General features: G+C 57.3%; 3 protein-coding genes across 11 annotated transcripts; 2 read left to right on the top strand and 1 right to left on the bottom strand.

Moving 5' to 3' along the window:
* The first annotated feature begins 31,636 nt into the window (after positions 1 to 31,636).
* On the top strand, positions 31,637 to 55,091 carry CSNK1E (casein kinase 1 epsilon). 3 transcript variants are annotated; one of them, XM_054582380.1, is made up of 11 exons: positions 31,637 to 31,855; positions 35,163 to 35,250; positions 43,373 to 43,483; positions 43,603 to 43,751; positions 45,195 to 45,423; positions 46,019 to 46,189; positions 47,668 to 47,816; positions 51,766 to 51,958; positions 52,057 to 52,196; positions 52,961 to 53,025; positions 53,902 to 55,091. In XM_054582380.1, exons 2-10 carry the CDS (start codon positions 35,175 to 35,177, stop codon positions 52,991 to 52,993), a joined length of 1,251 nt encoding a protein of 416 aa, XP_054438355.1. In that variant the 5' UTR covers positions 31,637 to 31,855; positions 35,163 to 35,174; the 3' UTR covers positions 52,994 to 53,025; positions 53,902 to 55,091. The 3 variants fall into 3 exon arrangements, with proteins under 3 accessions (XP_054438355.1, XP_054438356.1, XP_054438357.1); XM_054582381.1 differs by lacking the exon at positions 31,637 to 31,855 and adding an exon at positions 33,094 to 33,174; XM_054582382.1 differs by lacking the exon at positions 31,637 to 31,855 and adding an exon at positions 33,527 to 33,618.
* Positions 55,092 to 64,648: 9,557 nt separating this feature from the next.
* TMEM184B (transmembrane protein 184B) lies at positions 64,649 to 112,789 on the top strand. Of its 3 annotated transcripts, none has more exons than XM_054582379.1 (10): positions 64,649 to 64,772; positions 88,471 to 88,717; positions 90,212 to 90,377; positions 102,400 to 102,490; positions 102,980 to 103,055; positions 105,819 to 105,910; positions 106,787 to 106,956; positions 107,409 to 107,603; positions 109,466 to 109,486; positions 110,447 to 112,789. In XM_054582379.1, the coding sequence occupies exons 2-10, from the start codon at positions 88,526 to 88,528 to the stop codon at positions 110,686 to 110,688; spliced, it is 1,245 nt and encodes a 414-aa protein (XP_054438354.1). In that variant the 5' UTR covers positions 64,649 to 64,772; positions 88,471 to 88,525; the 3' UTR covers positions 110,689 to 112,789. The 3 variants fall into 3 exon arrangements, with proteins under 3 accessions (XP_054438354.1, XP_054438353.1, XP_054438352.1); XM_054582377.1 differs by lacking the exon at positions 64,649 to 64,772 and adding an exon at positions 65,124 to 65,188; XM_054582378.1 differs by lacking the exon at positions 109,466 to 109,486 and having other exon boundaries at positions 64,672 to 64,772.
* Positions 112,790 to 114,517: 1,728 nt separating this feature from the next.
* Positions 114,518 to 125,110, bottom strand: MAFF (MAF bZIP transcription factor F). 5 transcript variants are annotated; one of them, XM_054582372.1, is made up of 3 exons: positions 124,893 to 125,110; positions 116,730 to 116,795; positions 114,518 to 116,167 (listed from the first exon to the last, which is right to left on the bottom strand). In XM_054582372.1, the coding sequence occupies exons 2-3, from the start codon at positions 116,763 to 116,765 to the stop codon at positions 115,727 to 115,729; spliced, it is 477 nt and encodes a 158-aa protein (XP_054438347.1). In that variant the 5' UTR covers positions 116,766 to 116,795; positions 124,893 to 125,110; the 3' UTR covers positions 114,518 to 115,726. The 5 variants fall into 5 exon arrangements, with proteins under 5 accessions (XP_054438347.1, XP_054438351.1, XP_054438346.1 ...); XM_054582376.1 differs by lacking the exon at positions 124,893 to 125,110 and adding an exon at positions 124,299 to 124,578 and having other exon boundaries at positions 114,518 to 116,199; XM_054582371.1 differs by lacking the exon at positions 124,893 to 125,110 and adding an exon at positions 124,320 to 124,479 and having other exon boundaries at positions 114,518 to 116,199.
* Between the last annotated feature and the right edge of the window lie 4,778 nt (positions 125,111 to 129,888).

Below are 129,888 nucleotides of genomic sequence, written 5' to 3'. Positions count from 1 at the left end.
ACAACAAGATTTCTTCTTTCTCAAGCTCCTGTGGGTGGGCTGGGTGGCCCGTTGTCTGATTTCTCCCGGGTTCACTCCAGCAGCTATGCTCAGCTGCAGGGTCAGCTCAGCTGTGAGGGCCAAGATGGCCTCAGCCGCCTATCGGGCAGTTAGTTGGTTTGGCTGGCCGCCGGGGGGCCCAGTCCTCCTCTGAGGGTCTCTTCTCCTACCAGTTCTTTCATGGTATTTCAGGGCAGCAACCGAAGAGGGTGAAGGCAGAAGCTGCAGGGTCTCTTGAGCCTCGCCTTGAACTTGTATACGGTTACCTCCACTGCATTCTGTTGGCCAGAGCAGGTCGCGAGGCCGACCCAGGTTCAAAGGGTGGCCAGTCAGGCTCCACCCCTTGGGAGCATGGTCGAGGCACTTTGCAAAGGGCGTGGGCCCCAGGTGGAACTGGGGCCATAACTTGCTAGTCTATCCCCGGGCCTTTGAGGCTGAGGGGTACTTCCGGCACTAACTCTAACTCCGCACATCACCTGTGCACCCAGCGCTTGGTGTGTAAGGAAGAAAAGGGCACCCTCTTCATTCTCAGGAATCTTCCCTGCAAGGGCACCAGCTCCCTCAGGAAACACTGGGAACCGCCGGGCAAGCTCACTGACTGCGCGCTGCTGGCTGCTTTGTGAATGGCCACAGGTCACCAGCGCTGGCAACGTGGCTGCCGTTGGGTCAGTCATCATGCACCTCCTGTGCGTAACCAGTGGAACGAGAGAGCCTGCGGCATCATGCCTGGAGAGAGAGACTACCGGCAAATGAGCGCTCAACAAACAGCGCATCCTAATGTCTCTCGTTTGCATGACATCTTTTGCATCCTTTACTTCACTGAATTCCTACCAAACCGCAGGAGATGGTAGGACGGGAGCTCAGATGAGCAAACGGAGGCCCAGCGTTAAGCAGTCGGTGTGAGCCAAGGTGGGGGCTGTCGGCTTCCCCTTCGCTCCCAGCCTCCCACAGGCAGTGGCTAAATGAGGGGGCGGGGCCGCCTCCAGACCTCTCAGCCCCATCCAGATCTCCCAGAGTGCACCGCCGGGGGCCTGCAGGGGCCACTCAGCTGCGGAAGCTCCCAGAAGGGCCCCTGGTGCCTTTCTGCCAGGTGACAACACCCCAGGGTCTCACCCCGCACCCCACTGGCTCCTCAGAGATGTCCCTCAGCCGGCTCCGCAGGCCCAGGGAGGACCCACCCAGCCTCAGGCCCTCCTGCCTGCTCCGTTCCCAGCGTGTTCTGGCGTCCCCGTGGAAGCAGCAGTGACCGAAGGCGACCTCGGGCTCAGTACGCTTCCCTCAGGGCCCTGGACCTGGAACACACCTTAGAGGGCGCCTGCCCTCCATCCCAGAGGGCAAGACGGGACCTCAGAGGGCCTCCCATCCAGGGCGAGGTGGGGGCACGTCCAGGTCCCTCCCAAACGCTTTCCTGTCACCAGATTGCCACTTGCTCAGTGGCTAGAGACAATGACTCCTCGAGCAGGCCTGTCTCTTTTTGAACGCGTGAGCTGATCTGGGGGGCACCGCAGAGGCAAGTTTTGACAAGAGCCCAAAGCAAGGACTTTCTGGGGTGCCAGAGCGAAGTGCCAGTGTGGGCCCGGAGGAGGGGTGGCGCGTGGCGCGGCAACAGGGGTTCGCAGAGGCAAGCACACAGCTGCAGGAGGCTCCGCTGCAAAGCCCTGCTCGCTGCTCCGCTCTGCTCCTTGTTGACTCACCTTCCCGCTCCCACCTGTTCCCCTTCCACAGCCCTCCCACCTGCCCTCCCCGCCCCGGCGCTCTCTCCCCCACTCCCAGCGCTGACAGAGGGGTTCTCTGTGTCTGGGGGTGTAAGGGCCTCAGACATCACGGCCCTTCCCCCCCCCCCCCCGCCAGTCCCTGCCCTGCCCTCCCTCTTTCCCTTCAGCCACAGCCCAGGGGAGGGGGCGGCAGGGAGAGGAGGATGGGGGTCTTGGGTGGGAGGAAGGGAGGAAAGGGGTGGGGCCGGGAGGAAGTGGGTGTGGTCTGACAAAGCTGAAAACCTCTCCCTTATCTTGGCTAGAATCCCACCATTCAGGCCTAGTTCATGTAGGTGCACCTTTGCTTCCTCCCCCTGCTTCTGGAACACGTATTTGCCTTGTGAACTCAAATTGCTTAAAGAAAAATAGAAAAGAGCCTAGAAGGCATTCAGCTCCGCGGCTTGGCCTGGCCAAACTCTCGCCTTGTCTGTGATCTGGGTCCCTCTTCCCGAGTCTGGCTTTTCTCACTGTACTTCTTTCTGTGTGCTGACTTCCCTTGGTATTGATGGATCCTACGTATTTTCCATTTCTAAGGACAACATAATGTTCGGAAAAGCAGGGAGCTCCACGAGCCAACTCCTGGTTCACAGGTGGGAAAACTGAGGCCCGGAGGGGGGTAACCAGGAACCCACTCTTCCAGTCCCAGCCGTTCCCCTCACCACGCAGACCAGCCACACAATGTCTGGGGTCCACCGCGAAATGGAAATGTGGGCCCCCTGTTCAAAAGTCGGGGACACTGTGCCATGAAAGGCGCTGAAATGCAAAGCGTCGTCTTCTTCAGATCACCCCCTCTGCTCACCTGCAAGCCGCATTGTCCCGTTGGACTTCACCTACAAAATACAACTTTCAAGGGAAAACAAAGAATTTCAACAATGTCCGCCCAATAAATTCAATACAATTAAAAAAAAAAAAAAAGAATTTCAGGCCCTGGCTGGTGTGGCTCAGTGGATTGAATGCCAGCCTGCAAACCAAAGGGTGGCCGGTTCAATTCCCAGTCAGGGCACATGCCTAGGTTGTGGGCCAGGTCCCCAGTAGGGGGCGCATGAGAGGCCACCACACAGTGATGTTTCGCTCCCTCTCTTTCTCCCTCCCTTCACCTCTGTCTAAAAATAAATAAATATAATCTTAAAAAAAAAAGACTTTAAAGACAGAGACCACAGGGCATTAAACCAAGCCTGGGTCTCCCCCAGGAAGCTGGTCCCGGATGAGTTTTATTGGCTTATCTTCCCCTCTGCCTCCAGGTTCTACGTTTCCTCCGTGAAATCTCCATGTGGTGGTTAACATCTTTGTGCAGTTTTTCTTTTTGTTGTTTTAATTTCTTGTGGCCGTTGGCTCAGGCTAAGTACTGACAGAATTTTGGGTTACATTTGCCAGACTCTCTAAAGTGCAAGTCCCGGCGTCTTCCCATATATAAGACAGTGTCAACTTGGGTCCAAAACCCGGAAAGTAAGATTTAAAACACAGCTCCCCCCTCCCCCGTGGCTTCTCAAGGGGCTGCCTGCAGAGAAATGAATGGCTGGGGTGGGGGGAGTTGGAGGGGGGGACGGGGACAGGGGTGGCACCAGGACACAGAGCCAAGAGCTCTGACGTTTATGTGCATATTTACGCAGAGGCAAGATCTTGGGTGGGGGAGCCAAGGGTCCTAGGTGTGAATTCTGCTGCTACCACTTACTAGCAGCGAGACTCCGGGCAGGTCAACTTATGCCTCAGAATCTGTGGCCTCGTCTGTCTCTCATGCTCATTGTGAGGACTAAACCGGGCTGCCTGTGTGATCAGACAGGGCTCCGCGTCGGGCCTGTTAATGGACCCGCACCAGCAAGAGCCACCTTCCTCATTTATGAGAAGGAGTCTGATGGGCTTCCTCCACGAGGGACAGGCGGTTTGAGAACTGACCTCTGAGCTCCCCGGCGGTCTTGCAAAAAGGGATACCCGAGAGACCGCAGGTCTGGGGGCTGGGAGGCTAGAGAAGGGCCTTGGGGTCGGACTTACTGCGGGGTCCTGGGTAATGACGCCCCTTCTCCGAACCTCCTCTCCCCACTGGTCCTAAGGGCCTGCAGGACCCTGACAGGTCAGACAACCCGGGGTCCTATCCCTGTGTCCTTCAGAAGGTGGTAGGGGATCTCTGGAGAGGGTGGGGAAGAGCAGGTCTGACACTCGGCAAAATCTGGAGGGCGCCCAGCTGCCTTCTTAGCCCCTCCTGCGATCGGTGGCGCCCTGCGGGGCCTCCTCCTTGCCCCACTCACTGACTGCTTCAACAGCCTCAAACTGGGAGTGAAAACCTCCGCACGTCCCCGTTGGGAGCCCCCGCCCAGAGGCATTGGCCTGGGTCCTGGTCATCAGCCTGCCCACACAGAGTTCAAAGGGCTCCTGTGCATTCACTCATTCCTTCATTCAGTAAATATTTTTTGAGCACCTACTATGCACAAGGAGGGAAGGCGACAGCGCTGAACAGGGCCTGGGGTGTTGACCCTTCACCCTGGGTGGCAGCGCTGGGAAGGAGCCCTTGGCTGGGGGGCCTGAGGCCTGGCCTGGGCCCTGCTGCCAGCGCCAGGTGGAACTATGGGTGATCCCTGTCACCCCCTGCTCCAGCGAGGGACAGCAGATAGGGCTCCTGGTTCCAGTCCCCCTAGCTGCCCACCACAGCTGCGGGTGCCACGGCAGTGGGGCAGGGAGGCAAGGGGCAGCCCCCGCTGGCCGGAAGCTGCTGGCAGCTCTCAGGGTGCCCACAGTGGGAGGGGCCCAAAGGGACCCGGGGAACAGAGGAAAGACAGGCCCAGGGAGGGGGTTGAGATGTCACCCTGAGGGGCGGGTGCAGAGCGCCATCCAGAGCCGGGCTCTTGACCCCCTGCCTGTCGCTAGGGTCGCCCCCTCCCGGGGCGGGCCCTTGGAATGAGGGCCTAGAGGCTGACACCTGCCCATTGTGCTTCCAGGGCCTTCCCTGCCAGGCCGGGCAGAGGCTCTGTTCACTGTCCTCCCCTTCTCAGCTCCAGAACCTTCCAGGCCTGTCTGAGTCCCCTCCTGTTGAACCTCCCTGTCAACACCTGCTCCAGGGGCCAAGGGCAATTCCCCGGAGGTGGGAGAGGGTTCAGGGAGCGGTGACAAAATGAAAGGAATATTATACACTGATGTGGCAGCAGGTGACAAAGATGGGGGCGGGGAGAGACGCAGAGAGACAGTGACGGAGTTAGAGACAGTGAAGGGTGGAGACAGACAAGGGCTGAGGGCGCGGCCGAGGAGCAGAGGTCAGCAGGCAGAGGGAGGCAGGAGGCAGAGGGCCGCGTGGAGTTTGGGAGGGTGGGTGGCGCTCGCTCGCTAAGGCAGAGTGCAGAGCAAGAGGGCTGTCGGGGTTGGGGGACATGATCTCCCCCCAGGGCCTGGCCCATCTGTGGGGGAAGCAGCTGAATGCTCTGGGGGCCCCAGGAGGGAGAAATCTAGGCCCGCATCCAGCCAGGCAGGGGGGGAGGGGAAGACCCCTTCCTGCGAGCTCTCTCTGAGAGAGGGGTGTCCCTGGGAGAACCCTCGGGGAGGCGGAGCAGTGGTGGGAGCCCGGGAAACCGCAGGGAGGCCGGGCAGCCTTGCAGGTGGAGCCGCTGACGGAGCGCTGCTGGGCCACAGGGGGACCCCCGCGCAGCCAGGCCCCCGCCGAGCCCTGGCACGGGCTGCACCTTGAAGCCCCTAAAACCTGAGTTGGAGATGAACATCCCAGAGCTCCAAAGGAGACAAAGATGCCCAGTCCCCGGCTTCGTGTGTTGGGGACAAGGGAGAAGCCAATCCTGGCTCAGCAGCTGTGGGACCCAGGCCTCTTTCCTTACCTGTGAGGAGGCGAGATTGACCTTGGCCCCTAAAACCACCTTCAAGGGCAGAGACAGGTGGCAACTCACCCCCGCCTACCCCCTAGCCTGATAGTTTGAGGTTCATCTCAACAATTCCTTACGGTGACAATTACTGGCCTGCTCTTGACAGATTACGAAGCCTCTTAACGTTTGATTTCTCATTCAACACTCTCCAGCAGCCTGGTGAGCGGGAACCTACTCTCATCCCCATTTTATAGATGAGAAGGCTGAGAGAGACGATGCCAGGTCACGCAGCGCCCAGGAGCCCTACCCAGGCCTCCTGGCCTAGAGCTGACGGCGGTCCAGCCCCTGAGCCACGGAGGAGCCCAGGAGCGAGGGTGGGGCGACAGGAGATCCAAGCAGGAGAAGGAGAGGCACGTGGTGGGAAGACGGCTGCTGCTGGCGAGCTGGGCCAGGCGGGGGTGGGGGGTGGGGGGCGGCTGCCCCCCACAGGCAGTGGGGGGCCCCGGGGGTCTGGAGCAGAGAAGTGAGCTCGGAGAGGCTGCCTGCGGTGGCTGAGAAGCCGGGAAAGGGAAGCTGGCTGAGGGCGGCAGAGCGGCAGCCATGGGGGTCTGGCCTCTGCGAAGCCTTCGAAAGAGGCTGGATGGGGCCCCAGGCACAGGAGGGGCTGTGTCTGGGCTCAGAGATGAGAAAGGCGGGGCCAGAGACAGCCCGCCCCTGAGACCCTGAGACGGCACCGGAGGGGCCTCCGCAGGTATGCGTGGGGGGGGGGCAGGGGGCGGGGGGGACATTGGGACGGAGTAGTGACAGGGAAATGGGAGCGCCGGATTGGCCCTGTCATCTTCCCTGTGACAAGTGCGAGGAGGGAGGACACAGGCAAGGGCATACAGCAGCAGCGAAGGTGGAAGCGCTCCTAGAGGACAGACAGGGCTATTTACAACCCAGTCCCTGCAGGGGGAGGGGGGCGGCAAAAGGCCTTGACCCCTCCCGGCCCCCCCCCAGCCAGGAACCCCGGCTCAGGGCACAGGAATGTCGGGCTGGCTGTGATGCATAGAGATGGAGGCAGCAGAAAGGCAGGGCTCAGACCCGCAGCAGCCTCGCAGCTCCGCCTGGGTGGTCCTGGGTGAGATGCTTCCCTGTCTGGGCTTCATCTGTAAGAATGACAGGACGGTAACAGTCCCACTTTCACAGGGGCAGCGACGGCGACGTGCGGACATGCACGGTGCATGTCGGGCCCGCCACACAGTGTCAGACACAGATCCTGGGCTCAGCGAACGTGCGCTGCTTCTCTTCCCCCGGAGACAGGCGGGCCTCCCTCGGTGACCCGGAGCATGGGTCTGCCCGGGCTTCGAACCCGCCCTCTGTCATCCTGGCCTCTCCCCACCCCCATCTCCCTGTCAGCCTCCCTGAGAAGCATGTCACAGAGTCACAGTAGGACAGACCCTTCGAGACCTGACCCCATCTCCTCGAATCTATAGAGGGAGAGACTGAGGTCCTGCAGTAACTCGGATGCCCAGTTGAGGCTGGAACGTCCCAGGCCTGAGCTTTTGTCCCCAGGCCCATCTGTGAAGTGGAGACAGCGATGGCTTCCTGAGGGGGCGGGCAGGGGGGCGCACAGCGCTCACTGAGCTGATGTATGAGAGGCCTCGGCACAGAGAAGGTGCTCACGAACAGTCGCACCTTCTGTTTGTCAAGGTCACGAGCACGTGCACCACTGTGGCGGGTGCGGCCTCAGGAGCCGTGGTCCAGCCCAGGGTGGGATCCTGGCTCTTCCAGCGCCACTCAGGGTCCTTGCACAAGCAGCCCGGCCTCTTGGAGCTGGGTCTGCTCTGCTGTAGAACGGGGGAGGCCCGCCCCGCCTCACAGGGCAGCTGGGCAGACAGAGGGTGATGCCGCCTGTAGCCTCAGTCCCTCAGCCCCTCAGCGGCTGCCGTCTTCCCCCTTGGCTCAGCCCCTCTGCCTCGAACCCCACCCTCAGCACCCACGCCTTGCTAGTCCCCATGGGGGTACAGCCAGGCCCTGAAGAGACTGAAGCAACCCCTCCGTCTGGCAGGGAAGTGACTCCCCAAAATGGAGTCCGATTTTAGCTCTCAGCTCCTCCGCGGAGAGCCCGGGGTGCAGGGAGAGGGTGTCTGGCTGCTGAAGGCTTGCACCCGCTCCAGGCCCCTGGACGGATGCTGACCTTGGCCTCTCCAGCTTCCTGGTAACTGCCCTGCCCCTGCCCTGGGCCCCCACGGCCCCCACCAAGGCTGGGCTGCCGGCCGTCCTGACTTGGCTCCAGTTCCAGTTCCAGTTCCAGCCGAGGGCTTCAGTGCTGCTTGGACACCGACCCTCTCACAGGGCCCGGGACCATCCTGTTAATCAGGGCCCTAGAATTCTTCACTGTGTTATTCAAGCGCAGTCTCCTGGGCCTTCAAGCCCGTCCATGAGAGAACAGAAGTCCGCCTGGGAGCAGAAAGAGCGAAACATCGTTCGGTTGCTTCCAGTACGCAACCCGGCCAGGGATCAAACCCACAACCCAGGTATGACCCCTGACTGGGAAGTGAACCCACAACCTTTTGATGTACAGGATGATGCTCCAACCAACACAGCCACCCGGCCAAGGTCCACAAGGGCATTTTAGGGAGCAAGTTGATGGGATGGACAGAGTAGAGCATTTCTGGTGAGTCACGTGATTTCCCGATGGCTCAGCGTCCTCATCTGCAAAATTTGCCTCACGGGGTCTGGTCTCGCGGAGTCTCTGGAGGCCTGGATGGGACAAGACAGGCGGAGAGCCTGGCTCAGCCTTGGGCTCGCAGTGGATGTTCACACTCAGGAACACTCCTAACAGAAAAGCGCGTGTTGGGGGACTTTAGGGGCAGGGAGTAGAGAGTGTGGGATTCACAACAGACCTTCAGCTGGAGGGCAGGGAGGCCTCTGGGGAGGTGCTGTGTGTGCCAGGCCTTGGGGACTAGGACAAAGAGCAACATTTGGGGTTCAAGAGCAACATTTGGCTGGGGACAGGAGAAGGAGGTAGGCGGGGCTTGTCCAGGGCGGAGGATGAGGGCAGCGCTAGGCCTAGGGCGGGAAGGGGAAGAGCTTTCCTTGAAACCAAGCAGCAGGGAGGGAGGAGAACAGCTAACACAGAGAAGTCGCGCAAATATATGCAACAGACCCTGCAAATGAGCCAGCTGGTGGCCGGTGGAAAGAGGGCCCAGCTGGTGGTTTTGGTTCCAAAGTGTGCTCCAGAACCACCTGTGACAGAATCACCTAGAATACTCATCCTGATCCCCGCCACCCCCAGACCTGCTGCTTCCATCCTGGGGCCGCCGCCCAGGAGCCCACGTGTTCGAGGGGCTCCCCAGGTGATAATTCACTTCCATGCTCATTTACTGGACGTGCACATGGTAACTCATAATTATAACACGTCCTGATATAGGCACATTATAATATGTAACATAAACATTCAGGCAGAAAAGTAAGGCTCCCTCCCTCCTCATTCTCCACCTCCACGCCCGGGGCAGCCGCCAGTCCCGGCGCCTGCGTGTCCTTCTGGAAGCTAATCTGCACATTCCCAGGTGGAGTCTTGGGGTGATGTCTCTCAGTCACTCACAAACCAAGCTGTCGTTTATTCATGTCTTGGTTTCACTCATGCAAAATTCACTAGCAGCCTGCCAAACGCTGGGCCCATGCCAGGCACGGCGGCGGAGAGCCCGACCGCGCCCCCAGGAGCTCACACGAGACGGGGAGCCACTTGTAAAGGGCGGCTCTGCAGCCACGATGCCTGCATTCAGCAAGGCTCGCTCTGCCTGGGCCTCCGGCTCCACACCTGCAGCGGGCAGTAATGGTGGCCCCTGGCTCTCAGGGCAGCGACACTGTGGGGCAAGTGTCTCCTGTGCTGCTGAGAGCAGAGTGGGCTCTTCCACGAATGCCGGTTCCCTTCCAGAGGACGGGGCTTTGCCTAGAGCAGAGGAAATGGGAACGGCGAGACTTTTCTAACAGAGGCTGGCCAGGCGTGGGGCTGAGGGGGTGAGTGGAGAGTGGGAAGCAGGGCTTGTCATTTCTCCCTGCTCTTGGGCAGAGATCTCTCCAGAGTTTGGGGTTCTCTGGGACCTGGGGGGGCAGCTGTGACTGCAGCAGAAGGTCCTCACCTCGTGGCCTGGTGTTCAGGGCCCCCCAGAGTGGCAGGAGACCCCAGCAGTAGTATCTCTATGCTCACTCTGTGTCTCTCTTCATCAAGGCCTGCCTCTTCCAGGCAGCCTTCCCGGCTGTTTCGGCCAGAAGGGTCTTTCTGTCTCCAGCTCCCCCCTGACCCATATGTTCCTCCACTACCTTGACGTTCATGCAGGACGGGGCTTGTCTCCCCACCGAAGAAGAGACTCGACAGGTGACGGCTCCAGCATGTGGTGGGTGCCAGTCTGAACATCCACAGATGCCACAGGACGAGAGGCTCCAGCCTTACCCCCGAGCCTTGAGAGGGAGGGAGGAGGCCTTCCAGTCCCCACTGTAGTCACCTCACCAACCACCACCTTTGTTGTCACAGCTGTGAGCCTTAAAACTGCATTGACTTTTTAAAAATTATATTTTATTGATCATGCTATTACAGTTGTCCCGATTTTCCCCTCTTTGCCCCCTACGTTGACTTGAAAAGAATATATTCCTAAATTAACTTTTTTACTTAAACAAGTTCTTTAAAAGATTTTATTTATTTATTTATTTTTAGAGAGAGGGGAAGAGAGGAAGAGAGAGGGAGAAAAACATCACTATGTGGTTGCCTCTCATGCGCCCCCTACTGGGGACCTGGCCTGTAACCCAGACATGTGCCCCTACTGGGAATCAAACCAGCGACTCTTTGGTTCACAGGCTGGCACTCGATCCTCTGAGCCACTCCAGCCAGGGCACAGGCTTATTTTAAAAGGATACTTTCTTTCCCTACCACAGGTGGAAACCGGTATTTACTTGCCATACACAGGAGGTGAAGGTGGAAATCCTACAATGAAGTCAAACAGGTGTTTCCGTTCCTGCCAGGTGCTCCTTCCGACGCGGGTGGGAACCCCGGCCTGAGGCCGCCTCCTTTAGAGGGAGATGAGGAAGCGGTGTCCACTCCCTAGCACTAACTGGAGAACTTAACCCACCACCAAAGGGACGCCAACCGAACTGAAGAAGGGAACACTCGCTGTGGGAGTGTGGCTGCATGCTCTGGCCTGAACCTCCAGGTGCCTTCCCCTCTGCTCCACGGCGATGCACGGAGGGGAGGGACAGAGGGACGCCAGCACACCCCACCCAGGACCAGGGAGAGGGCTGGATGCTTCAATCACCACCTCAGTTAATCCTCAAGACGGGCGTGTGTGCGCCAGTTTCCCCCTCGCAAAAAGGAGGCACCATGAGGTTCAAGGGCAGCTGCCAAGGGCTGGGAACCCCGGGCTGTCAGGTTCCAAAGCCTGGCTAGTTTCAGGCCAGCTCGTAATTCAGCGGTGGCCTGGACCCGTTCAAGGCAGGGCACTCAAGGGACACCGCCTCCCAGAAGCATGCCTGGTTTCCCGGTTGTAAGTGAATGCCTTCCGGGCACTTCTAGAAGTCCTAGGCTCCAGTGTTTTCAGCTGTCAGGATCCATCTTCTCTCTGCCGGCGGCCGCCCTCGTCGGCCCGGGCTGGGCACCCAGGAGCGCCCCCGCCCCGCATGAGCCATCCCCAGGGGCACGGCCGCGACCCGGCTGCAGCGCCCGCAGCAGCCACACGGGGGCAGCAGGTGAACGCCCTCCGTCCGAGTTCTCGCCCCGGTCGGCACAGGCAGACGCGGCCGGAGGACAAGAGTCTGGGAACCCATGGACCTGGTCCTGGCTGTGGCCTGGCCCGGACTCCACACTGGGACACCGGGAAGGTCGTTCCACCCAGAAGCCTCAGTTTCCCCATCTAACAAGTGGACGAGTCCATCTGCAAGAGCCTTTTGACTCTGGCAGCCCCTGAGCAAGCTTTAGGAGCAAATGCAGAGGGGCTTTTTTGCCTGGTGTCCATCCGTTCACACAATGCGGGTCCGACTTGGTTGGACAGAAGCCTCTCATGCCCAGGCGGAGAAAAGGAGCCGGGAGCCGGAAGGGAGTCCCCTGCGGTCTCGCCCGACTCCAGTCTCAGCTCCAGGTTGTGGAGATCCCCGTGTACAGATTGGGGGCCTGAACCCCCACAGGGGGAAGGAGGGTTTGCCCAGCTCTCACCCTGAGGACAGAGCAGAGCTGTGCCTCCCTGACCAGCCCTCTCTCCCAGGGCCTCCCTCCAGGTTTAAGGACTTAGCAACCCCCACCCTTTACTTTTATTTGGGAAATTAAGCTGAACAAGAATTGGCAGCTCACGCAGCAGCAGCTGGAGAAGAGAAAGGCCCTGGACTTGGGGTCCGCCACCACGGGACCTGGCCCTGCTGCCCAGGACCTGCCTCGGGACCAGCCTAACCCGAGACCCCTCCACCTCCCTCAGGAAGGAGGAGGAAGCTGGGGCGGCCCCTCTCATGTGCAGAGCACAGCGGCCATGGGGGAAGATGAAGACACCGGGGTTCAGAGTGGGTCAGAGGCAGGGCTAGGACTTGAACCTCTGTCTCTCCAGGCCTGTCTGCACCGCTGAGGGGTCCCTTCATATCTCAGGGAGGGAAAGGGGGGCAGAAGGGATATTCTTCGCCGAGTTCCGGCTCTGGCCTGGAGTGCCTGCCTCACTGCGAGCACCTGCCATTTTGACAGGCACCCCGACTCCGACAGGCACCCCCCCAACAGACGAGGGCCGGGCCATGGCCACCAGAAGGAGCAAGCCGACTGGCACGTGACCGCAGGTCAGCTCGGCTCCCACACCTGGCTCTGAGCCGAGGGTCTGACCTATCTCCTGGGCCGGGGCTCTGCAGGTTACTTTCCCATTTGGGTGGCCCCAGAGAGCAACAAGCGGGGCAGGTTTCTAGGGTGGCCTAAGCGAATCAGGGGAACCTCCCCGTGCCTCAGTTTCCCCAGGTCTACCCATCCTCAGCACAAAAAAAGCACTGGAGAGTCTTCCAGCCGATGGGGGTCAGGGCAGAGCAGCAGGGGCCAGGCTTCCAGGACGCCCCAGATGGGGGGAGAGGGGCGGGCACAACCAGGGACAAGCAGAGCCATCAAGGGACACTGGGGGGAGGGCAGGGGATGAGGGGCTGATGTCACCATAATGACAGCGCCTCAGTCCTCTGCCACCTCACACTCAGGCCCAGGCTGTGCCCAGCCCCGGCAGGTGGTGGCGAAAGACAGGCTCCTGGCCTCCAGGGTCAGTCCCAGCCAGGCACGTGCGTCAGCAGGACGGCCAGATTCCTCCCCCTCTTCATCATCGCTGTTGGCATCCTCATCCTCATCCTCCTCCTCTTCAAACCTTGAAAAAAGTTCAGAGAATGTCCTCCCCGGGTCCCTTGAGGGCCACTCTGTGGGGGCGGGGGCAGGGCAGGAAGCCCTCTGGAGGCTCCTGCTGGGCATGGGGGGCAGGCCAGGCCCACGACTCGACTGCCTGAAGCCAGGGGGGGTTCTCAGAGGTGGCGGCCTGTCTTCTGAGCTTTAAGAAACAGAAGGTACATGGTTCCACTCTTCCGGAGCCATATGGCCCCTGAGGAGTGACGTTCATAGGGACAGAAGATAGAAGAGGGGCTGCCCCTGGCTGGGGGGAGGGGGAGGGGCGGGGGGCTGTAGCGGGCACAGGGTTTCCATTTGGGAAGAAGATGGTGGTGGTGCTTGCACCACTATGTGAAAGAGCTAAGTGCCACAAACTGTACACTGAAAATGTGTACACTTTTAAAGATTTTATTTATTTATTCTTAGAGAGAGGGGAAGGGAAGGGAAGGGGAGAGGGAGAGAAACATCAAAGTCTTGTTGTCTCGCATGTGCCCCCTGCTGGGGACCTGGCCTGCAGCCTGGGCATGTGCGCTGACTGGGAATCGAACCAGAGACCCTTTGGTTTGGAGGCGGGTACTCAGTCCACTGAGCCACACCAGCCAGGGTTGAAATGTTTACTTTTAAGTTATGAATATTTTACCACAATTTGGAAAATTGTTTTCATTTTAAAAAAAATAAAGAAATGAGCAGGTATTGGGCAGGCAGAGCAGGGGAAACGAAGTCACCCACAACTGCGTGAGGGGGGAGTGTGTTCCCAAAAGGCAGGGGCACTGAGGAAGCAGGGCATTGCTGGGGACAGGCAGGCAGGACACAGCCAGCCCGCTCCTGGCCCCTCCTCACAGACACCCATTAGCCTGACACCTCCAGGCCAGCCTGAGGCCCCCGACCCCCCCCCCACACAGAGCCACCCTGGACAAGAGGCTCCAGGCTCCCTAGGCCTCCTGGTCACTGTAGCTCAGGGAACCTTAGGGTCTTAGAGTGTTCCCGCCCCCTTGACCCCAGCGGTCACTCACACCCCTGCCCTCTGGGAAGACCCTTAGGTCTGTCCTCTGCTACGCCCCCCGGGACCCCCATGGTCTACAAGATTCTATCCAGACGCTTGGGTCTGGCATTTAAGGCCCCAGGCGCCTGACCCCAGCTGACCCCTCCCCTCGCCCCTCCCTGGAGAGTCGGAGCCAGGAGCTCCGTCCAGATGTGCTGTGTGACCTCAGACAAGTGGCTCCCCCCCAGGTTTTGGCTACAGCCTTCAAGGACATGTGGCCTCGTGGGCAGTCAGTCCCGTGGGACATGCTCTGGCAGAGGGTAGTAAGCGCAGGGCAGAGGGCGTCATCAAGAGCCATGACCTGTGGGTGGGGCCCGTCGGGGACAGGGCCACGGCCAGGCCATCATTGCTGCAGCCGCCAGCAGAGTTTTCTGGGCGCCCACACTCACTCACTCACTCACAGAGCTATGCTCCTGCCTGGCCTCTGGAATGTCAGGGCGGGGCCCGAGCCTGTCACCACCATCAGCACCTCAGTCATCCTTGTCACACCTCTGTTCTCTTCGTCACCGCCATCACCCTCATCCCCATCACCATCAAGAAGTTCAAAGCATTTCCTTCTCTGCAGGGCGCCTCTGGCCAAAGACAAGCCCGCTCCCCGCATCCAGCAGGCAGGCGGACACAGATCTGTTTGGGAAGGGGGCTGGGGGAAGCCCTTCAGCCTCTTTGTCCCTGACCTCCCAGGGGTGCAAGGGAGGGGAGGGGCCTGCTTTACTGAGCACCTGCTGTGTGTTAGGCACTAGGCTTTATCTCTATAAGTGGCTAACACCGAAAGGAGCTGAGGCTCAGAGAGGCCACAAGAGCACGAAGTGGGACTCACTCCGAAGTGTTTCAGCCTTGTTTTCCGATCCCTCTGCCTCTGGGTAAAGTGGGAAAACCAAGTCCGCTCTGTGACCGCGGCCCCTTCCACGGCCCCGGCGTTCGCGCCCCTGCCTGGTGACCCCATGCACCAGGGGGCAGCTGCCGTGCGGTTAGGGGCTGAACTCTGGAGCCTTCCTGCCAGGTTCAAAGCCAGCTCTGCCTCTTATCAGCTGTGTGGCCTTGTGCGAATCCCTGACCCCGCAGTACCGGCGCTCGTCGGCTGAGTGGGGACGCCGATGGTACCAGCTCCCAGGCTGGCGTGAGGCTAATTGGGCTGGTGTGTGCGAAGCGCCGGAACAGAGCCAGGTGCACAGCAGGCGCTCAGTAAGTGTCGCCTAACAGAACAGCCATTTCCCTGCCAGACACATGCCTCTTCCCCCTTCGGCACCTTCCTGACCACCCTCCCAGGCCCAGCTGCCCTCTGCCTTCTGGGTGGCCTTTCTCACTCTGCCAGGTGAGTGCCAGCTACCGCCCCGCACCTGCGCACCCCAGGCCGCATCCCTCCTGAGAGCAACGGGCCCTCCCTGCATCTGAGGCTGCTGGCCAGATGAGTGAGTGCGCATCCATTTCCTCCTCCCACGGCTGCCCGGCCACCTCCTCACCGCCCAGGACTTTGTGGAATCTTCCCTGGCCTTCTGCTCCACCGCTTCACCGCTCAGGCCTCGTGCCCTGTGACCCCGGATCCTCCCCAGCCCTCAGCCCTCTGCCCTTCAAGCACAGGAGGAGGTCCCCCCCCCCCACAATCTCTTCATCGCCTTATACACCTCCTAGCTTCAGCCCCAGTCTCTAGCCTCCTGGAGTCCCCAGCCCACTGGCCACGTGATGCTGGGCAAGGCCCTGCCCCTCCCTGAGCCCCTGACTGTCAGCTGGAAAAGGAGGAAGAGGACCCACACCTCAGTGGATCCCTCTGAGGATTGAGAGACTCTGGGGAACTCTGTCAGCTGTAAAGGGCGGTGCCCTTTGGAGGCCTGTATCGGTGGGAGCCAGATGCTCCCGGAATGGGGGTGGGCTTCTGAGGAGCCCTGGGGTATAGTCCCACGGTGGGTTCGTTAGAAACCCGCCCCTCTCTGGGGAGAGCTGAGCTGACTGTCCCAGCAAAGGCAGGGAGGCCTGTGTCCTATGGCCTTGGAATCAGAAGGCCGGGGGTCAGTTCAGTGGCATTCACACTGCCCTGGCCTGAGCCGCTGCTCTGGCCGAGACCCGTGCCAGGCACTAAGGCCAGGCGCATCTGCAGCTTCCGTCCCCAGACAGCAGGGAACCCGCCGGGGGAGCGGCCTTGGAAACCCTTGACCACCGCCCAGGGCCTGAGCCAGGAAGCAGGCGTGACTGCCATGGAGTGGGGTGGGGTCCTAGCGGCGTGCCCAGGGGAGGTGGCTCCAGGGCTGGACCCGGGGGGGCAGCTGCGGCACAGGGTAACGCTGACGCGGGAGGGGCTGCCCCCCAAACTCCCTGGGATGGCCCCGCGGAGCTTCAGAGAGGAGGCAAATTCAGTCTTGAAAGGAACTGCCGTAATTCAATCAGAAAGTCATCCTGCAAATTTAGTCACAGAACCGCTTCATTGAATTTCTTTCCAAATCCAGACCTATTCACACAGCCAGGGAGTCCCGCTGCCTGCTAAATTTAAAACGCACTCCCAAATAATCCAGTGAGTGGACCCGTTGAGTCAAGTCCCTAATAAGTCCGGCCCTATGCCAGTCCTGTGACTGCTCATCCAAAGGGCTTATCCTTTCTTTTCTTCTTCTTTTTTAATAAAGTGTAATTCAGACAAACAATAGTCCATTTGGGTCGAATGACCAGCAAGTTCAGGACGAAGAATGGCGGGTGCCAGTTAATCAAGCACTCCGTCACCCCTGGGCGGCGGGAGGGCCATGGGCCGTGGGTGTGGGCCGGTCGCTGGCCGCCCCCGCGCCCCAGCCTTGCACGCTCGGGGTGTCATCCTCCAGCTCAAGCCTCAGTGTCCACATGAGAAACGGGGAGCTGCTGTGATGATGAACTCAGGAGACCGAGGAGGGGGCCCTCCCCGAGGCCCCTCCCCCATTCTGTCCACCCCCCGCTGCCTGGCACCTTGTAGGAGAGGATACTCCGTAATATGGACGCTTAAACGTTTCATTTCATGTAATTTTTGGAATGGACATATTTTCACATGGGTCAAAATACAGAACTTACCAGAAGGGCTAGAGTACAGGTCTCCCTCCCAAGCCTTAGCCCCAGCCACCCACGTCCTGTCCTCGGGGAGCTGGTCCCACCACCAGGCTCTCGCCCTGCCGGGCCAGAGGTACTCACAGAACAGAAACAGAAAAAGACGGATGCTTGTTCTTCCTCCTCCCTGCCTTTTAACATAAATAGCCACAAACTACATACTCTACTCTGAACGTTTTTTTTAAAAAAAGATTTTATTTATTTACTTTTAGAGAGAAGGGAAGGGAGGGAGGAAGAGAGGGACGTAAATATCGATGTGTGAGAGATATATCAATCAGCTGCCTCTTGCACACTCCCAACTGGGGACCCAGCCCGCAACCAGGCACGTGCCCTGACCGGGAATGGAACCTGTGACCTTTCGGTTCACAGGCTGGTGCTCAAATCTACTGAGCCACACCAGCCAGTGCTGAACCTTGTTTTCTTCCCCACCAAACCACACTTCCTGTTCGCAGATCTCTCCCCATTTGGACAGAGAGCTTCCTCATTGGTATGGCTTCACGGTGGCCCATTGGATGGAGGTTCTATGACCTATTTTATCTGCGCCTTATTGGCAGATGTAAGTTGTTTCCTGCACACACACACACACACACACACACACACATGCACGCACGCACGCACAGCTGTGAGTAACCCCTTTCCTAGGCCATCTCCCTCCTGCAAGGTAAACACCTGGACTTGGAATTTCGGGGGCAAAGGCACTGTGCCGTGGTCATTTGGGGAGACACCATCAGCGCCCTGCGCAGGGGCTGCCCGTGTTCCCTCCCCCCTGGGCGAGGGCGCCTCTTTCCCTGGAGCCTTGCTATCAGGGTGTCGCCTCAATTTTGTATCTTTCCTGACAGGTGGGAGTGAAATCTCAGTGTAGTTTCAATTTGCATTTCATTTTATTTTGAATGAGGCTACCACCTTTATCTGAGTTCCAAAGACCTTTGTATTTGCTTTTTGGTTCATATTCTTCATCATTTTTATATTATATTTTGGGTATTTTTCTTACTGGCTTCTGGGTGTTCTTTATAGATTACGGAAGGCATGGCTTACAAAGACTCTCATTCAGAGAGAGCCTACACAGTCAGAAGCAAAGACACACACTTTACAACGGGCACTTTGACCCGGCGTTTGCTGGAGGTTCTTTTCACTCCGCGGTCCCGGTATCCGAGGGGGTCCCTCCAACCAGAGTCGTAGAGCTGGCACTGAGGACCTGAGCACGTGGCCTTTCTGGGGCAGGAGCGAGTGCCCTCCGGTCCATCTCCCCCTGCTTTTCTTAGGCCTTTGAGGGCAGGGGCCGCACGTGGCTACAGCATCCGGGCCTCTCACTGCTCATTGAACTCCTTCCGCAGACTCCTAGTCCAGTGCTCTCGCCCGCCTCGCTCTGCCGCGATGTCCGCCTGTTCTCAGCCTGTGTTGGGCCATGCCACACCCCCTCTCTCGTCCTCCTCCCTCAGGGCAGACGTCGTGAGTGGGACCGTGGGGAGGAGTGGGCGTCCTTGGCTGCAGCTCAAATCACAGCTCAGGCCTTATTCACAGGGTGGGCTCGTTCCTCTCCCTCCGCTCCCCATGACCCACTCCCACACACACCTGGAGGCCAAGTTCCAGCGATGCTGCCTCTGGGAAGACTTCTGTGACCCCCACCCCCTCTCTCTTATGGCTCTGGTCACCTCCTCTCTGTCTAAATTTACCAGAGCAAGAACTGTGTCTCCCTGTTTCTCTGCCCCCCAGAGTCTCTTGGTCTGAATTACCAACTGACTCATCAAAGGCAGGCCCCTTCACCACTGAATTTTATTAGATTTTATTTATTTATTTTTAGAGAGAGGGGAAAGAGGGAGAAAGAAAGGGAGAGACACATTGACGTGCAAGAGAACCATCGCTTGGCTGCCTCCCTCACACCCCCAACCGGGGACCCGGCCCACAATACAGGCACATGCCCCGGCTGGGAATCGAACCGGCAACCCCTGGGTCCTCAGGCCAGCACTCAATCCACTGAGGCACGGCAGCCAGAGTTAGTGTGTTTTCTTTTGATTGCTGTTTTTTTAATTGATGTTAGGGAGAGAGGAAAGGTGAGAGAAAGAAACATCAATTTGTTGTCCCGCTTATTGATCCATTCATTGGTTGATTTTTGTAAGTGCCCCGACTGGGAATCAAACCCACAACCTTGGTGTATCAGGGAAACGCTCTAACCAGCTGAGCTACCTGGCCAGGGCCCCTTCACCATTTTGGGCTTTAGTTTCCTCGTTTGAAAAGGAAGTTCAAACTATAAAGCGAACACAAAGGGTTGTTGAGAAGATTAAGTGAGTCACTTCATGCAAAGCACTTAGCACAACAGTACCAAGCATACAACAAGGGCCTACTATGTGATAGCTATTAATTAGTACGAACCCTGTGACCTTGAGCAAGTCAACTCTCTTCTAGCCTCAGTTTCCTTCTCTATAAGCTGAAGGGTGAAATAGACGAGGTCTACAATCATCAATGGAGGCCAAAACCACTGGGTAAAATGCCGGCGGGAGCTTTTTAAAACAGAAGGATGAGCTTAACATGTAAAGCCTCCGATAGCCTTCACATCACTCAAAGGCGGAGCAACCCAACACGGCGCGGCTGCTGCCCTGAGGCGCGAGGGAGAACACAGCATCGTTGGTGGGATACCCTTGGTAAAGTAATTGAATCCAAATCAAGCCTCAGCTTCTGCCAGGTCACAGGGACGATGGGGGATAGTGGTGTCTGTTAAAAGACACAGCGGCGACGCAGTCAGCCAACGCAAGGCTGTGGGAAACTCAGGCGGGGGTAATCAGCCCTAAAAGGGAGTGAGGCGCACGTGCAGGCTACCGCGTGGCTGCATCTTGGAGGCGTTTTGGTAAGTGAAGCCAGACACAAGGGGTCACGTATTTTATGATTCCATTTATATGAAATATCTAGAATAAGCAAAAGACACAAGCAGATTAGTGGTCACCAGGGGCTGAGGGAGGGCAGAAATGGGGAGTGACTGCTAATAGGTATGGGGTTTCTTTTTGGGGTGATAAAAGGGTTAGCGAATTAGATAGTAGTACGGGTTGTAAAATCTTGTGAATCTACAAAAGGCCACTGAATTGTACACTTAAATTGGTAAGTGAATTATATCTCAATGAAAGAGAGAGAGAGAGAAATTGAAAAGATATATCAACCAGATATAATATGTGGGCCTTGTATGGATAGTTGTTTAAACAAAGCAACTTTAAAAATCATTTGGGAGACAAACCAGGGAAATTTGAACATAAACTACATATTAAATTATTTAATGAAAGAAATGGTGTTACTTTTGCTGTGTGTAAAAATGGTCGTGTGTGTATGTTTGTTAACCAAGCCCATAGCTGTTAGAGATAATTACTGAGGTATTTATAGGTGAGATGATATGATCTCTGGAATTTCCTTTCTAGAAATGGATGTGGGGTGATGGATAAAACAAGAATGGAAAATACTGATACTTGTTGAAAATTAGTGATGGGTATATGGGTTCATATACTATATTTTCTCTTTTTTTGTGCTATTTTAAATTTCCATAACGGAAGATAAAGCAATAAAGAGATTACTTTTATTTTCTTCTTTTTTAAAGAATTTTTAAAAAGATTGATTATTTATTTATTTATTTATTTTTAGAGAAGGAAAGGGAGGGAGGAAGAAAGGGATAGAAGCATCACTGTGTGGGGGCCTCTCTAGCGCCCCTTACCGGGGACCTGGCCTGCAACCCAGGCATGTGCCTTGCACTGGGAATCGAACCGGCGACCTTGGGTTTGCAGGCCAGGGCTCAATCCACTGAGCCACACCAGCCAGGGCCCTTCTTTTTTTTTTTTGACTTCTTCAATTTTCTATAATAAATATATATTGTTTTTATAATCAGAAAATTACATTAAGGCTATAAAATGCACCGATGCGGTTGAGCTAGCTGAACTCCCAACCTTGGGGCTCAGTCTCTGGGGAGCTCTGTCCGTCCTGGGCCCCACCAGCCTCAAAACCTCTGCGGCTGGAGGGCGGGGCTCCCCCTGGTGGCGGAGGGCGCGCCGAGGCGGCCGGCCGGCGCCCTCACACCGCCCCTCCTCTCTAAGCCCAGACCCTCTCCCCAGCTCCCTTTAGCCCACCTGACGCTGGTGGCCCTTATAGCCTGGTGGGTAGTCGGGAGGCTGCGTCGAGGCCTCCCTTGGCCTTGAAACACAGACTGTCCCTGACCCGCCTACCAGTGTGGCCTTGGGGATCCAGCTCGCAGGCCTGGGCGGCCTCCCGCGAAGCAGGAAGGAACGATGCTTACCTAGAGCCACTGCAAGGACTGCAGGAGGGGGCCTGTCCCCGATTACAAGTGGTGGGAACTTTACAAAAGCGATATAAGCCCATCAGATAAAAAGGCGGGGGACACGGAGGATAAAAAGCCCCATGGGGCCTCCACCCAGAAATAACCACAGTGAACATTTTATTTTCAGGCTCTTTCCCATGCAAAGAATTGTGTTTTAGGGGGATCAGTCCTGACAAAGGGAGACTTGACTTTGGGTGGTGACCACACAATACAATACACAGAGCATATATTATAGAATTGTGCGTGTGAAACCATACGATTTGATTAACCAATGTCACGCCAAGTAATTCCATAAAAAGCCTCAAAAAAATGGTGTTCTGCTTTTAAGTGCAACCGTAACCCTGCTGTCACCACATATTTCTATCCTGCTTTTATTCTCTTAATATTTTAACATAGTTCCTCATATTATTATAAGCTGTTTGTAAACACAACTTTTAAAAGGTTGCGTAATACTCCCTTGTGTGTTTGAGCTGCTCACAACCACACACTATCCCAGCCTCTACGCCCTCTCCCCCTCGGTGTAGGAGGTCTGGGCGACTAGTTCCAATTTTCACCATTTTATTTTCGTAAGATTTTATTTATTTATATTGAGAGAGAAGGCACGCGAGGGACAAAGAAGGAGAGAAACACTGATGTGTGATCTTGCATGCCAGTAATTGGACCTGGCCCGCAACCCAGGCACGTGCCCTGACTGGGAATCGAACCTTTGGTTCGCAGGCCGGCACTCAGTCCGTGAGCCACTCCAGCCAGGGCCCGATTTTCCCCGGTGTAAAGACCTCCACGATGAACGCATTCTCAATTTCTTCCTCCGGATAGATTTCCAGAAATGGAATTCCAGGGTCCAATGGCAAGCACACATTTAAAGCTCTTGGCGAGACGGAACCTAATTGCCTTTTCAGAGGAGGGGTGCCCTTTATTTTTGCCACCAGCAGGCTGGCTTTTCCCATGAGGATCGTTGCTAAATATAAACAATCTCGGATGATCCAAAGGTGGGACCGGTTTCCTGACTGTAGGTGTCAGACGCGGGGGTACCATCCCCCAACCCCCCAAGGGCTCGAATCCCACCTCTGGGCCACTCACCCCCCTCACCCCACCCCACCCCGGTTTTCTTAGCAGGAGAGGAGGAACGTTGGTCTGCGAGAAGTACCGGGAGTGGGGTACAGAGCAGAAAACACTCCGTCCTCCGGGATCCTTCCTTACCCCAGGGGATTTGAGCCTGGAACCCCCGAACCCAGCAGAACTACGGACGCTGGGGTGGAGGCGGGGCAGGGGGTAGTAGGGATCCCCGCTCTTCCGCGGCTTCTCGAAGGGGCCCTCGCGCTAGAGGAGTAGGACCTCCCGGGTCGGCCCGCGCACCCCCGAGGGCGACCCTCGGAGGTTCCCTTTGGCAGGCACGGCTGATGGCTGGGGGCCCGGCTCCCCGCGGGCGGGAGGGCGTGCGGGGTGAAGTGTCCCCAGCGCCTCACCCCGCAAGCATGAGAACCACGAACCCCCGCGGGCCAGGAAGCCGAGGCGCGGCCTGGAAACCGGGGGCGGGGCGGGGCGATGACGTCACCGCACCGCCCCCTCGGCGGGTTCCCTCCTCCCAGCGCGCGGCGCCCCGGCCGAGTCCTCACCTGGAGGGACAGGTGCGCGCATCTCGCATCGGAGGCCGACCGCGAGAGGCAGGTGAGCACCGGCAGGAGCCCTGTCCGGAGGCTGAGAGGAGGGTTCGGGGTAGGGGGTCCTCACTCGACGGAGAGAGGAGCCTGGTTAAGGCAGGCGGGTCCAAGAGAAGGAGCTGACGTGGGTCGGTGCGGGTACTGGATGCACCCCAAACTCCTACCTCGTCTCCTGCCTGTAGTCACGTTGTCCTGAAAGCATAGGTCTTGGAGGGATTTGAAGGATGGGAAGTGGAAGAGGAAGAAAGCAGAAGGTTTCCAGATATTTCAACCACGAATTTATCATTTTTTATATGGTTATCTTTTCTTCGTTGTAAAAGTTACATGCACTGATTGACTATTTGGCAAACAAGTAGTAGGAAAGAGATCATCCAGGATATTTCCTTTCAGTTTCTTCTCTGCAGGATCATTTTAGTATAATTTTATCGCACTGTATTTACAATTTTTGGGTCTTGCTTCTCCCCCTCTTGATATTGTGCCATAAGCATTTTCTCATGTTGTTCTTAGTCACCTGTGTACGTGTAATCATTCTTTTTAATGGCTGCGTAATGTTAATTTGAGGGATGGGCCATAGTGGGGCACCATTCTGAAAACTGGGAGGGAGGGTTCAGGACGAAGGCAGGGACATGTAATGGGAGACACATGGGCTCCGGCTCACACAGGCCAAGAAGGTCCCCTCCGACAGTGGGATCTCGGGAGAGAGCTTTACTCTCTCTACGCACCGGTTCTCACATCTGGGAAATGGCCGCATAAAGTTACTCCCCGCCAGGTGTTGTGAAGATTGAGTGAACTTATCTAGAAAGCCCTCCCGCTGCTCCCCATGATTCTGGCAGAAAAAGGGTTGACATGTTTGTGGTCCCTGTCTTCTCCCTGGTCACGCTGATTTCTAGCCACCTGTCCTGGGTGCTGGGTCTCCTGAAACAGATGCGCTCCGCCAGGGCAGGGCCCGCCACACGGCCAGGCCCGGGCCTGCGCCCTGTCGCCGAATTAGTGATCGTTGCATCTGCATTCGCGTGCCAGGCTCTGGGCTCTGGGCGTCGCGGGCATCTCTCTCCATGAATCCCCTGAGGTGGGTGTTGTTGCCACCCTTGTTTCTGAGATGAGGAAGCTGAGGTTTAGGAAGCTTCTGACTCCCCCAGCCACACAGCCCAGAAGTAGACTAAGGATTTGAACCCAGCTTGCTGAAGCAGGGTCTCTACCACCACTACTTCTCAAGTGAGAACTCATTGCAGGGATCCTTGAACGTTAATGCAAACTTTAGTGGTACACCCTGTCTGTAAAAATATTTTTGAGCATGCATATTGTATTCTTACATATATATTTGTTATTACTTAGGTATGTATATTTTGCTGTGCTGATGTGTGCGTTATAAAACATACATCAAAGTGGAATATTTGGAAGATTAAGATTAAAAATTAAACAGGAATACAAATTCTGATTTCTTCCTACACCCCGTGGGTAACGTAGTGAACTTCCTGGGTACAGGTATCTCCTTTGGAGACAGCCCCCTTCATGGTCTCCAGAATTCCCCAGATGCTTCCAGAGCGAGTGAGCAGACTCATAGAGTCCTGAAGGTCAAGGGACACATTGAGTGGGGGCCTCAGATATAAGGGCAGGTCCCAGCAGGCACACACTGAGGAGACAAAGGCAGGGTGAGGCACCAGGGTGGGTCTGGAAGGGTAAAGTGAGCCTTTCAGACCCTTCATGAACAGTAGGTCAGATTCTCTTAAACTTGCTCAGCATTAGGTTTCTACCTGTAAAACAGGTGGCGTGATCTCCGGCTCACAGGCTCGTTGCAGAATTAAACACGACCCAGTCAGTGGGCAGTGCCTGGTGCGGCACCTGGCACGCCGGTCAGCGCTTGTTTGGTGGTTCCCTCTGTCTTCTTCCCTTCCACATGCAAAACTCAGAGTCGTTCTGAGTGAAACCAGTGCATCGGTCCCACGCGCAGCTGCCTGGGATTGGAGACCCTGCCCGCCTGCACCTTCCTCTTCAGCCTTAGCCCCTCAGGGTGCCACCTGGCTGGTCCCCCCAGAGTGGCCCCTCACCCCAAAATGCCTGCGGTTCCCACCATAGCGTGGTCACTCAGGCCGTTCCTCCCCAGCCTCCCACCCTCCAGGTCTGCCCACCCTCAGACCCTGCCCCCACCTGTCCTCCCCGGAGGCAGCTCCCCGACTTCTCTATAGAAGGGGCTTGAGGGCAGTTAGAAGGGAGCTCAGGGCCTTGTCTGGATGCTGTGTTTGTGCAGTGCTTCCTGTAAGGCTAAGGAGACCCCAGTCCTCCGTCTCGCAGAGTGCCCTGGGTGGGGGGTGGCGTGCTGCGCCTTGACGCCTTTGCTGACCCCAGGTTACCCGGGGCTGTCCGTGGCACTCTGCCTGGCATGTTCTCTTTAGCATCATCAGTCCATTTCTGTGTGTGTGTGGGGGGGGGACGGTGGGGGGGTGTGGGCGCATGCGCACACTGGCCTCCCCAGGTGGGTCATTGCCTCCTGGCAAGAAGGGGCCAGAGTGGACATCTCAGGCCCTTCAGGGAGCTGGCATCAGGAGATGTTTGTGGACAGACACGTGATGCAGCGAGGAAGTGATGAATTGCACCAACTACGCTGAGCTGAGAAGTGTTGTTGTGGGAATTGGGATTATTAGTTGTGGTAATCACCTTAAGTCCCGTGGCCCAGCTAATGAGTGGCTGTGTCTTGGGAATGGCATTCCGTGGATTCCCACAGGATGGAAGCAGCGAGTTTTGGAGAGAGTTGCCAGCAGGGCCAACAGGGAGGTTGTGCCCAGCAGAGGGGTCAGGCACGCCCACAGGGGCAGCAAGGTGACAGGCCAAGTTGAAGGAAGGAAGTGGTGGGCGGGGTGGGGGGGTAGTGGAGGCAGGGTGATGTGGCCCTTTGGTGGCACTGGGCTATTTTTAGTGCTCCCCAGGCCTGTGGGACACGTGACTGGTGTTCCTACCTCCTCCAGGAGTTGATTTCCCCAAGACCAGCAGCAGAGGGGATGCTGAGCGAGGGTCTGCCCCAGTGCGGGGGCAGGGTGGAGAGCCTCCTGTGAGCCAGGAGACCGAGGGGTGGGGTGGGGAGGAGCCACAGGCCTGTCCCCACGGGGCGGAGGGTGCCAGGCCCTGCCTCCACCCCCAAGGCCACACACCCAAGGCAGAATGAGTTAATCGCACAAATATTACGGGGCACTCTTTGCCAACCGCGCACCCACAGGAGCACTTATTGGAGGGTTTCTTTCTCTTAGAGCTTATGTTCAAGGGCATTAAAAATACACAAGTTAATGCTTCCAGCCTACACTAACTTCCATGGAGGAAACAGGGCAGGGCTATCCAGTAATGGGGAACCCAGGGGAAGGGGCGCGGAGAACTGCGTGGTCAGGGGAGGTCTCTCTGAAGAGGTGATTTTGAATTGTGACTTGAACAATGCGTAGGAGTCAGCCGTTGAAGAACTGGGGGGAGGTAACTCCAGGCAGAAGGAAGTGCAAGGGCCCTGAGGTATGAGACCCTGAAAGAAGACCAGGAGGAGGAAGCTTCGAGATGAGGTCTGGTGGGCAGGTAGGATCCAGGTCACTGCAGGGAAAGAACATGGATTTCACACTGAGGACAGGGTTGGGGGGCGCTGGTGGCTTTTCAGTGGCAGAGGCATGTGGTCTCACCCATGGACAGACCTCCGTAGTCTCCAAGTGAAAGGTGAGCAAGTGAGAGGTGGCCGGGCTCAGCATGTAGTTGGGAGGCAGAGCGGATGATGGGACATGCACGTTTCCAATGTGGGGGTGGGGTGCGGTACGGACCCTTTCCCCCAGCCCAGATGTGTGTGACCTCAGGATCTTTCTCAACCAAGTACCGGGCCATGGAATGTATAGGCCATTCCGCATCCAGTCCAGGCCTTAGTTTACAGATGCGGAGGCTGAAGAAAGAGCTTGGGAGGTCTCCTTGGCCAGCCCCCCCCAGAGAGGGGCTGTGAATCCTCCCAGTCCCTGCAGAGACTCTGGCTGAGCGGCCTTCCGACTAGGCCTCCTGGCCCCTGGTCCAGGCCCCTGGCTACCCGGCCCTGCTGCCTCTCCAGCGCTGAAGACGGAGGAGGAGGGAAGACCCACCGCTGGGGAACGATCTGAACAGACAGGACGATGTGGCGAGGCCACCCGGGAGAAGCAAGCGTGGGAAAGGAGCGCGGCCTGGAGCGGCCCCGGAGGCGGAGGCACCGGTGGGCGGGCAGAGGTGGGTGGGACATCACCGGAGGGCCTGGGGGATGCACCAGGGCGGCCTCTTCAGGTGGGCGGGGCTGGGAGGATCTCACGGAGGAGCAGCAGCTGGGAAGAGGAAGACCCCGGAGCAACCTCCTGCAGGGGCCTGCCAGAACCAAGGCTGCAGGGAAAGGCAGAGGGGGGCCTGGCCAGTGGCTCCCCTGGGCCACAGAGGCCTGTGTACCTCCAACCCACCCCGCCTCGAAGGGGCTGGTGGGGGCTCCTCCCGGGGAAGGTAGAGCAAGGAAAGAAGAAGCTGGAGACAGCCTGTGGTGCTAGGAGGAACCAAGTCCCCTGGCTGGATTTCACTGCCTGTCTGCCCCTCAGCCTGGAAATAGTATCGACACCTGCCTCCTACGCAGGGCTCCTTCTGGGCTGGGTTGTTCTGGCGGATGACCATCTGTGTTATTCCCACTCACAAATGAGGCTCAGAGCATTTAAGGGACTCCCCTGGGGTCACACAGCTAAACGGGGCAGAGTCGGCCTTGGACAGTAACGGCAGCTTTTTAAAAAAAAATTTTTTTTGTTTATTTATTTTTAGAGAGAGGGGGAAAGAGGGAGAAAGAGACGGAGAGAAACATCAATGTGCAAGAGATATATCAATTGGCTGCCTCTCGCACACCCCCAACCTGGGACCCAGCCCGCAACCCAGGCATGTGCCCTGACTGGGAATCAAACTGGCGACCCTTCCGTTTGCAGGCCGGCGCTCGATCCACTGAGCCGCACCGGCCAGGGCTTGGAGGCAGCTTCTTAACCACCAGGGCCGCTGTCTCAGGCTCCCGTCTTGACCCCTGGAGCAAGGCCCCCTGGGTCTCAGTCCCCCTGCCTGTGAGACGATGGAGTTGGACTGAAGGAGCCCCATGGGCCCCGTGACTCTTGACTGGCGCCCAGAATTGCCTCTGCAGTAGAGGGGCTCAGAGCCTGGGTGGGGATGGGGACTCACCCCAGAACTGTGTCCTCCACTAGCCTGGGGGGCGCGGTTCAGCGCAGCCTCTGCAGGGCCACTACCTCCACTGAGGGTGGACGTGAAGGTTGAATGAGTCAGTGCAGGTGACATGTCTCGTAGAGGGCCTGGCACACAGTAGGCGCTCAATAAAATGATAGTTCTTAATGTTTTGTCGGGGAGTGGAGGCTGTCCCTTCACAGTTCACCCATTCACCCATTCAGCAAGTAGCTGTTGAATACGGCCTACGTGCCAGACGCTGTGCTTGCTGCCGGTGGCACAGTCGTGCCCCCAAATAGCATTAACTCCCTGCCTTCATGAACTTACATTCTAGCAGGAGACTCAGACCAAAAAAAAAAAAAAAATCAAAATCAAATGAGTACCATATAGAATATGCTAGACAGTGTGCTAAATGCAGGGAAGAGGGGAGGCAGTGCCCTAGGGAGGTTGGAATCTTAAGCTGGGATTCCTAGAAGGCATCTCCACAACGTGACTTGAGATGCAAGACCAGAAGGCAATAAGGAAATGAGCAAGGGCTACCTGAGGGAAAAGGTACCCGGCCATGGGGACAGCCAGGGCGGGGGCCCTGAGGCTGGGGGACAGGCCCCCGGGGACAGGTGGTGCCGACTTTGTTTAAGGACTTGTGTAGTGAAAGTGTCGGTCCCTTTGGGACTGCTGCAATCTTTCTCCCCATCACTGCCTTCATCTGTGACATCCTCCTGATGTGAGAGTTGCAAAACTGTCCCTGAGATCCCCAGCCCAGTGCTCTGAGGTGCCAAGGAAACAGGTACATGGAGAGAAGTCAGGCCTCAGGCCCAGAGGCTTTATTTTTAGAGAGAGGGGAAGGGAAGGAAAAAGGGAGGGAGAGAAACACCAGTGTGTGGTTGCCTCTCATACACCCCCAACCGGGGACCCGGCCTGCAACCCAGGCATGTGCCCTGACTGGGAATCGAACTAGCGATCCTTTGGTTTGCAGGTCAGCGCTCAATCCAGCGCTCACGCCAGCAGCCTGAGCGATTTCTTTGTCTTACTTCTTCGGCTGGCTTTTGTGTTTCTCCTTAGAGGTGAGCTGCAAAGCTCTTTAGAAGGACCCATGGGTTGGACTTTAAGTGGGTAGGAAGGAAGGAGGATAACTTGGGCCCACAGCACAGCTAATCAGGGGTGGGGTTTGGGAAGCTTTTCCCAAGGGAGATGGTGGGTGGGGACAGCAAAAGAGAGACAGGGAGCAGCCCTTTGTGGGAGAGGAGCGAGCCTTAAAACTGGTTGGCCCAGGGAACTGATGGGGCCAGGACCTTCGATCAGCCTGGGGGTGGGTGGGGATAGTGGTTACACGTTGTGGAATGGGGAGGGGAACCTGGGGCAAGATTGGGAGGGGAAGCTGACAGTTAATGTGTGCCCTGGGGCAAGCCTCCGATTCCCTCTCTGTAAAGAATGGAGTAGGATTTAATCTGCTGTCATTTGAGAGGATTAACTGAGATAACCACCTCGCCCTGTGCCAGGTGCTCCGTAGGTGCGGCAGAAGTACTAGTCCCTTTCAGGCGGGGAGGGCCCGTAATTGAGAAGCAGGACCCAGGCTGGAAGGTGGGGGATGCAGGGGTGCACTCCGCCCCTGCTCAGCGTGCCAGGGTCTCTCGGCCTGGGCCCTAGCCTGGGCACATATGTCACTTCAGGAGAACACTTGGCCTTGGGGAGGGCTGGCGTCCCCGGATGCTGGCAGTGGACACTGGATCCAGTGTTAGTGAGGGTGGCATGAAAACATATGGCAAAGAGAAGGGCTGGCCTCTAGGACAGGGTCGCACATGGGGACCTCCAAGGTGATGAAGGGAGGTCTAAATGTGGGCAAAGCAAGCTGCTGGGAGGAAACAGGATGGGACCCTCGGGCCGGAACCAGGAGCGTGGCTGCCGCCCCGGCCAGCTGGGTGCGGCCAGGGCCCAGTGTGAGTTTGGGCCCAGCGTTGCTGGTTCTCCCAGGGCTTCAAGAGAAGTAGAGAATATGGACCTGTGATATGACATCTTTCCATTTTAAAACACTGGGAGTCGATGAACAAAACAAGTGACAGAGAACACCAGGCAGGCCAAAGCAAAGCCCGACACCTTGGCTGGTGCCCCTTGCCCTTGCTCTGGCTAAGGTGGCACTGAGACAGGCCCCCAGGTGGCTGGTGCAGGCCTCTCCTTGGGGGCTTGTCCTGCCTCCTCCTGTTCTTGGACGTGAGCTCCTAACGGACACCGCATCCTGGGGACCATTGCAGGGACAGAGCCATGTTGCTGTGCTGCCTGCTCCTGGGCAAAGCCCTTCCCCTGTCTGGGCCAGCTTCCTGCTCTGTGACAGCCAGCCTGGTCTGTGGGGCTCCCACCAGTCTGGACAGCGTGTGACTAAGTCCCTCAGGCTCAAAGGAAGATGCAGTTATTATGGAAGTGACTCTTCCCAGGAGCCGTGCTTCCGGGGTTGGATACAGTGCACTTGGCAGTTTGTGTGTCCAGTCGCAATTGTGTGTGTGAATGGATGTGGGTCATAATCCGGAGCTTTGCATGGGCCAGTGTAAATATCACTGTTTTAATAACTCTGCCCAGGAACCTTTCATGGCTACTCTGCAGGCCGGTAGGAAACCTGAATTAATTCTCCCTGTGACCCCTGGAGGGAGGGCCCTCCCTGCAAGCCCAGAGCTCAGCACCCGGACTCAAGCGTTGGCTCCAAGACAGTGTGTGGGGTCCCTCACTACACAGGGGAGAACGAGAATAGGGTGGGAGCTGCTGTGTGCCCATCGCCGCGTGAGCCGCGGGAAGAGAGCAGAGGGTTAAGAAAAAGGTCTTTGCCATTGAATTTTCCACGGGGGGTGGGGGCGAGGGAGGAGGTGTAGTTGAGCCCTGGTTACCTTCCTGGACCTTTGGTCACCGTCCTTCCAACTCTTGTCTTCTTGTCAAATCTTTCGCCCGGAATCAACTTGGCTTGTGGTCTCTGCAGCACTCACGAGCCCGAAGTCAGGGTGAACCCCAACTCTCTAAACCTCCTTCTGCAGTAACGCGTATCCACTGGCCTTCGGTGGGGCCACTGCTACGCTGCGAGGAAAAGGGGGCCCGGCGGGGGGCGAGGGGACGCGAGGAAGGCTTTGGGTCTAGGACACCCCAGCTTTTTGCGCACCCTCCCCACTGACACCCCCGCGCCGCGTTCTCAGGCCGTCCGTGTCTGGGTGCGCTCCCCGGCCGCGCCCGGAGACCACGTTCCTGCGGGGCGCTCCTGGCACGGCTGGGGGGCCGTGTTTCCCTGCCGTGGCCCCGCAGCGTCCCCAGAAGCGGAGGGCGCGGGCCCTTTAAATCCTCCGGGGCGGTGGCGGGCCGGGGATGACATCAGCGGGCGGGCCCGGGGCTCAATGGGAGCCGGCGGGCGCGCGCCGGGCGGGAGCGCGAGCCGGCGGCGGGGGCGGGCGGGCTGGAGGGCCCGGTGGAGGGAGGCGGCGGCGGCGGCGAGAGCCCAGAGCCACAGCCCGGCCGGGGCCGAGCGGAGCGGAGCGGACCGCGGCGGTGGCGGCTGGGCCGGGAGAGGCTGGCACGCCGGCGGCTCCACGAATCCTCCGGCATCCGGCCCGGCGGGCCGCCCCCGCTCGCGGCAGCCCCCCGAGCAGCGGCCGGGCACCGGCGCCTTCCCAGCGGGGTAAATATTGGGGGACCGGGGGCTCGCAGAGGGGCGCAAACCCGGGGGGAAACGGGCTCCCTCCGCCTCTTTGTTTTTGAGCGAGAGCGAGGGGAGGGGAGGGGAGGGCAGGGCGGACACCGCTCGTTAGCGCCGGGAACCGCGGGGGGAGGGGGCGGCCCGGGCGCCGCCCGCTCGGCCGGGAGGACAAAGGCGCGGCTGAGGCCGAGGCGGAGGAGGAGGAGGAGGAGGGTGACTATTATTTTGCAGCCTTGCAGCGGGGAGGGAGCCCCCGGCCGGCCTGCCTCCCCCTCCCCCAGCTTGGACCCTTCAAGGCCCCCGCCGGCCGAGGTGGCCACCTGGGGTTGTGATTTGGGTACGTGGAGGGCGGGAGTCCGTTGCGGGGGCGCCCGACACTGTTGACTCCTGCTCGTCCGCCTAGACCCCGGGCTCCTGTCTGTCTGTCTCACCGGACAGCCCGCAGCGCGTCCCCTTCTCTCCTGGCCCCGCGCCCCGGACCTGGGGGTCAGCCGGTGGCGCCCGCAGGTGGGATGGGGGCGCCCGGGGCCCCCGAGATGAGGGGGTGTGTAGTCGCCCGGCCGCCGGTGCTGTTTTCCTTTGTGGAGAGGAAGAAAGGGGTGGGGGTGATTTGTCAGATCGGATTCTCCGTGGCTGCCTGTGAGAAATCCGTGTTTTGCAAGTCTCTGTGGAACAGAAAACTCTGTGTGCGCCGGCTGCCTCCGGAGAGAGGATTCCCAAGCTCCTCTGCACGCCCAAACTCAAAGGGGGTGACCCCCTCCCCAACTTTCCCTGAGTTTTCTTGCGTATTTTATTCTTGGCGCAGCCTCCCCCGGGGAGAAGAAGGGGATCCAGAGTATCGAAATGCCTGTGTTTGGGGCCCCTTTGCCTTCTGCCTAGGACGTCTCCGGTTTTTATTTTAATGGTCCAGTGACCGGGGCCCTGGCAGGGGCGCGCAGTGGGGCGCAGGGTCTAAGGAAGCTGCCCATGTGCTGTGCTGCTGGGGAGTTTGTCTCATTGTTGTAACTAGCCGAAACTCCCGAGTCTTCGTGCTGGCCCTAATCGTTCATTTCCCCGCCCCTGCCCCCCCCCCCATGGGAGAAGCAGCGAAGAACTGGAGAGCCTCTCCCATTCCCGACTCAACCCTCTCTCCTCTCCTCTCCTCTCCTCGGGGAGGCTTTCGGGGCGGCGGTGGCGGTGCTGGGGCCGTCTGGGCTCTGCCTGGGGTCTGCCTGGGGTCTGGGCGGCCACACGGAGCAGCAGCGGTTCCTGCAGGGTCCGCGGGTCGTACCTTCTCCTCTCCTCTGCCCTGAGGCGGCCCAGTAAGTGGGGAGGGGCTGGGGGTCATGTGCAGTGTATTTATGTAAGACACCCAGACGGAGGGCACGGGTATTTATATAACCCGGCGTGGGTATTTATGTAATATAGGATGCGGGTGTATTTATGTTCCTTGCCGAACCTGCGGCTTCCCCGGCTACCATGTGTGGTCTCTGAATCCGCGTTGGCGGAGCACAGACTGGGGAGGGGTGTTTGTGTGTGTACACACCCGCGCCTGCCCCCCCTCCTCCGCAGCAGCGGGTGGCGGGGCGCAGGGTGGGGGGGGCTTGCAGTGTGCGCCTGCTTGCTTTCTGTTTTGGCGTGTACACACGGGACAGTGGGGATGCGAGGTATGTGGTGTGTGGGCTTCCGGCGATTGTGGACTGTGTGCAGCTGGCAGCCCTGGCACCTCAGCTGGGACCGGCCAGGCGTGGACGCAGAGGCCCTTGGTAAAGAGCCCAGAGTTTGGCAGTCCTGGGGTGGAGGCTACTTCCTTGTGGCCACTGGGGAAGGGCTGGTGGCTGGCTCCCTGGGCGCCAGGTGCTGGGGCTGGACGTGTCTCGGGCAGGAGTTCCTGGCGCCTTGCCTCTGTGCGGTGGAGGCCTCCAGGCTGACCATCTGCAGACTAGACCTCTCTTGCCTCCCTTTCCCCGTGCGCTGGCTTTGGGGGCTCGCGCTTGGCATGGGGTAGGGGCGGAGCCTTGGTGCCTGGCACGGCGCCTCTGACTGCCAGGGCTGGCATGAAATGAGTCCTTGCTGGTGAGGGTGCAGGGCCGCCAGGTGGGGAGGCAAGAACCCTGTGTGGGCCATAGGTGAGGGGACTGCCACTGGCTTGCTGCGGGGGGGGGGCGGGGGGGCATGGCCTCTCTGGGGCCTAGTTCCCTGTCTGCAGACCAGACCCCTCCTGAGAGTCTTCCTTTTGCAGACACTCCCAGGTGGTAGGGGTCCCCTGTCCCTCTCCCAACGTCATAGTCCACCGTCGCCCTCCCCCGCAGCAGAAACCGCCACCCGCCGTGGAGTTTCCCCTTCTGCTGGCAGACCCAGTGGTGCCCAGACCTTTGTCGCAGGCGAGAGCAGAGGGGTCTCTGCTGGGATTCTGGTGACCCACAGGCGGGGGCACCCGGTTGGGGTACAGGACATGGGGTCGTCGTTCAGATCGGCACTCCTCTCCCCCTGCCCCCACCCCAACCCCCACCCCCACCCCACAGAAGCTCAGAAGCTGGAGGCCAAGAACCTGGCTTTGGTCCCTTTGTGTGTTCAGTTGCCCTCTTAGAAGACCCTCCTGAACATTCTAGCCTTGAAGGCGTCCAGTCCCAAACAGGCCATCCAAAGGAAAAGGTCCAGAGCGGCCTGTGTGACGTCTTGGTGGCATGAGGTCGAGAGGAGGAGTTGATGTCCCTCTTGTGGGGCACACGGCAAACGGGCAGGTCTGGCCCCTGGTTCCTGGCGCTGGAGCCTGAGGTGGGGATGGAGCCACGGAGGCTCAGTGAGTTCTGAGTCCTAAAGCGGCTGAGGGGTTTCTTAGGGGCCTTCTGTTCAGCCTGTTCTCCCATCCTCGGAGGTTGGAACTTGCTACTGGTTGCCATGGTAGCACCCCCAGGACGATTAGCTCCTGTATCCTCCCTCCCCGTCACTCCCTCTGTCCTTGATTTCCCTTTTAGGGTCTTGGGCCATTGTGACTGGGCTGCCCCTGAGAGGTTCCTATTGGAGGGTCCCCCAAGTGTCCTCCCAGGCCTTGTCTGCAATTCCACCCTGTGCCCGGCTCAGGCTCCACCAACACCTGTTCCCAGCCTGCCTCAGCCATTACCCACACGCAGAGGCTCTGGGGCCACCTGATGACACCTGGTTGACCTCAGGCCGAGCGAGGCCAGATCCCTTCCTGGATGGCGGCAGGGACAATGCTGATCTCCCATTTCCTTGTGGCCTTGGCGGGGGAAGAAGGGGACCCAGCTCCCTGCTTTCCTGACCCCAGCGTGTCTGCTTCCCTCCGCAGTGAGCCTGAACCATGGAGCTCCGTGTGGGGAACAAGTACCGCCTGGGCCGGAAGATCGGGAGTGGATCCTTTGGAGACATCTACCTGGGTAAGTGTGCCTGGCTCCGGCTCAGTGGTTCTGGAGCCCCTGGGACAACTTTGGGGACAAGGAAGAGGACGGATGCCAGGATTTCGGGCTCTGACGTCAGAACTCGGCTCTGGGGCTGCAGTGGCATGTTTCTGTCCTTTTGTTTCTAGGGCCCCCCCCCCCGCCCCTGGCGGGGATGGGAGCGGCAGGTCGGGATGAGGCAGGCCGAGGGGCTCCTCACACAGACGGCAGGGCCCCTGCCTGCTGCCGCTGGGCAGGGCAGGGGATTTTTAGCTCTGGTTCCAGCTGTGGATGCCCTGGGTCTCCAGCCGGGAGTGGGAAAGCCCAGGCTGGGTGAGCACCTCATCTCTTGTCTCCTGGGAGAAGGATGCTGTGGACAGAGAGGCCGAGGCCACCGGTAGCCCCGGCTTGGTCCCTCCCTGTGGTCCGGCCTCCTGGAATTCAGCCCAGGCAGACTTCGGAATGTCTCAGGCTTAGGAATGCTGCAGGCTCCCCCCGCAGCCTCAGGGGAGGCAGGGGTCTTAGGTTTTAGGATCTCTCCCTCTCCCCGGATGTGCTTCCTGTTGAAAGTCTGAGTTTGTGCTTGTTTTGTTGTTTTAAACAAGTCACTGACATCTCACCCCCGTCTTTGTCCGGGAGTAACATAGAGACTCATGCCTTCGAATCCACTTTTCAGCCTCCCGAGGGGCACGATCAGGACGCAGGGCCCTTCCTTTGCTGTTGCTGGTTTGCAGTGGCGGCGTTGTGTTGGTAATCGTGAACTGGAGCTGTGAGAGCCCGGTGGCCTGCCTCCGGGTTGGCCCTCGCCCCCGTCCCTGTGTCCTGTCCTGGGGGGAGGAGACTGCCAAGTCAGTGAGCCACCCCCTCCCCCATCAGAGGGGACAGGGCGGGGGTGGACACGTTCTCTGAGTGCATACTTTGTGCTGAGCAGGACCCTGTGTGAATGGGGTCTCCTGTCACGGCAGCTTCTAGAGACAGCATGGTACTGTCCCACCTCACACAGCAAGAAACGGGCGTCGCGGTCAAGTTGGCCCCCAAGGTTTCTCTCCAAAACTAGAAAAGGTGGCTTTTGTGCCCGCAGCCCTCCTCGGGGACAGAACATGGAAGACAGCACGTGGGAAGGGGCAACGGAGGGACCTGGGTTCCAGGCCTGGTTTTGTGCGGCTGCACTGGGCTTCAGTGTCCCCATCTACAAGGTCTGTGTGGCGGTGATGCCTGGCTGACCAAGGGCTGGCGCGAGGCAGAGATGACGTGGCGCGTGGCATGGGAAAGCATCGTGAACTGTGACGTGCCGGTGGACGTGCCGCGCTTTGCCGGGCACCTAGTAGCGCGGCAGCCTGGGAAGGCCATTGGCGCTCAGAGCGGAAGGAAGGAGCGGTGCGGGCTGCAGTTGTTTGGAAGGTTTGTCTGAGACTCCCGACTCCTCGGGGACAGCAGGCATTAAGTTGTTTCCACTCCCTGTCCCTAGTGCGCAGCATGTGGCTTGCCCAGAGCAGGTGTCGTGTGAAGCTTCTCAGACGGATGAATGAGGAAATAAATGGCTGTCACATGCTGCACGAGGCTGCACAGGAAGCGGCCACGCTTAGGGCAGGGTAGGAGGAGGCTGGGATTCGGGGGCAGGCCCAGGTTCAGGCCCCTTGGTCTCCTTCTCAGTGGCCGTGAGGCCCAGGATAAGCCGCACTCTCTGAGCCTGTGCGCTCTCACCTGTGGAATGGGGCACCCGTAGCCTTGTTTGTGAGAGTTGGCCGTGTGTAGAGCATCCTCACGCCCTCCTACCACGGAGGCCCCTGGGCTCAGGACTGACGCCCGGAACCGCTTGCGGGCAAGGGTGCGGAGAGGCAGCTGTTGGTACAGACACACACCTGCTCTTAGATGACACCCACCTCGTGCGGGGCCTTCTTTTTATCGGAGGGAAACTGAGCCCCAGAAAGGGGGAAGGGTAGGCCAAGGTCCCTCAGAAAGCTAGTGTCCCTGGTCCATGGGGCGGGACCTCCCTGGGGGCAGGACTTCCTGTTTATCTAAATAGTTCGCTTTAAAGACTAAGGCCATATGTATTCCTGTTGCATAGGCTCTGGAGTAAATTCTGCTGGAGGTCGGGGGGCTGGCATTTCTCTTACGAACTGTGTGCCCTAGAGCAGGCGACGGCTGCGCCAGCCCTGGCTTTCCCATCGGGAAAGTGGGGGCGGAGGCCTCCCAAGTGGTGAGGAGCCGTGAGAGCACAGCGCGCAAAGCCCTGCGCGTCCGGCCCAGCAGCGCTGCTTTTCCTGCTGCTCCCCTCAACGCCTCCCCGCCGCGCAGTCGCTCGGCAATTAGTTGGTACTTGCCTCTGTCTAAGGATCTGGGTCCTCTTGGGTTAAGGGGGGGTGGAGGGGGATAGCCAGTTGTCCCCTGTCTGTCCGGTCTTCGCCAGGTGCATGGGCCTCGGGGACCCCGTCTGACACAGCGTCCTGCCAGCTCCTTCCTGGGCCCTGCACTGTCTTGCTGGCGCGGGGACAGCGGTGATGGTAGGGCTTCCCCGGCTGGCCCTGCTGGCTCTCTTTGTTCCGAACTCTGGCCACGTTCTTGTCACCGGTGCCAGGGCCTGGCTCCAGACGGCCTCTGCAGGTGGGGCTGGCCGTGGCCTGCGGGCCCTGCTTTCCAGGATCGGGTGGAGGTGAGGACGTTGCAGAGGCGTCCCCTTCAGGCCGGTCCCCGCTCCCGGCAGCCTCCTGAGGGGGCATCAGGAGAGGGGGCCGGCTTTGTCAGGGCCTCAGGTTGGCTGCACGAGGTCCAGAGCCGGCCAGGCCTTGCCCGCTCTGCTGGCTGCTGGCCACATGCCATGCGGACTCTGGGTCTTTTAGTCTCTGATCCTTGGTTCTAAATGGGGAGGGAGCGGTGCCCCCAACAGGGAGGCTGTGGGGAGGCTTCGCCCCCCACCTCTCCCTGACCACGTCCGTGTGTCCGTGTGTCCGTCCGAGCAGGCCTCAGTGTGAAGCTGATCACTCCCTCCCCACCTAGAACTTGCCGAGGTCCGGGCCCTCTAGGGCTGGCCAGGTCCAAGGCCTTCTCCACGTCCGAGTTTGTTTTCCAGGCTGGTCTGCCCCCGCGTCTGACGGACGGGCTGCCTCTGCCGCCCCCGCCTGGCATTTCTCTCGGTCACTGAGCCTCGGTGCCTCCCACAGACGGCGGCCAGGCTCCTCCCGGCAGGGCTGCCTCGGCCGCCTGGGGCTCCGTGTGTGTCTGTTGCTTGAATGAATGAGATGCTAGGGGGTTGGAATACAGAAAAAAGTGGGGGCTTTGGGGTGTAGTTTCATATCCTGGCTCTGTGGCAGCCAGTTCTGTGTGACCTCAGGCCAGTTAGTTAACCTCTCTGAGCCTCAGTGCAGCAGTTGTACGAGCCAAGGGAGACAGAGAAAAGACAGGCAGCTTCTGGACGGAAGTTAGAGCGGCAGCAGGGTGCGTGGTGGTGGCACCGCACCGCGGGAGGCAGCTGTGACAGGTTTCCAGCACTTGGTGGGAGTGAGAAGATTGCCTAACAGCTGGGCCCTTGTCCCAGAGTAGTTGTGCGGCACCTGACCTTTGGTGTTTCAGTTTCTGCAAGCAGTGGTACCAGCAGGACGGTGTCAAGAGTTCAGAGGGATAAGGGGCTCCTACCTTCCACCCCCGCCACCTGGGGAGGGCGCTCTCCCCAGCACCTCTCTGCCCTGCACACCTCGGCCCAATCTTAAGTGCTGAAGGCCCTGCCCTGCCTGGGCGGGGCCGCCGTCTGCTGGCGCCTGTGCAGGGCAACAGCTTGGGTCTCACTCTGGTCCTCTCCAGCCCTTGCACCAGGGGGTCTCAGTGAGGGGAGAAGGGGGTTTTGTCCGATGGGGGACGTTTGACAGGGTCTGGAGACGGTTTTGGTTGTTCCTCCCCGAGGGAGGGGTGATACTGCTGTCAGCGGGCGGGAGGCTGCCCAGCACTCTGGAGGGCTTGGGGCCGCCCCCACGCCGAAGACTGTCCGTGGTGCGGAGGCTGAGAAACCCTGTCTTCAGGCAGCTGCCCTTGGCCCCTGGAGCCTCGGGCTAAAGGCCAGGGTCTTGGCTCAGCAGTGGAGACCGAGTGTCTCCCCCGCTCCCCTCTTTTGTTATCACCTTCAGCTACGACTCGGAGCTCACTGCGCCCCTCCCGTGGGGCCTTTGCACGTGCTATGGCCACTGGCTGGCACAGTCCCGACCAGGCATCAGAAGCCCTTGCAGCTGTTGGGCCAGGGACGTGTCCCTTTCCCCACCGTGTGCTGCTTCCTCTTCCTTTCTGTCCACTGTCTGTCCTGCATGTGCCTGGGGGCACTCAAGCTTGTCTCTGAAGCCCAGGGGTTGGTACTGGCCATTGAACTTAACGTTTCTTGAGCGCTTTACAGTGTGCCAGGCATGTGGCTAAGCTGGTTGAGACCTCAGAAGACCCTAACGAGCTGGGTACTGTCATCCCTGGTTTGCAGTGGGGGCACCTGGTTAGGAGGTAGCAGAATCAGGGTGCGGGCTCTGGAGCCCACAGTCCTAACCACTGCGCTGTCCTGCTCTTGTGCAGGCAGGCAGAGGAGGCATGGCCAGCAGCCGACCGCAGTGACCCCAGCCCCCACCCTGCCACATCCTCACTGTCCCCTGGAAACGTGTGCGGCTCCTCCCAGTGATGAGTGTTGATGTGTCAAACGCACTGTATAGTTGGCAGAGCACTTTCTGTCCGATTGCTCTCTGGGCATAGTAATCTATTTTATTTTTTTAATCTGAGTCTCATTTCATGTGGCTCAAAAATGAAAACACACAAAACCAAAAGCCCAAACACAAAAACTTGTTAAGTGAAAGAAGCCAGTCACAAAAGACCACATATTGTATGATTCCATTGCTATGAAAGGTCCAGAATTAGGCCCTCCCTAGAGACAGAAAGTAAATTAGTGGTTGCCTGGAGCTGGGGGTTTGGGGGGAGGTGCAGGGTGACCGACTGCTCAGGGGTCTGGGTGTTTGTGATGATGAAAATGTTCTAAAATTGATTGTGGTGTTGGTTGCACAATTTTGTGAATATACTAAAAACCACTGAATTGTATACTTCAAAGAAGTAATTGTATAGTATGTGAATTATATCTCCACAGAGGTGTAGAAACAAATGATAGCACGTAACATAGTATCCAGAGAGATGCCCTCCCCTTGCTCCCCGCCCACCCATCTGGGTCCAGTTATTACTGGTTCTCATGTTTCTTTTCACTGTTTCTTTATGTAGATAAACCACACAGAGATACATATTATTTCCGCATCTTTTCTTTCTTTCTTCTTTTTTTTTTTAACTGAAAAGAGCTTGTAGGCTACATAGTGTTTCGTACTTTGCTTTTTCACTTCCTGTATCTTTGAGACCTTTCCACTTCTGCACAGAGAGAGCTTCCTCATTCTTTCTCCGTTGTATTCCATTTTGTGGACGGGCTGTTCTTTATTTAACCAGTCCCCAGCATGATGGACATCTGGGTTGTTTCCCAGCTTTCACTGTTGCAAACAGTCTACAGCGGCCAGCCTGCTCAGGCCTTGTATTGCGCCACTCGGAGTGGGAGCTGGGTGGTGCCAACGCCCCCGGCAGGGATGCGTGGATTCACGCGTGGACCCCTGGGGCAACATGCCCACTGCCCCACAGGCCACCACAGACATGCAGGTTATCTTATGGTGGGGGGGGACTTTTGCCAGTCGTAGGTGAAAAATGGTCTTTCAGGATCGTTTTGTATTTTTTCTTACAAGGAGATAGAGCACCTTTTTATAGGAGTAAGCCATTTTATATTAATGATTTTTCCCCCCTCTGTGGAGTGTGTTCAGACCCTGCACCCTGTTTGCTATTGAGTCTGGTCTTTTCCCTACTGGTTAAGGAAGCTGGTTATACTATGTTAGCAATATAACAGCAGGTCTTTGCTACTGAGAAGGGTTACAACTATGTGTTTCCTAGGACTTTGCTTCTGGTGTTTTGCCGTGGAGAAGGGATTCCTTTTTTGGAGGTGAGGAGACATTTTTTTTTAATGACTTTAAGTTGGATAAAAAGCCTTGCCTACCCCAAAGGTAAAAGACAGTCCTCCCTGGTAACATTTCATTTTTTGACTTTTTAAAAATTTTTGTTGTTTTATTTCTTATTAAATGTTAAGTAGATACAAAAGGATACATGTAAAATATGTGCGTTAGTGTTAGATGTCCTTCCCACCACCAGCTGGAGGTAGATCGCCTGTCACTTGTGGAGACCCCTGGCACCCCAATGCGCCCTGTCCTCTGCTTGCCCCTCCCAGGGGTAACCACTGTTGGCATTTTAAACTATTTCCTTTTGTAAAAGGCTTTAAAAAAAAAAACTTAGAGGAGAAAGAGAGGCAGAGGAACGTCAATGTGTGGTTGTCTCTTGTGCAACCCCTGCTGGGGGCCCAGCCTGTAACCTAGGCCTGTGCCCTGACTGGGAATTGAACCAGTGACCCTTTGGTTCACAGGCTAGAACTCAATCCACTGAGCCACACCAGCCAGGGCCTTTTGTGGCAGACTTTGATCGCACATTTATATCCCTAAACTATGTATATCCTGGGCTTGCATGTTTTGAAATTGAGGCATATACAAATGTGCTTGCATTCTTGTCTCTTTCCCTTTTTAAAAAATTGACACGAGGTTCACTTAACATAAAATTAACCATTTTTGAAGTTTACAATTCAGTGCCATTTGGCACATTCCCAGTGCTGTGCCACCGACCTCCGAACTTGGTTCCGACACATTTTCATCTCCCCAGAAGAAAGCCCTGCGCCTATTAGGCAGGCGCCCCCCCGCCCCCAGGCCCCGGCACCCGCAGCCTACTCTCTCTCTGTGGGTCTGCCTGCTCCGGGCATGTGTATAATGCGGCCACACGGTATTTTGTCCTTTTGTGTCTGACTGACTCGCGGGGCATAGTGTTTCTCAGGTCCGTAGATGCTGTGGCGTGTATCTGTACCTCACTCCTTTTTAGGGCTGAATAATACTCCACCGCTTGGGTAGGCGCAGTTTTTTTGTCTGTACATCTGCTGACGGACACCTGGGCTGTCGCTGCCTTTTGGCCCTTGTGAATGGTGCCGCTCTGTGCTCTCTCATGCTCAGCGTGAAGGCCGGGGGAGCCACCTGGGTGCTGCGTGCAGCTGCCGTCACTCCCCGTCACCGCCCTGTGGCATTCCTCTGTGCGACCGCGCCGCCATCGGCCGTTCTCTGTTAGCCATGGGGTCGTCACTTCCGTGTCCGCTCTCCTCACATGCTCCTGGTGCTAACGGTTCGGAAGAGCACCTACTTGGGAGTTGGCTGGCTTGGTCCTGTGCATGTAATTTAACCAGATAAATGCCAGCCTGCTGTCCAGAGTGGCTGCGCCAACTTACACCCCACCTGTATTGTTCACACAAACCTCTGGGGTGTGGGGCCGTGGCAACTTTGCCCAGACGGCCAGCCAGCCGTTGCTGGGACGTTCCTTGCACAGCCCCATCCTTTGCCCCGGTTTGAGGGGCCAGCGTCATCCTCGCCTGAATTCTTCCAGCGGTCGAGCCCTCTAGACTTTTGGTTCTGTCGGTCTGTGTGCAAAGACCACGCTGTTTTCGTTGCAGCGGCTGTGGTCACTGCGGGCCGGAGGAGCAGGCGGCCTCCCAGCCGAGCCCCCAGCCCTCCAGCTCTGCCCACCCATTGTCACAGCTGAGGACACTGAGGCGGGGTGCTGTTGGATTTGGTTTTCTGCCTCCGCAGCCCCATCCCCCACTGGCCTTGCCTCTCTCTAGCTCAATGGCCACCCCCTCCAGGATGGGTTCCCCATCCGTGGCCTGGGAGCCTTTGTAGCCCTGCCTGTCCCTCCTTGAATATGGCCTTTATTCTGCACCAGCCCGTGGTTCTGTGACTCGCCCCTCGTTCCTCGCCTCCTTCCCCTTGCGCTGGCTGCGGTCATGCTTGCCACCCCGTCTCCAAGCTGGGTGGGTGCCCCTCTGTGCCCCACGGCGCCCTCGGCTTCCCAGGGATACAGAGCTGAGCCCAATGCCGCCTTCCCCGAGGGGCACTGGGCCAGCCGCTTGGGCACAGGCACGAGTTGGCGCTGCCCTAGAGCTGCCCGCCCGGCAGAGGGGACCCTGACCTTTGATTCCCCCCACCCCTGGCAGGTGCCAACATCGCTTCTGGTGAAGAAGTCGCCATCAAGCTCGAATGTGTGAAAACAAAGCACCCCCAGCTGCACATCGAGAGCAAGTTCTACAAGATGATGCAGGGAGGAGGTGAGGGCCAGGACGGACGGGTCTGCCGGGGTGGAGCAGGGAGGGGGCGGTGGGGGGGTTCAGGCGAGGCCCTGGAGGCGGGAGGGGCCTCCTCTGACAGTCTCGCTTCCTGGCCGCAGTGGGAATTCCGTCCATCAAGTGGTGCGGGGCCGAGGGCGACTACAATGTCATGGTCATGGAGCTGCTGGGGCCCAGCCTCGAGGACCTCTTCAACTTCTGCTCCCGCAAGTTCAGCCTCAAGACGGTGCTGCTCCTGGCTGACCAGATGGTGAGCCCCCTGCCGGCCTCTAGACGGGGGGAGCCGGGGGCTGCGCCGGGCCTGTCGTTTCCCTCCCAGCCCCTGCTTCTCCCTTGTGCTGGTGGTCGCAGGTGCCAGCCCTGCTCCTGCCTCTGGAGGGTGCCAGGGTAGGAGGCAGTAACGGGGGCCTAGGATGGGCCTGTTTCCTGGGCCCGGGACCCTTAACCTCGGGCTGTAGAATCGGAAGGGGGCTCAGTGCACGTCCAGGCCTGGCTTCAGACCTGCCATGTGGGGCTGCAGGAGTAGGTATGGCCTAGGACTCTGCCCTCTGGTGACTTTAAAGTCTGTGGTCACACTGACCCAACTCCTGTCCCAGTGTGGGGACCGTGGGCGAGTTAAGGCTCTCCAGGCCTCGGTGACCTCAGGGAAGAACCTGTCCTTGGCTGGGTTGTTGTGGGGTCACACGGGATCCCGCGTGGTGCCTAGTGCAGAGCAGGCACCCACCGACCAGCCAGCCATCTGTAGTTCCTAAAGCCATTTGTAAACTCAAAGGAGGAAAACTTTGAAAACGTGTAAAAGCATGGACTTTGGGCCCTGAAATGGCACATGGAGATCTTGGTGTGGGGAGAACGGGTCTGTGGCCGGCCTGCAGGAAGTACCAGTGTCCTGAGACTTTGGGCTACGTGCGTGTGCAGGGGCAGTGGTCAGATTCCCTTAGGACCGAGAGTGCAAGGGGTTGGGGACTACTTGGCCACCCCAGACGGGGCCTTGGCGTTACAGAAGACTGAGGTCCACACAGGGCCCGGCCTGCCAGAGGACAGAGTGCGTGCATATATGTTCATTTAGGGTTCTGGTGTTTTTTTTTTAAACAAATTGTTCAAAGAAAGGCCTGTATGTCTGCCTGACTCTGATGTATTTTGGAAGCCACGGGATAAATTCTGTCTTTTGTGCTTCGTTTCTATCACCCTTGCTAAGTTTAGGCTGTATTGGTGCTCCCTCTCCTTTCCTTCCCTTTAATCTGGTTGCCAGAGCAACCTCCAAAGTGCCTGTCTGACTTCGACTCCCTAAGTCCTGTGAGGGTGTGAAGCCAGACAGGAGAGGCTTCTGGAGGGGCCTGGATGCCTCTCCAGGCCTCATTTCTAGGCCTTGTCATTAGCTTTCCTAGCACCTTGCTGTCTTTTCCTGACTCACAGCAGACTGAGTGACTTCCTTCAGGAGTTCCTCTCTAGTGACACTTCCTCCAGGAAGCCTTCCCTGACCTGCCCCTCAAAATCATCTCATACGGTGGCAGACATCTTTCTCCCTCTGCTCAGGGCAAGGACCATGCATATGGTTTCCTTCTCGATAGCCCCAACCCTCAGCCCCACCCCCACCATCCAGGGCCTGGCCCACAGCACTTGGTGAAGGCCCTTCTGGGCTCCCACTGCCCCTGGGTGATCGCTGAGTGACTTGCTGTCCCCTCTCCTCCCCCAGATCAGCCGCATAGAGTACATCCACTCCAAGAACTTCATACACCGGGACGTGAAGCCTGACAACTTCCTCATGGGGCTGGGGAAGAAGGGCAACCTGGTGTACATCATCGATTTCGGCCTGGCCAAGAAGTACCGGGACGCCCGCACCCACCAGCACATCCCCTACCGGGAAAACAAGAACCTGACTGGCACTGCCCGCTATGCCTCCATCAACACCCACCTGGGCATCGGTGAGTGAGCGAGGCCCGGGGGCAGCGCGCACCCACGGGCTGCTGGCCAGTGCCCGGCGTCCTGCAGCCGGGATGGCGCCCCATTGTGCCCCAAAGCCAGGCCTTCCCCTTTCAGAGAAGAGCTGCGGGTGGCGAGCACATTCTCATGCTTGACTTCCTCACAGCGGCCGGGGAGATGGGCGGGGAAGTTTCCCCTTTTTCACAGGGTGGGTAATGCAGGCTCACAGGGGTAACACAGGTCCTGCTTAAGGTCGTGCGGCTCAGCAAGTGCCAGAGCCAGATTGGACCCCAGCCCTGTCTGGTGCCCCAGCTTGTGCCCTATCCACAAGGCGGGCCAGGTGAGGAGGCACCAGGGGTGCCAACTCCATAGCTGCCGAATGGACGAGCGCCTGCGCTGGAAAAACTGGGCCCAGAGCGGGTTGAGAAAGCTCGGCCTCGGGCTCCCTCTTTGCAGAAGGCGTGATCGAGGGCCTGTCGGGGGCAGGGCTGCGGGAAGCAGCATGCGACGGTGCCGGGAGTGCGGGCGCACCCCTCCGTCTGGGGGCACCCCAGGAGCCCGAGTGAGCCCTGGCCCTCGCCTTGTCCCTCTGTGCAGAGCAAAGCCGCCGAGACGACCTGGAGAGTCTGGGCTATGTGCTCATGTACTTCAACCTGGGCTCCCTGCCGTGGCAGGGCCTCAAAGCAGCCACCAAACGCCAGAAGTATGAGCGGATCAGCGAGAAGAAGATGTCCACGCCGATTGAGGTCCTCTGCAAAGGCTACCCCTGTGAGTAGCCCGGCAGGGGGAGGGGTTGGCCTGGGGCCCTTCCTGAGGGGAAGCTGAGGCCACACAGAGTCCCTTTTAGGCTCCCCTTGTCCCTGACACCAGACATGCATCACGGGCCTGTTGTCACTGCGCGGGCAGGCGAGAGGCCTGTCTGTGAAACGCTCCGCATCCCCGGCCCACGCCCCTGCCTCATCCCCTGGGGCTGAGTATTAGGAAGAAGCGGCCTGTCCTCCTCCTGAGCCTCCTTTCCTCTCCCTCCCGGGAACTTGACTTCTGATACTTTGGGTCACCAAATGTGTGGGTGTTCCCCACCCCTACCAAGCAATTCTCTGCGACACCAGCTGGGTGTCCTGCCATTTGGCTCAATTCAGGCACTGGAGACAGTGTCAGATCCCACAGGGTAAAGGCTGTGTCCTGCACAACTGTTCCCACCACACTTTTCAGACACCAGTCGCGAGTCTGCCTATGCTTCCGATCGATTGGCTGTAACTCTGAGGTTGCCATGACTCCCTCCCTAAGTCTGATTAATTTGCCAGAGCAGCTCATAACTCAGGGAAACACGTGTACCAGCTTATTGAAGGATATGGTCAAGGGCACAGACACACAGCCAGATGGAGAGAGATGCAGGGCGAGATGGGGTGGGTCCTGGGTCCAGGAGGGTGAGGTTGGGTTGTGTCACCCTCCTGGTGTGGCTGTGTTCACCCACCCGGAAGGTCTTCTGCAGGACCCCATGGAGGCTTCTCATACAGGCACGATTAGTTATTAACTCCATTTCTAGCTCTTCCCCTTCTCCACAGAAGTTGGGTGGGGCAGGGAGGGGCTGTAGATTCCAAGCTTCTATTCTAATCGCCGCTGGGTCTCTCGAGCCCACCCAGAGCCACCTCATTAGAACACAAAATGTTCCTGATGCCCCTGCCCCTTAGAATCTACAAGGTTTTGGGAGCCCTGTGCTGGGGGCGGGGTCAAAGACCAAATATTAGAACAAGGGATAGTTTTACCCTATGGGAAATGACCAGGGTTTGAGGAGCTCAGGGGCAGGGACCAGTGTATATATAGTTTTTTGTTACTTACAAAGGCCCCCTTCTTGCCCCTGATTTTCAGAGGAGGAAATGGAAGTCTCCCTCCTGTGGCTGAGGGCACGTTGAGAGTTTCCCCCGGGCTCTTGACTGTCCTTTGAGTTTATGACAGCTAGAGTGCTTGACAAGAGCCCGCCAAGAGCTGTGACCTCACTGACAGGGGACGCTTGCTTCTTGTTGTTCCCGGTCTTCAGGTCCCTCCCTCAGAGGCTCTGCTGGGCAAGTCAGGCTGCCACACCCTTAGGGAGAGCCTTGGTGCTCTCCTGCCTTGCCCCTGCCTGCCCCCTCCCCCCGACTGAAAGTATTTGCAGGGACTGCGGGCGGGCAGGACAGCTGCTGGCTGCGGGGGCCCTGGGGGCGTGGGCCTCACAGCGGCCTGTTCTGTCCCCTAACCCCCACCAGCTGAGTTCTCAACATACCTCAACTTTTGCCGCTCCCTGCGGTTCGACGACAAGCCCGACTACTCGTACCTGCGCCAGCTCTTCCGCAACCTCTTCCACCGGCAGGGCTTCTCCTACGACTACGTCTTCGACTGGAACATGCTCAAATTCGTGAGTCACCTGGAGGCCAAGGCGGGCTTGGGGGACTGGACGGGGCAGGCCCTGACCGAGAAGGCCAAAGTGACCCGGTGGTGGGCGGGGCTCCCCAAAATGGGCAGCTATGAGCTGGACTGTGCCAGTGACTTTACCAGGGTCCCAGAGCCCCCTCACTTCCCACACTCCTGCCTCATCGATGCTGACGGCACGTACTGCTACGGTCAGCAGGGCCCAGGCAGGGCGCTGCCTCTCCGCAGACCCAGGAGGGCCTGGCTGGGCCTCCAGTCCCTCCTAGGCGCCCACAGCCGGGCGTGGATGGCGCTGGTGGGCCCCCCTGCTCTCATGATCGTTGCCTACACCATCCTGCTCTTGCTGTTCTGTATGCCCCAGGCGGCCGCCTTCACTGTTGCCCCTCTGGCCAGCCTGGATCCATTCAGTGTGGTCTCCTTCTTCCTGGTCACGGGACCCTGGGCCTTACTGGGTGGCTCTTCTGTCTCCCTCTTTTGAGAGTGGGTGGGGGGGTGGGGAGAAGCGGTCGTCAGCTGCGCCTGGATCTCTGGAATCTGAAATCGTACGACTTGTTTCACATCTCTTCTGGAAAAGGGGGCTTCCTTGAGCCAGACTCGGCCCCGTGACAGCGAAGCTATCGCACTGCCCCGCCCCCGCCCCCGCCCCTGTCCCCGTGCAGGGCCCACGTACTCATCCACATGCTGGTAAGGACCCTCCGAGGCCCGGCCTTCCAAAGACTTACCACTTGCCTGGGTGAGCACGAGAGGCTGAGCTTCTGCTGTGCCTTCTCTGTCCCTTCCAGGTGCCCGGCGCCCCTGGGCACACAGGGCCCTCCAGATAGGCTGGCGGAGGAGGTGGAGGAGGTGGAGGACATGCCCCCCCCAAACTACTGGCCTATGGCCTGGACTCCAGGGCCCCATTTCTGATAACACCAAGCGTGCCCGAGCCCATCGGGGCCGGGACTGAGGAGGTGTTTGTCGCTTGGCCTGGTGGTGGGGGTCAATGGAGAGGGCGCGGCGGAGAAGGCCCTGCCCAGAGATTCTTGGGGATGAAGCGGCTGCCCGATGGATGGAGCCTGAAGGAGAGATGATACTCTTTGCGCCTGAAGGAGAGGCCTGGGATTGGGCACCAGGAGAGTCCGCGGCCTCTGTGTTGAGCCTGAACTCATTAAATGTCCCCCGCCCGTACCGCACCTCGCTCTAGCGTGCCTCCTCTGTCATCGCGGGCCCTCTGCCCACTCTGCCATTCAGGATGCCGGGGCAGCGCGTGGCCTTGGACCCCTCTTCTCTAGGTCTCAGACAGTGGCCTTGTACATGTTCCCTAAGGGGTGGGACAGAAGTTGGGCAGAGGATGAGGGTTCCACAGGCCAGAGGACCCCTTGCCAGGGTGTTGGAGAGGGGCAGGGGGACACCTTCCACTCAGACCTTTCAGCTTGCGGCGCGGGCGAGGGCCCGGGGCCAGCTCCCCTTGCTCAGGGCATCGCTGTGGAGTCTGGCCGCAGGGCCCTCGCTCATCGGGCAAGAAGGTGCTCCAGAGTCCAGTTCTGGGATGGGCTTGGCCCTTCGGAGTACAGCACTGAAAAATGGGTTTTGTATTGTCCAGGCCTGTGTCATTCCATGTGGCAGCCACTGGCTCCATGTGGCTAAATTTTAATTAATTAAAAGTAATCAGAGCTGAAAATGTTGTTTGTCAGTTGCACTTGTTACATTTCAAGTTCTCGGGAGTCGCACGTGGCAGGTTAGAGGCTACCATACCTGGCGAGGCAGACAGGGACGTGCCCAGCGTCCCAAGGCGTTCCCTGGGACAGTGCTCCCCCTCGATGGCTCCTCGCAGAGCCCCTCATGGGACCACCCAGTGGACAAGATTGCACCTCCAGCCTGGCCAGGAGCACCCTCCGCACCCTTGCTGTCTCCGGAGTCGGCTGAGCAGGGTGCTGCCAGCCTCACCCTGCGCTGATCTCGGACTTGAAGGCCATCCGACTGGATACGTGGGCACCTTTAAACCCATCGACCACTGCCGTCACCCTCCGGCGAGAACATCTGTGACACGCGATGGAGACCCAGCATGCCTTTTGCCCGCCCCGAAGCCAGGGCCCCCCCCCCCCACCCCGCACCACCACCCCTGCAGGGAGCCTTCGCGAGCACCCAACGGCAGCCTGGACCGTCCTGCAGGGAGGATCCTGCCCGTGACTGAGAGCGTCCCCTCCTTGGCGTGGTCGCCCCCTCGCGTTCAGTGTCAGGGCCCTGGAGTCCCTGGACACCGGGAGCCTGGGATGCTGCTTTCAGCCACAGTCCCAAGGTCCGGCCAGCTGGCCGGGAAGAAACTGGACACAGCCAAGGATGGGTCTACACAGCGCGGGCGGTGGCTTTGTTGCTTACCTTGTGTTTTCTTGTGGGCAAATAAAAGCCAGGAGACCTTCCTGGTATGTGCTCCTTGAGGCGTCGCTTGGGTTGATTGGAAACATGGAGGGGAGCTCGCCCTCTGCCTGGGGCTGGCCCTGGCCTGAGCCCGCCAGGTCACAGGGGCAGGGGCGGTGCACTCGAGTGGATCACTTGGTGCCCCCACCCAGGGAATGGGTTCTTACTGCCGGCAGGAGGGCTCACGAGTGGGTGCCACAGCCCTTCTCGCTCAGGTTTTGCTGCGGTTCCGGCTGAGCTGCTCTGCCAGCCTGGCACTGAGTGGGCGGGGCGCAGGGAGAGGACTGCAGGTCCAGAGGTGGCGCCTCGGTGGTTCCCGGCCTGCTTGCCTGGGCAGGCCTGTGGGTGGGAGGACTGGGGCTGTTTTATTCTAGAATGTTCTGCGAAGTCTTCTGGGGCTGCAGAAGGCAGAGCAGGACTGGGTGGCAAAGGTCTGAGTTCACACTCAAGCTCTGCCCTGAGCTGGGTGGCCCCAGGGTGGCCCTCTCGGGGCCTCGGTTCGTCACCAGGATTCAGGGATCATTCTGATCCCCAGCTGCTACCTCCCAGAGTTGCTGAAAGGCAGCCGTCACCCCCACTTTCCAGAGATAGCAGGGCCTTGTCGGCCAGTTCCCGGGGGGCACATGGGGCTGCAGGAGCCCGCCCCCCATGGCCCGTGAGCAGGCCCCAACTGAGCCCACAGCTCTCTCCTCCACAGATGCGGCCCCCCTCATGCCAGCCCCCCGCCCTTCCCTGCGGACGACCCCAGGACCAACTAGGTAACACGGCCAGGCACTGTCCCCACGCCGTGCCCCTCTCTCTGTGTCTTGCCCCTTTCCTCTTGCACTGGGGTGGCAGCGGCTGGATGGCAGGGCCCCTGGGGGCTCATGCATCCCTTTTCGCCCCAGCCTGCCTGCTCGGTGTCTTTTTCTTTCATGGGGCTTCTAGCCCATTCCTTCTCCAGCTCCCCTGAGCTCCCATCCCAAGGCAGGCAGTGTCTGTGTGGTGGCGGCCCCACAGCACCTGCCAGGAGCCATTGCGGGGGACAGGGGCCGGACAGCCCTTTGAAAAGACCCCCTTGCTGGGAGGCCTGGTTCAAGTCCCGGCCTGGCCTTGGCCAGCCTTGTAACTCTTCTGCGCTTCTGAACATCTGCCCCGCTCCACTGGGAAACCTTGAGGGGCTGGGGCCTCTCTGTCCACAGAGCGGGCCCAGGCTGGGAGGGCCAAGGAGTGCCCTCAGCCCTCCTGAGGGCATCAGCCCTCCTAGCCCTGACCAGCCCCACAAGACCAGGACAGAGTGACCTCCCTCCACCTCCCGCGTCCAGCTTCCTCCTCCCTCTGGGCAGCCTGTGGTTCTCTTTCTCTGGTGTGCGATCGTGGGTCCTCTCCAGGCCTCTCGGGCTGCCTGCTCTGTGGGAAGGAGGTTGGACCAGAGGGTTTATGCGGTGCCTCTTCCCCAACATGCCTGCCTGGCCTCCCTCCCCCTGTTCTGTGCCGCGGGGACCCCGAAGCACCCTGACCTTGCAGGGCTGACCAGGTCTCATCTTGCGTCCCCACAGGGTGCAGCTCGCAATCCCGAGGACGTGGACCGGGAGCGGCGAGAGCACGAGCGCGAGGAGAGGATGGGGCAGCTCCGGGGCTCTGCGACCCGGGCCCTGCCCCCCGGCCCGCCCACGGGGGCCACCGCCAACCGGCTCCGCAGTGCTGCAGAGCCTGTGGCTTCTACCCCAGCCTCCCGCATCCAGCAAGCTGGTGAGTAGGAGCCTCAGCCGGTGGCTGGGCTCCAGGGGTGCCAGGCAGCCGGCCCTGGACGCCAAGGGTGGGTGACTTTGCCTTGCCTCCCGCTGCAGGCAATACTTCTCCCAGAGCGATCTCACGGGTGGACAGAGAGAGGAAGGTGAGCATGAGGCTGCACAGGGGCGCCCCCGCCAACGTTTCGTCCTCCGACCTCACTGGGCGGCAGGAGGTTTCCCGGATTTCAGCCTCACAGGTGAGCCGCCCTCTCCCAGCCCTCCTGTGCCTCGCAGCTGAGCCTAAGACCCCCTAGGCTCGGAGTCAGGACAGGTCATCCTCTTCCCCCGCCTGGAGCAAGTCCCCTTTGTTGAGCAGGGCCTTGGCCTCGTCTAATACAACGGGGTCTGATTAGCCCCAGTGAGCAAAATCAGAAGTCACTTCCCCCAGCAAGTGGTGGTGCTGGGATCCAGCCCTCGCTGCCAGGGACCCCGCCCGGGTGGGCAGCAGGGAGCTCACGGGAGGGCTCAGAGTCCCTGCTGCTGGGAAGCCTCTGCAAGCCCCGGTTGGCACAGGATGCAGGGCTGGGCGGGGCCTGTCAGTAGCCACACTCAGCTGCCATGTTGGGATTAGGAAGATTGGGAAGGGGGAAACCCTGGTTGGCCAAGTTAGGACTCCTGGTGGCGGGGGAGGGCAGGAGACTTGCTCTGGTCTTCCTGTCTGCAGCGGAGAAGCCTCAGCAGGACAGGCCAAGGGCTCGGCATGCGGTGGCCAGGCCAGACTCTGGTCCTGAGTGGCCTGAGCAGCTGCCTTGCCTCTCTCTGAGCAATGCTCTTATCTACAGAGCAGCGAGGCCCTGGGGTCACATGGAGATCACATACCCCTTCCCTCGGCCCTAGGGTCTTGGTGGGAGTGGGGCGGAGTCCACAGAGGGGAGAGACTGGCCTTTTGAGGGGAGAGGGGAGGGGTAGGGCCAGCAGCTGAGGCCCCCCACCCCCCACCTCTCTGCCTCCCCTCTCGCAGACGAGCGTGCCGTTTGACCACCTCGGGAAGTGAGGAGGAGCCACCGGCGGACCAGTATTGCTTAGGTGAGTTGATGGCTGGGCAGGCACAGCTCTGCCAGACCTGGAAACACCTGTGGCCCTAGGAGGGGACCGGTGTGTGCTATGGAAGTGCAGGGGGAGTTGCAGGTGGCATCAGGGACCCCGGAACCAAGGGCCTTCAAGGGAGTTTAAAACCTCAGAGGCACCTGGTCTTACGGTCCAGGCCTCCTCCAAGCAGGCCCCCCGTCCGTTCTTTGCTGCTGGAAAACCTTTTCTCTGACCGTGGGCCAGTCCTCCACGCCCCCTTTGCCTGCACACATCCCGGAAAGCTGGTTTCTAGCAGAGATGGAGCCTGAGCGCCCACACCTTGACCTCCCCGGGGCATTAGACTTATCTCAGCCTCCAGGCTGTTAAACTGGTAATTCTTCAAAGCACTTAGAACAGGGCCACATACTTAGCGGGTGATCTGCCTTCTAAGAAGGCCTTGGCCTCCACAAGCCCAAGAGAGGCCTTCTGGCCAGCGTGAGCCTCTTGGGACGTCCGTGGCTGCATGAGGGCTTGAGGTGGTGTGTGGCAACTCTCCACACTGGGTCTAGCTTGGGGAAGGGGAGGTGGCAGGGGAGGTCTGAGCTCCCGAGAGAAGGTGACATGACAGGCTTGGCCTCACGCCTGGGAAATTCATTGTACAGATAGAGCTGGGACGCTCGTCTGTGGCACCTGTGTGGCTTGGGTAGCTGCTCACCAAGAGGACAGAGAGGGAGAAAGATTGTGTTCTTCCTGTGAAAATGGAGAGCCCGCTGTGTGCCCTAGAGGGGACCAAGCCCAGAGACTCGGGAAGAAGACAGAAGCTAAAGGGGGTCTGGCAGAGGGGCGGCCAGAAGCAGATATGTTTCTGATCTGTCTTCTTTCTCTCATTTTTAGTGTCTTCACTGTATTTTCTTCCTAAAAAAAAAAACAACCAAAAGATGGGGGGAAAAAACCACTCAAAAGGACAAAAAAGAAAAAAACCCAGCACAAAAGCGACGATGGATTTTGTTTTTCTTTTTTTCTTTTCTTCTTCTTCCTTTTTTTATTTTATTTTATTTTTTATTTTTGCCAACGGCAAGAAGATGAGATGCCTTCAGCACCGAGGATTCTTGTCCCTTCACATTTCCCCGCTGCCTTCAGGCTGCCAAAGGCTCCCCAGACACTGGGCTGCATGCAGCAGACCCCGAGGAGGCCGTGCTGGGCGCTGACAGGGCTGGGAGGGAGCAGCTCAGCCGCGAGGCTCTTCCTGGCCCTCCGGAGGCGGCCTGAGGAGCCTGAAGTGGTGCGATCCTTCATTTGGTTGGGGGCAGGTCCCACCAGGTGTTCTTGAGCTTCAGAACCACCGGAGACAAGCACAGCCCCCACGCCCTGAGGTGGCAGTGGCTGACCTTCTGCGTGGGCTTTTTCCAGTGTCCTCCCCCTGAACATTTGGCTCTTTCTTTGCCTTTCCACAGGGACTTTAAGTAGTAGGTGGCACGGTGGCGGGGGCCGAGATCCCTCGTGTGCGTGCGTCTATGTATGTGACCTGTGCCTCCCAGGACAGCGGGGGCCCGCCCCACCTGCCAGGCCAAGCACCTGTTCGCACCCCCCAACAGGGACACGGGTGGGTGGCAGCCTCTGTGTCTCAGGAAGGGCACCAGAGTGTCCTTGCCACCACCAACCCCTCAGCCTGTCATCACCCTGTGGCAGCCCGGTCCCCCTTTCCTGGAGATGCCTTCCAGAAAGCTTCCGGGTTACAAATGAATTGACTTCCTGGTCCTGACCCTTCCCTGGGCCACCTCCCCTGCACCTGCCTCCGGGGAGGAGCCTGGGGCAAGGCTGGGCCTTGGCTTTGTCCGTCCCTCCTAGTTAACACCCCTTCTTATTTTTGTTTGTTTTTCCCATGTGTGTATTTCCTAATTTATTTACCTCCGTTTCCCCTTTTTTCTTTTTCTTTTTTTTTTTAATTAAAGAGCAAAGCTTTTTATAACTTTGTAATTTAAAAAACTGAAAAAAAAAAATACTGAAGAACTTTGGGGGGAATTTTGTACTTTTTTCCTGTGTAAATATTGGACTTTTTTGAGCTTTATTGTGGTTGTTAATTTGAAGTAATAAAGTAGAAAAGGATAAAGTGACGTGGGCCGCCCTCGGTTCACCTCTTTGCTCTGGGGGCGTCTCCCCAGCAGGCGGGGAGACGCCTGGCTGGGGATTAAACCGATGCTTCAGAGACTGTATGCAGACCACAGTGGTGGGGGAGGTTCTGACCCCGGAGGCCTGGGCGGGACCCGGGAGTCTGCATCCTAATGAGATCCAGGGGTTGCCCAGGGCCGGGGACCACACGGACCAGGAAGCTTCTATTAGTGGGGCTTTTCATAGCATCATCCTGTCCACACAAGAATTCTCGTTAGGTCCCTTCATCTCTGCCTTCAAGTGGGAAACAGGTGAAATAATTGGGTCAAGGTTGCACAGCTCTGGTAGCAGAACCAGGATTTGAACCCCTCCCCCCCCACCATTGACCAAGGAGCCCCCTCAAGCAAGGGCACTGGAGTGGGGTCTCAACGGTGCCCCTGCCGCAGGTGACCTTGGCAGGTGACCTTGGGTGGCTCTTTCATCCAATCCTTGGTATGGGGCAGCCCTCCGCCTGGCGGGCTCTGTGAGGCTGCAGCTAGGTATTCCGAAGCCCTCGGCATAGCTCAGAAGCCCTATAGTTAGGGTCCCTTCCAGTGCTGGCATTTGAAGATCCTGTGACCTCACAGCCTGGCTTGGGGAGGGTCCCCTGTTGGCCCTCCAGGGGAGGTTTAGGCAAAGGCAGGTCCTTATTCACAGCCTCTAGGGATGGGGGTGTGTTACTCAAGCCAGGAAGTGCCTTAGGGCCCCGAGTTGAAGGGGTGAGTCCCAGGAAGACCTCCCTGGGGTGGGGTGATTATGATAGTCTGATCCCAGACCCCACCAGGCTGCCCCGCCCCCCAGGACCTCTCTAGTTGGATCTCTGACATCAAACACTTAAGTGAAATCACCAACTTTTCCTTAGAATCTCTCTCACTGAGGATGTGCTATTAGGGTACAGTTCCCAGAAGTAACTTGAAATCACCCTTTGGTGATCTTTATTGATTTTAATGAGTTTGTGTTCCCCCTTTTTGGTTTAATTTTGTTTTTTGGGGATTACATATACAAAAATGAAGCTATAAAAAAAGTTAGACTCACTAGCCATGGCCGGTGAGGCTCAGTTGATTGGAGTGAGTTGCAGGTTCGGTTCCTGGTGGGGGCACATGCCTAGGTTGTGGGTTCGGTTGTGACTGAAGCGTGTGCAGAAGGCAGCCAGCCGGTGTTTCCCTCTCTCACGTACGCCAACAATCACCAGGAAATTTTGCTCAGACTGGATAGGGGCAAAGCTGCCACGTGGTGAGTCATTTTCATTCGTGCAACAAACATGGCTTGGGCTCCCGTAGGTCCGGGATGCGAGGTGCTGGGCCGAGGGGGGGCGGGGCGCAGGGGTGGGAGGTGGGGAGCGCAGGGCTGGAGGGCACAGGGCCAGCTCGGCCCCGTGACCCTGGGCGTTGTCTGGGCCTTGGTGTCCTCTGCAGTGGGGGTGACACCTACTTCAGACGGCAGTAGGCTGGGTTAATTAAGAGCTTGCTGTGCCCGGACCTGTTCCCAAGCCTGTACCCATAAAAATCCTGAGGCAGGGGTATTGTGATGCCCATTTTATAAACGACACTGAGGCACAGGGAAGACTGGCTGGCTCCACAGCCTATGGAGTGCTCAGTAGTGGTAACTACGTATTTCTTTTTTATTTTTATTTTTCAATTACAGTTCACACTCAATACCATATTAGTTTCAGGTGTATAACATAACGATTAGACATTTATATAACTTACGGAGTGACCCCCCCGGTAAATCTAGTACCCATCTGACACCATATACAGCTATTACAATGTTATTGACTGTATTCCCTGTGCTGTACTTTGCATCCCCGTGACTGTTAATTCGTACTTCTTAATCCCTTCACCTTCTGTACTGATGGGTTTCAAACACAGAGTATGATCTTGGCTTCTAGGGGCTTCTACGGGCTCCCAGCCTACTCAGGGGAAGGCTCAGACTAGCACAGGGCTCATCCCAGTTCAGAATCCAGTGTGAATTGGGAACGAAGAAGGGAGAAGATGTGTCTAGTGTCTTGAGGAAAGGAGTTTCAAAGATCTTTGACCTGAGCCTTGAAAGGCGTGGAGAAGCTTACTGGGCTGGGGGTGGGGGATTGGAGCAGAGGCAGGAGGCATCCAGAGGGGAGGAGGATTGGACTGGTTCGGAACGCGGTCTGTTCTTAGCCAACTGAGAGGGAGTAAGGAGTGCCGGGGCTCGGCGGCTACCGGCGGGGCACCTGGGTGCACAGCATGGGGAGCGGTGGATTCTTGGCTCCAAACCGAGGAGGGGCGGCCAGCCGGGGAGGAGCCGAGCTGGGGGGCGGGGCATCAGGAAGGAGGGCGTGCTCCACGGCCTCAGCGGCACAGCCGTGGAAGGGGCAAGGCCGGCAAAAAGAGATCCTGGCTGACCATTTTTGCCCTAGTACCTTTTCTTATTCTCTCATTGATGCATAATTTAGAGAAATGCACACGTTTTGAGCGCACAGCGCCACACAGCTTTTTACCTGTTTCTATACGTCTGCACAGTCACCACCTGATAAAGATGTAGGTGACTGTCAATACTCCAAGTCTCCCCGTGTCCCTTCCTATGCAATGTTGCCTCCCCTCCACCTCAACACACACAGGACACCACTCTTCTAAATTCTCTCCACAGGTGACCTCTTGACCCCGGGGTAGATCAGAATAGGAAGGAAGTGAGAAGGGAGGCCGTGGGCAAGGAGATTGATGGAGGAGGAAGGCCTGAGCAGAGCTGCTTCCCGGGGCTGGTCCACTGGTAGGAGGGGGCCTGACGGGTCTGCAAGTGTTTGGAGGCCAGAGAACCCTGGAGGAGGGGCATTAGTGACGCGGGCGCAGGGGGTTTGGGGAAGGAGGGTCGGGACTTGCCCTGGGACGGAGGGAAGGGCTAAGCTTCCAGTCACTTCCCCTGTGCTCCTCATCACCTATAGTCCCTTCTGTCACTGGGATGCTCCTTCTTAGGCGGTGGCACCCCCTCTCCATTCCTGCCTTCGTTTTGATGTCCCACCCCTCCCCGACCCAGAGCCTCCCATAAGGAAAGACCCGGGAGGTCAGCTCCAATGGGACGGCCCCAGCGTAGCTTTAGCAAAGGGAAACACCTTCTACTCCAGTGTTCTGTCTCCCTTTCCCCTCCCCCATCCACAGTCTAGTTTAGAAACAGATATGAAAATAGTAGCTGAGAGTGCTGAGCCCACACGCCGCACCCTCCTTCCCAGAGCCTGCAATGCAGGCGGCCCCAGGAACATCTAATCGTTCGGAGGAGTAAACACACTCCAAGGTCCAGCCTGGCACCGCCCGGTCCTCAGACATCTATCATCCTCTCCAGCCACACTTCTCTGGGGCCCTGTTTCCCTGCCAACACGTGGGCTGGTGAGGGAGATGGGGTCTGGTGGTGTGCAGGATAAATGTTGCCATGGCAACACGGAGCCACCTTCCCCCTCCTCCTCTTCCTCTGGCCTGCTCCCCGCCCCCACTTCTCTCACCCTAGCCTTGGGGCACCGAAAGCATCTCTCTGTTGTCCCAACTGTTCTGTGTGAGTCCACATCCTGTAGCCCATTGAGGTGTAGGAAGCTGCACATCCAGAGCTTGGTTTCACTGAGGCTGCGGGCCCAGCCGAAGAGGCTGATGGGATGGGAGCGCAGTCTATCCAGCAGCTACGGGAGGAAAGCAGAGGGTCCCTGGGGAACTGCCCTTTAAGAAGGTCCCCGACTCCTAGGGGCCCACCCATCCCCAACAGATCGCAGCAGATGGTCACTAGGGCTCCAGCAGGCCCCTGGGAAAATCCCAGGTAATAAGGCTTCCCAAGGCCTTTCATCCCAGCATCTTCAAAGCACCCGTGATTAAGGTGGGGCCCCTTTGAAGTCATCCCAGATCACTGGAACTCTGAGCCTGGGACACCCAGGCCTTTTGCTTCCTTCTCTGTTCCCCTCCTCCCTCTGAGAAAAGACCTATTTGAGAAAACCCTGGCCGCTGCCTCCCCAAGCTCCCTGCATGCCCCTGACCAGAGGCTCCGGGGTAGCTGGTGCAAGCTGGGATTCCCTAAGGAATCTGAAACACGTTCCTAATGACTCCAAGGAAACGGGCAGCACATCCTTCTCTTTGGCCTGTTTTCATTTGCTCGTTTGTGTCAGCCAGGTAGGTTTGAAGGGGAACTCATCTCACCTGTGTTCAAGGTGCAGGTCCCTGTGTGTGACAGACAAAACGGAAGCTCCCTCTGTGTCTCCAACTCAGGCTCTTTCACAGCAGCCTGTTAATCGCCACCGGCCTCATCCCCGATTCACCCACACACCTCCGATGTACCCTCCAGAACGGCCTTGTTCTCCTTGCTGATGGCCACTGGAGCCCTGAGGGTCCCCTCTCCATGCAGTCGGAAGCATTTTCTCTTGCTGCCTGGTGTTCCTAGTCTCTGTGGGGGCGGGTGGGGGTCCTGGGTTCATCTGCCAAACACCTGTGGGGGCCTCCTCTGTTCCAGGCTGCTCAAGATGTGATTTTAGCCAAGTAATAATGCTTCTCTGCGCCGCAGTTTCCTCATCCGCCTAATGACTGTCACTCCCACTTGCTGAAATAATAAAGAGGTTAGCACGTGGCCTGCACATAGTAAATGCTCAATAAACAACAGGGAAGAAGCAGACACTAATGCCAGGCCTGTGTGCCAGGTTCTGGGGATGCAAAGATGATTAAGACCTAGTCCTTGTGTGCCCTCTGTGTGAGCACCTGTTCTCCTGACTCCAGAAATTTTCTGTGAGTTTTTTTTCTTAAGAATTTATTTATTTTTAGAGAGAGGGGAAGGAAGGGAGAAAGAGAGGGAGAGAAATGTCGATGTGTGAGAGGTTGCCTTTCGCAACGCCCCCAACCAGGGACCTGACCCTCACTCAACCCAGGCATGTGCCTTGACTGGGAATCGAACCGGTAACCCTTTGGTTTGAAAGCCAGCACTCAATCCATTGAGCCACACCAGCCAGGGCATCTATGAGTTTTAAATCTCACACACACAGACACATGTGCTCCAAGAGACTGAGAGAACTAGGGTCCCAATGACCACATATGAGGCCTCCAATCCAGCCCTGCTTTGCATTCCTAATGTTCCTGATATTCTTTTGTTTAACTTAGTTTAAATTGGGTTTTTCTCCATTGCAACCAAAAGGGCCTAATTCAGGTAAAAAATTAGTTGGGTACTCAGCGGTCATGTTCATGTTCTATAAATAGCAGCATGATTGTCCACTATGTGCACAGCACTGGGCCAACATTTTTATACATATTGATGGGGAAAGTGAGACTCAAAGACAAAACCACATGCTGAAGAGCATACTGCTAGGAGCTAATGGAGCTGGGCCTGCGCTCTGCCCACCGCACCACACGCTGCCCGCTCAGGGCAGCTGGCCAGGGCTCCCTCAGCATCTTTGGGGACAAAGGAGACACAGAGGCGGCAGGTCGATGGATCCTCAGAGCCCTGGGCCCTGAGCCACTCATCAGCTTGCACTGCTGAAGCCTCGGCTCTTCCCCTCTACTCCGCTGCCAGGGGCTAAGAGTAGATTTTGGATGCCAAGAGAATCCAACTTCGTTCCTGCCCTTGAGAGGTCCTCAATCTGCTGGGAACACAGGTGCATTCAGATGAATATTGATGCACAAGGAAAAGGAAAGGAAGAAGAAATCATTTCTTTATGTATTTTTTTAATTTATTGATTTTTTAGCAGCAGTGGGGGAGAGAGAGGGAGAGAGACACTGACCCGTTGTTCACTTGTTTGTGCACTCATTGATTGATTCTTGCATGTGCCCTGAATGGGGATTGAACCCACAACCTTGGCGTATTGGGGATGATGCTGTAATCAACTGAGCTACCCAGCCAGGGCCTTTATAATTTTTAAATAAAATTATTCTTTTTTTTATTTTGTAAAATAAAGTATCCTTTTTCTTATTTTGAAAATATTGCATGCTTTTAGAAACACATTTTGAAAAATACAAAGAAACAAGGGACAGGGAGAAGAGAAGGTAATCAATAATCATAACCCTGTAGCTTAGGAAGCCCACTGTTAACATTTTGTTATATTTCTTTCCAATTTTTCTTCTAAGCCTTTAAAAAAAAACAAAAAACAAAAACCCAGACTTTAGACCAGGCTGTCATTGCAAATTTATTACTGCTTTTTATTTTTTTCTCAACGCTATTCTTAATTATTTCCCCATGTTATTTGAAATGTGTAAAGAGGCTATTTTAACATCTACACAATGTGCCATTGTGAGGATCTACCATAATTTACTTAACTATTATTTGATGAGTTTTGGATTATTCCCATTTTTTTTTAATTAGGGAGAAACTAATCAAAACAGAATGAGAGCGGTGGGGGTAAAGAAGGAACCAAAAGATGCTATCTGACTTGGTCTTTGAAAGTAGACTGTTTGCTGGAGGTAGAAAAAGCCATCAGCAGCCAGTGGGCAGGTGTAAAGGTGACAGGCAGGCTGCAGAACTGTTACAATCGTCCACAAGTAGGGGGACCTGAACCAGGGCAGTGGCCCCAGGCTTGGAGGGGAGAGGGCACCAAGGCAAGTAGGCACTTTGACCCCAGGTGGATGTGCAGTTGCATGTTGCATGGTTGCTGAGGAGGCTAGAAAGACGGGGGCAGGTGCTTATTTTCATTTTGGAAAGCCTTGGGGAGAGGGTTAGGAAAAGCAGGGAGCAACCATCCAGGGGGTCCCAGTGCCACCTGTTGGTCTGCCATGTCACTTGGGCCAGGTGACTTTCTGTCTTTGATCCCTTCTCAGGCAATAAGACGAGCCTAAAAATACTCACCAGCTGTTTCTGCCCCACCAGCCTGGGGCCTCCGTAAGCTGAGACCCAAGAGCTCTCTAGCCGGTGATCAGGGCTAAGAACCTGAATTTGGATGCAGCGTGGCCTGACCGGTCTGGCGGGGATGCCAGACTCGGCCCCTGCCAGGTTTGTAAGCTTTCTGCGCTGGGCATAAACAACAGAATTGCTGAGACAAAGACTTTGCCCTGGAAGGGTTTGTGTGTAAGGCTGGAGAGCTGGGAAGTCATAAACAAAAGATTGCCAAGCAACTGATGATAAGATAAGCCTTGTTAGTGTGCTGGGTTAGCCCTGAGCAACTTCCCACCGGGCTCTGGGAAACAATTTTCTACAGGACTCCTTATAGAGGGTCTTTGTCCACGCCACACATACTCTCTGACCATGTTGTCTATACCAGTCCTTGTACTAAATACTAGGATTATATCAGGAAACAAAAAGGGCTAAAGTCTTTGTCCTCATGGAGTTTATGTTTGACTAGCTGAAGACCACTGGTTAGATAGGCAAACTACATACTACGATAGAAATGAAGTGATATGGGGAGAAAATAGAGCATCTGAAGGGTCTGGCAATTTTACTGGGGTCATCAGGGCAGGCCTGAACTGGTGGCGAACATTTGAGCAAACCTTGAAGAAGGTGAGAGAGGGGCCCTTTGGCTCTCTGAGGGAACAGCGATCCCAACAGAGGGAACAGCCAGTGCAAAGGACTGGGGCTGAGTGTCCTTGGTTTGTCCGAGGAACAAGAAGAGTCAGTCAGCATGGACGGAAAGACGGTGAATGAGGTCAGATGTGCCTGGGTCGGTAGAATGTCAGATCAAGCGAGACTTTGCAGAGACTGGTAATGACTTGGGCTTTTACTCAGAGTGAAATGGGGAGCCAATTGAAGGTTTTGAACAAAGAAGTGCCCTGTTCTGACTTAGGTAAAAGAATCCCGCTGGTTCCTATACTGACATAGGCTAGGGCAGGAGGCAAGGCCGGAAAAAGAGAAACAGGTTAGGGGAGCACTGCGTGACCCTGCTCAGTTTGGGCTGCTCTGGCAAAATACCACCGACTGGGTGGTTTATGAACAAGAGAATTTATTTCTCATAGTTCTGGAGGGTGGAAGTCTGCGATTGGGTGGCCAGCCTAGGTGGGTTCCGCTGAGATTGCTCTCCTGGGTTGCAGACAGCCGCCTTCTGTTCCCTGTGGATGAAAAGGGGCTCTGAGGAGAGTGACTTCCCAGGGGGGTCTGATCATAAATTCCTACTGGGCAGGTGCTGGTGGGGAGTCATGATCCAGGCACAGAACTCCTTTAGTAGAAGGTTTATTTTTGCCATGAGCAAGCCCTGTCCACTGCTTTTGGTGTGTTTAGGTAAACACACCTTTGAAATAAGCGTAACCACCTTCAAGAGAGCAGGTAAATTTAACTCTCCTGTAATCCAGTCCCTGCTTTGCTTTCTCCCACCTTCATGTAATCTTCCTCACCTAACCCTCCCTTAATTTCAAATGCATAAAGGAAGGTGCAAAACTGTCACTCTCCAAAGCATTGAGATCTTGCTTCCTGGCAATTGTTACCAGTTTTGGCTCAAATAAACTCATAAACATTCTCTACAGGTTTGGACTTTCTTACATGGACACCTCACATGACAGAAAGAAAGCTAGAGGGTTCTTTGGAGTCTATTTTATAAGGACTCTAACCCCATTCATGAAGCCTCTACCCTTATGACCCTTTCACCTCCCAAAGGCCCCACCTCCTAACACGGTCACATTGGGGGTTAGGATATGAGCATTTGAATTTTCAGGGCACACTAACATTCAGTCCATAGCAAGAATATTGCAATAATCCTGGGCAGAACCTGACCGAGGATGGTAGGACTGGGACAGGGTGGGAGAGGTCAGAGGCTAGGTATGTTTTGCAGGTAGAGCCAATGGGATTTCCTGCCCCAGTGTGAAGGAGGGATTGAAAAACAACTCCTGGAGTTTCCGGCCTGGGCGCTGGAAGGACAGAGAGCCAGTCGCTGTGAAATGGAGGCTCTGAGGGAGCAGGCCTGGTCTGCGTTTGGGAGAGAGAGGTCCTGTCGTGGGCACGTTGGCTTTGAGAAGCCGATTGGACCTCAAGTAGGTGTTGAGTCAACAATTCAGGGGAGGAGTCTGAGCTGGGGATAGGTATACATTTGGGGATCTTGAGCAACATCAACGCCAGAAACAGCAATGAGCTAGGAGGCTTAATAACATTTGAAAAACTTTGCTAGTTAGGCCGCCCAGAGCGAGGTGCGGCAAGAAAGAAGTACCGCTGCGCAGAGTGGGAAGAAAAAGCCTCTTTCTCTGCTTTGCAATTTCCTCTGGCCTGATGGCACGCAGAACTTCGGTATGCATTCATTTCACAGTTCTACACGCACCCTTCACTCGACAAATAGCCATTATAGTACATTGCTCTATCTTCAAAACAGGCCCAAGTGAAGCACCAGAGAGTGTGCCTGGAACCCAACTTGGAGTCCAAAACACTGTCCGTCCCTGGCGGGCAGGGTTGAAGGTCGGATTAAGGCGGGGAAGGGGACTCTCGGCTGGTTTGTTGGTTTACTGCTGGAGAACCTGGGTCGACCCCACCAATCGGCGGCGAGCTGGAGGTTTGGGGCGCGGCCCCTTTAAGGCCTCCCGGGTGACCTCAGCCGCGCGTTCGCCGCCCCGCCCTCCCCGGAGGCGCGCTCAGTGCGCAGGCGCACCGCGGCGGTACAGCACTGGGTCCGGGACGCGCCGGCGGCGGCGACTAGACTCCGACTGCGGTGCCGTCCGCCCCACCCGTACAGTCCGGCTATCGCGCGTCGCCCGCACACGCCACCGCCGCCATGGGCTCCTGAGGTACCCGCCTGGCCAGCCTCGGGTCAGAGGCCATGAGGGGGGCGACTATAGGCTCTTGGGAGCGGGCATCTGCTCCGTTTTGGAGGGGCTGGGTGCAGGGGGCGCCCCGCGGGTCGCGTGGACCGCGGATCCCGGGCGGAGAAGGGACGAAGGGGCCCGGCCTGGCTGAGGAGGAAGGGAGGGAGCGTCCGCCGCCCCGCCCGTCCCGACCTGCGTCCCCTATCCTCTCTGCCGGGTCGCAGGGCCGCTCGTGGGTGTGCCCTGGCCCCCTCCTCGCCAACGTGGCGGCGCCGGCGTCTGGAGTGTAATTGGACCTGCCGGTGGAGGTGGCTGGGGGAGACGGCAGGCGATGGACAGCCTCTTTGCAAGTGGGATTGTGTGCGCCCGGTGGGTGTGCTGGCGCCTGGCACCGCCGAGTGAGTGGGGGAGGCATCCGTGCCTTGTGCGGGTGGCTGGGATCTGGGTGGGTTGGCCTGGCGAGGCTTTTTGGGATGCTTGTATGGAGGGTGTAAATGCCTTGGATGCATACAGGTCAGCTACCTGGAGGGGCACTGATGGGAACCTGGGACTCTAAGGATATTTGCCTCGAAAGAGACCATAGAGACTGATTTGGGGTGTGTATCCATCCTGTGGGTTGTACATTTCCTCCTGGGTGCACTGCTTGGGGCTAGAACTAGTTGATTCAGGGCCATGGCAAGGCATTAGGGTTGTGGGTCAACATGGGTATCTCTTCCCAATTCACATCCCCCCTGGGGTTGTGCAAAGCCAGACACACACACACACACACACACACACACACCCAGGGCACCGTGTGGCAAAGCAAGTGTTTGCACGCCTGATACCTCTGTGTGAGCCGAAGGCATGTATTATTTATCTGATTGCCTGGTGCATTATGTAAGGCAAGAAACATCAATCTGTGCCCTGGAGGCCCTTGCTCTGCGGAGCCAGCCAGGCAAACAGGCTCACCTGTACCTCCAGAGGAGGCATGGGCCTCAGGTGAGACTTCCTTCACAGGTTATGTTTGCATCGTCCCTTCCCATCTTCCATATCTGTGTGTTTGGTGGGCCCCCGAAGCTCTGCACATCAGCTCTGCACGTGAGGGCAACTTGTCGAAGGGTGTATCAGAATCGGGGCTGTGGGCTGGGAGGGCCCCAGCAGCTGGGCTTGAGTGCCCATTTTGTCAGGCCTTGGACACAAATACATGATGCCCCCTGTGTGTAGTGCCTTAGGTCAGTGGGGGAATCAAACTTAGAAACAAGGAATCACAAAGATGTGAAAAATATAAAACAATAAAGGCTGTACAGAATGGTTTTAGTGCTGAGGGAGGGGCAGGTGGCCAGCAGAAAGGACATGACATGAGGAGACAGCTGTGTCGAAGCCTGAAGGGTATCTAGCATTCATCTGATAAAGTGGAAAGCATGACTGTACATGCTTTCTGCATGTATTTTCCCAGTCCGGTCTCTCAGCAGTTGCGTGAGTATGAAGCTTGTTATCCTGTTTGGCAAGTGAGGAAACTGAGACACAGAGGGAGTGCATGACTTGCTTGTTATTGGCACTGGGCAGGCCTGGGTGGAGGCATCCTGGAATCGGACCTTTCTCTTGCTGCCTTGGAACTTACTGAGCATCTGCTACATACCAGGCACCTTGCTAGGGGCACAGGGGTCTGAAGGTCAGTGAGACCTGGTGCTCAGCCGCTAGAGGCTCCCAGTCTGGTGGGGAGATGGACAGAGATGGTGGCCCCAATGCAGACATGAGACCCCGATAGCCAGTGTGGGTGGAGAAGGCACTGCAAAATCCCTCCTGAGAGCCACCAGCAACCTGGGATTCTGGCTGTACTGTGAGTTATTCCCACGCGGTGGTGGCATGTACAAGGAGCCCCTTCTAAAGCTCTCCAGGTGGGTAGGAAGAAGAGCTTCCAGGCAGAATGGGGTGTGAATGATCTCCTTGTCCTAGTTCTCGCGCTGGCTGTGTTCTCCGGAGCTCAGGCTTTTGTCTGGAAGCTGCTTTCTCCCCTCTGCCTTTGAGGTTTTGCCCCTGGTTTCGGTGGGCCAGCCCAGCTCGCTCCCCGAGAGGGGCTGAGTTCTATTTCCAGTCCCTGCTGTGCTCGTTTCTCCCCGTAAATTCCCTGGAGTGGAAACCGCCTTGGTAAGGCAGAGTGCAGCTCTTTATTGTTTGGAAACCCAGTAACAGGGAAAGGCCTTCCGGCTCTGCAGGGCCTTCGGACAGGATTTGGTGTGTGAGCTATGGAAGGCCAGCAGCTGGGCTCTGGGAGAGCTCTGTGGGGTCTCCCATGGGACCCTCATGGGCATTGAGTACTCACTGAAGACCTACTACGTGCCTGGCAGTGTGCGAGGCCTGAGTCCCGTGTCCTTCTGAAAGGCTGTGGTTGGCTGAGGGACCCAGAGGACAACAAAAGCGAGACAGGGCTCGCCTTGTGGAAGAAACAGAGGGCCCTAAGGGGGCGGAGGACAATAGGAACAACAGCTTGTTTATTTAGCACTTACTGTGTGCCAGGCGCAGTTCAAAGCACTTTCATGAAGTAGTGGCCAGTTCATCCGCCCCCACCCAGTGAGGTGAGAGCAGTACACTTCGCAGAGGACATAGCCCAGGCGGTCACAGCTGGGCTGGGCAGTGGAGCTGAGCTGTGAGCCCGAAGGTCTGACCTCAGAGTCCTTCCCCCACTAGCCCTGGGGTGTCCCAGAAGTCTTCCTAGAAACTAAATGCCCTGTGCCTTGGAGGACAAGGAGCATTGGCTCCTGGAGAAAGGGGTGCTGGAGGCAGGGGAGCCCCCAGGCAGAGGCGCGGAGGCCTGCAGCGCCTCCCGTCCCAGACCCGGCCGGGGTAGCCTGGGCAGGAAGGTCTCGAAGGCCCTGCTAAGGAGTTTGAGTTTGACTCTGGGCGGTCGTCGGGGAGCCCTGAAATTTCATAGAGGAAGTGACGTCCTCTGCAGTGTGTTACGGGATGGAGTGATCATCTGCCTCCTCCCTCGCTTACTACCACAGGGACCTCCCAGGATTCCCGGCCTCCCCTCCTTGGCTTTCCCTCGGTCATCAGCATTCTTTTAGGTCCATGCTGCCTTTCCCTTCTCTTCTTCCAGCAGCTTAGGGTTTTGTCGACCCCACGTGACCCAGGACAGGCCTTTGGAGTCCACTGTTGTTATGGTGTCTGCTCTAAAAGTAGCCTCTGGGTCACCCTGGCCAGGTAGCTCGGTTGGTTAGAGCATCATCCCAGTACGCTAAGGTTGTGGATTCGATCGCTGGTCAGGGCACATAGAAGAATCAAGCAATGAATGCATGGATAAGTGGAACCACGAATCGATGTTTCTACCTTTCTTTTCTCTCTCTCAAATCAATAAATTTAACAAAAATTATAAATAAATAAGTGAAAGTGGCCTCTGGGGCCAGCTGTGAATCGGCTACTGTGCTGGAACCCGAGCTCTTTCTGGGCCCCACGGGTCCTCACTGACTTGTCACGTCACAGATCTGGAGCAGACGTGGGCGGCTCCCTTTCCCACTTGAGAGCTATGGTGGCTGTCCATCATCCATGTGCCCACGCTCACCAGGCAGAGAGTGGGAACTGGAGCCCAGAAAGCCTGGTTCAATTCCTGGGTCCCACGCGGGTTCACGGAGGGATGCCTGCTCTACCTGCCTGCTCTGCTGGCCCCCGGCCACCCGCACTCACGCAGCTGCTCTGGTTGTTGCGCCTCGGCGTCGGAAGGCTGGGGGTCCTGCACGGGATCAGTGCCAAGCCAAGCTCAGGGGCGCATGCTGGGCACTTGGGCAGTTGGGTGTGGGAGCTGAGGGGTGTGGGGTGAGAGTCGGGGAGTCAGGGAAGTCTTCTGAATTGGGTACCTTGGGAGAGGGGGCCAAGGATTCAGGAGGGGGACAGAAGTGGTCACTGGCAGCTCAGGAGAAAGGAACCTGGGCCTTGGTGAGAGAGGCACAGACAGAGCTGAGCAGTCCGGTGACGTGGGGAGGGAACTGGGAGATGCAGTTTGAAACCTCGCCCTCCTTTTATCTCCATGGCCTTGGGCAGGTTGCTTACCAGGTTCTAATTCCCATTCTCTAAAAGTAGGGGGAAAATGATGAATTTCCTTCCTCTGTAAGATGGGAGCGATAAGGGTGCAGCCATCATGCGCCTGTTGTGACCCAGCGTCTGCACGGAGCTCAGCACAGCATTGGGCACATACTACATGCTCAGTAATCGCTGGCTTTTATTATTACCTGACGGCCAATGGATTTATTCAAGAAACTGTGTGGCCCTGGCTGGTGCGGCTCAGTGGATTGTGCACTGGCCTGCAAACCAAAAGGTTGCCAGTTCAATCTCCAGCCAGGGCACATGCCTGGGTTGCAGGCCAGGTCCCCAGTTGGGGGCATGCAGGAGGCAACCAATCGATGCTTCTCTCCCCCTCTTTCTCCTCCCTTCCCCCTCTGTCTAAAAACATAAATAATTTTTAAAAAGAAACTGCCAGCTAGTGTGCCGGGCACTGCCATCAGGGAGCTGAGTCCAGCTGGAGAAAGAGCAAGCCCTGGAGCCGTCTTAGGTGCCCTAAGACAACGTCAGGACATTCTCACTTGGGCAGGCCCTTCTCTGAGAAGGTGACATTTAAGCTGTCACCATGTGTAAAAGGAGGAAGCAGGTTCCAGGCAGAATGAACAGCACGTGCCAAGCAAAGGTCTTGTCCACAAAATTGTTTGATACCGGGGCTCGGCACCTTGTAGGCCCTCAATGAATGTTAATTGAATGTGATCATCTCACCTCAAAAAGGGCAGGAGGGAGAAGCAGGAGAGGGGCAGAGGCCATGGCGAGAAGGGTGGGATGGTTGCCAGGCTTGGGGTTTTCTCACGCTCCATGCACATCGTCTCCGCCTCTGTCGAGCAGGATGCAGTGCGGGCACCTTACTGCAGCGTGGCTCTGGGACCCTGCTCTGCCCCTGGAGCGTGGCACGGCCCAGTGCGGAGCAGCTGAGCCGCTGGAGCTGGGCAGGTGTCACACCTAGGCAGCACCTGTTCATGTTCCTGTCGCTGTTTTAGCGTGGTCAGAACCCTGCGCTTGCGCAGAACACAGAGGGTGACCTGGAGCCTCTGGTTGGCTGTTTTTCCAGTTAGTGGTGGCTCCAGGTCCAACACAAAGCCTTGCATGGAGTAGGGGCTGAAACAGTTTTTGACTAAGGAAACGAAGTGGTTGGATGAGTTAATGTCATCGCCACTCCAGATAAAAGCGGAAGTGTTCTTGAGAAGCGACGGATATTAAGGCTGATCAGAGCAGGATTGTTCATTAGAACTGGTCTTTATCAGGAGACTTCAGGGCACGTTGAACAACCTCGGGCCTGCCCTAGCACAGGCCCAGTCGGATGGTCCGGGAGGTCTCGGGCCGGGCTAGGAGGCAGGAAGCCCCGCAGTCCCCTCCTTTTCCTCCTGTTCTAGGGCGGAAACCAGCGGGAAGACCCCACCCAGAAAACCTTTGTGCCTAACCTCGTCACTTCCAGCTCTACCACGTTTTCAAAAGTCACACTACCACATTTGAAAGAGTCACATGCTTAGGCCAAATGAATATTTAATGGAAAGTTTGCATGTTGATCTTGGTGTTTCAGCCCTTTGCAAAACAATAATAGGCTTCTCTGGTTTTGAAAATAGCACTTGTTGATTCTAACAAACTTGGAATACAGCAAAGATTGGGGGATAAGAATAAAAATCACCCCAAATTTTATAACCAAGACATATCACTGTTGAAGTTTGGGCGTGTTTTCTTTCTAGGTGTAATCTGCGTTGTCTCATTGTTCATAGCACACCAGGTCATAAGCCTTTACCTGTGAAATTAAGAAGCTGGCCATAGATATAAAAGCGAGAGAAGGCCTAAAACACAGCACCCGCCGCTTTATCTCAAATCCCCTGTGGGAAAGATAAGGCCCCAGCCTTTTTGCTGAGTGGCACTCTGGCATGAGGGGTGGGCAGGGCGCTGAATGGAGAGTCAAAGAACCCGGGTGGTGACCTCGGGTGAGTCACTTCCCTTCTAATGGGGCCACTTGTACCCTCTCTGCCCACCTTCTGGGAGCTACAAGGCTCAGGTGAGGTCCCGGCTTAGAAAGCCCCCCAAGGGGAGGGGCCTGGCTGGGAGGGAGAGCAGGTCTTCACAGTAGCATGAAGATGAAAGGAGAAGGGGGCATGTGTGTGTGACTTCTTTTCCTACCTGGAGTCTGTCTGGTGACCCACCTGAAATCTATCTGGTCTCCATGCTGGGGAACCGTGGTCTGTGGGCCCTTGTGCTCGTGGGCCATGGGTGGTCCCCGGGTGGCTGTTTCCCCACCCCCACCCAATAAAGAGGATGGAGTGAGATCTCTGGAAGTTACCACACCTCTCACCCTGAAAAGGATTTTCACAGCACACAGCCTCTCACTCTGGGAGACATGCAGGCAGATTGGTACCTTTATTTTTCTCTGCAACAACCCCTGTGGACAGCCTGCACCCAGGGGGCCTGTCCTGGTGGCAGGTGGCTAAGAGCCCTCACTGTGCTGGTCTGTGCTGTCCCCAAAGCCCTCTGGGTCATCGTTCACAGAAAAGCTCTGAGGGAAAAGTAACCAACCCCGAGGCTGCCGTGGTAGCTGCTGGCAGGGCCTCCTAGCCTCCCCTCCAGTCCGCCATGTTTTATTCCATGTGGAATGAACAGAGACTCTGGGATTCTGTTGGCAGGCTTTTTGGGTGCCTGCAAGGCACGATAGGTGTTGGTGGGGAGATATTTGTTGGGACAGTAATATAAATTAATATCGGCACACTGCCCTGACCGGCGTGGCTCAGTGGGTTGAACATCGTCCCACAAAGTGAAAGATCGCAGGTTCAGTTCTCAGTCAGGGTACATACCTGGGTTGCAGGCCCATTCCCCCGTCTTCGCACAGGAGGCAACTGATCGATGTTTCTCTCTGTTTTTCTCTCCCTTCCCTTCTCTCTAAAAATAAATAATTTTAAAATTAAAAAAAATTTTATTTATTCATTTCTAGAGAGAAGAGAATGGAGGGAGAAAGAGAGGGAGAGAAACATCGATGTGACATCGATTGGTTGCCTCTCCCATGTCCCCAGCTGGGGACCTGGCCCACAATCCAGGCCCGTGCCATGACTGGGAATCGAACCAGCGACCTTCCCATTCGCAGGCCAGTGTTCAACCCACTGAGCAAACTAAACTTCTTTTAAATCTTTTTTTAAACTAAAATCTTTTAAAAAAATATAGGCATACTAATTAATACAAACATTATTATCCTCACTTGACTTTGTGTAGGGCTTTGCAGTTTGCAAAGTACAATTCACATACATTGTTTCCTTTAATCCTTCCAGGGGCCCCAGGACCTTGGAATTGCTGTGCTTGCTTTGCAGCTGGATAGACTGAGGCTCAGACGGCAAATCAGGAGGGCGCATTTGCCTAAGACCCTTTGGAAGGAAGCATCCAGGTTATCAATACCAAATCCTGTGCCCTTGCTGCTCTGAGCGCCTGGCAGGCAGACTTACTGCTTGGACTTGGCAAGTGTGGTGCCAGGGAACCAGGCTGAAGCTGTGGAGGCCCCAGGGGGCCGCGGCCACTCTGCCTGCAGGTGGGCCAAGGAGCCAGGTCCCCTCGAGGAACATCGAGCTGGCTCCCATGGACCAGGGAGGTGGCAGGTGGACAGGGGGGAGGGCTTCCCTGGTAGAGGGGCCACATGAAGCACGCACAGAGGCAGGAGACACAGGCAGGCGGGTTGAGGAGCAGAAACTCCTGGGGAGTTTGGGGTCACGGCCTCACCTGCCCGAAGAGGAGGCCCATGGGTTTTAAATAAATAGGTTGTGTGAAAATCTATATTTACCAAAGCAGTTCATATTTGCTTTACAAAGAAAGGCTGGGCATTGTGTGTGTGTGTTAGAAAGATTTGAAGACCAGTAATCTCAGGGCATAAGTGTGGCCTGGCTTACAGGACCCCTGGCCCTCTCGGTGAGAACACTGCGTGGGCCGGGCAGCGGGAAGGCTGGTCGCGTGTTTTCTCGCGGTGCTGCCTTCGGTTTGCCCGGAGGAGTCTCCCACTCGACTCGGGGCGGACGGCCATGTCTTTCATTCACAGTTGTCAGTAGTCGGGCTGAACGGGTGGACGTGGGAGGAAGCCCTGCCCTGACGGGTGCATTTATCCAGCTGCCCTCACTCACAGGGAGGTCACTGAGGTCCCCGGAGACCCGCCTCTGTCCTTTGCCAGCTTCTTACTGGCGAGGTTTAGGGGGTCGTTCCTCTTGGGCTCTCACGTTGCATAAGAGGTCTGGGGTGGACACTGCGTGTCAGGGAGTGTGAGTGTGTTTGCTTGGGACATGGCGAGAGGTGCTTGTCACTCGTTCAGGGTGGCCAGACAGGGAACACTCGACCCCCTCGCGCTCCCTGCTCCCCTACCCCTCTTCTGGTGCGCACTCTGTGGCCTATCTGTTTCTCCCCTGAGCACTGACACCTTTACCCAGGGAGCCCAGTTACGGCAGGTGCTCTGTCTACCTGCCCTGAGGCAAGGGCATCAGAGCCCATCAGTGCCGGGAGGGGCTGAGGTGCCGAGCGGGTCTGGCCCCTCTCTTACTGGTGAGGAAATGCCAGTTCATGGACCAGGGTACCGGGAGAGTAGAGGCTGATCCCGGCCCAGAACCATGTCCTGGCCTGGCACTCGATGTCTGCTGAAAACAGGGCTTTTCTCTACTGGTTCTTCATGCGGGCATCCTTAAAACGGTCCATGGTCAGCATTTCTCGCAATAATTAGGCATGTTTCTTGGAGGAGCAGTTTAAGGGTATCCTGCCTCTCTAGCAACATTTTCAAAATTACAGGTATGTAATTTCACCCACAGTTCAGTCTAGAAATTTATCCTACAGATGTGTTACACATGTGCAACATGACTTGCTTGCAAGCTTTGTCCTTGCTGCCTTATTTGTAATAACAAAAGATTGGGAGCAACCAAGTACCCTTCAGCAGTGGGCCAGGAACAAATTGTGGTCCATCCGAAGCTTGGAACTTGGTGCAGCCATAAAAAAGTGAGAGGGAGGCTCCACGCCTGGTTGCAGAACAAGGGCCAGAAGAGATTGCCATGAAGGGGGCCAGTCCCAGGAGGGGGCCGGTCCCAGGTGGCGACCAGTGCCTCCCCCGGGGTCGTCGTCAGGCGCATTTGATAGGTGCCCACACTGGGTCGCTGGGGACTCACAGGAAGCGCTTGTGGTGCCTCTGGGATGGGGCTGGTGCCGGGACAGTGTTCACTGGAGACCCTTCGAACCTTCTGCGTTTCGAATTGGGAATATACGATTTAAGAACTGAAATACATACATTTGTATGTATTTCAATACAAATGTATTGAAATACATTTATTTGTAAGAAAATAAATACAACTGTATGAACAAGAACCCTAAGAAATGTGTCCTCTCCTCTTGCCCAGGGCTCTGGTCGACCCTTCAAGGCCCAGGCGGCCTCACTGAGGCCCCTGACCACTGTCTAATAAAAAAATGTGTGCTCGGGTCTCCCGAAGGGCCTGGGGCTGAGGGCTGGGGCGTTTTGCGAGTAACGTGACCACAGGCCCGACCCTGGAGGAATGGCGCTGTCCCCTGTGGCTCCGCCACAACCCTGCTGTTGGCTGGCTCTTCATTTCCAATCTCTGCTGACCTCTGGACCCTCCCACTGATAGCAAAACCCGGACCCTCTGTCCTGGGCCCCTGAGCCACACTTGACTGGTCGCTCTTTCCTCCCTCTGCCTCGCTGTCCGACCTCTGTGCCTTCGCTCAAATCCTGTCTGCCACTCAAGGCCCAGCTCCATTTTCACCCCTGCGTGGCCCCTGACCTCCCCCGCTGCTTTATCTGCTCCTCTCTGCTGACACTTAAGCTGTTCTACATTGTGTCCTGGGTGTCAGATTCCTCCCTGGGCTGCGGGCTCCCATAGGGCGACGTCTGTGTCGGCTCACGGCCCCTGATCTGACGGACAGACGGACGGTGGCTGCCCTCCTCCTGATGGGGCTGGAAGCTGCGTGGGGCAGGGCCTGTTCGGCGGCCGTGGACCCCGGCGGCGCCTGGCACAGGCGCAGGGCGGCCCGTCCTCGGAGCAGGAATAACAACAGCCGTGCCGAGCGCCATGCGCGTTCCTCCCCAGCGTCCTCCTGTGGGGGCCCAGGAGGTCCAGCTGCGGTGACCCCCCTGCAGGGATGAAGAAGCAGGGCAGGCATCTTGTCCGGGTCACACAGGGAGAAGTGGGATTGGGACCCAGGTCTGGCTGCCTCCACATCTGCATTTAATCAGTTTCTTTACTGCCTTCCCCAAATCACAAGTGGTGCTGATAGCCTGGGCCTGCGCTCGTGACCTGGCCCCCCGCCACGGGCACCTTGTGCTGTCACTTGAATGTATCTTTTCCCCACTGACTGTAAGATGGTGGGTTAGAGTCTTGTCTGAGATGTCTTTGGACTTAGTCCATAGAAAGTGCTTAAAGGTCTGTATTTATACTGTTAAACTTTCCAAGGAGGTTTGACTTACTGAGGTAGAGTACACTAATCTTAGGTGTACAGTGCGATGGACTTTTATGTCTGAATTCCTGTGCAAACCACTGCGCAGAGCTTGCTGCAGAGCACACGCAAGCGCCGGATGGCTCCCCGGGCCCGGCCGGGTCACTGACCCTCCCAAGGTAAGCTCTGCTCACACCTCCTCGCAGGTGACTGGCTCGGCCTTCCGGTAAATGGAAGCCCAGAGAAGAAGCTCTCGTGAGATTCGCCCAGGTTGTGTGTAGCTGTCCTTGTTATTTTTCATGGCTGTGTAGGAGGCCACAGTTTGAGTCCACTTTCCTGCCGGTGGGCGTTTGGGTTGTGTCCAGCCTTTTGCCGTTATAAATAGGGCTGCTGTGGAATTTCTTGTTCTTGTCTGTGGGGCACACGTGGGCTTACTGGGAACACATTCACGGTGGAAAGCTGGCTCACCCCACTCAGTACCTATTTGTGTGAGTGAAATTCAGGTTGGAAGTTTGGCTTAGACAGTTTGCTCCCATGGGGCGGGAGGGCTCTTTAGGTTCCGGATTCTGTACCTGAAGGGGACCCTTTGGTGCAGTGCCGGGGGGAGCGTTAGCGGCCGGGAAAGGTGGTCGCATTTAGAGGGGTGCAAAACCCAGCTGAAGAGGCTGGAGCATTGGCCCGTCTCAGTTGGGGACAGAAGTGAGGTGATCACAATTCGGCCTGGTATGTAGTTTTAAAAAAGATTTCACTACAAGGCTGAGTCCCGTGGACCCCCACTGGAGGATTTTGGATTACTTCCTTGTTCCCTTTATTGCTGCCTCCCCCACCCCTTAGAGGCCCCACCCCTTAGAGACGGGAGCTACAGGATTGGACGATTTTTCTTTGCTGGTGGACAGATTGGTGAACTCGGCCCCAGGAAAAGGGGGCGATGTGGAGCCCTTGAGGGGCCTCTGCTTGTCTGTTGGTGGGAGGGAGTGGGACCGAGAGATGGGGCCCTCCCCTCCCGAGGGCGTGTGATCCTGTTTCCAAAGGCTGACCAGGCGGAACTGGTGGCTCTTTCCCTCTAATCTCCCCTGGAGAGGGGCCAGGCTGGGGGTTGCTGACCTGCTCTGATGGGGGTCGGCCTCCCCCCAAAGGCAGCCACCCGGAAGTTCCCAGAGGCTGACGGCTTGTCACTCCCAGGGGAGAGCATGGCTAGTGCAGATTCACAGTGTCCACATCAAACTCTACCCAGTGAGCTATGTGAAGATGGACGTTTCTCCACATATATTAATTAAAAGAACACTGATCCCTCCCGGGCTGTGTTAATATTCTGGAGACGTGGTGCGAACGAGTTGCCAGCTTAGCTCGGCCAGTGGGTGTATGGCAACTGCCCGAGCGAGCGTTTCATGCCTGAAGCTCAAAGGGCTTGCATCTGGAGCTCACGAATGAAAATATGACCTCAGAAAGATTAAAAAAAGAGCAGACAGCCAGACAGGACTGGCACGGGTCTCAGGGACCGTTGGGGATGCACTCTCCACCTGACCGACAAAATGACTGAAGGAGGCGGCTCATCACAAAAGATAGCGTGGCGCTCCAGGCCCTGTCCTGGCGCTTCCCTGGGCTCACCCTTGGAGGCAGGTGTGGCCGCAGCCCCGTTCCACAGCTCAGGAAGCTGAGCAAGGAGAGGTTATGTAACCACCCCCTTCCCTGCCCCCCATGGCACAAAGCTACTGAGCGGCAGAGCTGGAGGTCAAGTCTAGGTGGTCTGATTCCAGAGCCCAGGGCTCTCTGACAGCCCTTGGAAATCTGTGGATTTGACACAGAGGCAAGGGCAGTGTGACACACCCCATTTAGCAGGGGAAAACAACTTTCAGGCCTCCAAGCCCCTGTTTCCTCATCTGTGAAATCAGTGTATTAATTTCCTCCTGCTGCTGTAACAAATTGCCAGCAACTCAGTAACTTATAATGCGAATATGTTATCTCTCAGTTTGAGGTCAGAAGTCCAAAACGTCTGTCACAGGGCGAAAGTCAAGGCGTGGCCAGGCTGCGCGCTCCTCCCGGAGGCTCCAGGGGAGTCCGTTTACTTGCCTTTCCAGCCTCTGGAGGCCGCCGGCGCGCTGTGGCTCAGGGCCCTGTCCTCCACCTCCCAAGCCGGCAGTGCTGCGCCTTCCACCTTCCCGGCTCCCCTCCTGCTTCCAGTGTCCCGTTGCCTGCTCCCCTCCCCCACCCGCCTGCCTCTCTCTCCTGAGGACCCTTGTGGTTACAGTGGCCCCCCGCAGATAAACAGGTGATAGGAGATAATCTCTTGGCCTCAAGATCCTTAATGTGATCACAGCTGCAAAGACCCTTTTGTCATGTAAAGTAAAATAGTCACAGGTTGGGGTTTAGCAGGTGAGAATCTTTGGAGGCCTCTTCAGCCTTCCATACAGGAGATGGGGGGCGGGGTGAGGGGCAACAGGGAGTGAAAATAATGCAGGATAAAATCTGCCCGGGACAGCAAGATGCTCCCTGACATACCTGGATTCTAGGGCAGGTGCCCGAGGACAGTGATGACCACACACAGCTCTGTAGCTTTTCTGGGGAAGGTAGATATCTTCAGCAGGGGAGCCCGCCCAAGGAACCCTTTCCCTGGAAGCATGGGAGCTGGGCCTGTACTAGGGGGAGGGAGCCCCCGCCGCCACCTCTGAGCCGTTTTCTCGGTGCAGCGTGGTTCATCAGGCCTTGCCAGGGCGTGGCTGAGTGTCACTCAAGACCCCTCGCCTCCCTGTTCTCTGATTCTGGGCTTTCAAGGGCCCCTCTGGTGGCCGGTTCGGCTCCCTGGCTCCCGGTAGGAGGGGGAGAGGACATTCATAAACTGGCCCTCATCGTCTTGGGAGCCGGGTGCACCTGGCCTTGCTCCCCAGACCCCTGTGGCCCGGCTCTCTGGTCCCTAGGTGAACCCCGTCCAGCCCGTGGCTGGGGGCCTGCAGGGCTCTGGGTGCTGGCGCTCCCCAGGGGAGCACCTCTTCCTGGACCTCTAACTTCACGCCCCACTTCACACCGCCTTCAGGGGGCTTCTGTCAACTGCAGGTAGAGGCCACAGGTGGTCTTCAGCGAGGCTGCCCAGGGGGCTGGTTAGCAACAGCTGGGCACACCCCATCGAGTGTCTGTTAACGTTCTGTCTCCGTGCTTTTGTCCTTGCTGTTTTCTTTGTCCCTAGAACGATCAGATACCTTTTCAGTGTGGCACACAGTCCCTGCCCTCCTGGAGCCTGACTCACAGGGTGTTGATGGAACGAGTCTAATCACAACCAGGGTAAATGCTGCGGAAGACGAGGAGACGTGCCGCGTCCAAACTGTCATAGGTTATAGAGGGGGTAAACATCAAGGCAGGTGGGGATAACTTGTCCCCGGACACAAGGCTACTAAGCGGCAGAGCTGGAAACCACAGACAGGGCGAGGGCCGAGAGAAGGTCCCATTCCCCAGGAGTGGCACTGTGGTGGCGAGGGCGCCAGAGGTTTTGGAGTTGGAAGCAGCTGCAAAGGGCAGACATATTCATTCAGTCGTTCCCTAACCCAGTCAAAGCTTATTGGGTACTAACTCTGCCCAGGCTCTGAGGGAGGTGCTGGGGGTTAGAGCTGCACGTAAGACATGACCCCTGACCTCCAGAAGGTTACAGGCTACTTGGGGAGAGGGCAAGTGAGTCAGCTGCCCCGCAGTGTTCCTGCCCAGGGGACATCTAGCCCTGTTTGACTGGGAGCTTCCTTATCCTAGAAACAAGCAGACGACTGCTAGACTGTTGGTAAACAAGGTTTCTATCTTGGCAGACTCTCACCTTCCCGGTGCGCCCATCAGGTGGACCGGGTGTGTCCTGATGGAGCATATAGAACAAGACCCTTTGCCCTCCGTGGTGTGGCCTCCACATTGGAAGGTGCCTGTGACAGGCTGTGACTCAGCCTCTACCTTCTGCCCTCACTCGGCGCCCCCTCCTTCCAGCCCAAGGTCCAGATCCTTCAGCTGAACCCTGGAAGCCGTCGATGGCAGGGAGGGGCCGGGTGATGGGAAGCCTGCACTGTGTCGCAGGTGGCTTCATGCCAGGCATTCAGTCACTCCATGGATTGATTGATCGATCGATTCTTCTAAATCCCTACTGTGTGCCTGGCACCACCCTGGTCCTGGAGATAGGTGGCTCAGGTGCGGGCAGACGAGAGCCCCGTCAGCTGGCCTTTCAGGACTAGGGGCAGGCACAGTGCCGCTGGGCAGGGTGGGCCGGCCCTCGGGAGAGGCAGGCCGTGGTGCTGAGGGTGACTCGTGAGTGAAGCGTTGGCACTGTCCACGAGGACAGGGCAAAGGGGAGGGCACGCTGGCGCCGAGGAGGGAGCTGCGCGTGCAGGGGCCCAGTGTTGCCAGCTCCAGGGACAGGGCGGCCGGGACCCACCTGCCGCTGCCGGCTCTCTGCTCAGGGGCCGAGACTGCCACCCCTGTCACTTCCTGCCGCTCCCAGAGGCTTTTAGGGCAGGAGGAGGGGCACGGTCACATTTGAAAATAAGTGAGAACACAAACCACACTCGACCCCTGCTTGCTTCCTCCGGCAGCAGCCTCCCTGCAACTCTGGGGGAGGGTCCAGGCCCGTGTCCCTTCACCTTCCTGGAATCCAGGACACTTGAAATCCCAAAGGGACTTCCGAAGTCAGCAGCAAACTAATTTTGTGGCAAAAATCTGACCTGAATTGATGTGAAACTAATTATGGTCTTTAAAAATATCTCACGTTTCTCTATGGAAATACTGTGTGTTTGGTTTTGGGGTGCTGCCCAGACCCCTCTGGGGCGTCGCCATACACATACCACATACAGCCCCATAAACCCTACTGCAGTCTGAAAAGCTCTGAATTCCTAAGCTCGCGTGGCGCAGTGGCGGCAGCCTGGTGACCCAAGAAACAAACTCAGGGCTGCCCAGTCACCTGCAGGTTCCGGCTCAGTGTCCCTGACTCCAAGGGACAGGGTGCAGACTGTGGCCAGACCCCTTCGCAGCCTTCAGGGTGGGGAGCAAACAAGGATGTGGGTTTGGAGCGACCTCGCCAGCAGGTGGGGCCTCCAGTCCAGAGGCGCCACAAACCTTGACAGAGCTTCCTGACCCGCAGCCTGGGACAGGGAGGCCGAGACACGGCGAAGGGCGGGGCGGCCAGCCCGGCCCCCTGGCTCACAGCTCTGCTCTTCCACCCCTACCACACATTCCTACCACATGCCCCTAATATACAGACATTGATGTGGTTGTAACTATATACATGTATTATGTTACCATTATATTAGGTACATAATAAAACCTACACCAAAAATAGAAATCAAAGGATGAGCTAAAGATAAAAGAATCTAAAATTTTAAAGATGATTTTGTTGGTGGTACAACAAGCCTTCTGGCTTCTCATGCTTGATTATTTTTGTAAATTGTGCTCCTATGCTCTGAGAGAGCCCTTCGAAGGCCTGGCTCTACATCCATTTGGGTTACATACTTGGTGCTGAAGGCTGCCCTCCCCGAGAAAGATCCCGGGACACGTGGCGGCACACGGGGGCGCGTCACTGGCTTGCTTTCTAAATCGGCTTGCTCGTTTTTCCATCCTGTCCGCTGCGTGTGCGGAGGATTTGTTGAAATTTGGCTAGTACATTTCCATCCTCCCTGATGCCAGTCAGATGTTCTTGTAAACTAAATGGAAGGTATTTTATTTTAAAGTTCTTAACACATGAGTTCCAAACCCACTCAAATGCTTTGGAAATTTTTAAACAGATTAGAAAATTGTGTTAGGTAGGTTTTTAAGAGTTCAGATCTGAGAGCTTTTGTAAGTTACAGACTGACACTGTTTTTGGTAACAAAATCCTGCTACAATAGAAACATTTCCAAATAGCCCTAGCCTAGGATTCTTTCAAGAGCAGCGCCTTCTCATTCATTGTGATGACATTTTAAACATGCTTAAAAATGTTTTGAAAACATCGCTGAGAAGCCCATCTCTGACAGTCAGTGGCTGTAGAAAAAAAATAGGCAAATCTGGAACAGCTTTTTGGTAAAAGAAAGATGTGTTGATCTCATTTGTTAGATTTGACAAATGTTTTTGATCACTTTTCTATAAGATAACCAGCCAATCTCTAATACAGACAATTCTCTGAGTTATTGCCCATCTCATTACAAGTTTTTTGGGAAATTCTGCTGTTCTGTTGTCTAAAGCTTTTTATTATGGAAATTTTCAAATGCACAAAAAGAGAGCACATAGTATAATGAATTTCTTCCTGACAGTCATGGGATTCAACAGCAACATTTGCAATTATGTTGCATTTATCTCCCTCCCCCCACTTTTTAAGAAGGTCTTATTTATTTATTTTTACAGAGATGGAAAGAGAGGGAGAAAGGGAGACAAACATTGATGTGTGAGAGAGAGCCTCTCGCGTGCCCCCAGCTGGGGACCAGGCACATAACCCAGGCGTGTGCCCTGGCCAGTAATTGAACCAGAGATCTTATGGTTTGCAGGTTGGCACTCAGTCCACTGAGCTACACCAGCCAGGACCTTCCTCTTCCCTTTTTAAAGAGTAAATCCCAGACTTCATGATATTTTCCACTCTTAAATAGTTCAATATGCATCCCTACTTGATAAAGATTTTAAAAAACTTCCGTATTTTGGAAGACTGTAGGCTCACAGGAAGTTGCAGAATGGTACACAGAGTTCCACATACCCTTCTTCCCCAAATGGTGACTTAATCGCTGTAGGACAATGTCAAAGCCGACAAGTGGACAATAGCACAATACTAGTCAATAGACGGCAGACGTTGTTCAGTTTTCATTGCTTTCACGCGTGTGTAGCTCTGTGCGACTGTGTCGCCCATAGGCTTCCTAGCCACCACCCCACCATCAGGACGCAGAGTCCGCCCCCCTGGAGAGAGCTCCCGTGTGCACTCTTTGGGGTCGTGCACACCTTCGCGCTTCTCTGCCAGTTACTCATCTGTTCTCCATCTTCCTAGATTTGTCGTTTTGAGAATGTTACAAAATGGATCAGGCAGTGAGTGACCTTTTGGGACTGGCTGTGTTCAGTGTACACCGTGGCCCGGGATCTGTAGTTGTTCCTGTTGGTTGCTGAGTAGTATTCCCTGGCCTGGACGCGCCGGCGTTTAGCCTTTCCCCTGCTGAAGGACATTGTGGTTTCTTCCAGGGTTGGCGATTTCAAATACAGCTGCTGTGAACATTCATGTACAGGTTTTTGTGTGAACATAACTTTTCCTTTCCCTAGGATAAAGTGTCTGCTAGTGATTACTGGGTTGTATGGTAAGTGCATGTTAGCTTTATAAGAAAGTACTTTTTATAAGAGACTTTTCCAGAGTAGCGCTACCATTTTGTATGCCCACCAGTGATGCATGTAACATTGTTTCTCTACATCCTCGCCAGCATTTGGTGTTGTCATTATTTTTTATTTATTTAAAAAATTTTTTTTGTTTATTTTTAGAGTGATGGGAAGGGGGTGGGGGGAGAAAGAGAGGGAGAGAAACATTGATGGGCAAGAGATATATTGACCAGTTGCCTCTCTCCCACCCCCAACTGGAGACCTGGCCTATAACCCAGGCACATGCCCTAACTGGGAATCAAACCAGTGACCTTTTGGTTTGCAGGCCTCAGTCCACTGAGCCACACCAGCCAGGGTTATTTTCTATTTTTAAGTATGTAACGATAATTCATTGTGGCTTCGGTTTGCATTTCCAAAAGGGCTAACGATGTTAAACAACTGTTTATGTACTTATTGGCTATGTATCATTCTTGAGGGAAATGTCTACTTATGTCTGTGTCTGTCTTCTAATATGATTGTTTTGCTTTTTGAACTTTGACCATTTTTGCTAGTCATTTGTCAGATATGTGAGTTGCAAACGTTTTCTTCCACTACGTGGCTTGTCTTTTCAATCTCTTACCAGAGTCACAGTATAAGATTCTACTTTTTGTGAAGTCCAGTTTACCAGTTTTTCCTTTTATGGGTCATGCTTTTGGTGTTGAGTCTAGGGACACTTTGCCTTAGCCCTGGGTTTCAAAGATTTTTCTCCTATGTCTTCTGTAAGTTTTATAGTCTTACAGTTTCCTTTTAAGTCTATAATCCATTGTGGATTTTTCTGTACGTGGTAAGGGTTTAGGTTAAGGTTAACTTTTTTTTTTTTTTGCCTCTGAATGTCTAGTTGTTCCAGCACTATTTATTGAAAAAAATTATTCTTTCTCCATTGATAAGGACTTTTATTTTCATATGCCCACCACGTCATTATCCCACCTGACCAAATTGACAAGAACTCTGTATGTTAACTGTTATTAAGATATCTTTAAAAAAAATTTTTAAGAGATTTTATTTATTTATTTTTAGACAGAGGAGAAAGGAAGGAGAAAGCAAGGGAGAGAAATATTGATGTGGTTGCCTCTCGAGTACCCCCTACTGGGGACCTGGTCTACAACCGAGACACATGCCCTGACTGGGAATCGAACCAGCAATCTTTTGATTCTCAGGCCAGCATTCAGTCCACTGAGCCACACCAGCCAGGGATAAGATGCCTTTTAATCATTGGTTTATTAGCATCAGGACCCAGTAAGGTCCACATATTGCATTTAGTTATAATGTCCCTTGAGTCTCTTTCTGTAACAACCCCTTAACCACCTTTCTCGATAAGCCACTAATTTGTTAGAAAAACCAGGTCATTGATCCTTTAGGCTGTTGCGTGGTCTAGCTCTGGCTGCTGCTTGCTCATGGCACCACTTAATCTGTCCCCTACCCTCAGCATTGCCTGGGCACTGGCGGCTAGTTCTAAAGGCTTGTTTCAATCCTCGTTCACTTTTTGGGAAACGGTCCTTCTTAGGTGCTGCTGTGTGTTTCCCATGCAGGCAGCTAGGAAGCTGGAAACGTCCGGTGCCCCATTTTAGTGATCTTGATCTTGACTGTGTGTTCACCTTTGCGGCCCTATCCATCCCTTGTCAAAGTCCCCATCAGCCTTTCATGTAGTGGTTTTATCATCCATTGATGATCTATGTCTGCATCTATTATTTGTACTAGGAGTTGTAAAATGGTCATTTTTATTTTGTTACTCTTGTTTCCTTTTATAAAGGGGACTTACATAAAGCAGAACAACTTTCTTGTCAATTATGTAGTAACCCCAAAATATTATAGATGGAGCAACTGAGGCTCCGGCAGGTGAAGCCATCTGCCCGAGCTAGCAGGTGGTGGAGTGTGGCGGGAATCCTGCTTGGTAACTGCAAAGCTGAAGCTTGGTTATGCCACTTAAAGACTGCCCCAGCCCTGGTGTGGCTCTGTGGATTGAGCGCTGGCCTGCGAACCGAAGAGTCACCGGTTCGATTCCTAGTCAGGGCACATCCCTGGGTTGCGGGCCAGGTCCCCAGTAGGGGGTGTACAAGAGGTGGCCACCCACACATTGATGTTTCCCTTCCTCTCTTTCTCGTTCCCTTCTCTCTCTAAAAATATCCCACCACGTTGACGTTGACACCTGCCCCGGGCCAGCTGCGGCCGGGCAGTGCATGCCGCCTCCAGCTTCCTTCGCCTCTCATGCCGGGTAGTGGGGCCAGGCCCCCAGGTTGCCCCTGTCGTGCAGAGCAAGTACGCGCGGGCTCCTCGAGGCCGAGCCTGGGTCTTCCAGGGGCCCGCATGGTGTCCAGGGGACTCGGGAAACATCTGCTGGAAAGACGGTTCCAGCATCTCCCCTCAGGGCTCTCTGCCACGTCCCTGGCAAAAGTTTAACACTTGGTCAGTTAAGAAAATGGGGGAACCTGCCAGCGCCTCTGGGGTTCTGAGCTCTATTCTCCGCCACCTTCTCACATCAGGGCGCATGGACTGCATTGAAAAAGGGGAGCCATGGAGGCCCTTCTGCAAACCCCTTCCCCCGGGGGAACGAAGGGTCTGCACCAGCCAGCGTCGTCCCCGCCTCCCCAAGGTCAGAGGCTCCGCGCATGGGTGGCGCGGCTGTGCCAGGCTGCTCCCTTGTGAGACCTGGGCAGTCAAGAGATCTTTCCCAGGCAGGTGCCTGTCCTGCGTGTGAAAGGACGGGACCACCTAGTGTCCATGCCCACACCCCCGACAGGTACACACCGTGAACCATTTGTGAGGTCTAGCGTGTGTGCCGTCCTGGGTCCGGGGAGCAGGGCGAGCCTGGGAGACAGCTTTCCAGGACCCGCCATCGTCTGCCTCTCCTGGGGGCCGAGGGCCGTGGCCTGTGAGCCAGAATGGTGCCGCAAGCACTTGAGGGGATACTGTTAAAGCCCTCGAATCACTTGGTGTTACCCCAGGGGGCTGCAAAACCAATCTCCGCATGATTTTTTTCATCTCTCAGATGGAGAAGTTGTTACTTCAAAGTTGTTGTGAGAAAAAACAAGATAATGTTTGGGGAAGTGATTTCTAAACCACAGAGCGTTGCTCAACAACAGGGCAGGCGTGGGTCAGGCCACAGAACCGTCCCAGCGACGTGGCCTCCTCCCGCTTCCCGTGAGGACAGTGTCTGAGCTGTGGGAGGACCGGCATGGCCCTTTCTGGTAGGAGGCGCTGCAGCGCAGGGCAGCCGCTCCAGGCCCGGTGGGGAGACAGCGTGTTCCCAGGGCCTGAGCTGGGGCCGGCGCTGATTCGGGGCAAGTCTCCCAGCCTCTCTGTCTTCCCGTGAACAGGAGGGCCTACAGGAGGAACGCGAGAGAACGCAGAGGTAGCCAGTGTCGCTCTGGCGCTGAGGGAGGCACTTGAGTGCGAGCAACAGAGCCCAGGAGGAAGCTGGGCCTGGAGCCTGCCGCTGCCCCTCCTGTGGGCAGGGTCGGCCGCCGCCCGGGACCTCCTTGCTCTGCCCTTGGAACGAGGCCCCTCGGCTGGGCCCCGCCCTCGCCCTGGGGGTGCGGTTCTCTGGACTTCCCCTGCGCCCCTTTCCTATTCCCCTTGTTTGTTCATTTAACTTGGAATGATAAACAGAGATGATGATTTACAACCCAAGTCTTCCTTTTTAAGAAATATTTCTGGCACTGGTTTTCAATTTTGCAACTGTTCTTACAGGAGCTATTCTTAGGCGCGTCGCAGTGTCTCTTTTTCGGAGCATGCCGCCAATCTTTATATAGACACCTTCTCCATTTTTGAGTTTCTTTATATAGATATCTTCTCCATTTTTGGTTTCTAATCTAGATACATCTTTGGTCGGTGTGTTAGGGATCATTTTTTTTTTTTTTTACAGGAAAATAAGAATGTAAAGGGCTCTCCTAGGGAGAAACTTTCAGCTAAGAGCGGATGATGTGGCGTAGGTGGCGGCAGAGGATGCCGGAGACATTGGAGAGGACCAGGGGCAGGGCCAGGGAGCTGGGGGCCAGGGGGGTGGCATCCTCAGGTCAGGCTGCGGGCCTGGGCGCCCCCCAGGGAGGCCCCGGGGAGCCTCCTGTTGATGTCTGCACGTCCTGGCTCAGAATATCAGCCGAGATCTGCAAGTTGTGACGGGTCACGCAGATTGCCCTCCGGGTTCAGGCTGAGGTGGTTGGATTTGGGGGTTTGGCCATTTTCTGGGTCAGGCCCCAGAGGCCCTCTGGGGCCAGGTGAACCTGTGTGGGGACACGGGGCTGGCTGGTGGGGGATCCAGGACTTGAGCTCCAGCTAAGGCTCTTTGCTCAGTGCCCGCGCCCTCCACTCTCCGCTCTGCATCCATTTCAGCAGCGGGTCGGGTGGTCCCTGGGTTGCATTACAAGTTACTGGGGCGGGGGGGTGGGGTTGGGATTCCAGCGGAGCTGGTCTTCCAGGGCCTCTGCTGCAGGGAGATTCGGTGACCCAAGGATGGTGTTTGCCAGCTTGTCAACAGGTGGCAGCACTGCCGGGGATGCCTTTCAGGGCCTGGGCACCGTGCGCAGAGCGGTCAGCCTCCCAGGAGCACCCAGCGTTCTCACCGTGGCCCCAGCCCCCAGCCCCCAGCCTCGCAGCGTCCCTGTTCGTAAACTCCGGAGGAGAACCCTAACAGCAGCTCTTCCTTGGGCGACACCTGGGTTACTTTTTAGCAGGATATCATTAATTTGTTACCACAGCTCCTGACGTTGCCACTGGGCAATGCCGGATGACAGGAGAGCCTGCCTGGGTAACTGCCGAGGCCCCTGGGTGTTAATCTCTTCAGCGCCCTTCTTTGCTTCCCTGTGAAGTACCTCGTGTTCCTTTTGAAATAAGGAATAAAAATCAATAGACAGTAAAGTAAATGTTGTAAACGGCCTCGGCGCTGAGCCTGGCATTGGGGATTCAGAGACGGAAGGAAGTGTGGTCCTGCCTCCAAGAGCGGGCAGTCTTAGGGGGTGAACATGCGTGTGGGGGATGCATGCGCTGAATTGAAATGCAGGCAGTTTGAAGGCACACACGCTGGGCAGGGCCACAGAGCCTCCAAAACGGCACAGCTGGCTGGTGAGGAATGGACATCAGCCACTGGGAGACTGGGGAGAAATGGGGAGAAAAAGGTGCAAGCCCTTAGAAATGACCTGGGTGATAAGGGTGGCCTGGCTAGAGTGGGCCGGGCAGGTATTTGTGGAGCCCGCGGTGCGCCCGGCCTGGCCCAGGTGCTGGGGTCAGTTGTGCGCAGAGCGGAGCCCCTGCCCTCTGGGAACTTGTGTCTGAGGAAGGGAGGCAGGCGGTTAACAAATGCGGAGTGAGCGTTGCCTGTCAGCTGCAGTCAAGTGGCAGTGAGGGCGCTGGAGAAAAACAAAGCAGGGAAAGGGGTACCTGGGGCCTGGGATGGGTTGCCATGTTTGGGGACCAGTCAGGGCAGAGGCCTAAGGAAGTGCTGGGCAGCCGAGCAGAGACGGGGCGTGCGCAGGCCTGTGGCAGGAGGCGGCGGAGGCCCGGGTGATCAGAGTAGAGGATAGAGGTGGGAGCTGCAGGAGAGAAGGTGCAATCAGAGACACGAGAGGGGGGGTGCCCATCAGGCAGTCTCGTGGGCCCCGGTGGGGACGGCAGGTGGCTTTTGGAGAGTTTTGAGCAGAGGAGGGGCCAGCCCGGTCCGCATCTTAGAAGGCTCGCACAGCTGCTCTGTGGGGACTGGACAGCAGGGATGAGGACAGAAGCAGAGAGACTGGGCAGCAGCCTGTTCCATTAACTCAGGGGAGGCAGGGTGAGGCTGGGACCAACGTGCTGGCTGGGGCCAGGGTGACACATGGTCAGAGTCTGGGCGCAGTTTGAAGGTGGACATGGGGACCTGGGAGATGTTTCCCAGCACTGCTCCTTGCCTGGGGAGGAGGCTAACACTGTGGTCTCCTCTCTCCAGGCCAGCTTGGTGCTTACTCCAGGGCTTCTCTCGGGAGCCCCTGCTGCCAGGCACCATGACGGTGCGGGGGGCCGCACTGGCCCCGGACCCAGCATCGCCCACGACCGCGGCAGCCTCGCCCAGCGTCTCCGAGATCCCCGAGGGCAGCCCCACGGCCATGGAGCAGCCTGTGTTCCTGATGACAACTGCAGCCCAGGCCATCTCCGGCTTCTTTGTCTGGACGGCTCTGCTCATCACCTGCCACCAGGTACCCGGGCCCGTCACAGCCCCTGCGCCCAAGGGCCCAGGAAGGATCCTGAGAGGTTTCTAGTCCAACAGAGTGTTAGCCGGCTAAGGCAGGCACGGCCCCAGGAGCAAATAGACCCTGTAGGAGCTGATTTCTTGCTCACTCCCAGCCCAGCGCAGGTCCCGTTCCGTTTGTGGCCCTAGTGTCTTGCAGCTTCAAGGCATTGCCCACCTGATCTCTGGGAGGAGGGACCTGTGGCAGGCCCTCTGCATAGTTTACCTTCTAGAGCCAGAAATGACACTCGTCACTTCCTCCCGCCTTCCGTGGGCCAGAACTGGTCACGTGTCCAGCCTGAGCTGCAGGGAGCCTGGGGACTGTGCAGGAGCTCGTGGATGTCAGTGGCCCCTTTGCAGATGAGAAAATTGAGACCCAGAGAGGGAGAAGGGGTGGGAACTAGCCTGGTCACGTAGCCAGGTTGGTAGAAATCACACCTCCTGCCCCCTCTGCCCAGGCCCAGAGGAGCCCGGCGTGGGCTGAGACATGCCTTGGCTGCCTGAGGAAGGGGAGGTTGGAAGGTTATCAGCAAAGACGGAGGCTGAGCCTGTTCGGGCCCCGCCTCGGCTCCTTACGCACTGCCCTTGTGTTCCCTGTCCATTCTAGAACCCAGCTGCTTCCAAGGCAGTTGGCTCATTGCAGACGGGGAATATTTTGTTCTTTTCCTCTGGAGCCCAGGGTTCGGCCAGGCCAGGGGTGAAGCCGTGAGAGCTGTGATGGCGGCTTGGGCTGCTGGGACGGGGATCGTGGCTGGAACAGCTCTTGGCATTTGTGTGGAGCTTTTATTTTTCCCCCTGCTTTCTAAAAACTACATTTCATTCTCCCGACTGCCCAGTGAGGCAGGAGCGCTGCTGTGTGTCCCGGCTGGGGAAGTAGGACAGGGTGAGGACATCACAGCGGTCCCTGAGCCAGGAAGGGCTTCCTTCCGTCCCGCCCCCCACACCGTACGTCAGTTATGGGACGCAGGGGGTGGGCGCTCACCCGCATGCCCGTGTTTCAGCTCCACGGCCCAGGGACCAGGTATTTAGGAAGGTGGGGCGTTGGGGGCCACACTGAAAGTCTCCTTGACCCACTCAAGCCTGTTTGTGCATGAGGATCCTGGGCGCTCATTACAGCTGGATTCCCTGGCCTATCCTTGGCTCGGGTTTGGAGGTCTGGGGTGTGGTGTCAGGCCTCTGTCTGGGAGCCTGGCCTTCGCGCCTCGCCTGCACCCCACAGATTTTCTGCACCCTGCGGTCTGATGCTTGCAGCAGCCTCACCCCGGAGGCTTCATTGTCCCCACGTACAGGGGAGGAGGCCGAGGCTCAGGGTTGAGTATCTTGGTCACAGAACTGCCAAGTGGCAGAGCTGGCTATTCCCTCAGCTGGGCCCCTCCTCCAGCGGCACGGAGGGCCAGGGCGGGGCGGGGGGCACGCTGCCGTGACAGTCGGTCCCCGGCTGACGCAGCCCCTCTGCCCCTAGATCTACATGCACCTGCGCTGCTACAGCTGCCCCAACGAGCAGCGCTACATCGTCCGCATCCTCTTCATCGTGCCCATCTACGCCTTCGACTCCTGGCTCAGCCTCCTCTTCTTCACCAACGACCAGTACTACGTGTACTTTGGCACCGTGCGCGACTGCTATGAGGGTGAGGACCTGCGGGCGGGGCGCCGAGAGGGCCTGGGCCAGGCGGGCCACACCCCTCTTGCCGTGTCTGGGGGCCACTAGCCACCCTCCCCCGTCCCTCCTCGAGGGGCCAGTCCTCACTTCTGACCCACCTCAGGGCTTCCACCCAGGCCCAGAGCGGCAGGTAACTGCACAGGTGTAGCCAGAGCCTCACCTTGCTGGCTCCCTTTGCGCTGTGGCTCCTGCAGCGCCACCTCAGACAGCTGGAAGCAGCGGCCCTCCAGCTGCACCTCATTTCTCAGTTCTGGTGTCACTGGTGGGTGTGTGGGCAGGAACAGCCGTCCGTTTGTAGGTAGAAACCCCAGGTACAGAGTGGCTGGGGATTTCCCGGGGTCTGCAGCGCCGCGCCGCCGGCAGGGCTGGGCTTCCAGCCCCGCCTGCCTCAATCCTGAGTGCTTTGTCCCAGGAGAGGTCCTGCTGTGCCGCCCAGGAGGGTGACTCACCGCCTTTTGGGGGCCCCGTGCTTGCATGCGCTGCAAAGCATCGCCTGCTCCGCTGCGGAGCTGCAAGCACAACCAGGCCCAGTGCTTGCGCTGCGCCGCACCGAGGACCGCGCCGCCCCCCCCCCCTCCCCGGGAGCCCCGGGAGCCTGTGCCACCTCAACCGTCATCGCAGGGACAGGCTCATCGCAGGGACAGGCGTGCTCTCTCACTGGGCCCCGTGGTCCTGGCCTGGGGAGGGCAGGGAGCTGAGGCTTAGAGAACGAGCTGGGGTCTGGGGGGGAGGCAGAGGAGGAGTCCGTTCTGGGCTAAATCGCAGGGGTGGGAGGAGTCCCAGTGTGCCCAGCTTGGGGTGGGGGTCTGTGCGGGGTCTGGTGGCTGGAGGAGGCATTACACTGGGAGGCAAGGACAGGGACACACACAGTCTTGCAGACCATACACAGAAGCTGAGATCTTCTTTCTTACTGTTTGTTGATGCGTAAAAATATGACGCAATGGGAAATTGCAGGTTATAAAAACCTCTATGTAGACCGTGGGGAAAGGAGGGAGAGGAGGGGCCCGACGCCCCAGGACAGGCCAGGGATGCCCTGGCCTGCGCCCTGACAGGCCAGCAGGGTTGCGGGGAGGGTCCCTGGAGTCAAGATCCTCGCCTGGACGCTCACTCCTCTCTTGTGGCCCTGCGTCCCCATCTGCTGGGGCTGCACTGCCGGAGTCCGCGGTCCTCCCTGTGCTGCGCCCAGGCAGCGCTGTCTGTGACCGATTACCTGCTCCCCCGACCCAGGAGGGCTTTGTCCTTGGCCCTGGGCTTCAGGAATATTGGGGTGTGTGCTCGTCCCCCAAGAAACTGGAGTCTCTGTTCCCGCTCCACTTTGAACCTGCGTGTCCCTGAGGACTCGCAGGGCGTGGAAGGTGCCTCTGGGCTCGGCGAGGACATTCAGGCGCCTCACACACTGTGCCCCCCCAGGCCCCTTCAGCCTCACTGGCCTCCTTTCTGGCCAGGGCCCCTCGAGCGTTTGCCCATTGCCCACAGACCTCTCCTCCGGCCGGCTCCTCCGACACCTCCCTCTTGGCTCCAGTGCCCCTCAGAGAGGCCGCCCACGCCAGCACCCTGGCTGTGTCCTCACGGCCGCCCTGCGGTTTGCGGCGAAGTGCTGCCTGCTTGGTTCTCACCCTCCTGAGTAGACTGTGGGCTCTCTGAGCTGGGCCCATGGTAGAGGCTCACTCATTCTGGACTTTTTGAATGAGTAGGGGACCTTACAAAACACCTGCTGTTTGCCTTGTATTCACCCACATGGGGCCTCATTAAATCTCCTGGCTGGTGTTGCTGCCCGGCTCTGCCAGGTGAGCGTGCGGAGGCCAGGTGGGGCTCCAGCGCCTGATGTTCCTGGAAGCAGCAGGAGTGTCCCCAGGGAGACCTCTGGGGACCCAGGGAGCCACAGGGGCTGGGGCTGGAGAAGGTGGGGCCAAGCACCCTCTTCCACTCAGCTGCCAGCCTCGCATGGGTGCCCAGGAGCAGCCTCTGCCTGCTGGTCCCTTCAGAAGCGGAGAGCCGTCCCCTGCCAAGGGGGCCTCTCCTGTGTGGTCGGGGGCAGGCCCTGACGGCTGGGGTGTGGCACAGAAGGGGGCACGGCCCGGGAGCGTCCGCATCCCCCTCACTCCGTGCCCCGGAGGTGGTGGCAGATGGGGTGGCTCCCCCGACTCCAGAGGCCTCTCTGTTCAGGCCCTACCTGTCAGGACCTTCCTCCCAGCCCTGTAAACCTGCAAAGGTCTTCCTGGGAAGTCTGCATCTCCTAGCAACGCTGTTGTTACCGGGGCCCCTCCCAGGGAGTTTACAGGCGAGGCCTCAGCTGCCCTGCGGCCCAGGCTGCCTGAGTTCACCAGCGTGTGGTGTCAGAGTTCACCCTGCCCTGTGCCCTTTCCCGCACCTCTGCTCCGCGACTCGGACCCTCTCCCACTGTCCTCACACCTACAAGTGCTGCAGGTGCCCCGGGAACTGCCCCTGCAGGCTTGGTGATGGGGTGTCCCTTAAAGTTCAGAAAGAGCCTACCACTTTGTTCCACCCTTCCCCCTAGTCCCCTGAGACCCGGCAAGGGGCAGGGATGGCCAGGCAGACGTTGGCTTTTCTTCCCTTTCTTTTTCTTTTCCTTTTTTAAAAGATTTTGTATATTTTTTGGAGAGAGGGGAAGGGAGGGGGAGAACATCAATGTGAGAGAGAAGCATCTATTAGTTGCCTCTGGCACGTCCCCAACCAGGGATTGAACCCACAGCCTGGGCATGTGCCCTGGCTGGGAATTGAACCAGTGACCTTTCACTTTGTGGGATGATGCTCAACCCACTGAGCCACACCAGTCAGGGCTGCTTTTCTTTTTAACAAAATTAAACCAGCTAACATTTTACTTTTATTAAAGTCATATGTGCATATGGTAGAAACAAGCTGCCCCAACTCCTCCTCACTTCCAAGGTCACTGTACTTGCAACTTTTTCAACTTTTTTTCCCCCCTAAATAACCTAAGAATGTGTTCATTCTGTTGTTTATTGATCTTTCGATTTTATGTAGTATGAAGTAGTAACTTCCTACTCCGGAAGGTTTTTGATTTAGGCACTCACCTCCAACTATACACGCCCACACACAGTATTTTCTTCTTCGGCTTTTCAATGGGACTGTACCCAGTTTTTTCTAAGTCTGCATTTTGTGTTTGCATTATAACATGTCTGTAAATAGTGTTCAAAGCCGAGCCTTCTGGTGTCCCGAGATGACATTTCCTTGTACAGCTTTGCTTTTCCTCTGCCTACTATTGTCTTGCTCTTTGGTTTTCTCTGTATTCTGTGTATCTATCGTTAATTTGTTCCCAGATGCTTCACTGAGGACAAAGCGAGCCCTCTCTGGTGTGAGACGCATCAGTTGCTCTGTTCGCTGCGGTCTCCCTCGGCCGTGTTCCTCCGGGGGCCCTGCCCTTCTCGCGCTGGCCTGGAGGTCCGGCCCCAGCTGCTCCGCTGGGGCCCTGGGTCGTTCTTCCGTTGTCGTCCTGGGAATCCCGGTCCCCCCCCTGCCCCCCGCAACCACCTGGTCCCTGGATGCCATTTTCTCCTTGTTCATGACTCGTCCATTTGAGTGCATGTTTCAGGAGCTGCCAGGGAAGGGGGGTACGTGGGAGTTGTAGTTTTTGGAATCTGAAGCTTGTCTGCAAATATATATCGTATTGTTCTCTGTGATTAGTTTTCACTGTGAATACAATTTTAAGTTGGAAGTCACTCACTTGCCCTCTGAATTTTGAAACCATGTTTTTCACTGTCTTTTAGCTCAGTGTTGTTTTTGGAAAGTCTGCTGGATTCAGAGTCTTCTTTTTAAAAATTGCTTTGAGAGAGTGAAAGAGATCAATTTGTTATTCCACTTATTTAAGCACTCATTGGTTGATTTTTTTTTTTTTTTAGGATGTTATTTATTTGTAGAGAGATGGGAAGGGAGGAAGAGAGAGAGAGAGAGAGAGAGAGAGAGAGAAGAGAAACATCAATGTGTGAGTGATACACTGACTGGTTGCCTCCTGCCCCCAGCTGGGGATCTGGCCCACAACCCAGCCACGTTCCCTCTAGGGAATAGAACTGGTGACCCTTTGGTTCTTGGGCTGGCGCGTAATCCACTGAGCCCCACCAGGCAGGCTCATTGGTTGATTCTTGTATGTGCCCTGACCAGAGATCAAACCCACAACCTTGACGTCTCTGGGTGATGCTCTAACCAACTGAGCTACCCAGTCAGGGCTGGATTCTGATTCCCCCCCCTTTTTTTTTATTTAGAACTTTTTTGGGGGGGGAAATGTTACTGTATTTTTTTCCGTTGGATTCTGATGCCCAGTTTCTGTGTGTGACCTGCTTTTCCCCCTTGCTTCCAGGGCCTTTGTTCCCAGTGTTCCGAAGTCTCACCGAGGTGGGATGTTCGCTGTGCAGGCGCCTGGTGGGCCCTTCGCTGCACAAACGCGTGTCCTGAGTTCTGGGAGATGCTCTTATATAGTCCTTTGCTAATTTTGTCCCCTCTAATTTATTCCTCCTTTCAGGGATTCCTCTTAGTGGGATATTGCACTTCCTGGATCGACCTTCAAATTTTCTTTACTATGTTCCACTCTTTTGTTCTGTTTTTCAGAAGCTTTTTTTTTTTTAATTTACCTTAGAGCTTTTCTACAGAAGGTTTGTTTTCTTTACCGTGTTGTAAAACGTCAGGCGCTCTCTCCTGTTGTTTTATTTTTTTTATAGTCCCTTGTGCTTGCTTTGGAGAGAGTATCCCCCCTTCTGTGGGGCGCTCATTGTAGTTTTCTTCTGTTTCCTGCATCCCCTCTGTCTCCTGACTTCCATGTTTGTTTGCTTGCTCTTGGACGTGGGTGTTGGACGTTCTCCTCAACTGTCCGGCGTCCTTGGCTATTCTTCATATTTAAGGATGGAGCTCGCCCTGCCGGGCTCCCCGGTTGGGTGACAGGACAAGAGCCGTTTCCTGTGTCACGGTAATGCAGTGGTGGGTACCAGCCCCAAAAGCAGATATTTTGATTCAGGGCCCGTTTCCCCAGAGAATCGCGTTCTCCTCTCCTGCCTGTGTGGTAAGGGCTGGGCAGGCTGAGCTGAGGGTGCAGCGGGGACACGGGGCCTGGACGTCTCACTGTCTGTATTCAGACCTCGTCTCCCTGTTTCGTGCCCGTCTCCTCATTGCTGCCCTCAGCCGAGCGACACTCTCCGAGGACAGAGTCCACTCAGCCTGTCTGGAAAGTGAAAGCCCCACAGCTCCGCGTGGGTTCACATAGCCAAGTTTTCCATCCACACCCTCACCTACAGCCACCAGAACTGCCTGGTGTGTCGTCCAGTTCCAGGGGTCCCTGGGCTTCTCACTGGCTGGCCCCCTCCCCTCCCTAGTTAGTGACCACGCTGCATCTTCCAGAGCTTTCGTCAGCATTGCTTGTCGGCTGCCTCTGGTGCCATCTCCTTGTCCCTGAAGGCTTGTACTTTTCCACCCATTCACTCTCATTCTAATGGCATTCTGGGGGGAGGAGGAATGTGCAGAGAAACAGCTTAAATGGGGGGTGGTATTGCCATTTTCGAAGAACAGGGCCAGTCTCTGAGAATTAGTTGATTTGCCCAGGGTCCCGCTGCTCCCGCATCTGCCATCTGGTGCGGGCCGTGCATCACACGGCAGTAGCAGCGCCAGGCAGGAGGAGGAGGGGTGGAAACCAGCCCCCTCACCTGCATTTAGTGTTTGATTGTGGTCAGAGCGGGGTAGCCCCAAACGATAGCTCTGAGACAGCCCCGAGGAGCCCTGTGATCTGAGGGGCACGGGGAGGCCACAGTTCAGAGGAGGGGGACAGCGTTCACAGTTCACGCTGCTCTACGCGGCCACTGTGTTCTCAGTAACATTTGTGTGGCACGTCACAGTTTTACCACATATTTGTCATTATTGTTAGCTCATTCTCACCTCCCGGAGTGTATATCATCATCCCCATTTTACAACTGCAAAACAAATTTGAGTAGGCTGCGGAACTTGCCCAAGATTTCCCAGACTATTTGCCAGAGGCCAGGCCCGCCCTGGAGTCTGAGTCCGGGACGTGCTCTGTGCCAGGTCTGCTGGAGGAGCACAGGCCGAGTTTCTCCCCTGGCGAGATGCGCACTCTTGTTAGGGGAGATGTTACAGGCATGGAAGAATCAGTTCAAGAACGAGGCCTCGTTCACCCAGTTTCAGATTCTGGACCAACTTAGCTTCCTGGAATCTGGCCCAAGAGGAAACCTTTTCCTGGGCAGAGCACAGGAGAGCCCAGCTGAAGGCTTGCACGCAGGGCCGCGGCAAACCTACGGGCTGGCGTGCTGCCAGGGAGATGCAGGGCTCAGGCCGTGGCCCCGACGGAGCCGGGGACCACACGAGCCCAACTGATGAGAATAAAGAAAAACATTCAGGAGAAACCAGGAGGGGGTCTTGAGAGATCAGAAACAGCATTCCAGGGGGCAAGAGGCAGGGTCCGCAGAGGACAGGAAAGCCATGAGCGACGAGGGAGGAACAGCCTCTGGAGCAGTGCGGAGTCCGGGGCCGTTTGCACCGTGGCCACCTTGGCGGTAGTTCAGTGTATTCATTGTTGTCCGTGATGGTCATCGGTCACTGAAGAAGGGGAAGGAATGTTCTGAGGGAGGCCCCTTTTACTGAGCAGAGAAGATTTCTTCTCTTTCTTTTTTTTTTTTTTTTAAGATTTTATTTATTTACTTTTAGAGGGGAAGGGGGAAAGAAAGAGAGGAGAGAAACATCAGTGTGTGGTTGCCTCTCATATGCCCCCTACTGGGAGGCCTGGCCTGCAACCCAGGCATGTGCCCTGACTGGGAATCGAACCAGTGCCCCTTTGGTTCTCAGGCCAGCACTTAATCCACTGAACCACACCAGCCAGGGACAGATTTTTGTCCAAAGTGGTCAAAACTGAGTTTCCTGGGCTCACCCATGAGTTATCTGGAATGTGGAATGCCCCGCGTCTTCCCAAATAAGAACCAGAGAGTTTCTGTGTAGCGAAGACAGCTAGGCTGTGCGGCCGGCTTTAGGTGCTCAGGTTGTGTGGAGGAGGTGAGCTTGGAATGGCCGGTTGCACCCAGGGTCATTGAGGCTTGGAACACAAAATAGGGGTCCAGCGAGTGTCTACGGAACCAGACAGGTGTGCCTGACTTGCCTGTGGCAGGGAACTCATGAGGACTCCTGACCCGGGGAGCTGCCGGCAGACACTGCTGGGGGATCCTCTCTTTGAAGCCTTGGGGGGCTCTCAAGGCTATGCTGTCGCGGTTGTCCATTCAGGAGGGGTGCTGGGTGGGAGGCTGGGTTGGGAGCAGTCGCTTGGACTGCAACTTCCTATCTAGGCTGCTCCGGGTTAGAAAAGCTACCAGTGAGGAAAGATAGCCTGGAGTCTCGGGGTTGGAAGGGACCTGTAGCTTGTTGGCCACTCAGAACCCCTTTATAATGTCTCTGTTAAGAGGCTACCCAGCCCCCGATTGCATGCTTTCATTGGCAGAGAGCTCACTACCTTCCATCTCTGAAGACTGCCTGTTAGAAATTGTTTCTCCTACTAAGCAGAAGTCCCAGGATCCACCCCTGGGACCCAGTGAGTCCTGCCTGACCTTCTAGACTAGGTCACTGGCACTTACATGAAGAGAGTGATTCCTAATGTCCTCCCTCCAGGCCCCAAGGATGCAGTGCGACCCTCATCGCACCTCCCCTGGCCCGTCTCCCCCGACTGCGTGCGTTCATCTCTAGGCGTCTAGGGTGTAGCCAGAAGTTCCACACTCCTGCCTGTCCAGCGCAGGAGAGAGAGAGGCCATTCCTCACCTTGTTCTGGATGCTCCTTCAGATTGGGGGGCCTTGTCTCTGCGTCCCTTGGTCATTTAGGTGTCCCTGGGGCCTAGCATAGAGCCTGACACCGAGGCTGCCGTGGATATTCAGGGGGCACAGAGGTATTCTGTTGCTCTGGGGCCCCTCCAGGGACCAGAACTGAAACCGGGGTCAGAAGGGTAGTCAGACAACAAGGCTGCGAGATGAGAACCTGACCTCATCTTTTCCTTCCCTGTGTCCAGGGCCAGCATATCTTTGTGTCTGTTCCTGGGGTGGGTTGAGTTGTCCGTTTTAAACACCCTTGCCGGGGTGCTGGGGGTGGCTCTGTAGTTTTACGAGAAAGGATGGGTTTATCCAGATGGGTCCTGGTGTGGGCAGGTCCAGTCATCTTGGAGAGATTCTGTCTCGTCTCCCTTCTCTGAGAATGCGTTATTGACTCACTAATGACCCTCAAAAGGAAACCGTCAGCAGATGGGTATTTCACAGACTGGCTGGCCCCAGAGCACTGCTAAAAGGTCAAGAATCTTGAGCTGAAGGATGGATGACATTTGACAATTCCGACCAGTTGAACGGAACTTGACCATGTAATTCACAAGGGGACTCAGGCAAGGCTGTGAGCTCAGGCGCCGGGCTCTTCTGAGTGGGTTGCTGGATGGCGTAGCTTGGGAGGGCGGCTCCACGTGGAGGGGGCAGAACTCCAGCCCCTGTGGGTTTTCTGGAGGGCTTTGTCTTTGGGGACTGGAAGTCTGATCACCTTGGGGAAGGTACAGCTTCCCACCCTGGGAGAGGGTAAACTTGGGCACAGACTGAGTGTAGGCGGAGCCACCGGTCCCGCCTCTCCAAGCCGCGCCTGGAGCAGTGGCCCTTGCCACCTGGAGCCGTGGCCCGTGTCCATCCATTTATTCCTTCCATGTTCATTGTGTGGGAGTGCGAGGCCTCTGGTGGTCGTTGAGGGTGGGCCTCAGTTTCTCCCTGCAAGGAGTTTACAGTCTCAGAAGAACAACAGGCAACACGCCGTGGACTGCTCAGTGAGCGAAGGCTTGTGTAGGGCACCCTACTCCCCGCTGGGCCGTCCTCACAGCCGCCCCAGAAGGAAGGAGCGCTTGGGATCCTCAGCTTGCAGGTGAGGAAACCGAGGCACAGAGTACTCCTCGCCCAAGGCCACACAGCTCCTAAGTGGCAGAACCACGACCCACACCCAAGCAGCCAGGCTCCCGGGCCCACGGCTTTCCTGCTGCTTCAAGCTGTGTCTTGCGCTGGAAGGATCCAGTCGATGAGCAGAGAGACCACTGTGTGTGACGTGGGCATGGTCACAGGGCAGAGGAGGCCACCAAGGAGGAGGTGGCATCTCAGCTGGGTCTGCCTGTGGGAGAAAGCAGAGGGACCAGGATGTGTGACCGCGGGGAAGCGGGAGAGGTCATGGCACGTCCCCAGAACTCCAGCAGCAGCTTTATGTGTATTCCGCTTACTGTGGCTGTGTAAATAACTGTCCCCAAACGGACGGGTGTGAAACAGCCATTCACTTACTTGTTCATGGACAGGGCAGGTCGGGAACTTGGACAGGGCGTTGGGGAGGACGCTGTGTCCCTGCCCTACGGCGAAGACCCAGGCTGGAGAGGAATCTCCCAAGGTCCGATGCGCTTGAGTGCCTGGCAGCTGAGGGCAGTGCCTGCTGGGGGCCTCCCCCCTCTGCCCTCGCAAGCCTCTCGCGTGGGCTCCGCGCGAGGGCCAACCTGGGCTTCCTTGCCTGGTGACCAGCTCCAAGGGCAGGCCTTTCAGGAGCAAGAACCAGAGAAAAGCCCACGTGCCCATCAGCGGATGAGCGGATAAAACAAACTGTGGGACATTTACACAATGGAATTCTACTCGGCCGTAAAAAAGAAGAAAATTTTACCCTTTGCGACAGCAGAGATGGGCCTGGAGAGTATTATGCTAAGTGAAGTAAGCCTGTCAGACAAACACCATATGATTTCACTCATATTGTGGAATCTAATGAGCAGACCAAACTAACAAGCAAAACAGAAACGGACTCCTCGATGGAGAGCAGATGTCAGCTAGTGGGGGTGGGGAGGTGAGGGGGTGGAGGGATTGAGCAGAAAGGGAAAGGACTCGGCCTCGGACAGCCGTGTGGTGATTGCAGGGGGAGAGGGGTGTAAGGGGACAAAGTGGTAATGGAAAAAAATACCATAAAGATTAAATTAAAAGGAAAAAAGAAACCAGAGGAAAGAGACCTTTTCTAACCCCGACGTCAGATGTCGCCAAGCGTCACTTCTGCCGCAGCCAGCCTGGTCCCGCCACGTGCGAGGGCAGGAACGAGACCCCGCTCTCAGGAGGAAGAGAGTCAGCGTCAGAGGGCGTGGCCGCCCTGGAAGCTGCCCAGGCCGCAGCATAAGGGGCTGGCCTGGGGTGGACACAGCCGTTCTGCTGGGCCTCATGTGGTTGCGGACAAAGGTTATTAGCAGGCTGACATCAGACTTGGCTTGCTGTCCCCTCCCCATACCCCAAAGTAGGTGTTGTCATTGGCGAGTGATCTGGAGCCCCGTGGGGATGCGTGCGGTCACCAGACATCCGGAGCTGCTTCCCCACCAGGCAGGCGGTGCGCCGGCTCCTCTGCCCCGTCGGGGTGCTGGCCCCTGAGGAAGGCGGCAGGTGGCAGGGAGGGCGGGGACAGCCCACACTCGGAGAGCGCTGCTGAGTGCCAACCGCTGTCCCAGCCACTTTGCGTATTCACTTCACCCTCACAGCCATCTGTGAAGGTAGCTGCTCCTCTGTCCCCATTTACGGGTGAGGAAACTGAGGCACAGGGAGGCTCACAGCTAACAAATGGCAGACCCACATGGCAAACCCTCTGCTACGTGTCTGTAGAGGGATGATCACAGCTCAGTGTGGTAGGCGCCATAGGTCACGTTTATAGAGACCTGGGCCCCCTGCCCCCTGTAGACCTGAGTCCTTAAACAGGTCAGAGCGATTGCAAATGGCTGAGAGCACCCCAGATGCGCCCCTTCCCAAATCGCCGAAGGCCAGCTCTTGCCTCAGACTGCATGGCCAGGGTTGCACGGGCTCTGGCTGGAGCTGTGTATAGCGTCTGCATGTCAGTGGGGCCAGAAGTCACTGGCCTGGTGGTGCCGATCTGTCCCAGGGTGGGTGGTGTCTGGTGGGAGCGCTGAGGAAAGGCGCCACGGCATTGGGAACAGCCAGTGCGAGAGTGTGGAGGACACACTGACCAACCGAGGGGAAGAGGGGCCGCTGGGGTGGCTGGGAAGGAAGTGGGAGGGCTGGGCAGGGGCCTAGGCACCCGCCGCAACGCCTGAGTGCCAAGCCAAGGGGCTGCCCCGGGGAGCCTGGAAGGTCTTTGCTGCAGAGGATGGCAGGGTCCTGGAAAGGCGCCCTCTCTGACCCCACTTTGACCCTCGCCTTGGCCTTGCTCCTCTCCTGACTCCCACCCCTAGCCCCCCGGCCCCGCTGCCTCGCTCCCGGTGCGTACACCCCTGGGCCGCCCTGCATCAGGGTATCACCTTCACTCTGCTGACCCAGCAGAAATCCTTCGACCGGGAGACGTCACAGTGTGCTGCTATATTTATAACGTAGCATTTACAACATACTTCTTTGCTGGCAGTTGCTGTTGCAAATTTTGTGTCTTTGTGGGGCGGTCCAGCTGCGTCCTGATTCAGAAAGAGCTGACCCAGCTTCTCAAGACATTTGTGCTATATTCTCCATGTTTTGTGCAGACTAAGGTGCACTAAAGGCTGTTGAGCGGATCAAGGTGCTGCTCTCTTCTTCTTGCTTAGAATGTCTCCCGAGATCCCTCTGGAGAATGGTGGTTTCTAACACAAACAGAAAAGTGCATAAGACGAATAAGAAATTATAAAGCCAATACCTAGTTGAACCCCAGAGCAGGCCCACCACCAGCCCCACGAGTCCCCCTCGGGCCTGCCCTGAGCTCCCCTCCGCCCCACACTGTCCCGAGTTTGGGGGTGATCACTTCCTCGCTTTGCTTTACAGAGCGGCAGTGTCTACGCATCCCTGCGCAGCTCCGTTTGTCATCGCCTGGTTTTGATTACAAACGGAATCGTCACTGTGTGGGGTCCCGGGTCCTTGAGGGCTCTGTTGCCGCCTGTGACTGGCTTTTTCACTTTCATTGCTGTCCAGAGTGCTGCCATCTGTTTGCCCTTCCCGGTGATGTGACTGGTTTACTGTGGACACTCTTTTCACAGCCCTGGTCATCTACAATTTCCTGAGCCTGTGTTACGAATACCTCGGGGGAGAAAGTTCCATCATGTCAGAGATCAGAGGGAAGCCCATTGAGTGAGTACAGGCCCCCCAGAAGCCCCCCACACCACCCCGTTTCCTGGGCCTGACACTTCCAGCTGTTCTGGCGGCAGCTGGATGCGCAGACCCCTCTGCCTGTGGCCCCGGTCTGTTGGGCCTCTCTTGAACTTCCTGAGCAAGGCCATGAGTTGGGACTCTTGGGAGGGCCTCCCTGGCTCTTCCCCACCCCACCCCACCCCCCTTCCTGCCTTAGCCTGTTTCTTTCTTCTTGCACTTTTCACACTGGGGACCTCTCGAGTTGGTTCGCTACCCGGGCCCGTCTGCCCTGCTCCCTGGTGTTTTACCACATTCACAGACGCGCTCTGGTGCCTCCCTGTACTTGGCCTCAGGCTTAGGCTGCCTGGGCTCTGCGCCCCATCCCCACCCCACCCGGCCCTGCCCTGGCTTGTCTGGATGTGACGGAGCCCCACCTTCCCCCAGTCCTGGCTCTCTGCTCACTGTCCCCTCTCTGCATGTCTCTTCCAGGTCCAGCTGTGTGTATGGCACATGCTGTCTCTGGGGAAAGACATACTCCATTGGATTCCTGCGGTTCTGCAAGCAGGTATGTATCCCCAGCAACTGCCTGGGTCAGGAGTTGCAGGCCAGGGGCCAGGGGCTTGAGTCTGTGCCCTGGAGCAGCAGCTGTGGGGCTGTGCCGTCCTGGGTGACAGGGCCCGAGGACCTGCTGCAGGCTGCCCTGGGTCCCACCTGTGGAAATCCTGTTTCCTGTGAGGCCCTCCAAGCGCCAGGACCCGCTCCCCAAGCGGTCGGGGGTGCCCCTGCGTTCCCAGGGCGCGCTCAGAGGGGCAGCGGCAGGTGTCCCGGGCAAGTAGGGCTCCCAGGCCCTCGCTCGTTTCAACCCAGCCTCCGGGCGGGAATCAGAGGGGAGAACACAGGGATGCTGGGGTCTCAGTTTGCAAACGTCGCCAGCGGGGCTAGAGGGAAGCCGGGTGTCTGCGTACAGACCGGTGCCCAAACATGCCCGGCCAGTCCCAGTCTCTTCCCCGTCTCCCAGGTGGCAGTCCCGAGTCCAGCAGCTTTCGGCTCCCTAGCCGCCCTCCCTGTGGTCTGGAATTTCCTGGGCGGAGGCCCGTGGTATCGTGGTCAAGCGTGTGGGGCCCAGTGTCTGACCTGAGTTTGATTTCCAGCTTCTCTGACTGACCTCTGAGCTTTAGTTCCTTCTGTAAAATGGGCGTAATGACCTTGTTTCAAGAGATGCTTTAAAAAACAGGCCAGGTGGTGCGTGTAGAGTGGTAACACAGCGCTGGCACAGCGCCCATGGTCTCCTGCTCGGGGAGGGGGAGCCACGTGTCCTGCCTGGCTGGCGTGACATCAGCTCAGTCTCCTCTGGGCTCCACAGAGCCTTGCAGCCCCTCAAGCATCCCCAAGAGTAACGGGGGGACGGGGAATGAGACCCACAGCCGGTCGCTGTGGCCCCCCGGAGGGTTGGCTTTTCTACCAACACTGTGTGGGGCCGCTGCCCCAGCACACCCACACCCACAGGCATCCCCCTGGACTCCCCAGGTCCCCGGTCTGCTTCCACACCTTCCTTCCTGAGGGTCTTTCGAAATGCGGGATCTGCCCCCTGGACCTGCAGGGGAAGAGTTAAAGCTGTCTGGGTTCAGGGTGGGGCCTTTCCGAGCCATTGTTTACCAGTGGGTTTGGCTGCCCAGGGCCCTTGTGACTCACTGCCTTCTTTGGTGATTATATTGTGTACAAAGTTTTGATCCCATGATCACTCGCTTCAGTCGCCTTGTTATGAATTATCCCCAGCCCTGTGGGCTCGGATGTTCCTCTGTTGTTCCTGGAGGTGGCAGGGAGAGGTAGGAACAGGAAGAACAAAAGAAGCCTCTGTACCCGCTCCCGTGCTGGGGAGAGCGCCAGCCGCAGCTTCGTCCCAGGGCACGGAACTGGGCCAGCGCCCAGGCCCGCGTCTCCTGTCACTCTGTCACTTCAGCTCTTCTGTGCCTCAGTCCCTCATCTGCGGCAGGGTGACGGCGGCACTTACCTGATGGGGCTGCTGTCGGCATCAAGTGAGCTGGCCCAGGACAGCACCTGCCTGTGGCCAGGCTCTTAAGTCTGGCTCACGCAGTGCGGTGGCCTCTGTCCCTTGACACGGCAGATGATGGTCCCGCCTCCGAGCCGGGTGTGTGACAGCCACGTTGCACCTCCAGCCCCTGTCACGTGTCACACGCCTCTCCTGGTGGCAGCCCCACCGTGCAGACCACTGGGGCTCCCCCGCAGACCTCGCCCCAAGTCCCAGAACTGTGGGTTCAGCCGGCTATGTTCTCTGCTCCGGGGCCCTTGCCTTATTGGGGGCCACACTAGCGTACGCTTTTCAACTGCGCCCACCGCCACAGAAAGGGCCTTGTTGCTTGGATTTATTTGATTTCAAGAGGAAGGTGGTTCTAGTGATGTTCTGGGCACCGCGGGCACCCGGTTTACTGGGGCCTCTGTAGGGAGCTGAGAAAACCCAGGGAAGGAATTCTTCTGGGGGTCGGGCAGGCTGGCCCTGGCCTTTGAGTGCATGGGGTGGGGGACACACCTCAGGACACCCTGTTGTCTCGTGCTGCAGTCCCCGCACAGTGACCCTGTCACGAGGGGACTGGTTACATCCATCCACCAGAGGCTAAGTGGCCACTCGCTCAAGCTCCCGTAGCCGGTCACTTGCGAGGCCAGAAATCAAGCTCAGATGTCCCAACTGTAGGCCTGGGCGTTGGGCAGCTCCCTGTCCTGTGCGCCTGCACATCCTCTCCATCCCCAGTAGGACCCCAGCCCGAGGCAGATCCTGGACCCAGACCCAGGCCCAGAGCCAGGGGGCGGGGGGCCAGGCCCGGGGAGCAAGGAGGATGAGGGGGGCCCTTACCCATCCCCGCTCCCGCTGTGGCCAGTCCCTTGGGCAGGGCCCTGGCTCAGCCCCCGCCCCGTCTTCCCTGGCGGCCTCACCGCTGCTGCTTGTCACCGGCACGAAACCTTGCCCTTGTCCGCTCTCTGCCTCTGGGCCCCAGTGTGAGTCGCTCCCTCTGCCATTCCGCTTGTCCCTGTCGCGTTCCTCCCGGCTCCCCTCTAGTGGCGCATCCTGTCTCCTGCCCCTCCGTCCCTCCACCCATCATCTGGCCTTCCTTCACGTCCTCGTCTTCTCACGTAGCCGGGCTGCACTGCCATCAACCGGCCTATTCTGCTCTCTCCCCTGGACGGCCGTCCCCTTGGGAGGGGACACGGGGCCTCCCCACCCCCAGCATCCAGGGCAGGCCTCCCTGCCAGAGGAGGTGCTTGTCACATGGTTTCTGTCCGCACCCTTATCTCAGCTTTCTCCCTGCCGCAGGCCACCCTGCAGTTCTGCGTGGTGAAGCCGCTCATGGCTGTCAGCACCGTGGTCCTCCAGGCCTTCGGCAAGTACCGGGACGGTGACTTTGAGTAAGCAGCGGGTCCCCCGGGGGAGTGCGAGGGGGAATGTTGGTTCTGGGGTAGATGGCCCTGCCCAGAGACCCGTGCCCTGGCTGAGGGAAGGGGGTGGCCGCGGACTGGCCACACACGCGCACTCAGGACCTTCCCCTGAGCCAAGGCCAAGGTGGCCCCAGCCCTCCTTGTGCCTCTGTGCATCCCTGAGCTGCGAGGCCCGGGCCTGGCAGTTGGTGGCGCTTGGCCCCGCTTCTGGCACAGGAACCCATCGATCCCTCAGCATCGTCACCTTCACGCGCAGGCCGCCGCGTGGGGCCCTGGGGTGGGCCTGGAAGGACAGTGGCTACCCGTTCCCCACAGTGGGAGCAAGGGGGCCAGAGCCCTGAGAGGCTGCTCTCGGTCCCCGGGTAGAAAGCTTCTCCCGTGAAAACTGTCCGCAGGCATTCGGGGGGTTAGAGAGGGGACCTGGGGGCCGTGGGCTGGCGAGCACTGGGCATGCACCACGTGAACTGCATGCGATGGCCCCCCAGGGCAGGGGAGCAGGCAGGGCTCCGTGGGATGTAACTTGGCTCAAGCGGAAAGAGCAAAGCTGAGCCCCTAGTTGCGCTGACGCCTGTCGTCTGACCGTTGGGCTGAGCTCCCCACCCCTGGCCACACTGGCTGCCGCGCGTGGCCCACAGAGCTGCAGGCAGGCGGCTCAGACGCGCCCGTGAGTGAAGCAGGGGCGCAGGTCTGTCGGATCGCGGCGCACCCCCGGCACCCCCGCCCCCTCACTGCTTGGGGAGCACTGCTGAGAGCCACAGGAGTTGGCATCGGGGCAGGGCACAGGGTGGGGGGCCCTTGTCCCTCAGAAGGGCCTGTCCAAGCCAGAATCCTTCCCCACTTCCGCAGCGTTGCCAGCGGCTACCTGTACGTGACCATCATCTACAACGTCTCCGTCAGCCTGGCCCTCTACGCCCTCTTCCTCTTCTACTTCGCCACGCGGGAGCTGCTCAGCCCCTACAGCCCTGTCCTCAAGTTCTTCATGGTCAAGTCTGTCATCTTTCTCTCCTTCTGGCAAGGTGAGCCTCTTACCAGCCCCTGTGAGGCTGGCGTGTGCCACACTGCCCCCTAAACCTCGTCCCCTTCCCCCTGCTTGCCGTCTCCAGTGCTCCTGGGGCCCAGGCCCTGAGGTCACCCTTGGGTGGTCCCAGCGTGGAGCTCCAACCACTGGGCGCCCACAGCAGGAGAAGCCTCTACCCTCAGGGGCCTTGGTAGGAGCCATGGCGAAGCTTCGGTGGGGCTGCTCATGGATGGGGGGACCAAGAGAACCCTGCATAATCGATGACATCTCGGTGTTGGTGGCCAGAAAGGATCTAGGGGCACGGGGTTTCTCAGTGGCCTTGGCCGTGTCAGCAGCCCCGCCCTGCGGGATCAACTGTGGGCCCTGCTTCCAACCGCCTGGCGTGTGGCTGGTGGGGGCACTGGGGGCTGGGAAGGAGGTCGGCCTGGGCCAGACACGCCCCCCTTCCAGGCATGCTCCTGGCCATCCTGGAGAAGTGTGGGGCCATCCCCAAGATCCACTCGGCCCGGGTATCAGTGGGAGAGGGCACCGTGGCGGCTGGCTACCAGGACTTCATCATCTGCGTGGAGATGTTCTTTGCAGCTCTGGCCCTGCGCCACGCTTTCACCTACAAGGTCTACGCTGACAAGAGGCTGGATGCACAAGGTATGAGCCAGGGTCCTGGCGGTGACCCCCAGCAGGAGGGGTGTGACTAGCCCTGCCCAGGGCCCCGCTGCCCTGGTGTCCTACAGGCACGGAGGGCTCGGGAGTCCCCAGGTGTGTGTAGGTGTGGCCAGGAGGCCAGGCCCACCTTTTACAGCAGGTCTGGGGTTCGGAGACCCAGAGGTGATACGGCCCAGTAACCCTTGGGGAAGGTCAGGGCACAGGTATTAGAATAGTCAGGTTCCTGGCATTGAACATAGTTACCCATTTTATCCTAGAATTCTGTTTCTAAGCTGCTTTTTTTTTTTCCCCAACCTGATTACTTCTCAGAAACAGACTCATGTGGTAATAGCTTTGAACAGCCTTTTTTTTTTCTCTTTGTTTCTTTTTACACCTGTTGCTCTTCCTCTCTGTTAGACCAGAGATAGGAAACTGTAGTTCTACACCAGAGCACCCTGGAGAGTCTTAAAAGCCCCACGTCTGGCCCTCGGAGATTCTACAGTAACTGGTCTGGGCTTGGGCCGGACAGGGTGTGATTGGGGTGGGGGGCAGCCTCTGGCTGCTGCTGGGCAGGGAGGGAGGTCCAGGAGGGGACAGGAAGAGGAGGCTGGGAGTGCCTGAAATGATGGGACGGGGTGGCCTGAGGTGAGGATTGGGGGGTGGGGGTGGGGAAGCCTCCTGGCCTAGTCTGCGCTGGAGCTCGCCTGCCGCAGATCCCTTCCCACACAGCTGGGGGCAGGAACCCCACTTCCCCAGGCCCACCACCGTGCCCACCACAGGCCCCGGGCCGCCTGTACTGAGGACAGTGTAGAGGCACCGGCCTGGCCTGCGGCCGGGCTCCTCAGCCCCCGCCCCCTCACTGCCAGGTCCTTTCCCTGGTTGGGAGGAGGCCTGGGAATGCCTGAGTGGTTGCCGGAGGCACAGCCTGAGCCGTGCCCCAGGCCTCTTGGCTCGAGTTCCCAGCGCAGGCTGGCTGGGGGCTGTAGGAGCTTTTTCCGTATTTGACCGCACACTGCTCAGAGCCAGGAGCCGCTGGCCCCAGCTCACCGCTGCTGGCTGGCGTCCCCCTTGCTTCCCCCGAGGACCCCAGTTGGAAGGATCCAGTGAACACCTTCCCAGTGTTGAGGGACGTCCCTTGGCCATGGTCCTGACAGACCCTGCGCCCTCGGGAAAGTCACCTTTGTGCCGGGGGCCTGTGAAGGTTTCAGATGGTTGAAGGAACCATTTCTGCACGTGGTGGCCCTACCGAGGCTCTCAGGGACGCCCTGGCTGTCTTCTGACCCGCAGCCCCCCAGACACACCACCCCCAGTGGCCTAGCTCTGGCAGGGACCCCACCCAGCCAGGGGAAGCTGCTGCTCACCCTCGCACCCCGCTGTGCCGGTCCTGGCCAGCCGTGCACCCGCTGACCACAGTGCCCAGCCCCTCGCTCTCCAGCCGGGCATGGGCTCAGAGCCGTCTCTGCCCGCTGCGCGACCTGCACAAGAAGCCCCTGTCCCAGCCTCAGTTTCCTGTCTGGGAAGCAGCAAGAGGCCTGCAGAGCACGGAGCACAGGCCTCGTGGCCGCAGCCAAGCCTGCAAGAAGTGGGTGTGGGGGGTCCTGGCTCAGGGCAGGAGGTCGAGCGCGGACGGCCGTCCCGGTGTCCACTGTTTGTGCCCCATCCAGCCACAGAAGGAACCACCTCTAGGTGGGCTGCCTTGGTGTTGGAGGGGCCGAGGGGTGGGGGTGGCGGGGCGTGCGGTGGCGCTGGCCGCGGTGGTGGGCACGTGGCGTTCACTCAGCTGTCTTCTTGTCTTCTCTATTTCTCCTGCTTCCCTCCCCCTCCCCTGCCTGCCCTGCTTTTGCCCCGGGTTTGGCCGCGGGCAGTGCCAACATACGGTCCTTACGGTAGGTTCTGCTCTCAGTCTGCACGCCAGTCCCTCACGCCAGTCCTGGTCACTGTCACCAGCATGCCTCTCTCCCTAGCTGCTTCTCTTAGCTGTATCCCTGTCTCCTTCCCCACGTTTACCTCTGGGTGGCAGAGCCCAGAGCACCTGCCTGCCCAGGGCCGTCCTCTGTAGAGCTTGCCTGCATCTGCCCTGGTCTTTCATTGTCCTGAAATCCGCCCTGTCTGGTTCTGGGGCACAGCACTCATTCATGGGAAGCCAGGGGTGTTTAGCATGTCCCATGGCAGAGGATACGAAGGTGCAAAGAGCAGGCAAGTTCCAGCTTCAAGTTGAGGCTGAAGACCAGGATTCGAGTTGAGCTCATGCGTTGCCGCTCAGTTCTGTGGCCTGGGCCCGTGGGGACCATTTGTTGGGGGCGGGAATTCAGATCAGCACATCAGGGCAGGTGGCTCTCCCCGCCCAGATGGGAGCCAGGGAAGCTGTCTGCTCTGCCGTGGGTCCCCGCCTCTGCAGCGGTCCGGATGGAGCGGGTCCCTGGTCCACTCCCCCAGGAGAGGGGGCAGGGCTGGCACCTGTGGAGCCTGGGCACCCCTGGCTCCTGAGCCCCTTTCCCCAACACCCCCACCTTCAGTGGATGCTGGGCCCGGCCTGCCTCCCTGGAGCCGTCTGGCCTCCTTGCCTGCATCGCCCGGTCTCCACCTCCCACCCTGGCCCACGGGCAGGCTCAGCCCGTGGCTGCGAGCCTCCACTCCCTGCAGGGGCGCTCTGCCCTGTGCCCTAGCCAGAGGAGCCAGTTCTTTGCCTGTGCCCTCTCCCGTCCAGGACCCTGGTCTCTGTCCCAGGACGGGGCGGTTGGATGGCACAACCTTGGGGGTGGGCCCCAGGACTAGGGGTGGGTCCGAGCCACTGCGCCTCCCACCGCGGCAGCCCCTCACCCTCGCCTCCTGCTCCTGCCCTGCAGGCCGCTGCGCCCCCATGAAGAGCATCTCCAGCAGCCTCAAGGAGACCATGAACCCGCACGACATCGTGCAGGACGCCATCCACAATTTCTCGCCTGCCTACCAGCAGTACACGCAGCAGTCCACCCTGGAGCCTGGGCCCGCCTGGCACGGCGGCGCCCACAGCCTCTCACGCTCCCACAGCCTCAGTGGCGCCCGCGACAACGAGAAGACTCTCCTGCTCAGCTCTGACGACGAGTTCTAAGTGTGGCGGCTGCTGCTGGCAGAGGATTGGTACCTTGGCCCAGGGCAGCGTGTGCCCCCTCCAGCCTCACGCCCCGGCCAGGAGGCAGGCTGGCACACCTTTGGCATCGCCCTTTAATTTATTGGACCAGAGACTCTCACATGTCGCTTCCAGAGGAACAGCCAGTTGCCGCCTGCCGAGGGAACACTCGGCTCACCCTCTAGCCTTCAGGAATATCCGTACAAGGCCCGGCTGGCAGGGCCAGGGCCAGGGCCAGGGCCAGGAGCAGAGTATACGGCGAGCGACTCCCCTGCCTCTGCGGCTCTTCCCGCGGTGGCAGCACGGGACCAGCTGTGCCCCAGACCCAGACGCTTGTGTTGTGGACCAGCAACCACAGCCTCCTCGGCTCTGTCCCCAGGCGGTCGCCCTCCCCAGGAGACTTACAGCCCCACCCCCAACACCGTGCAATACAGCTCTTCCCCCCCTGTGCCCTCCCTGTCGCCTTTTGTCTAATGCCAGATTAGCCTCATCTGGGCAGGAGGAGGGGACACCCTGGGAACCCCCTGCTGACCCGGGCCTGCCTGGCATGCTGCAGGGGTCAGAGCCAGGCTCTGAGAGCCACAGGTCCCGCTGGGAAGGGTGCTCAGGTTCCTCTGGGTCCCTCTTCTGGTGATGCAGCCTCTCCCAAGTGGGGGTCCCTGAGCCCCTGGGTGTCTTCTCCATGGCTGTTCCTCTGCCTGTCTTACGCCCCTTCCTCCTGACCTGCTGAGGACAGCCAGCAGCCCACACTGCCCCCGCTCTCCCCACACCCGGGCTCTGTCTTCTTGAGAGCACTTTTGGACAGAGCCCTCACTGCCTGGTTGCTCAGAGGGACAGGGGCTCCCGCTTCCTTCCCAGGCTGAGTGGTCAGAACCTTGGCTGGGTCCTGGTCTGTTGCTGTGGCTCCTCCCTCCCATTTCAGGGGGGGAATCTGAGCCTCCACCTTTCAGACCAGCCTCTGGAGGACAGTTCTGGGCGGGGCGGGCAGAGGGCTGGGGCCCGCAGCGCAGGGCCTGGCCCGGACCCACACTGGGCCTGGCGGCGTCCTCTGGTCCTCTGGTCCCCCAGCCCGTCTCTTCTGTGCCTTAGTCACATGTGAAAGCTCCCCCTCTCTAGGCCTTCAGTGTATCCCAGACACTCCCCGGGGCTCCCCATAAGCTGCTGGCACTCAGGACCCTGCAGTGCTGGGCCAGGCGCCCCTGGGCCTCGGGGGGGGGGGGGCCAGGGCCACCTGCCCCCTGCCCTTGCCCTCCTCCGCACCCACACACCTGGAGCCCCCGTGTGGGCTGGGCTTGCGTTCAGTGGACACTGCTTGTTTCTGCAGGCAGAGCACCCTGTCCCCAGGTGGCACTCTGGTTAGGGCTGCAGCAGCCTGGGGGAGGGGCGGCGAGAGGGGGCCTGCTCTGCAGCTCCAGCGTCTCCTTCCTTGTGGCCACTCCTGGAGCGAACTGTGCCAAGGGTCAGTCAGGTAGGGGTTCCATCCCAGTCGCCTTTCTGGGCTCCTGGCCCCTGTGACCGAGCCAGCCCCCTGAGGGGAACAGAGGCCTGCTCGTGGGGAACCGGAGGCCGGCTTTCGGGCCCCTGTCGGGCGAGCCCGGCCAGCCTGCCCCGAGTCGCGGGCTGGTGCAGACCACTGACAACGACTTCCGCTCCCTCCCCCGCTGTTTCCTTCCACAAACCTATTTCTCTGATTCTCCCTCCAGGCCAAAGTGTGCGGCCGGCTCCCTGTGCCCAGCCTCTGCCCGCCCCGGCCCGTCCCCCGGCTCGGCTCCGCGCAGGGAGCCAGCGGCCCCTTGGGGAGACGGGCCTGGGAGCACGCCTGACCACGCCACTCCTTCCTAGCATTTGTAACCTACCTTGTCTTTTTTTTTTTTTTTTAATTTTTTTCCTGATAGAGTAGCTCTTTGTACATAAAAAATACTTGAAAAATTAATTGTATGATGTATGAAAAGACAGAGTCCCCTAGTTTTGTATCTCGTGTATGACTGCCATGAGTTCCACCAGAAAGTCGCTCTATTTTGGTCTCTGTGACATTTTAAATGCGTGACAGAAGTGAGCAAATAAAGTGAGAAAGAAGAAATATATATATGAGATAATATAGATTGTATTGAAATCTCTGCCTGTGGGTGAGGTCTGTTCCTTCCTCTTCCCACCCCGGTGGGTGTGGGGTGGGTTTCGTGGCTGTGGGCGGTGGTGCCTTAGGAAACCCTGGTCCCTCCGCTGCATAGCATGTAGGTGATGGGAGGGTTCATGTCAGAGACTAAAATTGGGGTCCAGGTCCCCACTGGACAGTGCCCCCACCCCCTGTGGCCCGCAGGACATGGTGGCAGCCTTGGTCCTAAAGCGCCCGCCCTCCCCGCCCATTGGCAGTGCCCTTCCTGCAGGCGTCTCAGGGAGCCGAGGAGATTTCCTAGGGTCCTCACTCTTTCCAAGTTGTCTCCCTGCCTCCCTGAGCCCACCCCCACCATGGGAGCCTAGGTGCCTTCCCTGGGGGCAGCGCCTTGGCTGGTGCCTGCCTGGCAGGGGGCACTGCCCCTATCACCAGGGCAGGTATCTGGCCAAGCAGAGCACCTTCCTGCCGCCACCTCCGCATGCCCTCTCAGGCGGGAGGGGGGGGGGCGGGGCGGGGGGCGCTGGCTGCGCTGACTTAGGCACTCAGGAATGCAGCGGGGGCGGGGAAATTCCCAGCCTCAGCTCATCCCTCCTGCAGCTTCCGGCTGCCTTTTCCGCTGGCCTGAGCCCAGCATCTCAGGACCGGGTGGGGATTGCGGGCTCCAGCCTGTGGGGGGAGGAAGGCCTGTGGACCAAGCCGCCCCACGTGGTTTGGTCTTTTCCCCACTCTCATATCCTGCACCTTCTCCCAGCCCCGCCATCTTCACACTCATGCCCAGCCACGCAGAATCCTCACTGCAGTGGTGCGCGTTCTTGTAAAGCCTCATTCTGTGCAGCCCTCCAGTTCCCAGTGCTTGTCACACCTGTGCCCTGGGAGTACTTTCTGGTAGAGGGGTAAACTGAGGCTGCAAGGCTCTATTAAATAAGTTATCAAAAGTCACACAGCTAGAACGCATACCTGGATTCAAACCCTGATTTCCTGAGCCACGCGGTGTGCTCCGTCTGCCTGGGGCCTGCGGGCTGGGGCCGAGAGGGCCACCTCTCCCCCGGCCTCCCCGTGCCTTCTGGAACATGATGGAAGTATTTCCTACCTGGCTGTAGAAAACTAGACCTTGATGTGAAAGTGCTGGAAGAATTACTCTTCAATCTGGGAGTTTGCTTCCAGGGTAGGACTGTGTTTTCGCTGAAGGGATGCCCAGGAAATTTAACCACACGTGTCATTGTGTCCCCGGCTTTGTCTTCCCCAGCGAGGACCCTTGGCTCAGGCTCCCAGATGGAAGGACAGGTATTTTGGCATTACCTGTCCAGGCTTCCACCTCCAGCGCCCCCAAGCCCCTGCAGGAGCTAGTAATGGTGCATAGCTTTTTTGTGTTTTTAATTCTTACCCGAGGATGTTTATTGATTTTAGAAAGAGGAAGTGGGGGGGAGAAGAAAAACAGTGTAAGAGAGAAACCGATCAGTTGCCTCCTGTTTGCACCCCAACCGGGGACCAAACCCACAACCTAGCTATGTACCCTGACCAAGGACAAAACCCACAAGATTTTGGTGCACAGGACGACACTGCGACCAACTGAGCCACCTGGCCAGGGCAGCATAGTTATTTGCAAACTAGGGCTAAACCTTCCTGCGGTGGAAAGCAGGACTCCCATCTTGGGGACCTCATTTAGATGCCCCCAAAAAACCATATCTCAGGACACACTTCTTCACTATGGAAATAAAGAACTTGACTTTATTCAGAGTCTACAAAATACAGAAGGCGGGTAACTCGCTTACTGTAAGTCAGAAAATAAATAAATTCTGGGGGCCGGGCAATTTTTTTAAAAACATTTTTGGGTTGTTGCTGCTATCCGGCTTTCCCTAAATATAAGATAAAATGTGATTTATTTGCAGATATAAAATATAAAGTCCAGCTCAGCGCCCCATGCCACTTCTCCTGGGGGGGAGTGGTGGGCGCTAGTGCTCAGCTGGAGAGAATAACTTAGATTCGTGCAATAAATAAACAGTGGGGGGAGGGGGAGGGTTGGGCTGGGCTTCCCCAAACAATCAATGGCAGTGGGCAGCCCTCGCCCCGGGGTGGACAGTTGCAGGGAAGAGGTGGGACCCCCCCCGCCCCAGGCTGTAAGACTCCAGGACCTGTCTTCTCATTTCCCCTTCCTCTTTGGCTGGCCAGCCCCTTCCCTCTCTTCCACCTGCATCACCTTCTCTCTCCCTCTACTTCTCTTACCTTGGCTCACCGCCGTCTCCCCGGCCACGGAGGCCCTTCCACCTGTTTCCAGCCCCTGTCCACTGCCCCCCTGACAACCATAGCTGGGATCTCAAGACAGCAGTGGGAGAACCTGGCTTTAGGATCCAGTTCAACCACTAAGCACATGTGGCCCATCCACTGGAGACCTGTTTCCCCACCTGTTAACTGGGCTTCACTAGGTGATTTCCCCAGACCCAAGGCGGAGGGGGGAGCATCAGCTTCCCAGCTGGACAGTCCCACAAGACAAATACAGGGTCAAACCTAGTGATGCATCCCAGGAGGATGGGGAGGGGCCATTGGCACAATCTAAGCAAACAGTTTACAAAGTGAGGGGTGGCCCTCTTCTCCTCGATGGCTCTTCTCTAACTTAAACTGCTCTGTATCCCATCCTCCCGATCGGCTGAACTTTCAGCCAAGGGAGACCCTTGACCGCAGCCCCACCCTACCCTCTATCTCGCCAAAGTCGCCCCTTCCCAGGGCTACTAGGTCCCAGTTTCAAGGGCTGCATGAGGAAGACAGACTCTGGGGAGAGGACCTGTGATAACCACAGGGGCTGCAGAGAAATGGCACCTGGGGACAGGGTTGTGCTCAGGCACTTTGGGAAGGGAGCTGGGGTCGGAGGGGCGTGGCTTGGGAATGGGGCAAAGTCGGGGGCCTTGGGCACTAGGAGCAGGCGGCAGGGGCGGGGCCGGGGGCGGGGCCCGGGCTCGGGGCCGACTTGACGATGGTGATGACGCTAGCGGGCGCCACTAGCGCGGCGGGCCCGCGGGAGGCGGCGACTGAGCGCGCGAAGCCCTGCAGGGCCTCGCACTTGCCGCGCAGGGCGTCGAGCTCCAGGCGCATGGCGGCGTTCTCGCGCGCCAGCTTGTCCACCTCGCGCTCCAGCTCCGACTTCTGCTTCTGCAGCTCTTCCTTCTGGCACACGCGCTTCACGCGGCAGCTGGCAGCGTAGCCGCGGTTCTTGAGGGTGCGGCGCCGCTGCTTGAGCCTTGTCACCTCCTCGGCAGAGAGCCCACGCAGGTGCCGGTTCAGCTCGCGCACTGACAGCCCCATCAGCGCCTCGTCGGACAGGTGCGGCGTGTTCTCACTGAGCTCGCGCTTGATCTGTGGGGCAGCACGGTGGGTGCATGGGGAAACTGAGGCCCAGGGTTGCACCCTTGCCTGTAGGCCGTGAGCCCTGAGCCTAGCACGCATCAGGTGCTGGGCAGCAGCCATAGGCACGGCAGGGGGCGGTGGCTGGACTTGTTCCCAGGCCTCTAAGTGGGGCAGGAGTCCGCAAAGGGAAACTGGACCAAACCAGGGTCTGAACACACAAGGAGCCACGCCAGAGTTCAGCCCAAATTCTAACCCAGCAACCAGGCCCAGACTCGGCCAAAGAAACCTGGGAAAGCACCTCTCAAGTTCTGCAGGCCAGTGGGCATTGTCCTGATGGGGAAACAGGTCCAGAGAGGGAAGTGACCTGCCCGACGGGGAAGTGGGGGAACGACGCAGCCTATGGCCAGAACCCAGTCTCCTGGTTTCCAGCCGTGGCCTTCTGAACGTCTGATGCCTGCTGGACGGCCCTTGGGGATTCCAGGTACTGAAGGGGAAGTGGGGGAAGTGGGGTGGAGAGCTCAGCCTGTGGCGGGGTGGGTGGGACGGGTGACGGCAGGGGCCCCCGTCTCACCTTCAGGGCTTTGCTGGATAAGGGATCCACAGACATGTTTGCAGAAGGTGCCCTCTGGGCTGAGACCTAGGGGAGAGAGGAGACCAAGGTCACTTTATCTCCCATAGGAGCTCTTCATCATTTATATCTTTGCTTAATACCACCTCTTCAAAGAGGTCTGCCTGGCTAAAACATCCCCTTGCATCATATCGTTTAACCCCATTTACTAACCTTCCTAACAGTCACCTCTGCTGCAATTATTTTTATGTTGGATGACTTGTTTATGGTCTGTCTCTCTCCCTCCCATCCCTCTTCCTCCAAAATATAAGTCCACGAGGGTCAAGGCCTTGCCTGTCCTACTACTGCATCAATGTGCCAAAATCAGTGCCTGGCACATAGTAGGTTCTCAGTAAGCGTGCATCAAATGAGTGGGCCCTCTCCCCCAGCCAGCCTTCCACATGGAGGCCAGGCATGTGTATTTTGTTTTATTTAAAAAAATCTTTTCATTAAAACACAAACTACATAGGGAAAAGTGCACAAAACACATGTGTCCTAGTCAAAGACATTTCACAAGTTCCAGCCAGTGCCCCATCCAAATGCAGGAAATCCCGGCCCCGCCCTTCCCCCTGCACAGACCTCCCTGATCCAGACCCGTTCCTGGAAACGCTGCCCCCACCTGGGCAGCCCAGAGCGGATTTGCCGTTGCCCTGGCATGTGCTTGGCACCGGGGAAACACGGGGTGGGGTGCATCCTGCAGGCCGGTGGTCGCTGCTCTGGGCTGGGAAAGGGACTGTCTCCCAGAGTTCCCTTGGCTCATCTGATGATCCCCATGGGAACGAGATGGCGGTGAGGAGCAAAGGAGGAGAGGGCAGGAGGGCGGTCTGAGACCAGCACCCCATCCGTTCCCCCCAGGCAGGGGGTGAAACCCAGGCCCAGACCTTGGTGGCCTGAGCTGCCCGTGCGGCCGGCCTCTGACCCATCCTGGCAGGCCCAGGTGTCCCCCGAGGCGCAGCAGAGAGACAGGAAGTGCGCCGACGTGGGCGCCAGACACTCTGGGTCCCTTCAGAGGTTGTCCCACTCACCAGTGGTGGGGTTCTGGAACATCAGCGAAACTCTTTGCGCCTCAGTTTCTCCATGGGTGATATGTGGGTGTTAAGTCAGATCATACTCCTCTCTCAGGACCCCCCCCATGGCTCCCATCTCACGTGGGTTACAGCCAAAGTCACCACAGTGGCTCACGAGGCACTACATGATGTGGCCTCCGCAAACACCTGACTTCAGCTCCTGCTTCCTCTCTCTCCCTCCCGCCCTCCCTCCCTCTGCTCTAGCTACATCTGCCTCCTTAAACCTTCCACACACGCGGCTCCCTGGGCCTGGGCACTGGCTCTTCCACCTGCCCGGCGTCCTCTTCCCTTAAATAGCCAGAGTTGGCTTCCTCACTTCCTGCAGGTCTCTCTTCACATCTCTTGTTCTCACTCAATTTAGAATTCCCAACCCTTGATACACATGCCCACACATACACACACATGCTCACACACTCTCCCTGCCTCCCTTCCCTACCTCAAGTTTCTTTTTTTTTTAAAGATTTATTTATTTTTAGAACAAGCAGAAGGGAGGGAGAAAGAGAAGGAGAAAAACAGCAATGTGTGGTTGCCTCTCACAAGCCCCCTACTGGGAACCTGGCCCACAACCCAGGCATGTGCCCTGACTGGGAATCGAACTGGCGACCCTTTGGTTCTCAGGCCAGTGCTCAACCAGCTGAGCCACACCAGCCAGGGCTCATGTTTCTCTACAGCACTTCTCACTATGTGTACTGTAATTATTACTACCCACATATATTTTACCTATTTGTTCAGTGGCTGCCTCCCCACTAGCATGCCAGCTCTCGGCAGCAGAGACCTTGTCTTGTCCACGGCTGTATCCCCAGTGCTTAGAGGGGTGCCTGGCACGGAGCAGAAGCTCAAGTGACGGTTGCTGCGTTCTCAGCGTGACTCAGGCCGGGGTGGGGGCCGTCCAGGGTTTCTTAGAAATCCCCCAGCTCCGCTGGCCCACACAGCCAGGGGATCTACACCCCACAGGGAAGCAAGGCCTGGCACAGGAAAGGGAAGTTGGCACTTCAAGAGGTCCCCTGACAGAGGCAGCCACACTGGCCCTGGGCGGGGAGGGTGTTCAGCACCACCCATGCTCTCGTGGTAGAGCTGGGGGAGACTGAGGCCCAGAAAGCCCCAGGGCAGGACCCTGCCCTGTTGTCACAGACACCACCTGGAGACCCTCATACACCACCCCCAGCACACACCCCCCCCCCCCCCGGGAGGTCCTGGTACGTCCGCTCGTCCTCCACGCCGCACTCGGAGGATCTTTCCACCGTGTGGGCCTGACCATGCCATCACCCAGACGGAGACCTGCCGTGGCTCCGGACTGCCCTGGGGACAGGGTCCGGGCCCCCCACGGGGCCCCCAGGCTCCTTCGCCCCCGCTCTCCACCTCTGTTCTGCATTCCAACCACGTGGAATTTCTTTCACTTCCTTTCACCCCCACGCTTTCTTGCTCTGGGCCGCCCCACGCCCTGTAACATTTTCCCTGACTTTATCTGGCAGACTCCTACTCATCCTGCTCTGGGTGTAGACATCTCCTCCTCCAGGAAGCCCTCCCTGACCCCTGGGACGTGTTAGGCATTCCCCAGCGTTATGATGGCCTGTTCCGTTGTCTGTCCACCAGACAGGGGGCTCCACACGCAGGAACCAGGCTGAGGCAGGTCTGGGCGCTGAGGCCGTCAGCATGGGGCCTGCAGGGAGCAGGCACCAGTGAGGCGTGGATGGGTGCAGCCTCTGACACCGCCTGTCACCTAGCCTGTCAGTGTCTGAGCCGAGTGCCAAGCCCAAGCCCAGATGAATATCATCGAGAAAAAAACCTCCTGGCTGCATCTCCAACTCTTCCTCCTTTTCATCTGCCTCCTGGCTTCTTCATAGCAGGACAGGTACCCAGACACCAGGAGAAGGGCACAGGAGCAGATGGGGTTCTGTCCTCAGGATGCTTGGCCCCCAGGTGGGGCGTGGGAAATAAGGAAAGGAGCACTGGATTATGAGCCCTGGCTCTGTTTCCAGGCTGTGTGACCTTGGGCAAGCTACTCCACCTCTCTGGGTCTCCGCTTTCTCGTCTGTAAAAATAACACCTGCTCTCCGAGTTTTGGTGGAGCCAAGGGTAGACGTCACTGAGCATCTGCGGGGTCGTGAGAAAAGCCGAGTCTGCCCAGGAGGGACCAGGCCTGTAGGGATCATTGGGGCCTCGCTTCTACCCCGCATTGCCCGTCAGACGGGGTCACACAGGAAAGGCCCCACCGCCTCGCTTTACCCAAGGCGGGGAGAAGACCCAGGGAAGGACATCTCTAGCCCGAAGGCACACAGCAGCTGAGTGGCTGCCTCCCCCCAGATCAGGAGGGATTCGGAACACCTGGTCCTCCCGACAGCCCTGTGAGATAATGCCCAGTGAGGTCGAAAGAGCAGTCCAGGGTCACACAGCTAAGATGGGTGGCACCCCGGACTGAGGTCGCACCGAGCCACATGCCTCCTTCCAGTATGGCCTTCACAGGGCCTCTCTCTGTGTTTTCCCACCTCTAGGGGGAGGAGCCGGGACTGGCCAGTCTCGAGGGCCGCACCGCCCTGATGTGCCAGGAATCGCGTGGAGTCAGCTCAGGATCTGCAAACGCATACGGACTTGCAAGCTGTTGGGGGAGTCGGGTGTTGGGTGCCACCAGCAATCTGGGTCATACAAAGAGACCTGATGGGAGAGGGTGAGCCTCTCCCTATATAGGTTAACTGAGAGCCTGTGGGGTGCTGGGTCCTGAGCATTGGGCGCTATGGCAGATGCAGAACCTTGAGGGCCTGCCCTGTCGGACGAGACATTTCTCCTCTCCGGGCTTTGTTTTCCTTGCCCGTAAAGTGGGGATGATTATGGGAGCCTTTGTGTGTAAAATTCGAGTGGCTTAGACAAGGTCAGAAGTGGCAAATGGTTGGCTTCTCTCACCATCATCCCTCCCCCGAGGCGATAAAACGGCTGAAGGTCCTACCCACTGGCGGCTGCGGCTCTGAGCGCTCCTAGGCCCGAGGGAGGCTCTGAACCTGTCCTTTTCCCCTTCCCTCCTTCCCCTCCTGTCTAGCCTCAGCCCCCTCACCCGCATCCTGGGTGTCAGCTGAGGCCCTCATGTTTGCCCAGGAATGTCCCTAGCTCAGCAAAGTCAGGCAGTCACAGAAAGTCACAAGAAGGGGGAACTTTCTGATAACCTCAGGCATTCAGCCTCCAGTCCCAGGCCAGGGGCTGCTATAAGCCATGGGACTGGGCTCTCCACAGGGCTGCCTTGGCCAGCGTGGTGGGTAGGCCTTGGGCCTGAGACAGTGGCCGATCCAACCCCCCTGCTCTGTCACTGAGACAACTGAGCAGCTGTTTGGTGGCAGCGGTGGGCTGGAACCCAGGAGTCCTGACCCCCAGCTCAGGGCTCTTTCTTCAGTGCCAGCCACCACACTCCCCCTCATACAGACACATGCGCGCACGCACACACGCACGCGTACTGCTTCTTCCTTTTGAGGCCAGCTGAGCAACCTCCAGGGGCTGCAGGTTCCTAACATTCTTCTGGAGGCAGGGACAATAAACTTACTCTTGGGAGACTGACAGTTGCCCCACCCAATCAGCAGCCACAAGGCCTCCCACAGTCCTCTCCCTGCCCCCCACCCCAGTCCATTCCAGGGACATCCTGCAGACGGCCCACCCACTGGCATGGGCTCCTCTCTGGCCGCTGAACCATTCTGCTTCCTCCGTGAGGACAGAGGGAAAAAATGTGTTTTCCCGGGCCTTGGCAGCCAGCACTGGCAAGCCTCCTCCCTGCGGGAAAGGGGAGCAAAGCTGGGAGGACCCAGCACCACAGGGAAGCAGGAGCCTGGGGATCCCACTCCAGATCTGCCACCCACTCACACTCACTGTGTGGCTTCAGGTATGCTGTTCCCTCTCTGGGCCTCACTTTCCCCACATGCCAGACCTCCACCACACCTACGGTACCTCCTAGCCTGACAATCTTGGAGTCTATTTAGAGTGTCAGATTCTGGCTCCGAATGGAGCCCCAGGACCACTAGCAGAGTGGAGGTCCTACAGAAAGAAAGGAAATCAGTGAAGGCTTCCTGGAGGCAGAGGCATGAAAACAACAAACTCAGAGACTATGAGCTTTGACTGTCCCTCTGTTCAACCTGCACAACCAGAGACCACTTCCTCTTTCAGCTGAACCATGATCATAGCCGCCTCCTCGCTGGCTTCTAGTCTTGCCTGCCTCTGCCTCTGTCCCCACCATCTCTCCTCCCCTGCGGGCTGTCAGAGGATCATTAATGACACAAACCTACAAACCTGTGTTCAGCCCATTTCAAAACCCTGAGATGCAAGCCTCCCCTCTAGCCCGCAAAGTGGGGCCTTCATGCCTCAACCATGTTCTTTGTCCCCTATTTCTCAGGATCCTATTGGACTCAGTGCTCATTCATTCATTCAATCAATCAGCCAACACCAAGAAGCACCTACTCTGTGCCAGGCCCTGAAAGTGCTAAAGGACCAAGGATGAGTCGCAGCCCCTGCCCTTTAGGGCTGCACAGACAATCATCACGCCATCTGACAGCCTGGCTCACTGGCCACCTCCTCAGGGAAGCCTTCCATGATTGCCCCAGGTAAGTTGGAGCCCTGCTCCTGGCAGACCTTGGAGATACTGTGGGTGTGGTTTCAGACCATTGCAATAAAGCAAATATGGCAATTAAGCAAGTCGCAGCAATTTTCTGGTTTCCCAATGTATATAAAAGTTGTGTCTACACTATACAGTAGTCTATTACAATAGCATTATGTCTAAAAAAAAACAATGAACATATCTGAATTAAAAAAGACTTTGTTTCTAAAAACTGCTAACCATTATTTGAGCCTGTTGGAAAAACGGCACCGATAGACTCGCTCCATGTAGGGTTGCCACAGACCTTCCATTTGTAAAAAACACAGTATCTGCAAAGTGCAGTAAAGTGACACCCCCCAAAGCAAGGTATGCCTGTACCGCACACTTGCAAACCAGAGTGACTTCCCTCTCACACCACCCAGCTCCGCTCTGGTTTGGTGTTTAGTTCGGTGGTTCTTCCTCCAACTGTCTCCTCTCAACAACTGTAAGCTCCCGGAGGGCAGGCTGTGGGTCTGGTTCGGTCATGGTGCCCTTGCCAGCGTTGGTCCAGGACAGGCCCCGGGGCGATGCAGGCTAAAGGCGTCAGGACTGCGGGAGGCACAGGGCCCAGGGAGCCCACGTGGGGCCCAAGGCCCTCGTGGAGACCCAGGTGTGATCCAATGGGAGGTTCAGCCTTTCAGTGCCAGGTCTCCACCAGTGACTGAGCCAGCCAGCTGCGTCGCCTTGTCCCCAGACCCCTAGCCCTACGCAGGGAAGTCTGCTGCCCAGCTTTGAGGGTGGGCCTGATGGGTTCTTGTGCCCCTGATGGCCACCTCCCTTTACTTGAACCCCACACGTTCCTGGACATCCCTGGCCTTGGCCTGGGGCTGTTGGCTCTGGGTTCTCTCCCACGGTTCTAGAGAAAAGTCCGTGTGTAGAGGCTGCCAGCCTCTCCCAGTGTGCCCCTGTCCTGCCACCTGCACGTAGCCTAGTCCCTGCCACATGCGGGGATACTGAGGTCCCCACTGTGGCAGCAGAACTCACCAGGGTTTAAAGGTTCCAAGTTAAAAGAACATCTGGCTCTTCATTCCAGCAAGATCAGCTGACCACCCTCCATGATTCTGTAGCCCCATGGGTGGGAAGAAGGGGAGGACAGAGTAGAACCACGGAATCCCTAGCCCCCAGCACATCTCTCAGACTTTCTGCAGGGCTGACAAAGGGGATTAGGGCCCCACCTCTCACGCATTATCCCTCCGCGCACCAAGACCGCTGGTCCCACTACCTGCCGACCATGCCCCCCCCCCACCCCCCACCCCGGGATGAGGACTCTGGGAACTCCAGCCGGCTCAGTCCCTCAACTAGCTCCTCAGGTCCGGCCCTCAACAAGTATGTCAGACTAGTCCCGTTTGTAACTGAAACTACCAGGAGGACAGAAACCAGCTCCACCCCGTCCTCCGGTCTCACCCTCCCGGACAGAGCAGGTACAAGCTCCAGAACCCAGACCAGCCGGAGTCGCCACCAAACAGAGGAAGCCCAGGATTCCTCCATACCTTCCCGCTTTGCTCTGGGTGCTCTGGCCCATCCACACCCTCCTGAGGCTGAAGGGATGGGTGACCCTGGGGATGAAGGACAGTACAGAGGGTCCGCCTGAATCTCCCCCAGCTCTGCTGGGCAGGGTCTTTGATACTTTGTCCCACCGTGTGGCTGCTCGCTCCGGCTCAGGGCAGGGGATAAACATCGAGGTCACATGGCCCCAGTGCTGGGAAACTCCAGCAACAGCACCCTGCGCCAGGGCTGCTAAAGGAAAGGGGACAGCCCGAGAATTCCCACAGCCCGTGTGGCCACGAACGGGGCCGCTTCCCTAGGTCAGGCCCCTATTTCGCGTTTAGTCGTTGAGTAGAGTCTTTCCAAGGTACGCACCGCTGGCACACAGGTTCTTACCCGCCTGGGAGTGCGCGGACTGCCTCTCTCTCCGTCTCCTTCTCTCCGTCCCTCCCTTCCTCCCTCCTTCCATAGTACACCTCGCGCGCACGCATCGGGCAGGATCCTCAGGACGCAGGCCAGGGAACACACACGCGCGCGCGCGCGCGCGCGCACACACACACACACACACGCACGCCCTGCGTAAACAAACCGAGCACGCCCGGCTGGCGGGCACCGGTCCAGGGACTGTTCTCACCGAGTCACGTACTTGCACACACCGCCCCCTGCCTCGCCTGGGCAGACGCTGACGCTCGCCAGCCCGCGATGCCCCTTCCTGCCGGGCTTCGCTGCCTCCAGGCCGGCGCCCCCAGAAGAGGCCCGTCACCTCCGCACCCCGCCAAGCTTGCTTCTGCCCCTACTCGTCCCGGATTTGTGCTCCTCCCCGCGCCAGCCGTCGCAGTGATGGGCACACTGGAGCACCAAGTGAGCCGGCCCCGGTGCCCCGCCCCAGGCACGTACCCCGGCACGGAGACCCTGCCGCCTGTGGGGCCCCCCGCCCGCCGGTTCCTGTCCCGGACCCGCGCTCCTCACCCGTCTCCAGTCCCGCTTCTCCTGGCGCCCCTGGAACGCGCGGGTCCCGCTGCCGTTTGGGCTGCTGTCCAGCCCGCGCCCTGGTCCGCCTCCCCTCCGGTTCCGACTGCGGGTGGCTCCGAGCCTGGCTCCCGAAAGCGAGAGCGAGGAGCTGAGTTTTGTTGTGGGGCGGGCGGTGCAGGGGGCCGCTGCGAAGTTGTAAGGCGAGCTTCCCGGAATTACTCACTCACAGGATTCCTTTCATTCATAAAAACCCAGTCATGCGGTGACGTCACCTCCCTGGCCACCCCACCTCGGCCCTGAGCGGCCCCAGGGCTCCTCAGCCCCGCCCTGTCCCGCCCACTCAGACTCCGCCCACAAGCCAGGCCCCGCCCCGGGGCTCTCAGTCCCTAGTAGGCTGGCTGAGTTCACGTGACACCTCGCGAGAACCACGTGGGTGAAGTTGTCATTTGGCTCACTTTGCAGTGTACAGTCCCAGGCCTCTTCTTTCGACCTACACCTTCTGCCGCGATGATCTCATCCAGTCCCGTGGTTTTAAATGCCATCTATATGCCCGTGAGCTGCAAATGTGTATTTCTAGAGCGAAGCGGCTTCTCTGAGTTTGACTCATCATTCAAATGCCCACTGCCCCTTCCACGTGGGTTCCAGATGGGGACTGCAAACACTCCCTACACAGACAACATCCACCCACCTGATGTCAACGCTCCCCCAGCAACCCGCACTCTCAGCCTCCCCAGCTCAGTTGTTCAAGCCCAATCCAGGAGCCTTGCTCCAGCCCTTTTTCTCCCTTCCTCCCTACACCCTGCATCCCCCTATCTCCGCCTCCGACACCTTTCTGCATCTGGCATCGCTCGCTACCCCCAGGCCGGCCACACCCGGCCCACACACCCTCGGCTTACCTGGACAATGGGAGCAGCCCCCCCATAGCCTCCCCTCTTCCTTCCTAAAGGTTTCTCCTTCACGCACCAGACGATGTTTTCCTCGTAGCACAGATCAGATTGTTCCATACACTCCCATCCTCCCTCTAGCCTCCCTGCACATTTAGAATATAAACTATACTCCTCCCCTTGGCCTCCAGGGCTCTAAGCTACCTGGCCTCTTGCCAGCTCTCCAGCCTCACCCCCTGCCCTCTGCCCTCAGCCCCTGCTCCTGAGCCACCCTGCCCTTCTCGCTGCCCCCCAGACACACCAGCCTCATTCCTGTACAGGCTCTTTGCACTTGCTTGTCTGTTCACTGCCTGGTTCTTTCTCATCTTTCCGGTCAGCTCAGATCTCACTGCCTCAGAGAGGCTTTTCCTGACCTCCCTGGCTAAAGGCACTCCCACTTGTAAAGAGTGGTTTTTCTATCACCTTAGTAACTCCGTAGGGTGTTACTTTGTTTACATGTTTGCTGACTAGTGTCTTTCTTCCCCAGTCAGATATCTGTTTGGTGAGAGTAGAGCCTTGTCTCTTGTTCACCGCTGCATGGCCTGTGCCCAGAACAGTGCTTAACATGGTGTAAGCCCTCAGCTGAGAAAATAATGTTGAGGAAATAAACGAGTGGAGGCTCAGAGGGGTACAGTGACTTGCCAAAGGCACACAGCTAGAAAAAATACAAGAACTGAAATTTGAATCCTGGTCTGACTGGTTCCTGGTCCAGATATCTGGGGTTATGCCCAACAATGTAGAGCCCAGAATAAATTGAGGGATGTGTTCAGTGTTTCAAGCCCTACCCAGAAGAGGCAGCTTTGGGGGCCAAACAGGGGAGTATTGCCATTTACTCTTTCTTTCCTTTGCTGCTCCCACTGCCTGAATGCCAAGAGCCATCTCTTCTGTGCAACTGACATCGGAGCACTTGCCTTATTCGACTGCCTAAAGCACAGGACCTCCCCAGACGAGAGGTCTTTGTGTGGAGCCCTGGTCACCGGCAAGTCTTCCCCTTCCGGTGACATAATGCAACTTGATTTCAGAGCCCTTGTTATGCTGTCCTGCCTCTGAGCCTTGGTCCGTCCACCTGGGATTGTGACCTTTATCCCTTACCTCCCGAAGACCTTGGGTTTCATCGGCAAACTGGCCCACTAGGTTCCCAGGTGATCAAATGACGTGGCAGCTTTATCTGGCACTCAGTAGTCCCTCCTCACCACCTCCCCTCAAATTGCCCTCTCACCCTACGTTTACATATCTATGAGAACCAATCATGTTACCTCTTGGGGTACAAAAGCTCTCGGTTTTAAAAACTGTGTACTTGTGATTGTTGGTCTCCTCTACCCCCCACACTCTATAAGCTTCTCTAGGGCAAAGGCCATCGTAGTGCTCAACTAGTGAACTAATAATCCCCCGTGGACCATGCAACACCCCTGGACACCGTGCAGCCTAACCCTGTTGCTCCCGCCCCAGCCTGCCCGAAGTAGGTCGTCAGCGCTTGAGTATCTACCACCCAGCAGGGCCTGATTCCCCGCAGGCAAGGCTCCCCCTTTGGTCAAGGTCAAGGGACATGGGTGCAATGTCATATTTGAAAGTGGGAGCTTTCTGGCTTGAAGAGGTTTTTTACTGGCCAAGCCTGGGGCAGTTTGAGCTTTGAAAGAAATTACAGCAATGATGGATTATAAACTGTTGAGTGTGTGAAGACACCGGGAGTCCATACTAATGAATGAATCAGGAGAAGGGAAAGCTTCTCTTGCCAGCAGAAGGAATGATGGAGCTAGAAAATGACCATTAAGCAAACACTGTACTAATAATGGATTCCAGTGGGAATCATCAATGGATAGGAGAATTCTGATGAGAAACAAGATATTTACATAGTATCAAAGTATTGCCCCACAGGCAATTATTAATTACAAATGGAAAGCTAGTAACGCTGTGGTGGAGAAACCTGGCAGATACCGCCTTTAACTAACTGACCGAAGGCAACCTCACTAGTAACGGGACTAATTGACAGGTCTTTCTCCTAAACAACGTCCTGGGAAGAACACAACATCACTTCTGCTGGTGTTCCTGTGAAAAACTCATACAATGAATCTAACTGTGAGGGAACATGTGACAAATTTAAACAGAGAAGTTCAACAAAATCACTGGACTGAATGCTTTAAAAAACGGCAACATCATGAGAAAGAAAGACGGGAAACTGTCCCAGATTAAAGGAGCTAAGGAGACGTGGCCGCTCACTGTTGTGTGTGATCCAGGATGTCCTTTTGTCATAAGGACATTATTAAGATAATTGGTAAAATCCAAATAAGGTCTGCAGATTAGATAATAGCATCATATCAGTGTTAATTTCCTGGCTTTGATCCGTGTCCTGTGGTCAAGTAAGACAATGTCCTCTGTTTAGACAACACACACCAGAGTGTTTCTAAACAAGGGAGTATCAGGTCTTCACTCTCGAATGGTTCAGAACCAAGATACATAGGTAGATAGACAATGATAAAAAAAAAAAATGTAGTAAAATATTAACAATTGGGGAATCTGGGAGAAAAGCATACAGGAATTCTCTATTATTCCTGCAATTTTTGTTTCAGTAAAAGTTGCTTTTTCCTTCTCCAAAGTAGGGACTTCGGTAGGCGCTCTTCGGTTAGCCTGTGGGCTCAGATCCTGGCCTTGCCCCTTACCAGCTGCGTGTTTTAATCTTTCCCTGACTCGGTCTCCTCCTTTGTAAGCCGGGCTTGCTAGCAGTGCCTACTTCATGGGTTGTGAAACAATTTAATAGGTTCACACATAAGCATTTGGCACAATACCTAGTATGAACCAAATAATCAATAAATACTAGGTTAGAGAGAGATGAGTTCTCTGGAGGCTGCTAGGACATTTCCTCCGTGAAATCTGCTTCTGCCCTGGTGGGGGACGCCAAGCCGGTGAGACTTCATCCTGCAGAGAGTTTCTGGGGAGGGGCGGCCCTCTGCCCACACAGTCCAGCAGGACCCGGCTGGCCCAGCTGGCCTCCCCCCTGTTCGCCTGCCTGGGAGTCCAAAACACCAGACAGCACCCCAGCACCTCCTTTGGGACCCTGGCCCACAGTAGGTGCTTCGCCCACTAGTAACGCGGTAACAGTGACTCAAGCCCGGATCTGTGGCTCAGATCCCACCCCTGGCTACCTCCAGTGAGGGGCTTTCCTCGCTCCAACCTCAGGTTCCTCAGCTGTCATGAGCACATATTATTTAGGTCAGTGGTTTTTAAGCAAGCTCAAGCCACAGTAAAATTTCTTCACATGAAATTGACTCTGCAGTGCATCCCACATTGTGAGACAGCCGGAAGCTGGGCTCTGGCGGAGGAGACCACAGCTGGATTTCAGACTTCCCCATTGAGCGTTCTCTGGAGGCCCTTACTGCTCCAAGACTGGGTTTCTGGGCCCCTGCCTGTGAGTGGCTGTCCCCAGACCCTTGGGTCTTCCCTGCCCCCCCTCAGCAGGACAGTCCTCCATAAGCTGGAACAGATCCTACCTCTCCCTTGGTCCCCTCTGCTGGGTGGCAGCGATGTCAGAGGAATCTCTTGGAGGAAGAGAGGGAGGGAAACACCGATGTGAGAGAGAAATATCAGTTGGCTGCCTCTCACACGCCCCCAGCTAGGGACCTGGCCTGCAGCTCAGGCACAGGCCCTGACTGGGAATCGAACCAGCGACTTTTCGGTTCACAGGCCGGCGCTCAATCCACTGAGCCACACCAGCCAGGGAGGGTCAGTAATTTCTGATGGTAAAAGCATTCCTCACTCCAGAGAAGGGAATAAGCTGGATGTGTTGAAAGACAGAGGCCATGGAGGGTCTGGCTCACCCTGAGGCCCCTCTAGCATTTAGCTGGTCGCCTCTTCCTTGGATTCCGGGAGGTTCCCTGACTACTTTACATTACAGTCACGTATGCTGCTTGGAGTTGGGTTTCTGTCACGTACCATTAAGAGAGTCCTGATTCATTCTAATCTCTTTCTTCTTGATCCCACTGAGTCCTGTGCCTCTTACCTGGTCCCCTCTCCTGGGAACCTCTAAAAATCTGGTTGTGTTGCTTTATTAAATTAACTTACATATGTTTTAGGAA

This window comes from Pteronotus mesoamericanus, unplaced genomic scaffold, assembly GCF_021234165.1.
Source record: "Pteronotus mesoamericanus isolate MK-2021 breed Mesoamerican mustached bat unplaced genomic scaffold, CSHL_Meso_final contig_702, whole genome shotgun sequence".
Lineage (NCBI taxonomy): Eukaryota > Metazoa > Chordata > Mammalia > Chiroptera > Mormoopidae > Pteronotus > Pteronotus mesoamericanus.
This window is presented reverse-complemented; position numbering and strand designations above follow the sequence as displayed.

Coding starts and splice junctions, on each gene's coding strand:
- CSNK1E (XM_054582380.1), top strand. CDS start 35,175: ATGGAGCTCCGTGTGGGGAACAAGTACCGCCTGGGCCGGAAGATCGGG. Junction 45,424..46,018: donor CAACACCCACCTGGGCATCG/GTGAGTGAGCGA, acceptor CCCTCTGTGCAG/AGCAAAGCCGCCGAGACGAC. Junction 47,817..51,765: donor ACTGGAACATGCTCAAATTC/GTGAGTCACCTG, acceptor GCGTCCCCACAG/GGTGCAGCTCGCAATCCCGA.
- TMEM184B (XM_054582379.1), top strand. CDS start 88,526: ATGACGGTGCGGGGGGCCGCACTGGCCCCGGACCCAGCATCGCCCACG. Junction 90,378..102,399: donor CGTGCGCGACTGCTATGAGG/GTGAGGACCTGC, acceptor CTCTTTTCACAG/CCCTGGTCATCTACAATTTC. Junction 105,911..106,786: donor TACCGGGACGGTGACTTTGA/GTAAGCAGCGGG, acceptor CCACTTCCGCAG/CGTTGCCAGCGGCTACCTGT.
- MAFF (XM_054582376.1), bottom strand. CDS start 124,392: ATGGAAGGAGGGAGGAAGGGAGGGACGGAGAGAAGGAGACGGAGAGAG. Junction 116,796..124,298: donor TAAGAACCTGTGTGCCAGCG/GTGCGTACCTTG, acceptor TCTCTCCCCTAG/GTCTCAGCCCAGAGGGCACC. Junction 116,200..116,729: donor TATCCAGCAAAGCCCTGAAG/GTGAGACGGGGG, acceptor CCTGGGCCTCAG/TTTCCCCATGCACCCACCGT.